At 38.3% G+C, this 142856-nt stretch overlaps 6 protein-coding genes, 5 long non-coding RNA genes and 1 pseudogene across 24 annotated transcripts in view; 7 read left to right on the top strand and 5 right to left on the bottom strand.

The window, feature by feature from the left end:
• The first annotated feature begins 661 nt into the window (after window positions 1-661).
• blcap (bladder cancer associated protein) lies at window positions 662-3008 on the top strand. Of its 2 annotated transcripts, none has more exons than XM_028004157.1 (2): window positions 662-790; window positions 2113-3008. In XM_028004157.1, exon 2 carries the CDS (start codon window positions 2224-2226, stop codon window positions 2485-2487), a length of 264 nt encoding a protein of 87 aa, XP_027859958.1. In that variant the 5' UTR covers window positions 662-790; window positions 2113-2223; the 3' UTR covers window positions 2488-3008. The 2 variants fall into 2 exon arrangements, with proteins under 2 accessions (XP_027859958.1, XP_027859959.1); XM_028004158.1 differs by having other exon boundaries at window positions 662-785.
• Window positions 3009-4781: 1773 nt separating this feature from the next.
• On the bottom strand, window positions 4782-41377 carry ripor3 (RIPOR family member 3). Of its 5 annotated transcripts, XM_028004148.1 has the most exons (27): window positions 41121-41377; window positions 32005-32149; window positions 31009-31081; window positions 22680-22778; window positions 21520-21672; window positions 20767-20845; window positions 20662-20685; window positions 20509-20562; window positions 18936-19085; window positions 18322-18385; window positions 18197-18240; window positions 15944-16069; window positions 15202-15347; window positions 13476-13602; window positions 12621-12775; window positions 12073-12252; window positions 11654-11720; window positions 11122-11328; window positions 10909-11054; window positions 9883-10048; window positions 9013-9199; window positions 7780-7944; window positions 7533-7697; window positions 6225-6427; window positions 5465-5548; window positions 5299-5389; window positions 4782-5215 (listed from the first exon to the last, which is right to left on the bottom strand). In XM_028004148.1, exons 4-27 carry the CDS (start codon window positions 22775-22777, stop codon window positions 5115-5117), a joined length of 2982 nt encoding a protein of 993 aa, XP_027859949.1. In that variant the 5' UTR covers window position 22778; window positions 31009-31081; window positions 32005-32149; window positions 41121-41377; the 3' UTR covers window positions 4782-5114. The 5 variants fall into 5 exon arrangements, with proteins under 5 accessions (XP_027859949.1, XP_027859947.1, XP_027859951.1 ...); XM_028004146.1 differs by lacking the exon at window positions 32005-32149 and having other exon boundaries at window positions 41121-41376; XM_028004150.1 differs by lacking the exon at window positions 32005-32149 and having other exon boundaries at window positions 9070-9199; window positions 41121-41375.
• Window positions 41378-43663: 2286 nt separating this feature from the next.
• ip6k1 (inositol hexakisphosphate kinase 1) lies at window positions 43664-63907 on the bottom strand. Of its 2 annotated transcripts, none has more exons than XM_028004156.1 (8): window positions 63806-63907; window positions 58644-58846; window positions 57722-57848; window positions 54181-54364; window positions 53064-53242; window positions 50610-50785; window positions 48372-48605; window positions 43664-45074 (listed from the first exon to the last, which is right to left on the bottom strand). In XM_028004156.1, the coding sequence occupies exons 2-8, from the start codon at window positions 58716-58718 to the stop codon at window positions 44694-44696; spliced, it is 1356 nt and encodes a 451-aa protein (XP_027859957.1). In that variant the 5' UTR covers window positions 58719-58846; window positions 63806-63907; the 3' UTR covers window positions 43664-44693. The 2 variants fall into 2 exon arrangements, with proteins under 2 accessions (XP_027859957.1, XP_027859956.1); XM_028004155.1 differs by lacking the exon at window positions 63806-63907 and adding an exon at window positions 63536-63788.
• Window positions 44989-48488, top strand: LOC114136270 (uncharacterized). The gene is made up of 3 exons (XR_003593767.1): window positions 44989-45104; window positions 45390-45471; window positions 48385-48488. It is a non-coding gene; the product is annotated as an uncharacterized LOC114136270 (long non-coding RNA).
• A 385-nt stretch (window positions 63908-64292) lies between the features above and the next one.
• On the top strand, window positions 64293-64465 carry LOC114136316 (uncharacterized; annotated as a pseudogene).
• Window positions 64466-64615: 150 nt separating this feature from the next.
• Window positions 64616-66588, bottom strand: LOC114135429 (probable tRNA N6-adenosine threonylcarbamoyltransferase, mitochondrial). Its single transcript, XM_028002721.1, has 4 exons — window positions 66556-66588; window positions 65152-65276; window positions 65005-65076; window positions 64616-64773 (listed from the first exon to the last, which is right to left on the bottom strand). Exons 1-4 carry the CDS (start codon window positions 66586-66588, stop codon window positions 64689-64691), a joined length of 315 nt encoding a protein of 104 aa, XP_027858522.1. The 3' UTR covers window positions 64616-64688.
• A 3988-nt stretch (window positions 66589-70576) lies between these two features.
• On the bottom strand, window positions 70577-87648 carry LOC114135430 (probable tRNA N6-adenosine threonylcarbamoyltransferase, mitochondrial). Its single transcript, XM_028002722.1, has 4 exons — window positions 87563-87648; window positions 71733-71827; window positions 70727-70821; window positions 70577-70662 (listed from the first exon to the last, which is right to left on the bottom strand). The coding sequence occupies exons 1-4, from the start codon at window positions 87590-87592 to the stop codon at window positions 70577-70579; spliced, it is 306 nt and encodes a 101-aa protein (XP_027858523.1). The 5' UTR covers window positions 87593-87648.
• On the top strand, window positions 75955-77027 carry LOC114136269 (uncharacterized). Its single transcript, XR_003593766.1, has 3 exons — window positions 75955-76004; window positions 76767-76784; window positions 76897-77027. It is a non-coding gene; the product is annotated as an uncharacterized LOC114136269 (long non-coding RNA).
• On the top strand, window positions 82611-84325 carry LOC114136271 (uncharacterized). Its single transcript, XR_003593768.1, has 2 exons — window positions 82611-82666; window positions 82756-84325. It is a non-coding gene; the product is annotated as an uncharacterized LOC114136271 (long non-coding RNA).
• A 505-nt stretch (window positions 87649-88153) lies between the features above and the next one.
• On the top strand, window positions 88154-90440 carry LOC114136267 (uncharacterized). The gene is made up of 2 exons (XR_003593765.1): window positions 88154-88609; window positions 89649-90440. It is a non-coding gene; the product is annotated as an uncharacterized LOC114136267 (long non-coding RNA).
• A 7652-nt stretch (window positions 90441-98092) lies between these two features.
• Window positions 98093-142856, top strand: part of chd6 (chromodomain helicase DNA binding protein 6) — a 68233-nt gene continuing 23469 nt past the window's right edge. For 3 of the 8 annotated variants that reach the window (XM_028003144.1, XM_028003152.1, XM_028003149.1), the window contains exons 1-22: window positions 98977-99559; window positions 107361-107410; window positions 122382-122994; window positions 124621-124735; window positions 127173-127326; window positions 128166-128315; window positions 129662-129727; window positions 129848-129906; window positions 131815-131932; window positions 132508-132594; window positions 132675-132812; window positions 133799-133920; window positions 133999-134242; window positions 134879-135055; window positions 135148-135291; window positions 135379-135477; window positions 136765-136921; window positions 136991-137201; window positions 137944-138139; window positions 138815-138979; window positions 140197-140376; window positions 140463-140573. In XM_028003144.1, coding sequence (XP_027858945.1) covers window positions 107381-107410; window positions 122382-122994; window positions 124621-124735; window positions 127173-127326; window positions 128166-128315; window positions 129662-129727; window positions 129848-129906; window positions 131815-131932; window positions 132508-132594; window positions 132675-132812; window positions 133799-133920; window positions 133999-134242; window positions 134879-135055; window positions 135148-135291; window positions 135379-135477; window positions 136765-136921; window positions 136991-137201; window positions 137944-138139; window positions 138815-138979; window positions 140197-140376; window positions 140463-140573 — 3336 coding nt within the window. In that variant the 5' untranslated portion in view covers window positions 98977-99559; window positions 107361-107380. Of the gene's footprint in view, window positions 98949-98975; window positions 99560-100443; window positions 100657-103878; window positions 103982-107360; window positions 107411-122381; window positions 122995-124620; window positions 124736-127172; window positions 127327-128165; window positions 128316-129661; window positions 129728-129847; window positions 129907-131814; window positions 131933-132507; window positions 132595-132674; window positions 132813-133798; window positions 133921-133998; window positions 134243-134878; window positions 135056-135147; window positions 135292-135378; window positions 135478-136764; window positions 136922-136990; window positions 137202-137943; window positions 138140-138814; window positions 138980-140196; window positions 140377-140462; window positions 140574-142856 lie in introns of those variants that run through there. The other 5 variants (XM_028003145.1, XM_028003150.1, XM_028003146.1 and 2 more) reach the window with 5 other exon arrangements.
• LOC114135664 (uncharacterized) overlaps window positions 140178-142856 on the bottom strand; it is a 7492-nt gene continuing 4813 nt past the window's right edge. Inside the window, exon 4 of the long non-coding RNA XR_003593633.1 lies at window positions 140178-140313. This is a non-coding gene — a long non-coding RNA (uncharacterized LOC114135664). The remainder of the gene's footprint in view (window positions 140314-142856) is intronic.

Here is a 142856-nt window from a genome sequence, read left to right on the forward strand (position 1 = left end):
GCTTCAAAATATAGTGATATTGATATATTAGTTCCATTTAGTAGAGAAGAAATCAAATCTATTATTAAACAAAAGGTTAAGGAAAGATGGCAGAGACAGTGGGAGGAAGATAGAACTGGTAGATGGATGTACAGTATTCAAAGAAAAGTTGGTGCAATGAGGAGAACGGGACGAAATAGAAAAGAGGAAACAGTTATATCTAGGTTGCATTTTGGACATACAAGGTTAAACAGTAATTTATTTAAAATAGGAAAACATCGAACTGGAAGTTGTGATTTTTGTGGTCAAGAAGAGACAGTAAAACATGTTTTGTTGTTCTGTACCAAATATTCTGTTGAGAGAAGGAAATTAGTTTGCCGGTTACAAGAAAATAAATTACAGTTAAATTTACAAGATATATTGGGAAAAATTTCTAATTCTAAAGATATAAGTTATTTAATTAATTATCTTAAGAAAACAAAATTGATAGAAAAGATTTAAGTGTTGTTATTTTATTATTATTATTATTTTTATTTTATTTTATTTATTTATTTTTTTATTTTATTGTTTTGTTTTGTTTTGAGGGGGGTGTATATAGTTAGCGTCCCGATCCACACTCCATTCCAGTAGATGGCGGTAATGCACATCTAAAAGTTGTTTGGCAACCGCCATAAAAAAGGAAAAGAAGAAGAAGAAGAACTACTAAAGCCGTTGGCAGCTAGTTAGCCGTTGCTACATACGCAGTCCAGCAGCCGTTAGAGTTAAATACGAGACGTTTCCATTTGCTGAGAATGAACCCTACCGATGTCAGGTTTGCTCATGTTATTTTTCCAGCTTTCATCGTGTCACGTTTACGTGTTATGGAGGTTTTCTCTTGTGTTTGTTCGGGAAAGTATTTATTAGTCTGTTAGCTTGTTGTTAGCTTTCCATCATGCTGTTGTTTCGGGTTTTATTCCAAGCGTTAAAGGCCTCAGGTCGTGGTTTAACACCACCAAATTTAAACAATAACAGAAACCAACCACTGTATTTAGTTCACAGTTGGTTTCTGAACAGGCGTTAAAGATTTTAACGTGTTGTATTTTGGTAAGTAGCGTTAGCGCTAAGAGTTGGTGATAATCAGTAATAAGAGTCCATAAATTCACCTAACCAGAAACTGGACCTTAGACTTTGATATTAAACTACCTGAAATGTTATGTCGCAGTTTATTTAGACTGGTTGTGTTTTAGATGCTTCCTCCTTTAAAGCAAACGTAGAGCATTGCTTTAACCAAGCTAGTAGTTTATCTAAACCTTTATAAAGAGGTAAATAAGACGTGTAACTTTAATTTCCTTTGGGTTTGTGAAACCAGCTGACACAATGAGTCTCTCTAACCCAGATAGCTGGGTAGTGAACTCAGGCCGGGTTTGGGTCCAACCAACAGGCGATATTTAATGCTCTCTGCTCATGTGGCAGACAGGGAAGAGCCAACAGCTGCTTCTGCCAGAAATAAATCAGCCAGCAGTGTCTTTGTTTTCCTGCTGAAAACACACATTTTACCGGCTGAGGCTGTTCATCACATTAAGATAAAGCTCCTTAATCTGGTTTAAAATGGCAGCAGCTGGATGGGGGCTGAGCCAGAACTTTGACATTTAGATAAAAGTGAGATATTTAGTTTATATTTTAGAGATTAGTTTGAGATAAGAGCACAATCCTGTGATTTAACTTTAATGTCAATTATTTACATAAAGAATTAACGTTTTTGAGTATTAAGTCAGAATTTTGAGATGACAATAAATTTGCAGTACTTCAATAATGCAAATTTTATCACTTTTCTGAAAATAATTTTGACGATTTATGGCTATAGAAACTTGCTTTATAGATCTGCATTTTCCTAGAAATGCAGATCTATAAAACACATATCTACAGCGTTTTTATTTTTCTCCCCAGTAATAAGTTTCTATTAAGACAAAAGTAGATAATAAAAATACAAAATAAATTCAAATATTAAAAGCCTTGTACAGGTTTTAACTGCTGGTCTCGTATTGATTAATTTAGATAATCACGCAGTATTTAACATATTTAAGTCACTGAAATGTTTTTATTGTGAATGTTAATTTTCCATCACTTTGGCTTAATTTTTCTCTTTCCTTCCAGGAATGACTTGACGACAGAAACCTCCAGCAGCTTCGTCCTTCATCCCGGTTCTGTTGGCTAGAACCGCCTCTTCATCGCCCTCTGACCCCGTCCCTCCCCCCTGCGGTGACGATGTACTGCCTCCAGTGGCTGCTGCCGGTGCTGCTGATCCCGAAGCCGCTGAACCCGGCGCTGTGGTTCAACCACTCCATGTTCATGGGCTTCTACCTGCTCAGCTTCCTGCTGGAGAGGAAACCCTGCACCATCTGCGCCCTCGTCTTCCTCGCTGCGCTCTTCCTCATCTGCTACAGCTGCTGGGGGAACTGCTTCCTGTACCACTGCCAGGACGCCGCGCTGCCCGCCGCCGCACACGACCCCGCCATCATAGGCACCTAGGCGGCGGCGTCCCGCAGCATGATACTGCCACGCTGCAAGGAGGAGGAAGAGGAGGAATCAAAGGGATCCAGTGAAACTCTGCACACCGACCGGACAATCACCACCTGGAGTCACTTCCTGTCCATCAGATACATGCTGAGCTTCCTCCGGGTTCCTCCACGGTTCACCTTTGACCCCGTTTAGTTTTTATTTTTTTCTGTTCTTTCCTGTGCATGGTTTGCTGGTTTCAAAACATTCTCACAGACTTTAATGAATTTTGAACAAAATGCTGAAACTTTCCAACAGAAATCAAAACGCTGTGAGTTTTTTTTGTTTCATCCTGACGTGTGAAAGCGGAAACAGTCGGCCATTTTTATCAACCGTAAGCAATACAGGAAGTGAGACTCTCACCTGCAGACGGCTCGTTTCGCCAGGTGTTTCACTGTTCGTTCCTGCGGGGAGAGAAAGTCGCCTGCTGCAGCGCAGAATGTGCAACAGGATCGTTTTAATTTAAATAAAGTTTCCTCTGTGTTCAACCTGGACCGGCGCCGCCGCATGATTCTGTTCAACCTGGTGGTACGACGAAGCGCTGCAGCCGTTACAAAGACGTTCTCTTGACACACACACACAAACACAAAAACTACTAAATTTGAGTTTAAGGTGAAATTTGTTACAAAAATCTACTAGAAAAACTAAAAATTTAAAATAAAAACAAACTCATTAAATTTCCTAGAAAAATGTAATTTTTAGCTAATTTGCAGTTTGCAAATTATCTAGAAAGACTTTGCTCTTTCTAGAACATTCGATATTCAGCTCAGAAATTTGCTAGAAAAAAATGGACATTTTTGAATTTGAAAAGCAGAATCTTTATTTTTAGCAAATTTAGTTTGAAATTTGTTCTAGAGAATCAAAATTTCTAGCCCATTTTTGACTGATATCAGTAATTTGCTCAAAAACATAGAAATTTTTAAGTCAAATTGACTTTTTGAAACTGGAAATTAGTTTAAGTTTCTAGAAAACATGAAAAATTCAAGTCAAACTTCTGACATGTGAAACTCAACTTTAGACATTTTCTACAAAGGAATTTCTGAGATCTTAAAATCAGTCCTTTTTTTTTTTGGCAGAAATAATTTTCTTGTATTTTGGCCGTAACGCAGTCGTAAACTCATATTTGTATCGGCGTCTAAGTCATGGAAGAATCTGAATCAGATTCCACTTCTGGTTCTGGTACCAAATGTCTACATTTATTTGCTCTAAACATCTTTTTCTAATTATCTGAACAGATTCTGCAGGACACCTGAATATGATTTTTCTGTTTTTTTCCTCAGAATTTTTAAGCAATTTGAAATAAAACTCAAGCTAAGAAAAACGAGGGAAAAAGTTAAACTTTAAACACCTTTTGTGCTCCAGTTTGCTGGTTGAGCCACCAGAGGGCAGCACTTTGTCTACAATAATTAAAGATTTTCCTGAAATCTTTGGAGATTTTCTAATATCCAAAATAAATGATCAGTATTTTAATACTGATCATTTACATTACTTTGCATTATGAAAAAAATCTAATCTTTCCAGAGGAAGGCTAATTAATATTACCAGGCCAGTAGTTTGTGAATTTAAATTGTAGGTTTTCTTCAATATTTAAAAATTATTGAAATAGGTTGAAGGAACGGTCTAAAGTCAGTATTATGTGAATTTAAAATTGATTTCAATTTTGTATGAATTGAAATTTTGAAAAGTTTCACTAAAAAATTAACTTGTAAATAAAAAGTAGGCTATATTCTAACACATGCAGATTTTAAGGTCAATATCTATATAGAAATATATCTATACACATATAGATATATATCTTTATATATATAGATATATGAAGATATATATAGAGAGATATTTATATATGTTATATAAATATCTCTATATATATCTTCACATATGAAGATATATAAAGAGGTCATTTAGAGCAACAATCCAGTTTTATCCCTGAAATGTTTCGATTTGTTTCATGTTTTTCCTTAAATTTTCTAAAATTCATGAATATATATATTTTTAAATTAAACCGTTCAGGGCAGCTCTGATGTTCTTGTTTTCACTGATAAAATAAATGTGGCCAGAACGACTGATATTTTCATTACCTAATATTTTTCTTAAATTGTCCTCAACTCATGATGAATACCTTTATTTTTTTATAATTTAACATCTAAATATTTAATTCCATTTCAGAATGTTTGTACTAAATCTAACTAAATTAGTTTGTGAATTTCTTCAGCTGTAATAATTTGATTTTTCATTCAATAACTGTTAAACTTCTGCAGCAGCTCGACTCGTTTTGGAATCACTCTGGATTTATTCAGTCCTTCTGGGCTTCATAAGCACCAAATATTTATTTTTACTCATTATGCATCTTATCACAAACTAAAAAACATCAACTATGATGAAAATAAATGTTTCATTTTCCTCCAACATGAAACAGTCCCAGCCATTTAAAGCTGCATTTTTCAGGTTAAATAAATGTTTCTGCAACAAAGCGTCTCTTAAAACAAGATTCTGACCAAAAAAATAAAAATTAGGAATTCAAGTTCTGCTCAAAGTTCTGCAGGAAAACGTCGGATCTTCTTCTCCGCTGCTGGTTTTTGGTAAAGTTTGTCTCTGAACTTTTATAAAATGGTGATTTCCGTCTCCAGGTTCTGATACGCTTCATCCTGCATGTCCGCCAACATCTGCTCCATCCTCTGGAAAGCTTCGAATCCTTTCTTACCTGAAAGGAAAAAACGCATCACGAAACGTCAAAAACCTTTAAAGAGAGTTCGGGTGATGAACGATTATCCATCAGGTCGTTACCAAACGATAAAACGGTTTCCTTGGCGACGCCACGAAGATCTTCGTCTGCCGACCTGCACAGATCCGTGATCTGCTCCACGCTCTCCGTCGCCTGAAACGCAACAAAGTCAGTCAAGAACTGGAAAAAAAAGAACTGTTTGATTGATTCTTCTCTGGTTCTGCTCACCCGAAGGCCTTTCAGAGCCAGACAGGAACCCGTCTGGATCAGAACATCAGAACTTTTCAGGCTCTCTGTGTAGAAAACCACCGACTGGAAGAAAAACACAAAAAGGGATTCATGGGAAGTTTAACTGAATCTCATTAAGTTTTAATTAATCAGTTTTATTTAAAACTTCATCAGTTTCAGAACTTTGAGTCAAAATAAATGTTTTTCAAGTAAAATTTTAAAATTAAACACATTTCCAAAACTGTTTTGAGAAATTGATAAAATAAACTTTGGTAAAGCTTATAAATGCAACTAAATGACAGTAAAAACAAAAACTAAATAGTTACAGACAGTAGAACAGCTAACTATTTCTGATAAAAATTTTATAATTTCCAAATTTATTTTTAGGAACTGATAAAAAAAAGGTAAAACTTAAATGATAAAAGACACCATAAGAGCTGAATATATTTGTGATAAAAAAAAGAAATAAAAAAATTACAAATATGTTAATTTCCAAAATTATTTTTAGAAATGGGTAGGAAAAAATAGAAAATTAAATATTTAAATAAAAGGTAAATCAATTATTTAGAAACCTCATGCAACATTTCTCTGGCCAATTTAAAATGGCCTTTTTATTTTAATGTTTTTATTTTAAGCATTTTGCAAAAATACATGTGAAGGTAAATAAACAATGAAGTTGGGATCCTTAAAATTGAACAGAGTAAGTCTATAAAAAACAGAAGAGTGAACCGGTCTGGTTCTTCAGAACCGCTGGGCCCACCTTGCTCCTGAAGGCCTTGCAGCCTGCGGCTCTGCTGATGCAGCTGGCTGCAGCTTTGCAGACTTTGTGGTTGGAGTCCACCAGCAGGGCGGCGATAGTCTGCAGCGTGCTCTGCAGTGGGAGGAGCTCCGACAGGCTCCGCCCCCTCAGCTTGTTTAAACACTTTCTCCGTTTGGGTCCGTTCAGCGCTGACAGGATGTACTCTAAAAACAACAAGTACAACAACGGATGAGCTAAAAAACAAGCTAAATGTGAAGCTAGGTTAATCAGCTAACGAGCAGAAAAGAAATAAAAGACGTTTTATTCAGTTTGTCCATTTTTCTCTCAGTAAAATTCACTTTTCAAGAATTTTCAAGGAAGTTCTTCAAACTTTAATGAATTGAAAAAAAGACAGTTTCAATTCACTATTATGAGTTACAACAACATTTGATTTCCATTTTGAGTTTGAATTATTCATTGTTATTAATATGTCTTGTAATGGTATTCTACATTCAGGTAAACAAGATAAACTAAAATATAACAAAATTTATGTTTTGAAATGTTTAGACTGGCCAGAGAACAACACACTGATTTAACAAGAAATCCCTCAATTTTCATATTGTTTAAACTTTAAAATATAAGATGATCAAGAAATCATTGAGCCATTAGGAAAATTAAATATTCATCCAAGCAAGTGGTGTTATCAATTAGTGACTTTCCTGCTGAGAAGTTAATAATTTTGGTTTCTGGAAAACATTCCATGGACACTACGCCGTTACCTAGCAACCCCAGCCAGCCCAGCCCCGTTACCTAGCAACCCAAATGGAGCTCCAGAACATTTGGTCAGCTGGTTAAACTGCTGAACAAATTAAATGTTTAAACACAAAATAGAAAGAAAGTTACAAACTAAAATCTCTACAATAAAGTCCAAGTATTTTAGTGTTTAGCAAACAGGAATAATTTTGGTCATTCTGACTCACTAAAAACAGGAAAAGTTTAGTCTGATTAACTTCAAACACTGAGGAAAAAAGTCTCTCTTTTTAGTAGGTGAATGAACTTTATTACAAAACGGTGCAGTGTGGATGTCAAATGGAGAAATCCAGCACTTTCCAAACCTTGAAAAAGCCTCATTTTCAGCTCCACTACTGCTGTTTTTTAGAAATTGTTTTGACACCCATTTTCCTTGTGTGAACCTTCATACCTGATGCTTCTGTTAAACCTGAAGTTCTCCTTTGCAGGATAATAAAGGCTGTTTCTATTGTACTTTAATTGAAACGTTTTAAATTATTTCAACCACCCATGTTTAGTGTTTAGAAGTGAAAACTGCACCTTCTCTGGACAGGCGGGAGATGTGCTCCCCCAGATCCTGGAAGCTCCAGCGCTTCAGATAAACAGAGAGCTGGAAAACAGTGACCCTCTCAGGGCTGCAGGCGGGCCGGCAGCCGGGCAGCAGCCTGCAGGCGGCCTGCAGCTGCTGCAGGAGTCTGGAAAACACTGCAGAGGCAACAACACAGGGAGAAATGCAGAAAAACGTTCCCAGGAACCCATCAGGTCGGTTTGTTCGCCAGGTTTGTACCTCTCTCTGACTGTCCAGGCAGCTTGGCCTTCACTTTGTGAGTGTAGCGCTTCTTCAGCGTCCTGGAGAAGTTTTCCACGCTGCAGTAGAACGGAGAGCCGCTGGCGTTCACACACTCCTCCCAGAACAGCAGGATACCTCTGGACCTCTGGGCCTTAGGGAGGACTGCAAGAGCACGGAGAGCATTAAGGTTCCCATTGAGCCTCCTTAAACAGGCCAGGATAGGTTCACACAAAACATGTTCATTAGAGCTTTTGCACAAAATCGTTCTTAGATAAGGAGATTTTAATCTGCTCCGCTTTTAATTGTGAGCTGTTTTACTGCGTCTCATCACTTTAAATCCAAATAATGTGCTGCTGGCCACGCCCCCACAATTCAACATTAACACTCACGTGAAAATGGCTGAAAACGGATGCAAAATTATACAACTGTACATCTTTGAAAACCAGAAGTGGAGCCTCCTGCACAACCAACAAGAATGCAGCAAGTGTTTTCTGGATGATAGGGCTGGACAATAAAACAACAATAACATATATTGCAATAGATACACTATCAATATCAGTAGATGATACATCTGGTAAAATATTAATTGAACCGCACAGCATTCTGGGACATGTAGGAGCAGGATTAGCTGCGCAACCTCTCATTCAGCTAAAAAAGGTTGGAGGGCATCAACTCACTCACTCACTGTTTGGTTACCTAGCAACTCACTTGCTCTTTGGTTACCTAGCAACAACCTCTAGAGTAACTTTTACAGTTAGTTTTTCCTCCTAACTTAAAATGAAAAACAATGGAGTTGGGTGAAAACTAGATAAAACTGTAAATGTCACGCCCCCAGGTTGGCAAGATTTTTAACACAAAAAAACTAATCAATCGTTATTGATATTGACTGATATGAAACGCTTATTTCATAATAGGTTTTTCAGCCATATTGTCCAGCCCTACTGGATGGTAAGTTGGCAAACCAAACATTTGTCTCTTCCAGTGAATAGAGTGATAAAACCAGTTGACCAAACATGCTGGAGCTCTGCTTGGGTTGCTAGGTAACGGGCTAGGCTCAGATGAGGTTGCTAGGTAACCGGACAGTGCCCCTGGAATGTGACGTAATCTGAAGGTGTTTGAAACACCAAAAACATGAACTTATTGCCTAAATCGTCTGTGTGTTTTTTCAAGCGCTTGAGAAGCGGTAGAGACTCAAATGGAAGAATAAAAACATGTGAAATATGAATTTACTATAGTAGGTCCCGTTTAAATAAACGGAGTGAGCAGAGTGATTTCCTGTCCTCTGACCGTCTCTCGGTGTGATGTTGTGGCTCTTCTCCAGCAGCAGACCGCCGACTCTGTCCAGAACCGCGGTCTGGTTGGACATCTCCTGCAGCAGCTCCCGGCGAGACAGACTGAAGTCGCTTGTTTTCATCATCTGGAAACAAACGATCATTTATTGGCTGCAAGGTTTACAGTTTGGGACTATTTTAATGGCGTTTTCATTCATTTCATTATTTGCTAAATTAAACAGAACCGGTGATCATAAATAATAAAAACGTTTTGTGCTATTAGACATCAGTTTTGACGTTTTTTTTTTGTTTTGGTCTGCTTTTATACGTGTATGGAGGACTAATCCTAACAAAATTACAATAACTATGAAGCAATTTATGTGCCAAATGTTGAATCCAAGAAAAAAAATGTCCCCAGCTTATTTGATTAAATAAATATAAATTAATATTCATCATTTTTATCTGTATTAAATTAAAAATATCCCTTTTAATTTTTCTTTTAATTTCCAATCTTATTGTTTATTAGTTTTCTTTTATTTTTTTATTTATCACATTTTTTCAACAGTATTACATTTCTGGAAATAATGAAATAAAATGTGACAGTAAATAAATATATTTGGAAAAATGTAATCAAATAAATTGGGAAATTAATTTTTGCATGCCATATTTGGCACATTAATAACATTTATTTATTTCAATATTTATTGCCAGTTTTGGCAGAATCAGGCCTCCATCTATGTGATGATCTTTAGTTTCAAATTGTTGACGTTTTTCTGGTGGTTAATTTGATCTTTAATCTGACTAACGCAGCAGGGTTAGCATCCCGTACCTGCAGCAGGACGCAGCAGATGTCCAGGTGCGTCTCCAGTGCCTGGTCCAGACCCCAGTTCCCAGAAGTCAGTGGGGCGATGACCAGCTCGTCCTCTGAATCCGATTGGCTGCCTGCAGACAGGAGGCCCAGACTCTTCAGGGTGTTCTGCTGGAACGAACTGATGCTGGAACAGGAAACAGAAACATTCGCTTCAGAATCAGCTGGAGGTAAATTCATCTACATTTTCAGGATTTAATTTTCTTTGGGATCAATAAAGTATTTCTGAATTGAATAATTGTGTAAACTTTTATAATTTAACAATGGAAGACTCAGTTTACATAATTTGAGATCATTTAATTGAGTTTCTCTACACTAATTTTGCTGGACGATAAATCGTCCCAGAAGTTATAGAAAACGATGGTTATTGTTTATCGCATGGTTTTGAGACCATTTTACGTAATATAATGGCATAATAATGGAAGAACACATTCTCAAAAATCAACAAACTGTAATTTCTAATGAACATTTAACACTGAAGCTGGAAAACATTTTAAATATCCAAAATAAAACAGAGAAAAACAAATAAAATGAATTATGAAGTCTCTGTAAATATAATTGAAGGCAAGTTGAGACCAAAACACCAAAATCAAGACATTTATAATCCAGTTTTGGTTGAGAGACAGAAACAAAAAAATCATGCAAATTGAAATTATTGAGATTCTTTTAACTTAAAATGCAGTTAAATGATGAATTGTGACAGGTTTTAGTTTCACACCGATAACTTAAACGCATCTAGATTTGACTTTAATATCAACTTATATTTACTCTCTCAACTTAAATCATTTCATTTCAGATAATATTACAAAACCTTTATTAAATCTTGTATTTTAAAAGGATTTTGCTGTTTTATTTCTAATATATTTGATGTGAAGCTTCCAACTAAGTTTGTTTTCTATAATAACACATTTCATCTCAAACTGTTCATTTCTGCTCTAGTCAGATAAATTGTTGGTTATTTTAGATGATGTCCGTCTGTAAACTGACCCGCTGTCTTTTAGCCTCATGCTGCCCAAACAGGAAGTGTCGTCATCTGCGTTGAAGTCGTTGGACAGGAAGTCGAAGCTGCCCAGGACTTCCTCGACGGCCAGCGTTTCCTCTGATGCAGAGCTCCGGAGCAGGGAGAGGTCGTTCTGCAGGAGGAAACAGAACCTCAGGCCCGGTTCTGGTCCGGATCATTCGGTGCTGATGTTCTGTTACCTTCAGGATGGTTCCCAGGTGCTGGATCTGATGCTCCAAAGCTCTCTGCTCCTTTTCAGCGTTGCTCTCACCGCCAAACGATTTCTCCAGCTCCGCCATCAGGACCGCCAGCCGAACGGTCTGCGATCGCCGCGGGGCGCCGCTCGGCCCGGGTCGGACCGACGGAGAGGGCGGAGCTCCAGAGACAGCTGGGATGCTGGGGGATTCCTGCAGGGACAAAAGAAAAAGAAAATGTGGTTTAAAAATTCTTGAGGTTAATCTAAAAAATCTATGAATTTGAAAAGTTGAAAATTTGCTGGATAAAACTGCAAAAAATCAAATCTGAGCTTCATCTCAGTTTTTGAATTTTTTTGACTTTTGAGACTAAAAAGTTTCCATATTCTTTCTAGAAACTTTTTCCTAGCAAATTTTTGACCTTTCAATATTTCCAGGTTTTCTAGAAAATGTCCGTTTCAAAGCTGAACTTTTCTCCTCTTGCTGCCTCTCCAGTACACCGTCATGCTGGATCTGGAGGCGATGCAGCGCCACCTACCTGTGGTCCTTGCTGCGTCTCTGTTTCTCCTGATGGATTCTTCCTCAGGATGTCTGGAGTGCTGGACCTGCACAAACATCCACAGCGTTAGCATCATTTAACTGTGAACATTTATACAGTTAAACTTATTGAAACTTCATAATTGAGTACAATATTTTAAAATGTACAAAGCGCATACTTTATATTTCAAACAGATTTGTAAAATGAGAAAGCAAATACAACTGAAAAGGAACGGAGACATAAAAAAATGTAGATATAGAACAGCGATGGTGGAAAGATGCATTTCAATTAAAGGATTTTATTTCATGGAACAATTTCCACGGTAAAGTAAAAAAAAATTTATCTAAGATATTTATACCAGAAACAAGTCAAATACTAAGATTTTGTAATTTTGCAGTGTGAATCTCTTCCCTTCTCACCTGGGTAAGGCCAGATGAGACGTTGTTTTAATCGTTTCTGCTGACGAAGTCTCCGACACGCCTCCCCACTCCTCTTCATCCACCTTCCCCTCGACGAGCTTCTCCTCTTCCTCTTCAAAGGAAAGCTGAGTCTGACTTCCTGCCAGGCTGGTCGACGGGTAGCTGTGAGCGCGAGTCAGACTGGAAGACCATTTTACACCAAAAGTTTGTTTTAATCCCACAAAACTCTAGCAAGCCCAGCAGAACTCTGCTAGGTAACGGCCGAGCTCTGCTGGGGTTGCTAGGTAACGGGAGGAGCTCAGCTGGGGTTGCTAGGTAACGCAGCTGCCTCTTTGAACGAGGCTTAATCAGGAGGTTTTTGGGCTTATTTCCACCAATCAACATTGACTTATTGCCACAAAACGTTTTTTTTTTTAAACACTTGGTCTGTTTTTAGAAGAAGTAAAAACCCAAATGGAAATGTGTAAAATGTGAATTTTTCATAATAGGTTCCCTTTTAAAACTTTATTACATTCAAGAAAACTTATGGTTCTGCACTTGATGCCTACCTGGGGATGAAGGGACTCTGAGGGCCCGATGTGGCCGAGGTGTGTGACGGGTTGGACAGGTAGCTGAGCAGCGACACGCCTCCTCTGCTGGAACGGCTTCTAGCCAGCAGGGACGGGAGGGAACCCTCCTGATCCTGCAGCTCATGGACCATCGACTGAAAATAATCAGCTAACGTTCACACAAAGTTGATCCACAAGAGGCAAATGTTTAGTTTTCCCTCTGTGTAAATATTAGTTACACCAGACCTGTTTCACTACCAGATTCAACAATATGAATAAAAAAACCAAAACACTTTGGATCCAAGAGAAAGAAAACTGACTGAATGATATTTTAGATCTGGTCATGTTAAAAAAAAACAACTATCTGCCTCCTCTTATTCATGCAGCTTTAGTCCATAGTCAGCATATGAAATATTTACAGTTCATGACAGACTAATTAGTAACTTTATGTGTATGGAGAGTGAAGAGTGCCAAATTGCAATAAAAATAGCTTCTGAAAAAATTATTTAAATATGTAATTAATTTATAAAACTGGAAATATAGAAATAATTTAATATACAATTGCATGTGCCTCAAATATATTTGATTTTATTTCAAAGCTAATTTTTAAATAAACTTGGAAATTGTCTTGAGTTGCTGTTTGAACCAGCCAATCAGACGTCAGGGATTCCCCTAGTCCCGCCCACTGAGTTGAGTTTGATTGGTGAAGCTGACATTTCTTGATGTAATAAATTATGTCACTTTCCTTCATGAATTATTATAAACTAATTACGTCTATGTTGATAAAAAGACAGGTTTCTTAACAGTATGAAATATAATATTTTAATTTTTCCATGTTGTTGTTGCTGTACTCACTATAAAGTATTTTTCTGTGAATGAAGGCGTGTTCGGTGCCGTCCAGCTGTAAACCGAACCCTTCCTGCTCAACACCGACTGCTTGCTAACGGACAGCGGCTTCATCTTCTCACTGCTGTCAAACGGACTGCAAAAACAAAAACAGATTATACCGAGTCTGTGTGCAAATCATTCATAAATATTCAACATACAGTAGGGCTGGATAATCAATGATCGATATCGCAACAGACACGTGATCAATATCAATTTGTCTTGCTAAAAGCAAACAAAGGCTATACAAACAAGGTTAAAATGACTTAACTACACAAAATACAATCAATACACAAATACAAAACAAAGAAACAATTATCATAAAAAGTGTAAGAAGTAATTAAAACTAAATTAATCCTTCATTAGACGGCAAAACATGGTGGGATTAGCAATTAGCTGCTCAATTTCACTGTCAGTTAAGTTGGTGGAATTTACCAACTCACCTACTCTTTGGTTACCTAGCAACTCACCTACTCTTTGGTTACCTAGCAACTCACCTACTCTTTGGTTACCTAGCAACTCACCTACTCTTTGGTTACCTAGCAACTCACCTACTCTTTGGTTACCTAGCAACTCACCTACTCTTTGGTTACCTAGCAACTCACCTACTCTTTGGTTACCTAGCAACTCACCCACTCTTTGGTTACCTAGCAACTCACCTACTCTTTGGTTACCTAGCAACTCACCCACTCTTTGGTTACCTAGCAACAACCTGTAACGTCAAAAACGTTAAATTTGACCAAGTATTTTTGTCTAGTTTCTAGTGTAAAATATTTTGGTACACTTGAAAAACAAGTTACAAATAACTTTTTAGCAAGATAAAAGTTTGTTTAAGTAAAGTTCTAGTTCCACTGGCAGATTATTTCACTTATAATGAAACATTTTTGTTATAAGTAAAACTTTGCCGGTCGAAATAACTTTTTAATGAACTGACGTAAATGAAGCTCCTATATCTTGCTGAAAAGGTTAAATTAGTTTTGTCCTTTTTAATGTGCAATAGGATTTTTACACTAGAAACTAGACAAAAATACTTGTAACCACATCCCTGTTCATCCCCACATTTGGAGACGCCCCTCTGTGTTTGGCTCCGCCCACTTTGTGGGCATTTTTTTTTCGAAATTCAGGGGTGAAGATTTGCTTTCAACTGGTGCTCAGTCACATTTCAAGGGTTTTCAATGAGTTTTCATTGATTTTCAGTCCAGTACTTTTCATTTTCTGTTCAACTGATCTGTAATTCATTTGGACAACTTAAGATTGTTTGGTTCTTCATTGCCTGCAGGAGTTTAGTCCCATTTCTTTGGCTAAATCTACAAAACAGGCTGAGTTTAGTTTTAACACTGAGGCTCCAGTCTGCTTTTATTAAAGCTTTTCTTTGTTCTCTCTTTCTGCTATGAAGCGAATGTTTCTGCAGCTCGTGGTGAGTAGCTGCGCCTGCATGAGATGCAGGCCACACTCATAAGGTGATAATAAACTCTTTGACAACAGTTTGACATATTTTACTCCACAATAAGAGCCAGCTGTTCCCACCACTTCCCTGAATCTGTGCTGCCCTTTTGAAATTTTACTCCATCCACCTGAATCTTCGCCGTGACCCCGTTAGACCCTTGACCCTCGACCCCTGACATCAGGAACAGATTGAGTGTCTTTCCACCTCGGCGGCGTTTTGATTCATGTTGCGTTTCGGGCATTTGCGTACTTCCAGGTGACCTCCAGCTGCAGCTTGATGGTTCCCAGCTCTGTGATGTCCACCAACATCAGCTGCGGCTGCGCCACGAAGAAGTCCACACTGGCGCACGTTACCATGCCAACCAGCAGCCAACCCAGGCCCTTGGCCTCCATCACCTGATTGGATGGATTACAAACAGGCACACACAGGATTCACAGTTAATTTTCTTCCAAGCAAACAAACTTAAAGACTACATATATCCACTTTATCTCTTAAATATATTTTGTTGTGCACGTTGAGTTTCTAGGAATGCAGCATAGATACATTTATCTTTTGTTTGGATCATATTCTTCAATTCCCTGTTGCGTTTTTTAGAATAATGACATCACAGCATGGGGCCATTTTCCTAGTGAGGTGATTAAAATCCGATAGTTTTCAAAAACTGAATCAAAGAGCTGTGAGACTGATGTGAGCACATAGATCTAAGTGAGCCAACGATAATCTGCAGTGTGCCTTTAAATCTCACAAACATTCACTCTGATACAAACTCAACTCTGATAAACTCTTCCTCTGCTTGCCCTCACTGACTCGCCTGCTTCTCACGTATGGAAAGCCACAAGGGCCAAAAAGGCGCAACATTTGATGTGCCTTTCACAAAGTAATTTTTTTGTTTTTTAACAAGAAAACAACTTCATAACTTAAAGTCAATCACAAACAGTTTTCATCTGATCTGAGTATCTGATATTTATTAGAACAGTCCTTTAACACCAACCTTGATTTCAAAGTTATGGTACACATGGGGGAGGAAGACCATCTCCTCTTCATCCCAGGACTGAGAGTCATCCGACTCAATCCTTCCTCTGATTTTCCATCGCTGCCGTCCCAAACGCACCACCACCTGGTCATGTGACGACAGGAGTGCTTCAGTTTGGAATAAAAAGTGTTTATAATTGGATTTAATCCAAAACAGAAGCAGAGAAATGCACAGAACTGCAAACATAACGATTTAAGGTGTAAAATAAGATTCCAGCTTGTGGTTTTGCTTTGTTTCATAAGCAAATAAACTTAACAAAACATTTTGTTGCTATTAAGCTGTTAGAAACTCTCCTGTGTTAAACGTTTGAGAGCTCCTATAATTAAGCAAATTGAAATTGCGATATAAATTTGCTTAATAGAAATACGCCGATGCTGAAAAACACTCATGTGTTACTACTGACAGAAACGCAGAAGAAGACGACAGGAGGTGGTAGGAGGAAGATGGTGTTCAAGATACTTGAATAAGTATTTTTTAAGACTTAGTCAAGAAGGTTTTTAATTTTGTTTCTTATTTAATGGAAACATTGCAACTGAGAAATTTAGTTTTTTGACATTAGCGGAATATTGACAAAGTTTTGCACACATTTGTAATGGAAACTCAGCCACTGATGAAATGCTGTGTCCTATCGCAGGTCCTTCCTCTCAGCTGTAAAGCTACATTCACATCAGCGTGACCCAAATTATTTTTCACAGCAGTCTGATCGACCCGATTCCAATCTTTTCACCCACCAAAAATCTGATTTGTGCCACTTCCACGCGTGGAACTAAATCAAAGTGTTTGCAGTCAGAACAGTGATATCGCATTAATCGGACTTTTACATCATTTATGTGATTTCATAAAAGACCAGAGTTTCCAGACTCGGGTCTATTAGGCTTCATTTAATAGAAATAAACTATATTTCTATTCTACTCTATTTTAAACCCGTCTGAATTTTTTTTTTTGTGCGATGTCAATTTATTGTGTTGTAAAACTCTGATCAACTGTTTTTAAATTATTCTTTATAAATAAAAATCACTTGACATCAACAAATTGACACAAAACATGAAACTTTTGACTCACTTTCTTCTACATTCACCAACTTTAGCTCTAATTTTAAATTAGTTGGGCCCCCGCCCATCCTCAAGACGTTCTACAGAAGCACCATAGAGAGCATTCTGACCAGCTGCCTCTCTGTGTGGTGTGGAGGCTGCAGCGCCTCCTACTGGAAGAACGTGAGGAGAGTGGTGCGGACAGCAGAGAGGATCATCGGGGCCCCCCTTCCCTCCGTTCAGGACATTTCATCCCAGCGCTGCGTGTCCCGAGGCCGAAACATCGTCAGTGACCCCTCACCCCCACCATGGACTGTTCTCCCTGCTGCCCTCTGGAAAGAGGTTCTGCATCATCCGGTGCAGGACCACCAGGTTCTGAAACAGCTTTTTCCTACTTGCCATCAGACTGCTGAACTCTTAACTGGACTGCACTCAAAAACTGGTCTCCACTTTATACCTTGCACATGTACAGAGCTAAATAACTTCTATTTTACTGTCAGTCCTGCACTTTATATTTTATATTCATATTTATATTATATGTATATATTATATATATTAGGGCTGCACAGTGGCGCAGTTGGTAGCACTGTTGCCTTGCAGCAAGAAGGTCCTGGGTTCGATTCCCGGCCGGGGTCTTTCTGCATGGAGTTTGCATGTTCTCCCTGTGCATGCGTGGGTTCTCTCCGGGTACTCCGGCTTCCTCCCACAGTCCAAAAAACATGACTGTTAGGTTAATTGGTCTCTCTAAAATTCTCCCTAGGTGTGAGTGTGTGTGTGAATGGTTGTTTGTCCTGTATGTCTTTGTGTTGCCCTGCGACAGACTGGCGACCTGTCCAGGGCGTACCCCGCCTCCCGCCTGGAACGTAGCTGGAGATGGACACCAGCAACCCTCCCGACCCCATTAGGGACAAGGGTGCACAGAAAATGGATGGATGGATGGATATATATATTCTGGAGTAACCTCATAACATTGGAACCTCAAAACATTGTCCTGAACCGTATGCAACGAGATTTCGTTCTGTATTCACCCTGCATGCAAAATGACAATAAAGTCAGTCTAAGTCTAAATTGAATCAGAGGGAATGTAATTCCTGCAGCTCCTTCCCATGTTATTATTGATCATTATCTTCCCTTTAAGCCGGTGGGATCCAGATGTTCAGTGTTTTAAGGGGAATCTCACCTCGTACTGGTCTCCAGGGCAGAGCCGAGCGAAGCCGATCAGTCCTGTAGATGGAAACGTGTGTTTGGACAAAGGACTGAAAGACGATGCAAAGCCGATAAACTGCGATCTGCTCTGGGACTCACCCTTCATTTTGATGTGCAGCTCTCCCAGGAGGATTTCCAGATCTCCCTCCATGGTCGACATGTCCTGAACGGAGCAGCAGCAGGAAGGAGGAGGGAAAATCAGGAGGTTCAGCTTCATTCTACACTTTGTTTTAACGTACAAACACAGTCAGATGTACATGCAGGAACATTTATATACAAAAAATGACTGCAGTTAAACACTAATCTCCATATACGGAAAGAAACGCTGCAGTCGTCTAATCGTACCTCAGTCACAACACGTCAATGACAAAAACATTTTTACTAGAATTTATCTTTTACTAGGTTAAGTAGCTACTTAACAGGACAATTCTTTGCTCAATTACTCTTCAGAATAATCTACAGATCACTAAAATAATCACTTACAACAGCCCTGGAATTATTTATCCTATTCTAGCTGCTTCCCCAAAACATTTAAAGTTTTTCTAGACCAACAAAAACAATAAATGCACAAAAAATGCATACAAAAATGCACATTGCATGCATTTCTTTCTACAACACAAACTTGTGAGACTTTTATGTTGCTGACTGACTACTTGGTTCCTATAAACACATGTTTGTTCTACCGTAGCTCAGGAACAAACCCCCAGCAGTACCTGCAGGCTGTGCCGGTGACTGCGGCCGAGCTCCAGCAGACTCTCCCTGGAGGCTCTGGAAGACGGGGACAGAGAGAAAGCCCTCTTCATGTTCACCGCTCCCTGGCACAGCTTCCACTGAACGCAGTACGTCTCGTACAACTCCTCCACCTGCGGAGACAAACGGAAATCACCCCTCAGCCATGACGGTTCAACAGCAGACACAGTTTTTCCATCACATGGATCTTCAAAAGCTACAAAAACATAAAATATGAGAACCTAAAGGGGGGATGTATTAAGCAAAATTCACATTTTGCACATTTTTATTCTTCCATTTGGGTGTTTTAAAATTTCCCGGCTTATTTGATTAAATAAGTGGCTTTAAAGTGCTTTTAAAAAACATCAGCACATTAACTTGTTGTTTTGGCAACAAGTTAATGTTTTTTAGTGTTTGGAAACTGAGTCATTTCAAAAATCTGTTTAATTTAATGCCACAAATCAGCAGACACTGCCCCTGACCTAGTAACCCCAACCTGTTACCTAGCAACCCCGGGGAGTTCCACCCATCACCTAGCAACCCAAGCTGAGTTCTAACACACGTATTGGGCGGGAACCAATATGGTTCCAATAACTTTTTAACACATTTGATTGGAAAAAACAACTTTGGGCAGGTTGTTAAAATCTGGGCAGCTTTTCACAACATTTAGCAGATTTTCAGGAAGATTCTTTCAAAATGGTCATCATGTGGCAGGAAAGCACTAATAGCTCAACGTTCACTAAAATGCTGAGCTACTAGGCCTGTCATGATAGCATATTTTGCTGAAATGTGTTATTGCAAACATTTAACACTAACTGGAAGCCATTTTAAATATCCCCAATAAATAAAACAACAGGAAAAATAAAGTTATGAAGTCTCTAAACAAAATGATCTTTCAAAGAAGGGCTAGTTGAGACCAAAACACCAAACTGAAGACTTTTATCATCCAGTTTGTGGTAAAGAAATACAAAAGAGAAAATCAATAAATCAGGCAGATAGAGATTAAGTTTGATTTAATTTATTATGCTATTAATTAGCATGATAAATTGTTATTGCACTTGTTATTTTGAAATATCTAGAATCTGGCATCAACCATTACTCATTGGTTAATCCAGTGTTACTATGTAGTAGTAGTGAGTACTGTAAAACTGAAATCCCTGCACATCATGATTTAAAAGGAAACACAAGTCTTGTTGTATTCAAAGAGTCAAGTCCTTTGCAGTCCCAATGGGATCTGGTTCCGACTTGCTGAATTCTTGCTGGTTGTGCGGGAGGCTCCACTTCTGCTTTTCAAAGATGTACGGTTGTATAATTGTCCATATGTTTGCAGCCATTTTCATATGTGAATGTAAATGTTGAGTTGGGGGGCCAGCAGCAGATTATTTTCATTTAAAGTGACAAGACGCAGTAAAACAGCTCAAAATAGAACTGAACAGAATAAAATCTCATTATTCAAGAATGATTTTATACAAAACACGTAATGAACCTGTTTTGTATAAACTTATTCTAACCTGTTGAAGGAAGCACAATAGGTCCCCTTTAAAGAACATCATTTACCTTGCTCATTTGAAACTCTAATCGTCGGATGTACCTCTCCAACGCTTTAATCTCCTGTGAAAACGGAGAGTTTATACCACATCTTTATTTTCTTCCTCTTTACCAGTAAATCAAAATACCATGAAGGTAAACAAGACGTGAAAACATTTGTACCTTTTCCAGATCGTATAGAAATGCCTGGAAATGGAAAGAAAATCCATTATTTACACCATAATTGTCGCCAACCATACAGAAAATAATGGTTTGAGTTTTTCTCACCAGTCTGGAGTTCCTCTTGGTTTCTCTCTGCTGTGACGACAGGAGCTCCATCTCTGCCTGGTGAACCTCTAAATATTCCCTGCACACAAAACAAGTGAAAATCTAAGTTGTACACATTACGACGTCACAAAAGTCAGTCAACGATTTAGTTATTACATTTAAGTTTTGTTAAAGATCTGAGTTTCTCGCTCAAAGACATTTTACCAGTTAATTGACAAGTAGGCAAATGAACAAATGACCTTTTTGCTTTAAACGCACCGATTACTATCCGAGTTTCTTCACTAAAAGGTCCATAAAAAGGACTTATTAATGAATCTGTTAGAAAAGAAAACATTTGCTTTGGTACTTTATTAAAACTCATTTATAATAAAACTTAGTGAATCGCTCTGGCTAGCCCCAACTTAGATTTAATCCAACTCCTACAGCTATTAAAAATGTTTATTTGACCTTTTCAGAGCGTTTTCCTTCGTTGTTTTGGTGCATTTAATGCCAATAGTAGCGCTGCCCAGAACAGCTTCAGCCATGCACATGATCTAGATTGATGCTATCGCCACCTGCTGCCACAGTCTGGGTATTGCAGCATTTTTTCTTTAAAATGTTATTGTCATGAGATTAAATCAACCACTTAAACACATACAATATTCTGTAAATTAATGTCTAATTAAATCAATCAAAGTTGCGTATTTTAAACAGCTGGTCGTATTTCTGGTGTTAAATCATAACAGACTGTGAAACATGTCGGTTTCTACATACTTGAGTCCGCTGCGCAGTGCTTGGAAAATCCTGTCCACCTGCTCCGGCTGCGACCAGGTAGTGGCCGACCCCCGGCGAGGGGAGAGGTGCATTCTGGGAGGTTTGCTTCCTGTTGTGGCTTTGGAGCGGAAAGAGCTACGTATTGAGGAAGACCTAAGAACCAGAACAACATGATCAAATAAATATTTAATGTGCAGATTTTCCAGTGGAAAACTGAAACTCATGAGTTTAAGAGTTTTAGCGTTTTGTGACATGTTCCTGTTTCCCATCAAAGCCTCAACATGATGGTTCCTGGGAGACCCACTGAAGAAATGCAGCAGGTTTTACTGAATGTTGCTGTTTGTATAAAAACACACAGGAAGTGGCCAACAGCACTGGGATTTTAAACATTTCACACCTGATTTTGGAACATAAAACCTCTGAGGCGGACGGTTTGCACGTCTTCTGAAATTTAAATAATTTGTAACGGATCTCGTCTATTTGAGCAACTTGTTTAAAAATCTGCATTTGCATATTTAATTATGTAACACCACCACCACTGTGCAGTCACACAGGCATTCAGGAAACAGTTTATTGCATTACTCATTATGCAAATTCCACACTTTGTATGTTTTTCGACTTCCATCTTAAATAGCCAAAGTGTTTAAGTTTATGCTTGAGTTTGTGATTTATTGTCACAGAAACGACAATGATGAGGTCTCTCTGAATAAAACTGTCCTTTAAAAAAAGGCTAGTTGAGACAAAAGCACCAGACTGAAGACTTTTATCATCTGGTTTTTGGTAGAAAGAGAAAAAAATGATGAATCATACAATAGGAAATTATTGAACTTATTTTAATTCATGTTCAGAAACATCCCACCTGTTGCCACTCATGGCATTTTCTTGGAGTATTTTTGTTTTTGCAAGTTACATTTATACTTAGACACTGACTGTTTATAAAAGAAGATTTACTGCAGAAACTCAATCCAATCATCTCTAAAAATTGCTTCTCTCAGTTTCATCACAAATAAAATCTTCATTCATACCAAAAGTCATGAAATATTTGTGGCCAGGCATCAAAAACTGACCGTACAGCTGTCACTATTTTCCTTGACACCACAGGATGTATTTATTTGGTAATCAGTGTTTATTCCCGACGCCGTCAGCTTCAGGTAACTCACCGCGGCCGGCCGCTCAGCGAGCCCAAACCCGTGAAAGAGCGGCTTCTGTGGATCAGACCTCCATCCGACGGCGAGTTGAACCGCAGCTTCACTGACATCCTGCAGCACAAAATTCATGTAAAGGGGGGAAAAAATGTCAGTAGTTCATTTCTGCATCACAGAGGTCAAACTCTTTTTCATTTTAGGTCATAACATCAAAAATGTCCTGAAAAGGTACAAAATGTTGATAAAACCAATTAAATTTATTTTCACTTTTATGTAATTTGGCAGCATTGAGAGAAAAAACTGATTTATAAAATAATATTTAAGCAACAATTATCTTGAAGGATCCGTTTATGTGATGCTTTGAGTCTTGACGGACCAGATTTGGCCCCCCAACCTCGAGTTTGACACATTAAATAAAAACACAGATTCCAGATCAGCTCAAAAATTAAAGATGATCATGAAGTGAAAAAAGGAAACAAATGAAAAATAAAGTTATTTTATTACAAGTAGTCAAATTAATATATTTACTTGTATAAACTGAAGTTTATTAAACTGCCATGTTAAACAAAAGTAAATAAATTAAGCATGAAAAACTTAATTTGATTACATGCAACAAATTAACTGAATTTAAAAAAAGCAGTTCCATTTTCTTTTTTTCTGTTTAAAAAACTTCAATTTTATTTATCTTTCTTGTCCCAGCGATATAGGTTTTCTTACAGACCTATTTCACTGGAATAAAAATATGATGATGATGATGATGATGATAAAGATTTTCTTGCCCCCAAAATGCATTTTTTTAAATTACAAAAAAATTGATTTCCTTTTCATTACCTAATAGACAACAAATTCAGAATGGGATATTTTAATTCAATCATTTCTTTTGTAGTTAAGTGGTGTGCAAATAGTTTGCAAATTCTTTTGGGTTTGATAAAAGAAAATAGAAAAGATTTTATGTATTCCCAGCAATACTTAGCAAACTGAACAATTAAAAGCAGATTTGGGTTCAGTAAAATTAGCTTTTTTATAAAAGTTGCTCAATAGGTGTAGTCTGAATTGCAATGAAATTAAAGGGAAACATTTCAATAAAAGTTAAATGTTTGCAGTGCCGGGCCACATTTCTGGTTTAAACCAACAGATTTAACCTTTCGAAACAAAACCAGAAAACATTACCAGGATTTTCCCACATTTCAGAAATCCCGCCCACTCCGAGTTGCTGTGCAGCAGAGAATCTGACCCGGTTTAAATAATTCAGGATAAAACCTGCAACGTTCAAACTAATGTTTAGCTCTTTTGGGTCTAATTGTTTCTCATTAGTCTTTTTCATCTTCAACTATCAGCAGAAACACCTAGAGAACCAGACCGGAGTCAGATGATCCAGAACAGCATCTCTGGATCACATAAGTGGAATAATATGGGAAAGGCAACACAAATATTATATGTGACCAAACTCAAGGTCCTGACCCGGTTCTGCAAGTTTGCAATGACAGAAATGCACATTTTAAATACCTAACGTGGCGGAGGTGATTCTTTTTTAAATTAAAACAAAGATTTTAGTTGTTTTCATCTTTTGTTGTGCTTTACTTTCCTTTCATCTAGCCAGCGTCCATTTAAAGAGCAAAATGACAGTTAGAGGCAGTGAGACAACAACTAAAACCGAACAGAAATGTGCCGACAGAACGTTGGACTGATGGAGAAACTGAGATAGTAATGCAAAGAATAAAAAAAACTGAAGCAGAGATTTTAAAAACCTAAAACTAAGATTACAAATGAAGAGAAATAAATTAAAATGCAAAAGTGGAATTAACCCAAAATCTGCATTTAATTACATTAAATGTTTTACTTTGCATGTATATAAATAACATAAAAGTAGAAAAAGTCCATGTCCAGAAAACAACAAGCTGTGTAAGACAATCTGTTTGACATCTGCTCACTTTTTCATGTGGGTCGTTACAGTTTGGTTGGAACCAAAACAACATTAAAACTTAATCGTAATCATCTGTTTTCTCTCGAAATGAATCCAAACCAAGACTTCAAACATATTCCAGTTCTTCTGCAGAAAATCTTCTTTAAATGTCCTGCAGAAGATTCAAAATCAAACACTTCAAACCTTGGAATAACTGCTGAAACATAAAAAATTTAAAGGTTTATGCGTCATCTTCATCATGTAAAGGAATGAAATGGATTTCTGCGATTGATGCATTTTTATACAAACGTGATTTGGCTTCCAGATGGCCGATAATATGGAGATGATTTGTGTGCATGTTGAGTTTTCTCATGCATTTTGTTCAGCAGGAACGCAGCAGGAATTTGTCCCATAGGGTCGGACTGTTGCAATCCTGCAGGAGGATCTGAACAAACATCCTGAAGTTCCAGCTTTTCTTTTTGTGCAACGACTTCGATGTTTTAGAGTTTCTAAGCAGATAAACTAAATCAAAGTCATCCAAGAACAAACATCCTGGCAGGAATGCCTCATGCTGTCAATGGAAGTAGGTCAGAGCAACCCAGGTCGTAGTCCTGACCCAGAATCTGCATATACTCCGGACCGGAGGCCAGAAAGGTTTTAAGTAGTCAACCAAGGCCAGGAGAGATCAGAACCGAACTTTGTTCAGATGATTAATCATCTTTAAATGCTTATAAAATACCCGTTTTTAATTATTCTCTATTTAAAACTTGATCAAACTCGAGGCTCAGGGGCCAAATCCGGCCCGCTGTAGTATTTAACGTGGCCCTCCAGACTTAAAATGGACACATAAGATAATAATCAAGTGCTTAAATATTATTTTATGAATCAAATTAAATCAGTTTTCATCTTTTTATCGGCTCCTGGGAAAATCTGTGCTAAGTTACGTTCTTGTATCTGAATGTGGAGGATTTTCTGAAATATTCAATCATCTAATTCACTATTAGAAAACTTTTAAAACTAATTTGAGTAATGAACTGAGGTTAATCAATAATCAGCATTAAATAATTCAGTTGCTGTTTTAACTTCCCTTTCCTGCTCTTTTTGTCTTTCTGGATGTTTTTTGGAAAAATTGTCTTAAATTGAATGGTTCCCATGACGTTTTGACGCTAAGCTTTGCTACAGGAGATTTTAAACCCTTCCAAGTTTGTTTTTCACAGTTTCAGTCGTTACAAATTTGAATTTGTTCCGACTGAACATGCAGACAAGCTAGGTATGGTGCGCTTCTTCCAAAAATGCAACCATGTTATAATTCTTCCAAATTAGAGTCACATGTTTTCTTGTCTTTCCTGTTTTGAAGACTCTCAGAAGAAACGGTGCCACAAAAAGTCAAACTTTCAATTTGAAGTTTAGAGAAGCTACTTTTATCTAATAATCAACAGAATATTTTGCTTTCTGTTCACTTTTTAATCAAAAGTCTTTTTATTTAGTTCATTTGTTTAGGAAAAAGCGTAGTGTGTTTTCTTTGTGTTTCTCAAAAGGATTTCCTGCAGACCGCCCCGTGTGGTTCTGAAGCAGAGCAGCACAGACAGGAGAGGCGGAGCTGTGGGGCGTCGCATGGCACAAAATGAAGCTAAATTAAACAGGAATCCAAAAACACAACTGGTAAAAATATCAATGCAAACATCTACAGTGTGGAAGAAAGATGAAGGTCAGTAGAACTTGATTTATCCCCAAAAACGAGTTAATGCGGCAAAAACAAAGCGTTTAACATGCCGACCGAACCTCAGCAGACACAGCTGAAGATGTTTCACTGAAATAAAGTGACAGAGACGTCAAGTGTTTGCACGAAATCATGGCTCTGCAAAGGATTAAAAGGAAAACACAGCAGAAACAAAAAGTATGCAGCAGATGCCCCAGAATGGCAGCAGTACAAGGATCTGATACATAAACTGGAGATTCTGTGGCCACAAAATATGAGTTTTGGATCTATGAAGAGAATGGATCAGAGATGTATTTACAAAAATGCATGAATTATAATTATAAAATGTCAATTCTTCTAATTAAACAGAAAAGTTTAAATCTCAATCTCTTTGTAATCTGTTGATGACAATGACAAATAAATCTTATCTTATCTTATCTTATCTAAAAGCATGCTTGTGTTTGTTCAGATGCTCCGATCACCATTACTGAGTTTTCACTAATGGTCATTTGTTGAGTCAAAGTTTATTTTATTTGAAATGCACAAATTAATTGTTTTATAATTGTCTATTAATGGTTTATCAGATTAAAATTAGTTTAGATCTTTTAGTACTGTAGTTTGGCCGCCATCCAGCAGAGGGCGCCACTGATCAAACTTAAACGGAACCGCTGATTGGTACAGCATCAAAGATGGCGGCCGTAGCTGAACGGTGGTAAATAGAAACGGTCCAAACAAAGGTCGGTTTGGGACGTAAGATTCACTTTATGCGGTTCTGTTGTGAAAAATAAACACTCGGCTCATTTTGCCTCCATCTTGTCGGCGCTCAGTCACGGCGCAGATCTAAACGTCTAAACCAGAAATGTAGCACCAGGTAGCACGGCGGCTGATTTCTCAGGTTATTGCAAAGTTTTAACATTCCTTCCAGAGCCAAAACCACAAGAAGAAGCTGAATAAAAAGCACGACTAACAAGTTAAAGTGTAAACTGACCTGAAAGTTTCATCACAGATGAAATATGGAGAGGCAATAAAGGCTGCAGTTAAAAATCTGTTCATGGTGGATTATGACACGTATTTTGAAAACTCAAGATTTCTGAACAGAAATCTTCTTCTCTTCTCTCTACAATGACCTGTCGTAGATTCCTGTTTTATAAATATTTAATAATGTGACAAAACCACAACATTTTCTGTTTATTCAGCCACCATTTAACACAGCTGACAATTTAATTTTTTTTTGTGGGCTCTGGTGTCTCATTTATGAAAGTAGGCTGACAGGAAAGGGGGAAGGAAATATCCGGGAATCGAACCCGCGTCGAGGACTCAAGGCCTCCAAACGTGGGTCGCGCTAACCACTACGCCACCACAGCAGGCCCAAAGATTTTAAAAGATAATGTGCGGTTTAAAATTATGCACGTTATGAAGAATTCAGCCCTTATGATATAAGAGAAAAAGGTTTTTAAGATAATGCCGATAAGATCAACTTTAAATTAACTCATTAATTAATAACGTGCATTTCAGGGATCACAAAAACTGGAAATAGTTTTGTGATTTAAGAATTTTGCCAATTTGCACGGATGCAAAAAGTGAAATGAGACATTAACATTCCTCAGGTGATGAAAAGTGTTGCAGGAGGGGGGGCCTGGAAGCAAACTGGGGGGTTTGTGTGGAAAAAAATTAGCTTTGACCTTTTAGTGATTTACAGGGTCCTGCATGGTGTGGAGGTCAAAGGTCAGGGCTGTGTGTGTTCGCCAGCGATGTGTGCGTTCCTTGTGAGGCTCTGCTGCAGGCCAGCGGCTCCAGACACTAAAACCACTAAAATGGAGGGAATTGGGTTTCTCTGGCGTTCTCCCTCCTCCGTCTGCAGCCTGTGGGGCCGTTTAGTTGTGGCTTCAGACGCATTAGCATTTCTTTCATTCAGTCTCCTCTAATTAGTCTGATCTCCTATAAAGTCCCTTTTATCGACTTCAAACTATTTTCTCACCATCATTTGTCCAAAAAACAGAGGAAAAAAACCTTTCCAAGTCATTTATAATGATTGGACACAAATATTTACTGAGTCCTTGAAGCAGAAAGATAAATAGCAAGTTATGTTTCCCAAACATTTTTCAAAATGTTGCAAGAAAATCCATGTATTTTGTTCTTTGATTATTCAGTTTCAAAACAAAATCGCACAAAGCACCGTGTCCCCCCCCCTCGGTTTTTAAAACCTGAATAAAAGAAAAAGAAAATTCAAGCTTTAACCTACCTAAATCCAAAATAAAAATTCAGAAAGAGTTTCTGCAAAGGTTTCACCAATTTAAGACCTTAAAAAGTCTGAATTAAGACAATTTAAAACCTTTTCAAGACAATTATGAATTTAATGTAAAACCGGTATATCCAAAGAAATGTAAAAACTTCATTCAGCCAACTGGTAACACATTTGCAAAAGAAAAAAAAAAAGTTAGCAGCTACTTAACGGTAGCCTCAACTGACTCGAGTCACAGAACATGGAAGATGTCTGAGTACAAAAATATATAGAATATATTACATTAGTCTTGCCAAGACCAGTTAGCAAGTTTCATATGTTAAAGTTGGTCTTTAACATATTAAAGACTAACTTACTTTTTAAAATGCATTTAAGACATTTTAAGGTTTTAGTTTAGATACACAAACCTTTCAAGGATCCACTGACACCCGGATGTAGTGACACCAGAAACTACAGAAGTTACCAAAGAAGAAAAGTTTGTTCACAGACAAACATGCTAATGTGCTAACATGCTAAATGAAAACATAAGACTTGAATCCATGATTTGGGGTTCCACCATTAAGTCCCAAATATTATAACCAAATATTATTAATATCTTTCCTTAAAAGAATAGAAATAAAAATACATAGAATAAAAAGGTTGGGGTTTTTATTCTTGAAATTGTTATTTCCCTAATTGAATTTTAAAACAAAAACTAAACTTTTATTTTGAAAACCTTTATTTTAAAATCAGAAGACTGATTTCATCAATAGTGGCTCTGGAGTCTTTTTAATCCAGATCATCAGCTGGTTGCTGGTTTCCCAGGTTCAGAGGCTCAGATCCAGTTTTAGCGCTGAAATCATAATTATTCTGCATTTCTGTGGCAATAGAAGCACTCTTACACTTTATTTACATTTATTTATTTGGTCTAAATCTCTGCAACACAAACCAAACATCCTAAAAGTAGCCATCAATTTGTCCACAAAGATTTTTCAGCAGGCTCAGCTAGGGGCAGCCCGTCTGTGAGAAGGACCCCTCATCTAAATCCAATGGAACTTGTATTAATTAAATCTGAATCTCTGCTTTTAAATCATCTCAGACACTCTTCACCTCCAGCTCAGGGCCCAATGAAACATGATTTGCTGGCTCATATTAGAGGAGGTCAAAGGTCACAGATGACTCATGGTCTCTGGGGTGAAGAAGTATGTTGTTGTAGATGGCTACTCACACGATTCATCCAAGAGCGCATTCAGCAGGCCGCGCTTCGTACTGTAAGCTTTAATTTGACTGAATTTTCATGGTTTTCTGTTAATTTTCAGCTTTATTTTAGTTTTTAGTTTTATTTATTTACAGAAGTTGTGTGGTTGAAAACTCAAAACTCAAAGAGAGACGGCAGCTTTGGTTGAGTCTTGATCAGCGTTTAACCAGGTTTTCAAAAAGTCTTCAACGGTCAGTCAGCTGGTCAGATACAAAATGTTTGGTGTAGACTGTCAGTTAATTTTTTACATTTTATATCTGCATTTTATTTTTAATTTATTAAAAAGATTTATATTCTTTGGAGCAAAATTCTCACATAAAACATCTTACAGTAGAAAATATTGTCAACACAAATTGTTTGTCTGTAAACATCCAGAATTTTTTCATTGTCTTGCAGCTCCACATATACCCAGTTACTGTTTTTTTAATCAGCTTTTAAATTATTTATTAAACATAAATGACTACATTTGCTTCTTTTCTTATACCTAAAAAATAAAATTTCTCATTTTGGTTTCTGCAAAACTCTTTTTATGTTTTGTAAAACAAAACATGAATTCCCAACAAGAAATATGATTATTTTATTTGTTTAAAACAGAAAAAATGATTTTTGGCCCTCATGTCCTTTTGATCAAAGGTTTTCATACCTCTACATTAACCAATACTATATATATATCTGTTTTTTATTTTATTTTATTTTTCAGGCGTTCTCCGTTGTTGCTGGTGTTGTAAATTGATGTCAGAATTTTTCTTCTGTTATTGTCTTTTTCCATCTTCTCAGGATGTTTTACCGTACATTGTGTGAGGCAACAACCTGATCTTGTGTTTTCAGACCAAGTCAGTCTACAGATTAAACAACTAAATCTCTCTTAATTTATTTACATGAATTTTTCTCCTGCAGAATCCATCTCTGAACATCCAAACATCTCAGATTGGACCAAATTAACTCCTTTTGTTCTTTTTTCCTCTCCAACACAAATCCAAACAACTTTCCAGCAACATCCATCTCTGTCCTCTGAAGATGAACATGCCAACGCGCCACAGCGACATCTGTATGAAAGTCGATGGGGATAATCCTCGTCTGATTGTGTTCATCAATAAAAATAGAGGAAGAAAATCTGAAAAATGTTGAAAGCTTTGGAATCCAGTTGTGGATTAAGACCAGACTGTTTGTGTTTATCAGATGCTCAGAGCTGCGAACGTGAAGCTGTTCATTTCCACAGTTTGGTCCGATTTCAGTCAAAACGTTTTCAATTGTCAATGTTACCTCGTTTTTCTGCTCCGTTTGTAATGATGCCAGGCCTCAGAGAGTCACTTTGGTGTCACTTCATCCTCTAAATCTGCAAAAAATAAATCAAGAAATTACATTTCCAAAAGCTTTCACTTTTTTTTGCATATTTTTGGTGCAAATGGAATTTAGTTGTGTTTGTCTAGAGATTTCATTGAGATTACATGACTACCAAAGTTTTTCCTGTATATATATAAATACACATTATATATTGCACATAAGATTTTTTGTCATTGGAGAGTCTGAGAAAATGTTTCAGAGAACCATATGAAGGGTCAAAACTGTCAGATCTTCCAGACTAAAATATTGATTACAAATGTTTTTCACCAAAAAATAAAAATAAAACAGTCAGGCAAACTAATTTGACTTGAAGAAGTTTGATATTTCTGACTAAAATGCTGCTGAGATTGTAAGTTGATGTTGGCTGCAATCTTTCTAAAAAATAAAAATAAATAAATAAAAAATGTGATTGTAATAAATTTAAAAACATTGACTAATACAAACTACATACTATTACACATGTAAAATGTTCCAGATTGTTTTTAGATATATCAAACTTAACTTGTTTACTGTAAATGTAGTGTTTATCAGCTTTCAAGTAAATAAGATAATCTGGCACACATCAATACCACTCTGCATCTCAAAATCTCCTTTTTTAGCATCTGTTACTCCTGTAAGATTAAAATCAATAGCCAACGCTAGCAGGATTACAAGTGATGCTAATGATAATATGTATGGTATGTATACATAGTATATTAGGAATGATAAAGCATCTAGTGTTGAAATGTTGGTTTTGGGGGCCCCAAATGAAAATCTGTTCAGGGCCCCAAAAAGGTTTGGACCGGCCCTGTAAACATTCATAACCTCCCAATCTAAATCCCAGATTATTTTCTACTCAAGAAAAAGTAAAGTATCTGTTCTTCCTCTGCCCCTTTCTGTACAGGAATAGCTGACAGCTGATGAAGATTTATTTGCCTTTTGGAAGTGAGGAGCAGGATGAGGACTGCAGAGGAAGAGGAGAGGAGCTCTGGGTTTGTAATCACACCAGCTCTCTGCGGTACCGCTACCCCCTCTTCATTAACCTCTCTGTCAGCAACAGTTAACCTGTTCCCAAAACATGCTGAACACACAAAATACAATACAAATGGAAATAAACCACAAAAAGCAGGTTACATATGTGAACTGTTTCAGTGTTTGGAGATGAACAGGCCTCCTATCGTCTCCTTCCGCTCATTTTTTGTTGATATTTTGTCAGATTTGTAATATTTTGTCACAGTTAAATCTTTATAAATAAATTTGGGATAAAACTAGGTTCTCAAAGGGAGTAACTTCAAGTAGCCTTTAGCCCAACACTGTTACATATCAGCATAAATGATACAAACCTGCAGAGTAATTAACATTTAGAGCTAATTAAACTGTTAGCACAAATCTAACGTGCTAACCCATTAGCAGGTAAATGTGGGAACTGTTACTGTTCTTTGTGAAAGCAAATCACACAAGACAATTATAAAACTCAGTTCAGTTACTGAAACATAAAATTTTCTTGAGCTCAAATTAGATTTGGGTTAGCATGTAGTGCTAATTAGCATGCTAAACTAAGAGATGATGTAAACATTTCTCCCCTGTTTTCTGGAAGTTCACAAACTAACCTCTTAGCATACTTAGCATACTGTTCAAAATAGATCAACAAGCTAAGCTAATAGCTGGAGGCTGCAAGGTTTGCTGTTTATTTCTGCAAGTTAACCACAAAGTAGCTCACTGTAACGTTCTTTTAAAAACCCTGAAACTTCTCCTGAGACACTGGCTGCATAAATTACTCTCTGAAGTGGGATTACTTGATTTAATACACTTTAGGATTTAACAGCACTTGGAAGAAATGATGGTTGCAGAAAATGTTTTACACAACACTGGAGGGTTGTTGGAATATACCTGAACTCATTTGTAATGTTTGTTCCAGTGGAAAACTGATATATCACAGCATTTCATGGGAAGACCTGATGGGGCTTCCGAACCTAAATAAAAACCTTCACTTACTTTGACATACATGTTGTTCATGACAGGCTGTGTGGGAGAGGCACCAGCTGGACTAAATCAGAGGGAATTGATATTTTGCCACTTGTTGAAATGTGATTTAGAGCAGAAAACTGTTCTAAGTAAATAGAAAACAGGTGATTGAATATGTTTTCAGTCAGCTGATTGGTACCTGGCTGCTCACCTGTTCCACATCATACCTGTCACTTACTCAAACCATTTCAGCTGCCTGCCATTGTCATGTTTGCGTAAACTTTTGTGTATAATCTGCATTCTGCTGAGCACAGCTGCATATGTTACTGAACTAAGACGTATTTATTGAATTCATCTTAAACAATCGAGTCCTTGTGTTTATATTCAGTCTTGTTTTAATATTCTTTCTCTTGGACCTTTTTAAAAATCCAAAGCATAAATAAACTTGAACAAAGATTCATTCCTCCCCTAAATCTAACATCAGGCTCTATAAACAGGAGTTTTTGTCCAAGAACCAAAGTTTGTATTGTTGCATATAAAACAGCAGATCAGCACTTTCTAACATCACTATAAATTAGAACAGTTTTAAGCTTAAATAATAAAATATAAATAAACTAGATTACTGTTGTGGGACTTATTTTTAAAATGAGACTTTGATGGCGATTGGCAGAAGCTGCAGGATCATGGAAACTAATGGTTCACAAAACTTTAAGTTACTTCTTTGAAGCTTATTGTGGCAGCTGGAAAAATCACACATGGATCTGGAATAAAACTCTGCTTCAGCTGCACAGATTCAACAGGAATTACAGCTGTTACTCCAAACCCAAGCAGTGCAGGTGGGTGTGATTATGTAAAGATGTCAGGAATTTGGGAATTCCCTAATTCATATCCGGACCTAAAGTCCATTCAACTTCCTTTAACTCTGCAGTTTGGATAATAATCTGTGCAGATGATAGGAGGCAGCTTTGTGTCTCACAGAGTCCAAATGTGATGCAAGAATGAACAAAGAAAAAGGACTTCACAGACAATACCAGGTGAAAATATTCAAATAGATCCACCATTAGTTGTAACAACAAACATTATTTCAGATATAAAGAAAACAAAATTAATAGACAGAATATAGTTTTTTATTTTGTTTTATTATGATTTATTTTTAAAATCTAATATATTTAGCATCCCGATCCACACTCCATTCCAGTAGATGGCAGTAATGCTCATCTAAACGTTGCTGCCATAAAAACGGAGAAGAAAGGACTACATCCTCACATCCTGGCTAGATGATGTATGCTAGGTGCTAACAAGGTGGCGCTGTCGAGCCAGTAATCTTTGCTCATTTAGTAACGTTCAGCCCCTCAACCACTAAACACTTTGTCTGTTTTTAGAAACAGTGGAGACCCAATAGAAGTACAAACATGTGCAAAATGTGAATTTTGCATAATAGGTCCCTTTTAAAATGTACAAGACTTGGTGTGTGTATAATTGTTAAAGTTCATGACAGGACAAATAGAAAACAACTGAAACATGTTTTGTCAGCACAACTTGGTTTTGCATTGTTCCAGGTGAACAAACCAAGAAACCTCTGGGATTGTTGGTGAACCTCAAATAAATCATTCTGCTAAAGGGGATCTGCACTGCTAGATTCAATTCAGAAATACTTGATGGACCCCAAAGGGAAATTAAATAGATTTTAATAGATTTATTCAAAGGTTTTGGCTTTTTAACATTTTTTAGTACTGGGATTTTCCTGGAAGCCCTGTGAGGAAAAAGGAGCCTCATGTTTGAAACCTTTTCAAAAGTTACACACATGTTTTAGCAGTTCAGGTTTGTGCAACCTGTTCTTATTTTGTTTTTAAGTCACCATTTGTAAAATGTTCATTTTTCCATTTCACATGACTGACTTAATAAAGCCAATGAAAGGCCTGTGTGTCTGAATCTTCACCCGAGGGTGAAATGGAAATTCTCTCCTAAATCAAGTTTGCAGTCCGGAGTCGAGCCAGAGAAATAAAACATTTCACCACGTTTAGCCGTGTTGTTGGACAGGTTTTCTTTCTTAGCCAAGAATAACTTCTATTAAAAAAAAAAAAATTAATCACCTGAGTTAGTCTCTTCTTGATGCCAGTTAATCTGAGATCACTGATTAAAATTTAAGGTAACGTCAAAGAAATGAAGCAGCCATTTTATAGCAGTAGAACTGACTGACCAAATGTAGCGGAGTCCCGCTGGCGTTGCTAGGTGAGGGGCTGGGGGCTGGCGTTGCTAGGTGAGGGGCTGGCGTTGCTAGGTGAGGGGCTGGCGTTGCTAGGTGAGGGGCTGGGGGCTGGCGTTGCTAGGTGAGGGGCTGGCGTTGCTAGGTAATGGTCCAGTGAAATGTCAATTTTGTACAACGCTTCCCTTTAAATCCACATAACCCTAGTAAATTTATAACTTGACTAGGGTAATTTCCAAAAAACAAATTTTCTGGTCATTTGTTTATAAAAAATATATAATTTTCTGTTTTGCATTTTTAATATGAACAATTTAGCAATACAACAATCAAATACACTAATGGGAAAAATGTACCAAATGTTTTTACAAGTTGCAATAACTTGGTTGAATAATTGCACAAAATCCTTAAAGCAACACTTTAAAAAACCTTTTCAGAAAATTTTACTTCAGTATTAATCATTTATTATCTTTCAAAATAGAGTTCCCATTATAATTGCTACATGTACGGTTTAGACCCGCCTGTTGAGCCTTATAAAAATAACAAGGAAATCACATGTTTCTGTCTTTTCTGGCCATAAACGTTGATCTCCAGTAAGTGAACACTGAGCTCCTTTTTCACTCATTTTTGACCACTTTTCTCCCCTGGGATTTTAATGTGAAGTACAACCTGCGCCTTGTTCAGTTGTTTACCTATAATTGTTCAAATGTCAGCTGGATGCCAGATTTTCTGTTGACTAAAATGCCTAAAATCAGAGCTACTAAAAAAATACCTTTTTTGGACTATTTGGACTTGAGATGCTGTAAGACTCCACATGTATTGATAAACAATTTCTTTAACTTATGCATTATGTCAGCGAAAGGGTCTAAAACAACAGAAGAAAAACTAATTTGAGGCAAACTTTAGTTGAGTCACTCTAAATTAGCTCTATATTTTTAAAATAAATAAAACATGTTTACTTGGCTGGTGACCCGTTGGACCGTAGAACAAAAACTTCTGATTTTCCTTCACCTGAACAGACTTGAGCCTCAATATGGCAGTCTTGATATTTATCTGTCTATTCATCTCTCACTTCACTCTACAGCGCTAATTCGCCAATACTAATAATCAGCTAATTTTTTTTGCTTAGCACTTTTGCTAACTTTGAATGCATGTAGCGCAGTTAGCGTCTGCTAAATTAAATTCTAAAGTGCAAATTTACTCGGCTGTTTTGTAAGATTTCACTTGAATAAAGTTTTACATTTCTGTTAAAGTTTTGGTTATCAATTGTTATGAATTCTTCAAGTAGTTCTACCTTTATATTCATGCTTTTATTTTGAAATCTGTTTAGGCAGCAGCTCCATTTCCTCTCCTCACATTCTGCACCTGTGATGTGGTGCAGCAGGTGACGTGGGGTATCAACATAGTTAAAGTTAGCGTGTTAGCATTAGCTTCTGCTAAATATTAGGTTGATGTAGCCAGTTAGCGTTAGCAGAGCTAATGTTTATGAGTAGTCCCTGGTGGTTAACGCAGCTAGCTTTTTGTGGGAAGAGTGACACCATGTTGTGGATGTAAAATTAAAACCTGTGTATGACACAACAAAATGGCCGACTTTCTACACAGTGGATTGATTCTGAACCAGTTCCAAGGAGGAGCCGAAGGCAAAAGCGAGAGTCCAAATACTGAATAAAATAATGTAAAATTTATAAGACTGGTTCTGATTATGTGACATCAGGCTAATGGGCTTCAGCAGAATAGAAAAAGTCCAACCAATTACGTAAAACTGACAGAGATCAGGGCTGCACAGTGGCGCAGTTGGTAGCACTGTTGCCTTGCAGCAAGAAGGTCCTGGGTTCGATTCCCGGCCGGGGTCTTTCTGCATGGAGTTTGCATGTTCTCCCTGTGCATGCGTGGGTTCTCTCCGGGTACTCCGGCTTCCTCCCACAGTCCAAAAACATGACTGTTAGGTTAATTGATCTCTCTAAATTCTCCCAAGGTGTGAGTGTGTGTGTGAATGGTTGTTTGTCCTGTATGTCTCTGTGTTGCCCTGCGACAGACTGGCGACCTGTCCAGGGTGACCCCGCCTCTCGCCCGGAACGTAGCTGGAGATAGGCACCAGCAACCCTCCCGACCTCATTAGGGACAAGGGTGAACGGAAAATGGATGGATGGATGGATGACAGAGATCAACAACAGAAGTCTGTGTGAAAACCTTTTTCTCAACTATTAATAATAATAATGGTGCATTAGTCTATTTACCTTGAACTGGGGGTTTAATTCCCAGGAATTTTTACGACATTCTTGTTTTATTAGTCAGTGCAGCAGAGCTGACAGGACCCCCTCCGAGGACGTCCAGACAGGGTCAGAGAGTTCAGAACCGCACCGTATAAAACATTACCCAGTCAATCTGACAGAGTTTCCCTGACTGCTTATATAAAATGTAAATTATCCTGAAGGGAAAGTCTAACCCCATACACACTGAACATGTGGTTTTATGATTGGCACGCCTGACCAAAACCAGTTTACAGACCAGTTGAGATGAAGGGAGTGGAGAGGAAAGTCGACCATAGAAAAAAATCTCTCCCTCCCACTTCAGCCTGTAAAGAACTGAACTGAGAAAATGAAACAGAGATTTTCACAGTAGGAGTTTAGTGACAGGAAGTCAACACAATGCTGCTAAATCCTTCAGCTGATCCAAAATGCTCCAACGGTTCTGATGAAAATCAAAGAGACACCTTAATCACAGTAAAGTTGAAACGATTAGTTGGACTAATCATTATTAATCAATTATTAATCATGAAATAATCATCAACTAATTTAATAATCATTTAATCGTTAACTGGGTTATGAAGACTAAAAATATATATATAACAAGTTTTGCATTTAAGATAAAAATATTTTTGTCTGTAAATATGTTGACCCGAAATTCCTCTTGTGATAAAGTTTAGTGCTATATTATTGCATTTTTGGCTGTAAAACGTTTATTTTCTTATTTTAAAAAGGAATTGAATTGTTTATTTGCATTTTTTAAATTGAAAAATATGTAGAACGTGCCCATTTTTAATCTGGTTAATCGATTAATCATCAGAGTAATTGATAGAATAATTGATTACTAAACTAAAATAATCCTGTAATTTATGTCCTTTTTGATAAAAAAAAAAAAGGTTATAGAAGATTTTTTCTTCCAACTACTCCTTAAAACTCTTGTTTATATCAACATTTGAATTGTTCATTTTACATTGGAAATAAAATACACAAACTAATAAGTAAAACAAATCACTTTTGTTACTTGAGACAACACTTGTGAACTGGCACTTTTTATAAATAAACGGAATTGAATTGAAAATTTGATTGAAAACTGAGTCAGTTTGTTGTTCAGATTGATTGATTATAAAACCCAGAACACTGCATTAAGACGAGACTAAAACTCATTTTTCATCAAATCTGGACAAAACAGGATAAGAAAGCTGAACATTTCCGTCTCCTTCTGCCATTCCTTTCTTTTTAGCATCAATTACACACTTCATTAAATGATGCGCCCACAAACAATCAACACGAGTCAGAGGGGCAATAAAAGCAGGACAAGAGCCCTGAAGATCGGCTCGCTTCACTAGAGCAAAATGGCAGCCAGCCGCTAAAAACCTCCTAATAAAGATCCTTCACCTCTAACTGCAGGAATAAATAACTGAGGACAAGAGGAATAAATAAACCGGGCGCTGATTCTGGCCCGGTTTGTTGCGTTGATGTTTTTTCTGGCAGCCGGCCAGTTTGAGTTGCCCTCACTGATGGGTTCATGAGAAAGAGTCGCTCTGGTTCTGAGAGAGAAAACTTCTGACTTGAAGACGGGAGGAAACATGGAACATGAGTTTAACTTAAAGATTTGCTTCTGCAATTTACAAAACTTAAAGTGCATTCACAGCTGATCGTCTGGTAAACTCGGTTCAATTGGAGACCAAAGTTGTAACATTTGCTACCAGCAGCTGATTCTCTCTTTCACGCTGCACTGTTAAACCAACCAAACCTCAGACCTCCTGGCCTGTGGGGGCGCTGCACCAAGAAACATTAAAGGAAACCACACAAAAACCTCTGAAGAAGAAACTCAGCGTAACTTCCTTTTTCACAAAATTCTGGGAAAATACAGCAAAGACAAACATGTTAGCCTAGCGCTAATGGGAGAAACATCTTGTGGTCTTTCTATAAAGACATAAGAGAAATCCTACAGCCACTAAAATCTGATGCTCCATTTTTGTTTACATTTTGTAAAGAAAGAAGTTGTGTTCAGTGTCTTCAGAGGTTTTTGTTTTGTTTCCTTTTGTAGTTCTTGGTGCAGTGCCCCCACAGGCAAGGAGGGGAACAGGTTCCTTTGACAGTAAGACAGAGAGCAGCAGCAGAACATGTAACAAAAGTCTACTGGCCTATCAGGAAAACATCCTGAGAAACAGCAGGACAAAAGAAAATCAGACACGGTGTGTTATTTGGAGAACAAATAACACATTACATAACAACATGAATATGAAACCATTGAAATTCAGTTGAGGTTTTCTGAAAAGCAAACTGGCTGAATGACTTTCACCCTAAATCTTCCTCGAAAGCATTTAGTGTTTGATAAATGTGACAAGGTTTAAAAGTTATCTCTTCTGAGTAGCTGAAGATTTACTGTGAAACTGAATCACCAAACAACGCGAGTTCAGCCAAAGTTCCCACTCAAGTGAATTCTTGATGCGACTTTTTTGCAGAAATGAAACCTGATATCTGAAAATAAATGCACAACAGCAGCAGGCCAGGAAAACGAACCGGGATCAGAAGATTACAACAGAAATGACATGAACTGAAAATCACAGTTACAACATCCAGTCAGTCTGAAGCCACGGCCAACATCTCTGCTGCACGGTCAGAAAAATACTTTATTTAATAATCGGTTATTAATTGATGTAAACAGGCTTCAAAAAGACCATCTGCTGAAAAATAACCGTTCTCAGAGCACCATTGTTGAGTTGGTCAGTAACTATGCTAGGGCCAAAATAAGACAAAATTAAAAATTATAATTAAAAAAATTAAATTGTAAGAATAAAGTCATTATATTACAAGATGGCTTCAGCCTCAGGCCGTCTAATGTTTTGTCTTTTTTTGTTCTTTGGATGCCAACAAAAACAAATGTGTTTCTGTTTGATGTCAATAAAGTCTGATTCTTTCTCTAAAGTCATAATATTATGACTTTCTCATGCATCATTTCTCATAATACTACAATTTTCTTTCATTTTCAGTTTCTTAGCTTGGCCTTAATTCCATTTTAGGTAAAAACAAAAAAACATTTACTTTCTTATTTCAAGAAGGAATTGAAAGATTTGTTTATTAGCACCTTTTAATATATTTCTACTATATATTTATATATATTCCTTTATTTAACCAGGTAAACTCTGTTCAGATCTAGATCTCATTTTCAAGAGGGACCTGGGCAAAATAAATTGCAATACATAGCAACCTGGTTACAAGATAAAAACAATTAATGCATATGCACAAGTATAAAACAATAAAAACAATTTAAAAACAATGACACTGTTTCATAGAATCTTGTTGCCCATCTTTAAGAACTGCTAGAAATAAGTCCAGTGAAATCATTTCCGACATCTTAAGTTCAGACTGCAACTAACCCTACTATCGTATAAAAGAGTTAAATAAAAAATCTTGCAGAATGTGGTGAATTTTTTCCTTTTTTTTGTCCAATTAATTGTCAGAATAATCGATAATTAAAACAATCGTTAGTCTGTAGCAGGTAGGATACTGACTGCTGTAAGCTAACCTATCTGTTTACTCAGTATAACTTTGAATTGAGGCATTAAACAGATTAAACTTCAGTAATATAATAATAAAATGAGTCACAGCTGCTGAAAGCAAAGGAAACTCACCGTACAGGATGAAGAACCAGTTATTTCCAACTGTCAGCGCCGGTCCAGCAGGCCGAATGGAGTCATATCTGACGCTGCTTTCTGCCTCTGTGTGTGTGTGTGTGTGTGTGTGGATGGGTTTGGCAGCCGCCTGTTCAGTCCTGATAGCGCTCAGTCTTGCAGAAGCTCAGCTGGGTTTTAGAACAATGTGGAAACTCTGTTTCTTCTTCTCCTCCTCATTTGTTGTGTGAGAAACGTTTATTCCTCCAGCTCTGCCTCAGATTTTCTCTCCACTCCCTTTTCTGGGTTTCTCTCCTCCTCTTCCTCCTCCTTCCCACACTTCTCACTTCGTCATCCAGATATTTTATATTTCTTTTTATTTTAACATTCTCTGTAAGTTAATGTTTTTCAAACTCTTTGTCGTTTATTCATGCAGCTACATTTCTTTTTTCTCTTTCTGATATTTAAACATTACTGTTTTCTTTGTCTCTCGTTGCTTTTTAAGTACTTCTCTCCCATTTTTAGGGTTTTTTATAGAAAAGTCTCCCACTCTTCCCTTCCCTTCCTCCACTCCTTTCTTCCCTTTCCCCCCCTGCCTCCGCTTGGTGAGTATCATGTTCGGCTTTAAACTACAGAACTTGGCTCCGACTCAGACCTCATACATCAGTAATCTGATTGATGGCCACTCATTTCTCCAAATAAATATTGCACCCTGGAAGGAGGGTCACCACCTCTGTGTGTTTGGAAATAACCTAAAACATGTTTAGTCCCTGATTGGGGTTAGGGTTAGGTTTGAGTAAAATGATTAAGAACAAAGGAGTTTAATGTTTGTTCACACGGCCATTTTAATTGCAGTCGTGTTTGTGGTTCACACGGCCATTTTGAATAAATGAGCAGCCCATGAGAATGAAGAGAAATATGTGGAGTTGTTAAAAGCCACCACATCCAGCCTGCTTCTCTCTTCTGGCTCTTAGAAAAACAGACTTTCAGTCTCTGAAATTTGCAGTTAAATTAAAGCCAGCCTGAAGCCTCATTCAGGATGTCTTCACCCCGATACTCAGTTGGATTGGAGACCAAATTTTCAGCTGCACTGAGTCAAACCAACCAAACCCTTTGAAAAACCTGTTCCACTCCTCACCTGTGGGGGCACTGCACCAAGAACTACTGAAGGAGAATACACGATAACCTCTGAAGAAGACACTGAGCTCAACTTCCTTCTTTACGAAACGCAAACAAAAATGGAGTGGATTTAAATTTTAGTGATTGGAGGATTTCTCCAACAAGCATTAGCCTAATGTGTTTGTTTTGGTTGTATTTACCCAGAATGCCCTGCGCTGTAGTCCACTTCTTCCTTTTGGAACGATGTCTGGTCCACTTGTCGTTCACATATACATTCAATGCGCACCAGAGTTCACATGGATTTTCTAAGCTGAGCTCCAGCATGTTTGGTCAGTTAATTTTAACACTGTATGCACTGTACAATGGCTGCTGGCAAAGACAAGTGTTTTGTTGTTAAATTACCATCCTGAAACCACTTACTGGATCCTTGTTTGTTGTGCTGGAGGCTCCACTTCTGCTTTTCAAAGATACACCGTTGTATAATTACGCATCTGCCAAAGAGACTGAAATCTGATTATGTAGGAATAATTTTATGCAATAAATGTAATTAACATGTTTTGTAACCCATAAAGTACCGTTGGTCACCTTTCGTGTCTGAATGCTGTGAAAATGTGAAATAAAATTCATGGTTTATAAACAAACATGGCCAGTAAAGTTGATTCCATTTCTCTATTACAACTCATGACAACTTTCAGTTTTCACAGGAAGAGACGATTGTGTTGCGACTGAATTCCTTTAAAACGCCTCTGTGATTTAAACACGTTTCTCATCTCAACATTAAATCTGCTTACAATGTTTAATAAAAAAAGTGTCGCTCACTGTAACTGAAAACAGACAAACATAAATATAAATATACAAATCTGTCTGGTCAGTAAGACGCAGACACACACACACACACACACACACTGACTCGGTATTCACACATGCTGCATCAGCTGGCCCGTTCACAGCCTCACCAACACATGTGAGACACAGATAAGAGGAAAGAGACGCCGGCATCCTGTTTATGCTGCTCCACTCCCTCTGCACACGCTGCAGCTGCAGCAGCTGATGATGATCAGATATACGGGCGTTTCTGCTGCGACCAGAATGAAGTTTATAGGGACAGCATTATGTGTTTTCAGGCACATAGTGCCAGTTTACTGCTTAATCAGGTAACTATGTTACCTTCAGTTGTTATTAAAATGTTTCACATAAAATATGACTTAAAAGAAATTTTACTTGTAATTCATCGCCTTGAAATTGGGCCTGTGTCTCTTTTTTCTCCCCTCCAGGGTCTTTTGTGGCTCTAGTGTCTCTTATAGGAAAGTAGGCTGACAGGAAAGGGGGAAGACATGCGGCAAATATCGCCGGGTCCGGGAATCGAACCCACGGCGAGGACTCAAGGCCTCCAAACGTGGGTCGCGCTATCCCCTACGCCACCACAGCGCGCCCCCTTAGTGTGTTTCTTCTTTCATTTCCGAGGTTATACGGGTTCTACCGCGGCGTATTGGGGCCGATATGGTTAGAAAAAAGAAACGAGTAGATTCCTGCCAAAAAACAAAACAAAAACTTTTGAGATTAATATCAGAAATGATCTAGAAAAAAACTAAATTTCAAATGGCAATTTCTTTTGGAAATTTGGAGTTTCAAAAGTAAACATTTTTGCAAATTTGGTTTGGAGAAAATGGAAAATTTTCCACAATGTTTTCTAGAAAAAATTAAGATTTTTCTTTCTTGCACATTTTAGACTTTTGGAGATCAGAAATGTCCTTGTTTTTTCTAGAAAACTTCTGAAATTACTCTGTTAATGTCTGAGTTTTTCAGTGGATATTTAGTTCTTTTTGGCCCCTATTTGCTGTTGTGGGTTTTGGTTTCTGAGAACCAGGAGGAGGAGCTGATTGGTCGGTCAGTGGACGTTTCGTCCAATCACAATGTTCCCAGGATGTGGTTGAGTCCGACCGACAGGACGAGAAAAATCCTCTGAATTTTGAGTTTCCCTTAAAGACGCTTTAATCTAGAAAAACACTCCCCCTAGTGGCCACACCGGTTCCCTTCTTCTGCCAGCCGGCTGGTTGCAGTCGCAGCTTTTTTTACATTTATGCACAATTAAAACCTTTCTCTGTAGTTTCAGCTGCTGTTTCTAACTTTGTATCAGAACTGGCACCGTTCTGGATTAAAGCAGTTAAAATCCCCTCAGGACGGCGGTGGGCCACCTGCTGTGATGTCACCGCCGCTCTGTGGTTAGGCATTGATGTGTGATGGTGAGGGAAAACTTTAAACCACGGAGGTCATAGTTTGGTGTGCGGCCATTTTGGCGGCGCCGTCCCGTCTCCTCGGTGCAGTCTGACCTGAATGGACTCACAGTAAGAGGTGTGTGTGTGTGTGTTTGCTTAAAGACCGATAAGTCTCTAGAGTGGGAGGACGTTTTTTGGTGGTTTATTGAACAGAACAGAACAGAACCTGCCGTAGCTCCAGAACCTCCTGCCTCTGGAGCTACGGCAGGTTCTCATCTCGAAAGTCCTTTATAATATGAATGAAGTTCTCCAGTCCAAACAGGTAGCCCTGGTCCGGGCCTTTGTGCAGGACCTTATCGTCGAGGAAACCCCTGAAGGTGGAGTGGGCAAAGTCAATCATGCGCATGTCCACCAGAGGGAGCTGCTGAGGCAGCGGCAGCGGGGAGGGACATTTTGATGGGGGGCAGGGCACAAAGGGGCAGCAGTCTGTCACGCTGGGCGGGAAGGGAGGGGGGGGGGCGTCTGGCGCCGAATGTCCGGGTCCCTGAGAGGACAGAGGCTCCAGGTCCAAGGGAGCAGCGTGGATGTCTGCAGGGGCGGCGCTCTGCCCAGGGCCGGGCGGCGGGGCGGCTTCAGACTCCTGCAGCAGATCGAGAAGTCAGTCAATCAGGTCCGAAACGGTCCGGTTTATAAACTAACAGAACCAGGAAGGTTTCACCTTATAGTCCCGTAACAGTTGTTACATTTCAGCTGCTCTGAGTCAAACCATCCAAACTAACTGCAAAAGCTGTTTCCTCTTTCATGTTGTTTCCTTCAGTGGTCCTTGGTGCAGCGCCCCCTCAGGTGAGGAGGGGAACTGGTTTGACTCCACAGCAGCTGAAAATGTAAGAAATGTTGACATTTTGTTCCCAAATCAAGCCGAGTCTATCAGGTGTAAAAACTGTCCTGTTTTCAGATTGTGGGAGAAAACTGGAAAACCCGGGGAGGAACGCAGGCCGGGTTCAAACCCAGAACCTTCTTACTACAAGGCGTCAGTGGTACCTATTAATTTATTACATTACTGTGATTATTATTAGTTTAGTTATTGATTCTAGAGTCAGTATTACCATTTATTTTCCAACGGGAGACTAAATCCTTTGAATTTTCAGAAATAAACATATTTTTATAGTACATTCTTTTTAGTATGGTTTGTATCTTTGTAACAGATTTACTCATAAGACCTAAAACATTACAGTGGAAACTTGTTAAATTAGCTGGAGCAGCTACTTATAGATAGATAGATAGATAGATAGATAGATAGATAGATAGATAGATAGATAGATAGATAGATAGATAGATAGATAGATAGATAGCATTTATTGTCATTGAACAGAATTCAACAAAATTTCCATTGCAGCTCCCGTGCAAAAGGTCAAATATATACAGTATAAATAAGCAAACACACAATAATAATAATAACAATATATACAACTAAATTAACTAAAGGCCCTCAACCACACCAAAGAAGTAGCAGCAGGTCCAATTATGGCAAAGTACAGATAATGTGACAGTGCAAAGTGCAGAACAATATGGCTGTGTGGGGGTGGGGGATATGTATGTGTGACTGCGAGGTTATGATATGTGTGGGAGGGGGGGGCGGCAGGGAGTAATGGCTCTGACGGCTGTGGGGAAGAAACTGTTTCTCAGTCTGTTTGTTGTAGTCCGTATATTCCTGAACCGCTTGCCTGATGGCAGCGGCACAAACAGTCTGTGGCCCGGGTGGCTGGAATCCATGGCTATGGATCCAGCTCTCTTCTTGACCCGGTCTGTGTAAATGGAGTCCAGGTCTGGGAGGGGGCATCCCACAATGCCTTGTGCTGTTCTCACCACCCGTGTCAGTTGTTTCCTCTCCAATGCTGTGCAGCTACCATACCACACAGTCATGTTGAGGCAGAGGATGCTCTCGATCATCGCCCTGTAAAAGTTCACGAGCAGCCGTGAGGAAAGTCCAGCCCGTCTCAGTTTCCTGAAGAAGAGCCTTTGTTGTGCTTTCTTCACCAGGTGGGAGGTGTTTGTGTTCCAGGAGAGGTCAGACATGATGTGGAGGCCCAGGAACTTGATGTTGTCCACACGTTCCACCACTTCTCCATCTATGAGAAGGGGAGTGTGATCCGTCCTCCTGGACCTTCTGTAGTCCACAATGACCTCCTTGGTCTTCTCTGTGTTCAGCACCAAGTTGTTGGCTGAACACCACTGAGTGAGCTGCAGAATCTCCTCTCTGTAGTGGGTCTCGTTGTTGTCTGAAATGAGACCCACTACTGTTGTGTCGTCCGCGTACTTCACGACTGTGTTGGTGGGGTGGATGGCCACGCAGTCGTGTGTAAACAGGGTGAAGAGAGCTGGGCTGAGCACACAGCCCTGCGGCGTGCCTGTGTTGAGGACCAGTGGGGACAATGTTGAGCCACTTATTCTCACCACCTGAGGCCTGTTGGTGAGGAAGTCTCTGATCCAGTGGCACAGTGAAGCGGGCAGCCCCACCTCGAGTAACTTCAGCACCAGCTTGTCTGGGATGACGGTATTAAATGCTGAGCTTAAGTCTACAAATAGCATCCTGACGTAGGTGTTGGGATGCTGCAGATGGGTCAGGGCTGTGTGCAGAGTGATGGAGACAGCATCCTCTGTTGACCGGTTCGCTCTGTAGGCGAACTGAAGGCTGTCCAGGTTTGCGGGGATGAAGTCTCTGATGTACCTCAGAAGAATCCTCTCAAAGCACTTCATGATCACCGGGGTCAGAACGACGGGCCGGTAATCGTTCAGGCTGGTGATGGACCTCTTCTTCGGTACAGGGATGATTTTGGAAGACTTGAGACACTCAGGAACCGTGGCGAGCTGCAGGGACAGATTGAAAATGTCCAGAAACACTCCTGCCAGCGTATGTGTTAATAATTATGTGTCAGTCCTGAATTACAAAGGAAGAGTTGTAAAAATGACGATTTAATCATTGAAATCTTAACAGATTTCCTCAGCAGTGAACCTACAGAGGATCATCTGAACCGCGGTTCTGCTCGGTTCTGATGCGAGTTTCTTTATTTAGCCCGTTCCCTTCCAGAGGCTGATAGTTTGGGTTCAGTCTCAGCTCCATGTCGTCTCATTTTATTCTTGAAGCGTGTCTCCCTCAGGAGTTACAGACCAAAAATAGAAGCAGAAAAATGTCAGTCTGTAGTTTTTCATTCGGAAACTCAAACCTGAGACGTCACACCGCTGGGAGGGAACGACTCAGCGAAACTTTCATTAAAAAAATTAATCTGAGCTTCATTTCAGTCAGAAACAGGTAGAGTATCCAAAAATTGTAAAAATAAGAGAATGACATTTTACTTTACTTTTTACTTAGACGTCTAAAACAAAATTACTCAATAAGAGTAAAAAAGTATTTGGCAAGAAGGCAACTGAAGTACTTAGTAACTGAACAAAATGTAAATCATTTAATATTAAAAAATTCTCACTGACGATGGCTAGCATTAGCTTTACTGTCAAGTTGTCAACATAACATGCTAAATCTTAAATGTATGGAAGAAAAAAGGGAAGCAGCGCTTTGCTGTTACTTGTTAACATGACAAGAACTAGACAATAAGATCAGGAAGTGTTAGTTTAGAAACAGCAAGGGATAAGGAAGTAAGTTTGCTATGCTAGCTTGACTTTGACAACTTTAACTTATAGATGTGCTGCAGAATTCTGTGCTTCAGTTCAGTTAAAAAAGTACAATAATATAAAAAATAAATAAAAAGGGAACCTAAATATCAACTGACAGATCATCAGTAGAGTGAGTAGTGTTTAAATGAGCTAATCAACCACCGCACTGCTAGCTTAGCTAATAGCAGCGGTAGCTAATCCGCTAATCCACCACAGCGATCTCTTATAAATAATTACATAATAAAGACTTAATTAGAAACCTGCTCACCTTTCCCTCGTAGATGATGAGCAGCGAGGAAGAGTAGAAGCGGTAGGACTCCTGCCTCTCTAGCACCACCTTCAGGCTGCAGAGCTTTTTCAGGATCGGCTCAAAGACATCCCGCCTCAGGCCCTTCCCGCTGTCCAGGAACTGGGAGAGCGCCTGGCGGAAGCCTTCGACCGATAGGCCGCGCCCGTAGAACTTGTCCCTGTAGAGGAAGACGCCGGTGGTCGGCTGGTACACCTGCAGGGGGAGAGGGCGGCGTTTAAATAATTCATCACCAAAATCGCTCTGCAGACAGTAATACCTGCTGCAGCTCTGTGAGGTTTTAAAGGTGAGCTATTACGCTTCCTTGAACAAGTTAGGATCGGTCTAAACAACACATGCTCATTACCTTTTTAGCACAAAATGATTCTTAGATAACGAGATTTTAATCTGCTCAGTTCTGCCTATTGTGAGCTGTTCTAGGGCGTCCTGTCACATTAAATCCAAACAAGCTGCTGCTGGCCAACTCAACGTTTATACTCACATGTAAAAATGGCTGCAAACAGATGCACAATCATACAACAACACATCTTTGAAAAGCAGAAATGAAGCCTCCTACACAGTCAATAAAAATGCAGCAAGTGGTTTCTGGATGGTAAGTCACCAACAAAACACTTGTGTTTTCCAGCAGCCATTGTACAGCACATGTAGCGATAAAACCAGCTGACCAAATGTTCTGAGCTCAGCCTGGGTTGCTAGGTAACAGGCTGGGTGGCTAGGTAACAGCACCTAAGATTGTGGCTCAACAATCAGGAGGTTTTAGAAATGGCTTATTTTCCAGACACCAGAAAACATTAACTTATTGCCAAAGAAACACAGCTGGGTGGGTTTCTTTTAAGGGCCTGGGCTGTTTTTTTTTAGAAGCAGTAGAAACCCAAACAAAGGACCAAAAATGTGCAAAGTGTGAATTTTACATAATAGGTCCTCTTTAAATGGGCAGTATTATGTATTTACCAGGCACACAGTGCCAATCTATATCATAATCAAGAAACTATGTTACTTTCAACTTGTTATAAAAATTATACATAAATATCACACATGACTGAAAAGAAATTTCACTTCCTGATTTAAGGCCTTGAAATTGGGCCTGTCTCTTTAAGAAACTCCTGCTCTTTTTGAAACTTCACCTTCAGGACGTCATCACTGCATGGCTCCTCTATTAACCCTTTAGCAACTTTTTTACCAATGTTTCAGTGAGAAGTAGCTCCTATAATGAGCTCAGCAGTTCCACCAGGTGTTTGCTAATTGCTGCTGGCTAGTCTGAAGGAGCTGAGGCGGAACAGGGGAGGTCGGAAACTGCAGCTCTGAGGAGGAGCTGTACCTGGAAGGTGGGGCTAGGTCCACCCAGGCGCTTTGCACTGCTGAATGGTTGCCATGGAGATTAAAGGATTTTGCAAACATCAAAGAATCAAAGCAACACTCCGGTTTTTTCTGATGAGGGAATAACATTCTAACATGAGCTAATGCCCAAAAAGGTTACCGTTACATAATACTGCCGCTTTAAAAGTAGAGGAAATAAATGATGTATTCTCTAATTCAGCAGAAGCTGGAAACTGAATAAAAATTGAACGTAGCATTTTCAATTTAAGCTATTCTTGTGACGTTAAGAGCAAAATCAGCCAGAACCCAAAACGCAGCCAAAACAAGAGGACGGTTCACCAAAGGTTTTATTACAAAAATAATGATGTAGCAGGCTGTGATCACACTGGTGGGTCAGGGATGGGGGATCCACAGGGGTCAGGAGTCCAGCTGGGGGAGGGTTGGGTGAGTGGACAATGGGAGGTCCGCGGGACAAACAGAAGACAGGGATAAAATCCACCAACCAGAGGCTGAGTCGTGAAATGGTCCGGGGTCATGCACGGGAGGGTCTCAGGCAATGAAAATCCAGTAACCAGAAGGCAGGAGGCAGGGTCAGAAAACCAGAAAACTATTTGGAACATGAGACAAGGCTTGAAAGCTGTGACAGTAGCAACAGATGATCTCGCACTGAGCTGGTGACAACAGCTGTTTAAATAGGGAGCAGCTCAGTGCAGGTGAGGGAAATGAGTAATCAGCACAGTCAAGGTAGAGCTGAAGGGCTGAAATCATGACAATTCTGTCCACTTTTCTGCAGCTGAGTGAAGCGTGACGTTGGGTTAATGAAAGATGGACTGATAGGAGTTTCCGTAGCTGCATCCTGATGCGTTTCCTTCGCCATTCTACCTGCATGCCACACAGTCTGACGCCCAGCTTCGCCGAAGTGGTCTGTTCGCATTTTTTTATCTGCCGGGCCGCCTTCTCCTCCGAGGCATCGTCGCCGTGCTGCCGGGTTCCCATCTTCAGGTCCAGGATGCAGGGGAAGGAGAAGGGGTGGACGATGTTCTCCAGCAGCAGGCCCTCTGGTTGAGACGCCGCAGTTAGGGAATAAAACCTGGAGGATTTCATCGACCGCAGACTGACTCTGATCTAGTTTTAAGAATGTCAGTTGGAAAAATATACAAATATATTTGATTTAGGGGGCGTGTCGTGGTGGCGGAGGGGTTGGCGCGACCCACATTTGAAGGCAACGTGGCCTCGACGCGGCTGTCACGGGTTCGACTCCCGGACCCGACGACGTTTACCGCATGTCTTCCCCCTCTCCTTCCCCCTTTCCTGTCAGCCCACTTTGAAAAAGGGACACTAGAGCCCACAAAGAAAAAAAAAAAAAAAAAGACCCCTTGCGGGGCGATAAAAAAAAATAAATATTTGATTTAAAAAGATTTTTGCTTTCTTTTACATCAAAAGTTGGGATTTACGGGCTTGAAAATTTCAGCCGATTCCAATATTCCATATTTATACTTCTGTTATGAACAATGCCTGATATTTACTGATATTATATGAATTTTGTCAACCATTTTGATACCCTGAAAAAACAATCAAGCAAGTTTTACTAATTGAATCGATCCAGATGTGTTTTTTTGTTTTTTCGCCCCACAAGGGGTCTTTTGTGAGCTCTAGTGTCCCTTTTTTTCAAAGTAGGCTGACAGGAAAGGGGGAAGACATGCGGTAAACGTCGTCGGATCTGGGAGTCGAACCCGCGACAGCCGCGTCGAGGCTACGTTTGCCTGAATGTGGGTCGCGCTGACCCCTTCGCCACCACGGCACGCCCGATCCAGATGTGTTTAAAAAAAATATTCTGTCTACGACTTTAAGTACTTTTAAAATGTTGATAGATGAGAATCTTTTTTTCTAATTTTGCTCCTTCAAATTAAGGGACATGAGTTTTTATAGTTTTTAATAATTTGTGGGTAAAAACAAACGTTTAAAAATGAAGTTAAGAGATTTTTTGTGTCTCTGTTGTTTTTAACTGTACGAATATAATCGCCTTCCAAAAATAATGGCTTATGTCATTTTGTGCCAAAAGTGATCTATATTTGTTGCTTAAATAAAATTTAGGTATTAAAAACGCCATAGTCTTAGAACGATAAACACATAATATTTTTCATAATTCTTGGTTTAATTTGTCTTTTTAAGAAGTTCAATTAAAATAAGCTAAAAATAATTACACTCCAGTTTATGAAGATTGCAAATATTTATGCAGATTTATGTATTTATTTGCACTAGTGAATGATTGTGAGTTCATTGCAAAATTTTCACAAAAAAAGTGGTGGTAAGGTAAAAAAAACAAAGAAACCAACACCACCATCGGGTAAAAGCAGGGGAGCCCAAAGTGGGTCCTGGAGGCCCGGCAACCTGCATGTTCTGGTTCTGGTCTGCTCTGCATCCCCAGAACCAGAACCAAACGAGGAGAAGCAGCTTTCAGCATCTATGCACCACAAATTTGGAACAAACTTCCAGAAAACTGTAAAACAACTGAAACACTGACTTCCTTTAAATCTCAACTAAAAACCCTCCTGTTTAGGATTGTATTTGAAGCGTAATCAATTACAAATTTATTGATGGAACTTGACTTAATGCTGTGTTTTGATTTTTGGTTCTATGCTGCATTGTGTTTCTGTGTTTGTTATGATGTAAAGCACTTTGAAATGCCTTGCTGCTGAAATGTGCTATACAAATAAAATTTGATTGATGATTGATGTTCTAGTCTCTCCCTGGTTTAACGCACCTGGATCCAATGATGGCTCATTAGAGGCCTAAGAAGAACACTGACCTGCTGAAAAGGTTGTTACTAAAACCAGGGACAGAACTAAAACAGGATGCCGGCCCTCGAGGTCTGACTTTGGGCTCCCCTGGGTTAAAGTGACGCTAACTCCCACCTGCAGGTGGCAGTATTTCTTACTTCTACTAACCTGCTGCCTCCGCCTCAGTTATGGTACAGAAATCGACCTAGTTTAATTTGCCTGTTTGCTGTTTTTATTTCTTATATTTTTTCTTGTATATGTAGTTTTTTGGAAGGGGTTTAATGAAAAAAATGCTGCAGAAGTCCCTGCAAATATTTCTAAAGTAGCACTTAAAAAAATCAGTAATTCTGATTAGGAAAAAATAAAATAAAATCACAAAAAATATTATGAAATTCTGAAGGAACTGCAAAACAAAAAGACTCCATGAAGCTCCTGTGCTTTGAGTTGCTGCGATGTGATTGGCCGAGTTAAACAGGTGATTCCACAGCGGAGCCTAACGAAGTGTCCAGTGAGTCACGGTGAGTGCAGGCTGTCCCGGCGGATGGACGAAGGATACTGAAGGGCTTGCGGTCCTTGGACTCGGATCTCATGCGGTTGAGCTGCTGCTTGTGGCACACCAGGCTCCAGGGGTTGAGGCTGATCTTCTCCGAGGCCGCGCCGCTGTTCGAGTCCAGCATCTGGAACAGGACGTCCGAGCGGACCTTTGGGTCCAGCCGGGGACTCTGTTTCACAGAACTGAAGCAGGAAAGCAGGTTGTTATTGTGATTTAATTAACTGTTGTTCATTCAAATAAATAACGACAGTCGATATATCGCACATCTTGTGAATTTTTTATCATTATCAGTAGCTGCGTTTCCATTAACAATATAGACATATTGCATGTTATCGTTTACATCCGGAAATTTCGCACAATTTTTAATTGAACTGAAACACCGAATTCTGCAGCACATCTACATGTTAAGTTTGTCAAAGTCAAGCTAGCATAACTGAGCTACTTTCCTCTCCCTCGCTATTTTTTATTTATATTTATTTTTTTATAATTAAAACTTTTTCCTGACCTTGCTATCTAGTTGTCAGTGTTGACAATTAGTAGCAAAGCACCACCTTCATTTTTATTTTATACATTACGCATACATTCAAAATTTAGCGCGTTATATTGACAACTTAACAGCTAAAACCAATGCTAATCATCACCAGCGAGCAGCTTTTTGCCCTCCAGCTGGGAGGTGGAGGGAGGATCTTACGCATGTGACGTCACGCTGCAACTCGTCTATAATCGAGCAACTTGACATTTCTAAAATCAGCTTGCTTAATGAATGAGGTAATTTTTTGTTTTTGTATCGAAGTTGGTTTATTTTGCAAAATTGCAATGGAAACACTTATTTGCATCATGAGTCACGTGATCAACAACAGTTACTACTGTGGAGAAGACAAAGAAAAAGGTGACAGGAAGTAGTAGGACAACGATGGTGCGGCATTTTCTAAATTACTTACAGCATGAACAAACTCAAGAAAAGAAAAGCAACTAAAACATGGGAAAACTCTTCTGCAGTGTTTCTTATTTAACTGAAACTACGCAATTACAAAAGTGTTTTTTGACATAAGCAGAATATTTGTAAAGTTTTGCAATGGACGCGAAGCTTAGTGATGAAGTGAACAAGTTGTTTACTTGCCTCTGCTCCTCCCTCTGCTCGGCCCGCTCCTCCTTCTGCTCCTCCCTCTGCTCGGCCCGCTCCTCCCTCTCCTCGACCTGCTCCTCCAGCTCCCCCGTCACGTCCTCCATGTTGTCCACATAGGGGTACGCCACCCAGTTGATGCAGTCGTCGGAGTCGCCTTCGAAGCACACCAGGACCACGCCTGACAGACAGAACCAGAGACGATCAGAAACAATTGGTTTTAAAGCTGCTGAGCTACTTTGCTAGTTTGGCAGAAAGCTCTACAGTGAATATCACCGATATTTATCTTATTAGTCCTAGTCCTAAGCTTGTGACTTGTTTATTGTTGTCATAGCAACCCCATTGCAACTGCCTGCCAAGATGGCTGTCAGCTACAAGTGTGACGTCATGAGAACTTTTCCGTAAGTTATAGGAACTCGTTTAAAGCAAATAATTTTTTAATATTGATGATTGGCATATTGATGATGACTAATAACAAGACATTTTTCCATGTTTCAAGTGAAATGATGTTCCAGAGTAACTAGAACCTTTTCATCAATACTCAAGAACTATTGACTTAAGACAAGCTCTTAAATCTTGTTGAAAAGTTACTTGTTAGCTGTGTCTTATTTCAAGTGGAATAAAACATTTGCAGTAGAAACTAGACGTTGTTTATAAAAGTGCTTCAGATCCTCAGTGTGATTAGACATTTATTCAAATCCGGCAGATTTTCCTAAGCTGGACTGAGTGTTGGGTAGCGCTCTCACCCACAGAGGCAAAAACAAACAAATCAAACATTTAGTCCTCCTGCTTCAGATCTAATTTTCCTATTTATTTCCACAGAAACCAGGTGGGAACTCCCTCCGTTCATAATAATGTCACAATAAATGTCAGCTCAGCTTCTCCTTCATGTAATTAATTAAACTTTCCACCTGCCAGCATCTTCTGCACATGCGCCTCCATCTGCAGAACCACTTAGCAGCGCAATGTTTCATCAGATAGTGTCAGAAAATATGTGGGCAAAACAACCGTGACGGCTTGGAAAAGTTGCTCCTGGGCAGCTGTCCGTCTGCTGTTATTTAATCAGCAGGACAATGGCAGCAGGCAGGGATCCAGGGCTAAATGTAGGCTGGCTGGGCGGCCGTCAACATCAGGGAGGACTGCTGGGAATGCAGAACCACTGGAGAAAATATTCAGCTTCTCTAACGGAGTCAGACCTGCAGAGGGAGTCAAATATACCTGAACTTCACCTTCCTGACTCAGATTTTAGAGAATTCCCAGAAGGTTGTTTTTTTTTTCTATGGATGGAATAAAATCTGCAAACACAAATATTTCTCCATAGTTATCGCTACAACAGCAGCTCTAATTGGTTCTTTTTCTTGACTTTTGTTCATTTCTTTTGGTTTAGTCGCTGGTTGCAATTATTCCCTCTGGTCTGGATGCTGTGCAGCTTGGGAGGATTTTGCTCTTAACTTTTAGACAACTATGATGTGTAACCATGGTAACAAGGTACTGTTTTTACAAATGGAAGCAGCTAATTAGAATCTAAAAACTCAAATAACACCTGAACTTTTTACCCCAAAACCCAGAGGAGTTGAAAAGGAAATCTTGATGGATGCAGAACAGGAGGAACCATCAGAGATCGTATCCTCATTTCCACCAGAGTTCTACCCAAACGGCCAGACAGATTCAAAACGAGGAGCAGCAAAAGCAAATGAGGTGGATTAGCAGCTGTCATGTTATCGGACTTTCGTTTTATTTTTGATATTTTGTGTTATTTGTGTGATAAAACTGATGATAAAAAAAGTTTTCACATTTTGAAATTCATCAGAACCAAAAGGAAAATTATTTTTATCACTGATCTGCATCTAATCAAATTTATTGATATTTATTGCTGATGTCATGGATCCAAGTGTGGAGAAAATGGTAAAAGTAGCAATCCTGAACACTTTTAGCTTTGGGATGTTGTCGCTGTCAGGATAAGACTTTTTTCACGATGTAATGAGAGGTTTGAAAATCCCTGCATTACCAGTAGACTAAAGATTTTTCCTTTTGCATCCTGTGGGAACAGGAAGTGCTCCAGTAGCACCAACATGTCTGCGCTTCTTATCCATTTTCTTTAAAAGTTTTTCAATCCCTCCCAGGGACATAACCTCACTAAACTGCATGCATTATTTCAGATGATTATGGAGCAATTTCTCCAAACACAACCGAACGTCTGGCTTTCAGAGCTTCATCTCAGTATTCGTGTTTGTTTAAACTGTGAATTTGTCCCATTAAAGCTGCTGTGATTTATTCTAACAAAGCGCTCAGTAAGGAAATGGGTTTCCACAGTTTGTGTCGTGTCCTGGTTTTGGGAATGATTGCAGCAGGTCAATGGGACGGTTTCCTCTCTGTCTGCCGTGGTGCTAAGGTCATGAGTAAAAAAAAAAAAAAAATCAAAATCTTTAAAGGGAACTATTATGCAAAATTCACATTTTGCACGTTTTTGTACTTCCGTTTTGGACTCTACTGCTTCTAAAAACAACTCAAGCACTTAAAAAAAACACCAAACCAATTCTGGTAATACATTAGTATTTTTTGGTGTCTGGAAAACAAGCCATTTCAAAAATCTCTCGAATCTTGAGTCACACTTTGCCATTGCCTAGCAACCCGGTCTGTTACCTAGCAACAATAGCAGAGTTCCAGCACGTTTAGTCAGCTGGTTTTACCGCTGCTGCGCTGTACAGTGGCTGCTGAAAAAAACAAATGTTTTCTTGTTGATTTGCCGTCCAGAAACCACTTGCTGCGTTATTATTGGTTGAGCAGGAGGTTCCACTGATGCTTTTCAAAGCTATACAGTTGTATAATTGTTTACCTGTTTGCAGCCATTTTTATGTTGGAGTACAAATGTTGAGTTGGGGGCGTGGCCAGCAGCAGATTATTTGGATTTAAAGTGACAGGACGCCCTAAACCAGCTCAAAATATGCAGAGCTGAGCAGAATAAAATCTCCATCTAAAAATTATCTTGTGCAAAAAATGTTATGAACATGTTTTGTTTTGTACAGATCTATCCTAACCTGTTCAAGGAAGCATAACAGGCCAGCTTTAAAAAAAAAAAGTTCCCCCAAAAAGCTCTCCTCCTTTGAACAGACTGATTAATAAGACGGCTGCTCCATCAACCATGAAGTATTTCTACTAACAGGGAACAGGACCAAAGCTGTCGCCGTTTGTTTGGGTTTGTTTGTACATCATCAGGCTGTCAGGCAGATCCAGCAGCAGCCGCTGATGGAGAACAGAGCCGCTACGTCTCCTCTTCCACTAGACATTAAGATCTCCTTCCTCCTTTGCATCATTCTGCCACTCCAGCCGTTTAGCAGGGAGTTATTCTGAGCTGAGCGAAAATTACTGGACCACAGAGAGACTTATTAAATTAATTGATGATTATTTTGATAATTGATTAATCAATTCAGCTCCAGTAATGTGTGCTGCAGGTTTCATAATGCTGCACTGAGATGAGGTCTGTCGGCATGAAGAGCCCAGCGGTTCTGATTCGAAACATCAGAGAGCGGATACTGACCTTTATACTCGGGAGTGAACTCCTTCATCTCAGGAGGCAGAGACTCATAGAAGTGCTGCTCTCTGCTGATCAGAGGCTTACACACGGTGTGGTCATCGTACCGCATCATGCTGGTGTGACCCCCCACCTGCAACACACACATACACAAGCCCACACACACACAGGCATGAAAATCCGCCAGGCATACTGGATGTACAGAACTAAACAAAGAACTGCGAAAACACAAAATCTATAAGTATTTTTAATCTAGTTTCTAGTGCAAATCTTAGGAAACTTGAATTAACTTAGAAACAACTTTTTAGCAAGACACAGGCGTTTGTTTTAAAGGTGACCTGTTAGGACATATCTAACATGTTCATAATGATTCTTGGATAATGAGATTTCAGTCTGGTCAGTTCTGCCTCTTTTGAGCTGCTTTAGGGAGTCCTGTCACTTTAAATCCAAAATTAGGTAAAACTAGCTGACCAAACATGCTGGAGCTCTGCTGGGGTTGCTAGGTGCTGATTTGTGATGTTACATTTAGAAAGTTTTTGAAACAGTTCATTTTCCAGACACACAAAAAACATTTACTTATTGCCAGGAAACAGCTGGATTTTATTTTTTTTAAGTGTTTTTAGTTAATAATTCCTTAATATTGATGAAAAAGTACTAAATTCACTGGCTGATTATTTCACTTATGGGAAAATGTCCCATAAGTGTTTTAAGTGGAATCATCTGACAATGGAACTCGAACTTTTTCGTCAATGAATCATTGGCTGAAAACAAGCTGCTATGTCTTGATAAAAAGTTACTTATAAGTTGTGTTTCCTGTATCTTAATTCAAGGGTACTAATACATTTGGACTAGAAACTAAAATGACTTAGAAAAATTTCTGTTTTTGCAGTGTAAAAGTCAGGTTCTTCGTATTCAGGGTGCAGCCCACCTGGTGTATGAAGGGCTCCAGAGAAACGCCTCCATCTTGTGGGTTAGGTACAGCCCCAGGGGGACGCTGCGCCATACCAAATGGCCACTTAATAAAGCGTCCAATGAGAGTCCAAACCACCGACAGAACCCTGGCGCACTGAAGTTGGATGCGGGGGAACCACAGGAATCGCAGGGTGTCAGTCAGTGGGGGGTCGCCGCTTACTGCAAGGCAAGGAAGTGACACAAAGCAGAGACTTAATGATTCATAATATCAGAGAGGCGTTCTCTTTTCTGGTTCCCTAAAAGCTAAAACAATGTGTCCTAAAAACAGAAGGGGGCCAAACACGGTTCCTAGGGACCGCCAGATCCAATTAACGGTTTTCTATTGAAGCAGAGTAGAAAACATCTGAACAGACTCCAGCTTCCAGTCGTAGCCTGGAGGACGAGGTCACCTGACTTCCAGGAGAGCCGACATGTTGACACGTTTAACTGGGGTGGGACGATAAATCAATCTTATCGATTAATCACTTTTTTGGTTTTTAGTGTTTGGAAAATCTGGATTTTTTTTCTCAATGAACTCCTGGGGTTTCTAAAGTCCAGAGTGACGCTAGCACGCCCTGGGCCGCCATCTTGTTTTACAATTTCTATCTATTTGGACTTTGAATTCAAGTCAACTCTGAGTCGTGTCCTTCAAAGAGCTGCCGTTTATTTCACTGATCAGGAACATGTTAGCTATGCAAAACAGCAGCACTGCAACTAATGATTACCTAGTAATCGATGAATCTTTTGATTATTCTCAGAGTAAAATCTGATAAAAATATTGGCACATTCTGCAGATTTTTATTTAACCACCTATAAGCCTTTTTAAATACAATATTAGAAATGCATATTAAGATTAAGATTGGACGTTTGGATTTTTCATTTTGGATCGGGCCTTTGGATTACAACGGGGAAATACTTCCAGGACTTTGGTTTTGTTGGAGGATATGGAACTCCTTTGGGGACAGTAATCTTTTTGAAAAAGAACGGGAAAATATTTTTGGACATTTAATTAATTAGGTTCTTTGCTGATACAAACTGAGTGATTTAAATCTAACCTATAATTATTTTTTGAGGGATTTTTGGTTATCGATCTATTTATTAAGATAACTATTATTATTTCTTAGTATTGTAATTCTTTTTGAATAAATCATTGCTGCTAAAACTCAACAAATTTCTTATTGAGTGGTTGTTTTTTTGTTGTTTTTTTTTTAAATCAAATTAATGGTGTAACATATTTTACCTGATTCCTGTGCCAGATCCCCCTGGACTATATTGTATTGTGAGTTCCGCTTTAACTCAAGCAGGATTTTACAACATAAGTGCTTTTTGTTTAATGGAGCTTAAAAATCTGCTTTAAGCAACAAGAGTAATGATCAAACCAGCAGAAGAAAACCTCATTGTTTCAATAGAAATAATGATTTTATTCATCTAGCAGCTGGGAAGGCGCAGGACAATATTAACACCATCGTGTTGTTTTTTATTTATTGTGATAGATTTCTTATCATGATAAGAATTTTGATTCATTGTTGTCACAATAAATTCCCGATAATGATGTTTAAAACATCCTAAAATTGTACGTATTGTTGGGATTATATTTGAAAATATAATTAAATGCCATTACTGTGTACAGTTTATAATATAAATCTCACTTTTTAAGTGGCTGTAGTCCTTAAGGAGAGTATTGTAAATGTTAGTGTTTTGCAAGAGCAGGATTTGTGTTTGTGGGGCTACAATGGCATAGTCAGTTATTTAGTTACCTAAAAAATAATACCACAAAATATTATGATAAAACTTTAAGTCCACATTGCCCAACCCTAATTAATGCTGTTTAGTTCTTTATTTATTGTAAATGGTATCGCTATCATGGTGCATGACTGTGTGTGTTGTGAATCTGTCTGTAGTCTAAAGTCCTTTGAGTTGTTGTACAACCTTCAAACATTTGTCTTAAAAACCCGACTTTTCCCATTTTATCAGGATGGAAAACCGTCTTTCCATAACATAAAGGGCTACAGTTTTCATATGCTGAATTTGAAAAAAGAAGCACATCATTATATTTTAACATTTTTTGTGGGTTCAACACAGACTGAATAAACAGAAAGATGTGGTTTTCTCCCGTTATTAAACTTAGAAAGCCCTCAAAATCAGCAGAGCTTATTGGCATCGTGTTTTTATGTCATGTCAGTTTTTTTGTGTATTGTCCTTTGAATTGCCGTCATCATCACATCCTCATCTTCGATAAAAAAATTTTTGGTTGAAAAGTTGACGGTGCTGAATGAGTGCCTTTAAGCTAATAACTTAATGATCTTGTCATGCGTTTATTTTTCTAAGCAGAACCGCATAAACTGAATTTTGCATCCCACACCAGACTCCATCTGTTCTGGTATGGCCCCGCCATCTTTGTTTCTGTGTCAACTGGCTCTGCTTAAGGATGACCAGCGGCGCCCTCTGATGCATGGGAGAAGCTCCAAATAGTTAATCGTTTCCATTCCTAATTGATACATACTTTTTCAGCCGATATGGTACATTTTCTTTTCTTTTTTGAGCTGTAGCCAGTGTTCTGCCATTTTCTGAATGTTTTAGCATCACAGCCACTGAAACATAAATCATCAGGTTTGGTTTGGAGTCTCTCCAACTGGGTAAACATGTTATTGTTATGAGAGGCACAAATATAGCATCCTTGCAATAATTGGACACACTGAAATTACAGTGATGATTGGATATGTTAGGGTTACCCTAACCCTAGCCCTTTAACTGAAAATAGAGAAATAGCTCCTACACCTCACGGTAAGTCCTACTGCAGCCTTTGAATACTTCTGCAATAATCAGATGTGTCATCCGCCATGTTTGTTTTGAAACAGTAGCCCATGTCAGATAGAAACAAAATATAAAATACTGCAAGAGGACGGTTGTCAGGAGCAAATTAAAGAACCCACCAGAAGGATGGTGGCAGGAGACAGGACATATGGAGACAGCTCAGCGGGAGTCCAAGCCATTATTTCCAAAGCGCTCTACTTTTCTGGCTTGAATACAAACCAAGTTTCAGAAAAATAACTTTCCTATTTAACTGGACAATGACTGACTACACAGAGCTTAAAATATCTACTAGCTTTGGATGTTTTACCTGGATTTCCAGAGAAATGCTTGGTAAATAATAAGCAAATAATCCTTTTTCTTTCCTCCTAATGCTGTGATACCATCTTGAATAACCAAAACAAGCTGTTTGAGAGGTGAGAGGTTATTAAAATAGAATATCTGGCAGTATGCTGGAGCCACAAAAGCCACTGCATCCCGTTTAAAGCTTCCAGTAGCTCCCAGTGCGAGCTGATAACTGCCACTACCTATTTAATAAAACGATCATTCATAAAGCAGCATGACTAGGCAGCCCTGCATTAATACAACACAAGCAGCATAATGCAAGCCTTCTAATCAAACAAATATCATCAAACTGCTGATTTTCAAGTAGAGCAAGTAAACAAGGAAGGAAACCTGAATGCACGCAGGTTTCAAAACAAGACTTTAGCAAACAAATCTTTCCACCTAAGTAACATGAAATCACACACAAAAGATAAAAAATTTGAATATTATTATTATTAGCAAAACTGTTTCTAAATCTATATCAATATTCCAAACACCAGAGATATTTTGTTTTTTAAAATCAAGCAAAAAATAAAGGTCTGCTACAATAGTTCTTATTTTACTAATTATTTTTTGGTTGAATTATTCCCTCAGTTTCTGGATACTCTACATCAGGAAGGATTTTTGATCTTACCTTTGCCTTCTTACAGTTGTTATCATACGTAACCATGGCAACAAGGTATTGTTTTTTACAATTTGGACAAGCGGATTAGCATCTAAAAACTCAAAATAACACCTGAATTATCATCACAAACTCCAGAGGGGTTGAAAAGGAGGCTTCAAGGATGCAGAGCAGGAGGTTCAAGCATTTCTTCCATCAATCAATGTTTCTCTTCCCGGCTTCCTAACCGTATATTCAGATAGCAAATGAGGTGGATTAGCAGTGATTGCCAACAACTGATCGTGTCACCTGGGACATGTTATAATAGAAAATAGTCTCTGCTGCATGAAAATGAATCTGTCAGCATGTCATGACAGTGATACAGAAACAGCCTTCAATCAGAGGATTTTTTAAATTCGTTGCATAACTGACTGCTACTGGAGGTCCTTCCTTGATGCCCACAGCATCACCATCCACTCTCTTTAAAGATACTTGGATAACATTTAATTTTCTTTTGGGATAAATCAAAGTATTTTTCAATTTGAATGATTAATATAAATATAAATAAATAAACTAAGTCAAGAAAATATAGTAATTCATATAAAACCACAAAGGACTTGAATGATCAAAGACCACCTATATTATATAAAGCTTGTTTAAGCTAAAATGTCAGTGTTTAGATGTTTATAAAAATTAATTGATAAAGTGCAAACGCAAATTGTACCGTAATTATAATATATCCAAGCAAATACTGATTTATTCAAATCAATAAATTCCTATAAATAGTTAAATATGTGTTGGCAGGGCTGAGTCCCCGGGTGGTAAAACCTACCAACGCCTCTGGTCTTTGGTACAATCATATTTACACAGAGGTAGCTTCCAGCGAATGAAACTTTTGGAGAAACAACATCTTATCTCAACATCTTAACTCCCGATCAGTGTGATCCAGAGGCTCGGCCATTATCCGCTAGCAGAAGGACTTATTGCCACATTACACGTTTATAGAGACAGGTATCGGTTAGCGTTAGCTGCCGAACTGGCCAGCTTCTTGACCTTAGCCTGACAACCAGCAAGAGAAATAAGTCGATCACTTTCAGCATTTAAATAAGCTTTGACTCAAAATAAAACATCACCTCGTTTTATACTATCGTCCGTCGTAATTCCACCTTCATTAAGAGCAGCTCTGACCCGAAAGGCTCGCCCGGAAAACACTGTCGTTACACAGAGTCTAGTTGCCGTTAAGTAGCCTCGCATGCTAACGGTGCAAGCTAACATCACGGACTGACGTTACGCTCCGGTCATCCGATCTGTTACGAGCAGCAAATTTTTTAAACTAGCGATTTAAAATCTCTCCCTAAAATTTTATACAATACAGGTAAAACAGACAGAAGAAATGTACTTACAGATTCTTTCGTAGGACAGCCAACCCGCAGACTCCGCGCCAACGGACTGCTAAAGAAAAGACGCTTGATTTTGAAACCCCATATCCATCCGCAGTTAACAATTTTATATTTTCCAAGAAACACAAGATTAATTTTGAGAGTGCTACATCGGTTTATAACAGATATAAAACCGATGTAGCACTCACAAACGTTCTCAATGAAAATAAATAAATATAGTCCTCCTTATTCAAATGTGCTATGGAACTATTTTCTTTAGTGGATGTGTAAAGTGCCTACTTCAATTCACCAACCTTTATTGACAACGGTGCCAACAGAGAAAAAAATGAACAAAAAGGTTAAACTAGAAAATTCCTGAAGAAATTTAACCGGGGCCTGCCAAAGTGTGCCCGTCAGTTTGGACCCAGCGTTCTTTCACATGCAGGTACAGGGTCAGCTGGAAACCAGCGGATTGGAATGGTGCCACTTTGTCACGGACAAGCTAACAACAGTAACTGTGTGGCGTGACGAGTCTTTCATTGATCAAATGATCCTGTAGGTGGATCTCCAGGGTGAGGATCAGCCATTGCACTGCGGCGATCTGACCTCTGTGAATTCTCCACATGGGAGAATCTCAACTGCACAATTTATGGTAGTTGGGGCCTGCGTTCGCGCTCTGCCCTGGTGTTAATATCTGGGTTAAAAGTGAGTACTCCTTTACTTTTTTTTAGCTCTGAGGATTGAAGGTGGTGTATTTGGCCTAGATGGTGACGCCCCCTTCACACCTCATGGTTATTCCTTTCTGATCAGATTCCTTTAAATAAGTCATAAAACTTCATATTAAAATACTTTATTAATAAATAAACATCTCATATCTGCACTGTTTGGATAGAGGGAGTTCTGCCGGTCAGGCTGGGATCTTGATCCGGATGGGCGGCGGCCTGATGGCGGCGTCCCTCACCTCGGCTGTGATGTCCACGCCCAGCGGAGCTCTGCAGCAGAACCAGCAGAACGGGTCAGAACCTGCAGCTCATGTCAGTCTGAGGGTTTGATCTGCTAACAGCAGGAACCGGGTCGGTACAGCAGGAACCGGGTCGGTACGGTAGAATGTACTGGTTATTTTATGATCCAAAAATCTACTGTCAACAGTTTTTTCTTTAAAATATGAATGAGAGGAAGTGAAGCCCTGACCAGAACGTGAACTGGTTCTGGTTCTGACTGACCTGGGCTCGTAGCTGACCTCCACCTCCGGCGCCAGGATCCCGGTTCCTTCCCTCAGACGCTCCATTCTGTTCCTGCGGAGAGGAAACCAAACACCTCAGGTGAACTGGACTCATTTCCAACCGCCACCAGAACTCACCAGAACTCACCAGGCGACCATCGCTCCGTTATGGGTGCAGAACCGGGCCGGAGGGCAGAGCAGCCGCAACCCGGTCGCCTTGGCGACGACCGCCAGAGCTTTACAGATGTACTGGTTGCTGGGAACACCTCCAGACTACACCTGGAAAAAACTCTGGGTCAAATCTAAAAGTTTGGATATGCTGGGTTGCTATGGAAACACTGCAGCTTTCTTATTTTAATTTGTAAATAACTGATACTGATTCTGAAGTTAGTTTTCTTGCCCAGCAGATAAAATATTTGGCTGCAGAGAATTTCAAGACGACTGCAGTCAAAAGTTTGTTCACACAACGAATCATTAAAATCCTCATCCCACTTCCTGTCGTCATCTTTGTCGCTTCTGCCAGCAGTAACATCCTGTTGTTGATCATGTGACTTGCGTGATGTGAAAAATGTTTCTATGGTAGTTTTGTGAATTTTGGTACAGGTGAAAAACATCTCATCTTAGAGCAAAAACTTTCTGTTGAAAAATGAGTTTTTCTGAAATTATCTTGTTTCATTTAAGCTAATTTATTTATTTTTTATTCCAATTTGCATAATTGTACAGTGAATGGAAACGCAGGTATTGATGGCTGCTGGGCCTGAGCCGGTGGTGGTTCTGGTTCTGCTGGAGGTTTCTTCCTGTTAAAGGAAAGTTTCTCTGTCTGCTGTCGCCCCCTGCTGGTCAGGAGGAGTGATCGCTGCATGTCAAAGACTGGAAGCCCAGCTGGTTTCCTCAGAAAATCTTGATGCTCTGGTTGGCGGCTAACTGAACTGAATGTGATGGAATAGAAACAATCGGATCCAGTGGACGGTTTCTCACCAGCGTCGGGTTTTGTGACGGCAGCAGTCGGTTGGCTCTGCAGAACAGGACGGCCCGGTGCGTCCTCTTCGCCAGGTGTTTTTAAGAAAAATGCGCTGAGTCGAACTGTATCATCGTTATCAGTTTATTCCCGGATCACCAAACATCCAGCCAGACTTCATGCCACAATCAGCCTCACCTGGACTACTTAAGCCTGTCGCTCCATGACGTCACCACAGGTGGCCATTTGTAGTCTTAACTATGCATAACATTAACACCACATCTCCCCTCTCTAGAATCAATGGGTAGACTACCATTGATTCAACAGACCTTAGAGGATTATTCTGCCTCTATAGCTGGAAGGTCTGTTTCTACCTAGAGCTAGAAGAAAAAGCTACAATAAATAGAAATATATATTTAAATTTTTAGCATAACATTTACATCAATCATTTTATTTTCCTTAGCTACAAATTCAGTCTATCTGGTTTCACAACCCGTCTCCCAAACCTGGTTCTAGGAGTAGGTGAAAGTTCAGGAAAGCTCTGCTGTGAAGATTCCTCAGAACTCGGTGTAACTTGTTCTGCACCAACATCACCTTCCGGTACTCTGGCTCTGTCGAAGGCTCCATGGTAACCAAATGACGACGATTTCGCCTAATCAATCCATGGGGTCCTTCCACAATGTATGACCGTGGAGTAGAATGACTGGTAACCACTGCTCCGCTTGTGCCTTGATCTTTAATCCACACGCCTTGTCCTGGAGTAAGTTTACTAAGAACTCTTGCTCTGTGGCGTGAATCATATCTCTCTGCATCCTTTATCCTTCTCTCCTTTTCTTTTTGAGCAATGAACTTACTGTCTGGAAGAACTGGCCTCAACAAAGATGGAAGTGTTGGCACAGTCGTGCGAAGCCTTCTTCCCATAAGGAGCTCCGCCGGACTGTACCCACTCCAAAGTGGGGTTGCTCTGTAGGCGAGTAAGGCTAGATATGGATCAGCTGCTTTCTTCAACAAGTTCTTTATGGTTTTAACTGCAAGTTCAGCTTCCCCGTTACTTTGTGGATATCTTGGGCTACTTGTAATATGGCTAAACCCATATAACTTAGCAAATGTAGCAAAAGCAGCACAGGAAAACTGAGGACCATTATCTGTGATCATTACTTCTGGAATGCCGTGATGTGCAAACACAGATTTCAGGTGAGGAATCACATCTGCTGATCTTGTGGGACTCAGTTGAGCAATTTCCACAAATCTTGATGCATAATCCACAACCAGAATATAATTTTTCCCTTGCAAAGTAAACAGATCGGCCCCAAGTTTTTGCCATGGTCTGTCCGGATACTGTGATGGCATCAATGGCTCTGTGGGATTCTCTTTCTCTCTGTTGCAGGTGTGGCATTTTAGAACCAGTTCTTTTAGCTGCTGACCCAGTCCAGGCCACCACACTGACTGCTGTGCACGTTCTCTGCATTTCACCACTCCCTGATGTCCCTCATGTAATTTCATGAGCACATCATTTCTCATAGTTGAAGGAATAACAAGTCTTTCTCCTCTTAACAAAAGACCATCATTCACCGTAAGAAATGCCTTTTCAGCCCAATACAGTCTGAGTGCTGGTTCACTGTTGTAGTGTGTAGGCCATCCTTCCTCACACAACTGCATCACACGGGCACATATACTATCCCTCGTCAGCTCCTGTCTCAGCTCCTCAAGGTAGCCAGTGCTTGCAGGCAGGTTTTGGATCACATTATCTACATAAATATTTGAATCTTCAACCAACTTTGCTTCAGTTGTTGATAAATTTTCTATCATAGGGGCACGTGACAGTGTATCAGCTGTCCACAGATGTTTCCCTGGCACATATGAGATGGAATAAGAATATCTCATGAGACGCATTCTAAAACGCTGAATACGTGGTGGAAGATCATCTAACATCTGGGAACCCAAAAGACTCAGAAGTGGTTTATGATCTGTCTCCATTTGGAAATGTTTGCCAACGAGATAATTACTGAATCTTTCACAAGCCCAAGTAAGACTTAAAGCTTCTTTTTCCACCTGTGCATATCTCTGCTCAGTCTGTGTGAGAGATCGTGACACGTATGCAACAGGTCTCCACTCCTAACCCCACTTTTGGAGCAGCACACTCCCCAGACCATAAGCTGACGCATCTGCTGAAACCTTACATTCTCGGTTAGTATCGTACATGGCTAACACTGGCGGGGATGAAAGCAAATCTTTCAGTTCTTGAAATGCTCTAGCTTGATCAACTCCCCATATCCAACAGTTTTTCTTTGACAAGAGATCCCTCAAAGGCTTGTCTCGCTCTGCCAACTTTGGAATAACCCTCCCCAGCTGGTTAACCATTCCAAGGAAACTTCTTAGTTCACTCACATTTCTTGGTTCTTTCATCTTTCTCACAGCTTCTGTTTTATTTGGATCAGGACTAACTCCATTAACAGAAATAATATGGCCCAAAAATGTTACACTCTGCTTTGAAAGATCACATTTATCAATGTTCAGTGTAATACCGGCTTCTTGAATCTTTCCAAGAACGGTATACAGACGAGCATCATGCTCCTCCTGTGTTCTCCCCCACACCAACACATCATCCATGTGGCAAACTACACCCTCTAATCCCTCCGTAACCTCTGTTACCATTCTGTTCTGGAAATGCTCAGGGGCAGAAGCTATACCGAAGGGTAGCCGTTTAAAATAATAACGACCAAAAGGTGTAATAAAAGTTGTATATTTTGCAGTATCTTCAGTTAAAGGGATCTGCCAGAACCCCATATTAGCATCTAATTTACTGAAAATGTTAGCTCCTGCTAACTTACCGAGTGTTTCATCTACAGAGGGAAGAATATACTTCTCTCTGCACACAGACTCATTCAGCTTGGTGAGATCAACACATATGCGTACAGCCCCTGTCTTTTTAGGAACAACCACCATTCCTGAGCACCAATCAGTTGGCTCCTCAACTCTGCTAATCACCCCCAAACTTTCCATACGGGACAGTTCTTGCTTGACTTTGTCCATCAAAGGAAGTGGAATCCTTCTGGGCGTCTTTAATGAAAATGGTTGAGCTCCTGGTTTCAGTTTGATGGAATAAGGCTGTTTCACTTCTCCCAAACCACTGCATAGCTTTGGATAGCTAGTTTTTAATGTTTCAGCAGTTATCTCATTTAATCTAGCTACAAGCTCCAGCTTCTGAATGGCTGGTCTACCCAAAAGTGCAGTTTGCAGGTGTCTCATAATATACACACTTTCTTGTATCTCTTTTTCTCCTTTTTTCATTAACATCTCAGCAACCCCCACAATATCCAGTGCATTTCTCCCTGGTCCTAGCAGCTGCCTGGTAGCTTTTTTCAGAAGGGGGGGACTCTTGTCTCTATAGATGTCTCTGTACATGGCGTATGGCAGGACCGTAACATCAGCACCAGTGTCAATCTTGAATGAGATGTTTCTTTTATTTATTTCAACATCCACCCTCCAAGGCTCATCTCCCTTGGTAATACTGCCTAAAAACAAAGAGTCATCTTTTTCGACAGCATGTACAGTCTTGAGCGTCCTACACACCCTCTTATAATGTCCCTTTTTCCCACATAAATGACAGTTTTCCCCATTTGCCGGACAATCACGTTTGGGATGGGATGGAGAGCAGCCACACTTATAACATTGAGAAATCTCCCTTTTATTATTTGTAGTAGTGCGCAACTTAGGGTGATATTTAGCCTTGGCATGCTTAACACTGCTTTTGTACACCCTGTCGACAGATTTTCCATTTTCTGTCTCCGATCTGATGCCACTACGCAGACAGGATTGCTGCCGTTTCACCTCTTCACTTTGTCTCGCCGAATTAATGGCCTTTTCCAGTGTCAAATCTGGGTCGAGCTGCATACGCTCAGATAATCTTTTATCCTGCAATCCCACCACCAGTCTGTCACGAATCAGTTCATCATGTAGCGCTCCATAACTACAATGTTCTGCTAGCGCATACAGTGAAGTAACAAAGGCATCTACGGTTTCATGCTCCTCTTGTTTGCGCATGTTAAACCTGGCTCGCTCATAAATGACATTTTTCTTAACAACGAAGAAAGCTTGAAATCCATCACGAACTCCTTGATACGTGTTTCTTTGGTCAGGTGGTAATGCTAATCCCCGCAGAACATCATCTGCCTCGTCTCCCATGCAATAAATGAGCGTGTTAACTTGATTCTCCTGAGAACTAGAATTCAAGTTACTTGCCAAACGAAACCGTTCGAATCGCCGTATCCACTTGGCCCACTCCTGCGGCTTTGTGAAGTCGAAAGATTCCGGTGGCTGAATGCTGAACGTTGCACATGGACCAGCAGAAGCGACTCCCTGTACGTTGTCATCAGCCATCTCTCCGGCAGAATTGCAGCCTCCGATGATTTACACTACAGCACTCCTGACACCATGTCGTGTTTTTAAGAAAAATGCGCTGAGTCGAACTGTATCATCGTTATCAGTTTATTCCCGGATCACCAAACATCCAGCCAGACTTCATTACCACAATCAGCCTCACCTGGACTACTTAAGCCTATCGCTCCATGACGTCACCACAGGTGGCCATTTGTAGGCTTAACTATGCATAACATTAACACCACAGGTGTGAGGCCACGGTGTGCTGCGTGGCGGCGGCGATGTCGTTCACACACGACAGCACCGTTCCTTCCTCTACGCCTGCAAAGGGATCGCTGTGGTCAGGAAGGCTAAAGCTGCACAGGAAGTCCACAAACCGTCCTACCTTCCTCGACTTCCTGCTTCTGGATCAGCAAGGTGACCTGGTTCCGCAGCCCGGCGAAGGAGAAGCAGCAGTCGGGCGTTTGTCCCATCGGCGTCCTGAATAGTGATGGGATTTTCGGCTCCTTTTCGAGATGCGGCTCTAATGGCTCTTCTTACTGTGGAGAGCCGGCTCTTTCGGCTCCCAATATATATTTTTGACATTATTAATTAATTAATAGCTTAAACCTAATTTTATAATATTTTGTTTCATTATTGACATTGTTAAGCACTTATGATGAGTAAAAATGCCGCATAACAATGCTATAGCAATACCGATGCGTGTGATGTCCGCATGTGGCTGTGCAGGTTGTTTGTCGAGCCTGCAGATAGGAAATGCTGACTTTGCACAGTCTGCACTCTGCCCTGGAGCTTGATGTAGCATTAAAATGAGTCCAAATCTTGCTCCGTTTTCTGTCACTCATTTATTTTCACCTATTCAGTTCCCACACTGACTCCCCTTCTTTCTGTGCTTCTTGACCGCTGACTGAGTGTCTGTACATAAACACCTGCCGACGAACAGCTTGGCCAATTGCCTGCCGTTTCCACAAAAAAAGTGGAGATAAACTTCTTTTTCAGTGTTTTCCCGCCACATTATTAATTGAAACTATGTGTGATTGGTCAGATGTGTGGAGCACACGCTTGACATGAGGGCAGTGGACCGAGGGAAAAAACCTCTCAGCTCTAGCACTGGCAGAAGAGCAAAACGAGCAAGGAGAGGGAGAAGGGGAGGAGAGACAGCGAGGCACCGCAGGACAAAAAAAAAAACGATGTGGGGAAAAACTATCGGCTCTGGCACTTGCAGAGCACAAGCACGACAGGGAGGCGGAAAGACAGCGATATACTGTAGAAAAAAACCGGCTCCCAAATAGGATCCTAAAACGGCTCCCATTGTGGAGCCGGTTCCAATCGTTCACTTCAAAGAGCCGGCTCTTAGAGCCGGATCGTTCGCGACCGACACATCACTAGTCCTGAAGCGGAACCTCTTCCTGTCTCTATCCTGAGCCAGCAGCTCGATGGCCTGGCCGCCGCTCAGCAGTTTCCTGAGGGACAGACGGCGCGCCACCTGTGGGGCCAAACAGCTGACGGTCGGTTCAGAACCACAGCAACAGAACCACGACACCTAATCTGCCCAGTGCGTGTTAATGAATGTACAGTGTTGTCGGATTTAGATAAATGCTCATTTCCAAAAACAAACACTAAATACAAACATTTTGATAATCTCAACATTTCTGATTGTGTCTAGCAAATGTTTTATCATTCTGAGCTCTGAAATGTTTCCCTGATGAAGTTTCAGCTTCAGTAATCGATAATAGTCCAAGTTCTTTGCAAATAAAAGCAAATCTGTTTTAAAAACACCCAAATCCTTTCTGTGCATTTTTAAAACATATTTTTGTCTGTTAGATTTTGCCGTAATAAAGAAGTTTTTGTGTGAATTTTCTAATATTTTATTATAGAGACACGGTAAAAATGTCTGCTAAGAGACTTTATGCTGCAAATCTGTTAACAGTCTTTGTCATTACTGGACATAATATTTCACATAATCAAAACTCATAGAAATAAAAATGTAGAACATGTGCAAGGAATCCATATGGGGGCCAACTTTTAATATTATTGAAATAAATCAGCTTTTTGATTTACTCATTAGAGATGTGCACATTTACAGTTATTTAAATCAAGTTCTGAATAACTTTTTTTAAAATAGCAAATCTGAATGTGTTTTATTTTGCCAGTAAGTTTGACGTCCTTCTGGTTGACACACAAGTTAGTACTGCACTTTGTTTTTACTTTTTATGTGTATTTTGTCTGTTACAGGTAACTTTTACACACAACAGAGGAGATTGTTTTAAGTTAATAATTCCTTAGCATTGGTTTTAAAAAGTATTAGTTTGACTGGCAGATTATTTCACTTATGGGAAAAATATCTTGTTAAAAGGATGACCTGTCAGTGGAACTACTTTTTAAAATTAATATTAAGGAATTATTTACTTTATAAAGCTCATATCTTGCTGAAAAGTTACTTGTAAGTTAGTTTTGTCTTACTTCATGTACTAAAAAAACTAGAACAAATCTACTTGGTCAGAGTTTGTGTTTTTGCAGTGCATTTATTACGTGTTAACAGATCAAGAAATAAAAAAGCAATTGGCTGAGTTTTATTTTGGAATATCAGAATGCCACACTTTTCAAATATTTATAATGAAAAATTGTTTTAAAAAAATCTTTCTGCTTAAACTTTACAATTATGTTCATTAAAATTTAAACAAAATACGCTGAAGTTTGTGTTTATAAGTGTAGCCGGGGCATCTTGTCCCGGAAGTATGGTGCTGTACATTCTTCCTCTTGCCCATATATGGAAGACGCTGTGACAGAGCGCAGCTGGTTCGTTAGCCAGACAGGTAATCACAGGTAATCAGCAGTTCCATTTAAAAGCAGGTAGATCTCCGAGGAGATCAGATCAGGCTGATGATTCCTGCAGAGGCTGGAGGGACGTACAGAGCGCCGCTGACTGGTTTCACTTTACAGAAGGTGAAGGCAGTTTCTCATCATTATCTGGCTACTTAAGGTGCTTGTCTAACTTGGTCTCTTGTGTGCAGGTTGGCCTGCTACTGTTTCAGTTTTTGTTTTAGTTTAGAATTATTATTTTTTTGGGGGGGGTAATTATTATTGATTAGTGATGGTGAGATCAAGCCTCATGAGGCATTCAACCACTTGAGCCAACTGGTTCGAGAAAGGGTTAATTTCTTGAAGCTTCATGTGCACACGAAACCACCTACTGGCCAGGTGTATAATCACAGCCAGCTGTATCTTAACACGTGTGATGAATTGAATTTTTGTCTATTATGGCTCTTGGGAATGACGTCACAAAAGGTGTAGGACGAAATCATTTGTCTACATAAATTATGTATACACATATGTGTATAATAAAATATTGTTTGAATGTATCCTCTGTGTGTAATTATTCCCAAAATAGTAGTGTCATGTGATATGGCATGTTGTGTAATAAAGTTTTTCTGTGACTAGAAAAATGGCCTGGGCTTAATCAGGCAGAGGACAGTGAAAGTGCTTGTGAACTAGGGAGGGGGTAGTGAATAGGCTAATGCTTGTGTAACTTGGATGATTTCATGCATTTTTATTAAGAAACAACAATTTCTCCACAGTTTTTGGTTTCAAACGATTTCTCTTTTTTGACACTACATGGATGAGGTGTTATTATTGTACCCCAACTCCTTGGAGCACAATAAACACCTCACCTTTACAGAACATAAGAAACAGTGAAAAATACAGTTCCTCATAAGCAAACCTAATGCATCTGCAAATGTTCAGTTCACCTTACCTTGTTAGGGCTTATCAAATCGAAATGTTCCCACATAGGAGAAATCCTCCTCTTTCTCGCCGGCTCCATCCTACTCCTATCTTGTCCTCGCGCTCCTAAATCTCCTATCTATCTATCTATCTCTCTATCTATCTCTCTCTCTCCTAAACTCTTCAAACACCAAACTAACTGTCTCAAACTAAATAACCATTATCCAAACTCTGCTATCCAAACTATCAAAACTCTATCCACTCTCTCAACTGACCGCAACTCGCCTACAACAACCCACATTATGAATGGAGCCTGTGGGGTTTCTAAAGCTGTCAAAACCCGCGCCAACATCTGAGCCACTTCCCGAAGCAGTCACGTGGTACAGCCAGGCAGCGAGGCTTCGGACGTCATCGTTTTCGGCTCCTCCCCTAAATGAAGCAAGCCTCGATACGCGCTTTACGGAAACGCCCCCTCCATTACTCGACACACGCCTCGAATCCTCGGCACATCACGTAACATCACTATTATTGATCAAAAGTATTTTCTTTTTGCTGGTTTTGTTGAAGGAAGGGGAGTTTTTATTGTCCAGCCTTCTGGCTTGTTTAACACAATAAAAGGATCTCTGCTGTCTCTGGGTCCCAGGCTGTTTTATTCAGATTGAGGAGGCTAGTGGAAGGGGAGATTTTCTTTCCTTTGCTGTTTCACCAGGGCTTTTTGTATGAGTGTGTTTTTGTTGGGGATCACTTGGTGCATTTAGTTGCATTTGTGTTTTCTTTATTATTGTTCTCCCCAAAAAAGTCTAACTTTATTTAATTGGGCTTTAACGATGTCTCAGCTACAAGGTTTCCAGGGCCAGCATAGACTCTTATTTTAATATGCTCATTTGTGTATAATAAAATAAACTGACTATCTTTGAACTTGTGAATTCAATAAACTGTATTTAATTTGCAACAGTACCTCTGATCATTTTTACAAACTTATGTGTGTGATCTGGTAAAAAAAAAAAAAGGATTTAAGGTTCTCCACATAAAACAGAAACTGTACCCAAGGCAACAAAACGCCTGCTTCGGATGTTATCATCCCATAGAATGGCGATTATCAGTGGTTATCAGCCCCATTGAATGGCCTCAGTTGGTCCCTGCTCTGCCTGCTAGCAGGCTGTTATCAACCGTTCTATCGGTGATAACAGCCGCTTGTCGCTAATAGAACCTTTTTTTAAAAACCTTTATTTATAATTTATTTGCGAATTTGAACAGGATATTAAGAATTTACTAAAAATACAAAAGCCAAACGTATCCGTCATAAGATTTTAATTAGGTATTGTAATAATCGTTACAGTATTTAAAAACAACTCACTAAAATCTAAAACCGGAGGGTTTTTTTCTGTTTTGTTTATTTTTGTTCGCTTTTTTAAAGACCTATATTTCCAATATGCCTTTTATTTCTTTGGATTTTTTCCAATAATTCACTCAAAATAAATGCCAACATTTAACATACTTGGTTAATTTTATTGGATCTTTACAAGACGTGTTCTCTCAATACATGCCGTGTTTTTATCTTCCGGTCGTGCAATTTTATTTAGCATATATATACAATGAAATTAAAAGGTATATTCTAGAGTTATGTAGTGTTGAGTTGTCCAACCTCATAGCCTTCCACTAGGTGGCTGTATGTACATCTGAAGTTGCTTGCAATCCATTAATAATGAGAAGAAGAAGTTAGGGTTGGCCCTAATCTTATTTTTAATTTAAAAAATTAAAAATAAAAATACGGATGGATTTGCTCATATGATTATATGAAAATCTGTGTTTGTACCATATGAAAATGTTTAATATTTGTATTAGTAGTAATAATAATAAATTACGGATTGCACCCGACAAAACATTAGAGAAGAAGAAGCTTACGTCATTCGACGCGACACTTTCCACGGTCGGAGCTGGTGAGTAGCCCCTGAATCTGTCAAATAAAAATGTAGTAAAAAACCTCAAAAGACCGAAAGTCTACATTTATAAATCTGCTGATGGTAGTTCTATGAGTTAATGTTAGCGAGTATGTGGCACAGCATGTGTTTGTACAGATTTAGACACGTTTTTAACCCTATTTGGTAGAAAAAAATGCTACTTTAGCTGCTAAAGTAGCCTCTTAAAAGCCAGTCACATTCAAATGTAGCTGTCCTTCATACCTTTAATAACATTGTGCTAAAATCTTGTTTCATATATCTTAAAAAACCGTATACTTTTCAGTATACTAGTTTATATCAGTATATTGATTTAATGTTAGGATTCTATCATACAGTTCATTACATTTCATCGTTTCCCACAGTGTATTATAAGCCCTGAGGCCATCATTCTTTATTTGTTGCCCCACCAGGCTAAGCATTGTTTATTTATTTAAATCTTTGTAAAATGTTTGCATTTTCTATGACTTTATAGTTATTGTTCAAGTATTAATCTTTCAATAACACATAATTCTCAAAATGTAATTTCAAATTTCCCGTCAACTTTTAACATTTTTTATCTCAAAAACATGACCACCTACAGGATGACTGACTGTCATAAAACTCAACCACCGGGCTTACCATGTTTTCTGGGGGATACCCTGCAAGCACAATGCATGCTAATATTTATTTATCACATACCAGAAAAAACATCTACCTTCTGTTTATTCATATTCATGGTTGTATTTTCTGTCTTTGTTTTAGGTTCAATGTCAAGAAGAGGTATGTGTAGCATCTCTTAAACATTGAGCTATACAGCGAGATCTAAGAAAATATGTGTTTGTCCTGAATATAATATTTTTATATGCTCTGCTTTTTTTCATTTCATGATAAGAGAGAACACATATCTCGGAGGAAGCGAAGGTCTTCCTCCAGAAAGCCTATAAAGAAGGGATGACCAGGGTGGGATCTCCACTGGTTGGAGCAGCATCCCAGGCCACTGGCTTGCCACCGTTTGTCAGTGATGTATGTTTACCAAAGTTCTTTCTAGCCGTTCAATTTCAGAATTCAGAAAGCAAGATGCAATTTTATATAAAAATAAATTCAAGCTTCCTGTTTTGTAACAAGACTTTTGTGTTTTTTAGAACTTTTTTGGAAACTATAGAATAAAAAAAACATCTTCTTCTCAACCTAAAAACAAGAAGTTATACACCAAGGACCTGTCTGGTTACAACCTGTTCTGCAGGGATCAGTTAAAGAAGAACAAGGGTGAGAGGGGATTTACTGTAGCTGTTATGTTGACAAGCATTGTTGTGTGTATAGCTAGCCTGATCATTGCAATTCTCACTTACAGCACAGCCTTTGCTTTCTCCCCTTGACTCGGATTATCTCCCGCAGACGTTTCATTGTGCCAATCAGTAAACAGAAGGAGAAGTTGTTAAGACTGCCAATTTTCTGTGCTGTTTTAGAATTGCAGTCCGCCTGTAGTTGTAGCAAAGTAAAGGAAGCCATTCAGTCTTTTTTGGCCTTCCAAATATGGAATTAACATGGACAGCTGCCTCGATGAGCTCAGGTCTTCTGTCTTTGTAGTGACAGATTTTATGTATTTATTTATTTTATTTTATTTTTGCAGCGAATGCAATTTCAAGTAGAATTTTTGGCATTGAACTGGCACATGACATACGTCACAGACAAACATTAGCGATTGGGTAAAATTTAACACCTCTATAGAGGTGTTAAGTGAGTGTTAAATGAGCAATAGTGTCTCAATAGCCATAGCCCAGACCCTCTGGATGCTTCAATGTGTACTACAATAGGTCATTTTTTTACCAGGCTATTCATAAACTTAATTTTTGGAAAAAGTATCTTGCCTTAGTTATTTTGTAGTTGTGTAATACTTGCATTGTTCTGTTCGATTTACTTTCTAGAACAGTGGTTTCCAAAGTTGATTCTCAAGGGCTGGAACCTTCATGCCCTTGAGCCATGATTGAATCTAGGTTAACACACCTGGATTCAATCATGGCTCATTAGAAGGCAAAGGAAGGAAATTGACATGTTGAGGAGGTTACAACCACCAGACAGAGACGTAAAACAAGCGGTCCTCAAGGACCCAGTTTGGGCACCCTGTAATTGGCTCTGCTCTGCTCACAGGAGCCCTTGACTGTTATTTTTTATAAGCCATCCTTACGAAACAAATCTGACTTGTATTGTCTAGTTTATCTCGTCAAATTACATTTGTGAGATCTTGAGTACTTGATGAAACCTTTCCTATTTGCCATGTAATGTTAGAGAGTTTCCTTAACTTTATCAAAATCTACACCCATTGAGTCGGGGTGAGCCATACGAGATCTGTACAATGTCAATGGATTGCTTGCTGTTTTTCTTTGTTTTGTTTTTCCTGCTAGGAAGCTTGAAAGATATTACGCAGAAATTGTCCACTTTGGCAGAAGAGCAGAAGAGGCAATATGCGGAGGAGGCAGCAGCTCTAAAAGTTCAGCGCACTTCAGATGACATGAGCCCAGATATGTGATGCCTGAAATTGAAGAAGCACCTAAAGCAGATGAAAATAGAGGTTTTCCATATATGCTAAGACCTTAAGAATGTTTTCAAGCCATTTAACTGTACATTGGAAATAGTGTTAGGAGTTAACCCTGTAATCATTGGGTTTCCAGTTTGAATGCCTACTACGTCTGTCTTAGTCGACATGCTTTGGCTGCTAGTGGTGCCAGTGCATGACAGCCTCACTTCTGTCAGACTGCCTGAAACCAGCTGTGGCTATAACCCTATTGGGTGGTGAGCTAATGCCCACCACCATCAGTGTGTAAATTATTTAATGTAGTGTAAAGTCCTTTCAGTTCCTCTAGACTGAGTGAAGCACTATACATTGCTCCACATGCCATTTATTATTTATCTGTGATAAGATGCTTGCGCATGACATATTTAGTCTGTGCTTGCAGTTTACCCCACTTAACTCTTTCACATCATAAAAAAGTGTTTAATCATATAAGGTAATGGTAATAAAAAGAAAATACATTTTTATATAAAGATTTAATTTGATAACCAAAAAAAAAAAGGTGACAATAATTTTCACTGTTAAAAATGGAATTAGTATTGCTAAGTTTTTGTATTATTTTGCTTATAAATTTATAAGGGTCACATAATTTTTAGGCAAAGCATAGTGTTCTAATTGAAAATAAAAATTCAAAGACTAAGAGTTAAAAGTCATTTTAAATAATGCGGCGAACATTTCCTTTAAAATTAGTAAGTGTTTGAGCATAAATGTTGATAGATTATGTTTAAATGGAAGTCATCCGGTAAAAACATACTTTGTAATCATGCAATGGGGTGGTCTGTTGTTGAGAGGTCATTTTCATAATTTTATGTTCTTATATTTAGTCATTCCTTTTGCACTGCTAGACTTTCATTTGAAGTATTTAAAGAGCAGAATCCAAAAGTAGCATATGTTTTGGGAAAAGCATTTGGTAAAGGATCCGAGGATCAGAGTCAAAGTCTGGAAGGCCGCATGAGTTCTGTAGTCTGTCTTTATACACTCGCTCAAACTGCTGCGCCCCATGAATTGTGCTATTCACTTAAGTTTATTGTTTAGCACTACTGTCATAATCACCTTAACATTTTGTCATACTCATCTAGTATAACGTAGTCAAACTTCTAAATAACTATACTTGCGTACTATAATGGCGTGTCTGTAATAGCTTCTTACAGACACACTTTTTGTCCTTTTAGAAATAAACGGACAAAAAAAGTCTCTTCATTTATAGTTGTCATGGAACGGGTGGTGAGGCAGACGCAGCGGACCCAGGTAAGATGAATAATGAATTTTATTGGCAGAAACTCAGTCCAAACAACGGGCAGCACGGCCGAGCAGAAGCCAGGGCTCGACGCCGGTAGCAACCGTTAAACCAACGGACAACACGAAGGACTCAGAACGCATTGACTAGCGACATTGACAAAACATTGACAACGACAAGGACCCGACGAGGAACAAGGAACACAGGTGGAGTTAAATACATGGGCGGGTAATCACAGAAACGAGACACACCTGGGAACAATCAAGGGGAGGACAGGACAACGAAGAGACTCAAGGACAGAAAAGTCTAAATGAACACAGAAAAACACAGATCCTGACAATAGTTGCTCCATTGTTTTGTACAAGACAATGTTTATTGTTTTTAACGTTTCATCTCCTTGGCTAGTATGGTCACACGAGTTGAAGGATAACAGACAAACGTTTACGAATACTTTCTATGGCAGGTAAAGTGGAAAACAAACAAAAACCATCTCTGTCTCAAATGTTTGCTGAAAGAGGGTAAGAATGATGGGAAGTAATACTTTAGCAGAAAGATCATCCATCCTCGTTTTTTTTTGTTTTTTCTTTCGAACTTCTGAGCTGATGAAGGCGTTATTGTGTTCCTTTGACAACAAAGAACATGTATTATAATTAATGTATTGACAGTGCAATAATTATTTTTACACAAACAAAATGAATGCAGCATTCACACTACTAATTTCAATTTTCTCTTCAGATGAAAAGACTGTTGAAGAATCAGTTGTAACATCTGACACTGCAAATGGTATGTCTTCAGATTGAACTTTATACACAGTGTTTTTTTTCTCATAGTAAAGGTGGTTTGTATTCCTTAATACATTCTAGTGGTGTTAAGTAGAAGATTATACCTATGACTTTCAAATACACTTATTGGAAGGACTTCATTCAGTATCCCTTTCCATGCCATTTGAAATTGTATATATGGTTTTTATATCAGATTTGTATTAGAAATAAATCTCTTTCCCTGTGACAATTCTATTCAGTGTATCCCAACAGATACCTGCTTAGTTATTTGCAATTATGGTCTGTGATGGAATAGTTACTGTAAAAACTTTGCAGAAGCAGATGCCAACTTACGAGAAATTAAACAAATATACCCTGGAGTATGGGAAATTGTCCTTTCGTTCATTAAAATTAATAAAGTACAATGTTGTGTTGATTAATATTAGCCTTAAGAAAACCTTTAATCGTTCACACTTCACAATGTGTAGTTGAGAAATACTGTTTAAGCCATGTCCTGGATACTTGTACTTCAAGTTTTGATATTGCATTTTATTGTACTCATATTGAAGATATGTTGGAAAAACAATTTCAATAATTATATTTTATTCTTTGTATCAGACCCCGGGGTGAAAAATTAGGACACCAACTGTGGAAGACATTTTGAATGCAATGTGTGCAAATGGTAAGTTCGTTGCATGTCTATCCTGAATGTCCTCCATTACAATGTTGTTATGTACGTTATGTGGGTATATTACAAAGCGCACTACACCCTCGGTAACACAATATGTCTGGTCTTCCTTAGGAAAATATGTATTCCGGATGATTTATAGGTTTTCAGATACAAAAAGTGTGGGGAGTCCAGCTTTGTCTTTAGGTCACTCTGACGTACAACCAGATATGTTTAAGAAATTATAAATATTCCATACTTAGATAAATCACATACGCTTTGGGGTACGTGTATTGGGTGATCTCATTAGTGAGGATGTAACACCTTTCAAAATGTTCTATATGGCTATTATGTATAGTTGGATTATAGCTGTACTGTCATGTCAATGTCTGCAAGATTCATCTCAGCATTGATATTGTGCTTGTACAAAAATTTATGTGTAATATAGTGCATGTGATGCGTTTCTCATGCTAAGACTGTTGAACAAATGTGGTTGTGACAATTAGCAAGTTGGCAAGTCTCACAACAGCTGATGTTCCCTCTGAACAATAGTCACATTCACAAATGCGGAATACAGAAATATTTTATTGTGAGCTGTTAAAAGTAATAGTTGCAGCTGGTGTCACAGCTGACATATTTCCGAATACTTTGCAGCACTATGTTTGGTTATGTTTTATTGCTTATTCAAACCACTTGAGGTGGAGACCATCAGTCACACAACAAAACACAGAAAACTCTCATTCCCTATGTACATCAACCACATTTCCAGCTTTAATTACACATGCAAACATTAAAGAAATTATTAAATTAGATGTACCTCAAAATACAGTAGTACAGAACTAAAGCATAGATGCTTATCTTGCATCACTTGTTTAACTGTAAGGAAGTAGAAGACATCTCAAATTACGGAACTAATGAATGAGCAGGCAATAATTTGTTTTCAACATAAAAAAAATTGCAGAAATAATTACATACAAATCACACTAACCAATAGCTTAAAGTAGGGGTTCCCAAAATTGTTCCTCAATGGCCAGCACCTTGCATTTCTTAGTTCTGTTCCTGGTTTAATGCAAGGCCTATGAATAGGTTGACATGATGAAACGTCTGTAACTTCCACCGGTGAGAGAACTAAAACATGCAGGATGCCCATCCTCAGGGCCCTAATTTTGACGACAATGAATAAAAATAAAAAGTATTAATAACAAAACTGTTTCAATATGTTTAAATATGCTGTTTACACAGAACTGATAGTAACGCTTGAGTTCAACATATTCCCGTATAAAGTATAATATGTTAAACATTACTTGAAGGTATGACCTACCTTGAGATCACATTGCAACTAAACTGTTAATTCTTCTTTAGATGAGCGAAGCGTAACAGAGCCTATGGGTTTGACGGAAGTGCTGCCAAGAGAACCGACTACAGATGGTATGCATTTAAATAAATTAAGGCATTATGCTTCTATTATGTTTTTTAAACTACATTTGTCAATAAATGACTTATTTTTCTTTATTTAGATACTACGGATGTTTGCAACATCTGCCACTGTCTGTTCAGGTGATGAGAAAAAAAAATGCCAAGAAGAAGTGGCGTGAGTGGCGACGTTGCAACACATGTGAGCAGTGGTCACACCTGGCAGGTGGATTCAAGAAAAACTTGTGTCGTCATTGTCAGACTCCCAGAAGTTGAGCCTTGTTATGTCTTTCAGAGCGAAGGTGAAACATTAACATGTTTAACGTTGAAAAATTGTCTTATAGTACTACTTGGTTCTTTGCTGGAATAATGACATGGTGTCTCACTGTCCAAAATGTTCAAATCTGTATGTTCGAAGAAACTGTCTAACATATGATAGAAGTAGTTTTTGGCTTTTTATAGCCATGGATCTCCATTGTGCAACATCTTCAGGTCTGTGAAATCATTCACTTCTGTTTTCAGCAAAAATGTAAAACAAGCTTTTATTGGAGATGTATTTTTTTGTTGTGCTATCTGTCATTAAACATGTTTTTTTCAAAATGTATTATGTATCACTGGGACTGCAAAAAAGACACTTCTAATTTGGTCACAGTTGTGACATCTGTTTATCCGAAAGCTGTCAATGTTAGCATTTCCTGTAGTTTGTCTTAAACAATTGATAAATGTACAATGCATCAATAAAAGCTTTTGTATTGAAAAGATATTCTGTCAAATGTGAGTGCTTTAAATAGTAACAAACATTTGGGTATCAAACGAACACATCAGTGAGCATGTTAGCTGAACTCATTACTATTGCACTTGAAAAATTTCCACATGGTAGCACAGATAATACCCTTTAGCAAAAGAATGAGTAAGATCTTTCCTTTTACATAAACAAATTGACCAGGTTAGAAGACGACACGTTCAGGTAAAGGCACTTTCTCCCTTCGCGAAATCGTTAGGACAGGCATGTTGATAGGATACAGCTGGAGAAGATCCCAGTGTGGGATGCAGTAGTTCCACAACGTCACATGTTACTATTGGTTATCAATGGGTGACACGCCACGTGACCAGTTACACACTTTTTGCCGCTTAATGAAAACTATTAATACGATTTGACATTAGGATTTCATTCTGTCTGATAATTTCAATTTATGACTGGAAAATGTAATTTACTTACTTTAACAGAATTTGCTACCCACTCAGACTGGTGAGTTCAATCATGACATCGCCCCGTGTGTCAATGATGGGGCGCATTCCATTTCAAACATTGAACGTGTGCCGCAACAATAAGACCCTGTGAGTTGTACGTGCGAGGCTGTTATAAAGTAATGTATATGGTCATTGAGAGTGTAACTGTAGTGTGTAGTGTATTAAACTATGATCAGGGCTTCACTTTTTTCTCATATTTAGTTTAGCTGCACTATTACAGGTAGTATGTGTTAACAAGGAGAAGCTGTATGGGAGAGTGATGCAAAAGAAGCCTTTTCAGCAATTACGCCTCAAACAGAGCCGCTTGAGGTCTGCAAAAGCACATTTGGACGAGCCAGCTTCATTTTGGAATAAGGTCCTGTGGACTGAAGAAACAAAGATTGAGTTGTTTGGTCATAAAAAAGGCATTATGCATGGCGGGGGGGAAAAAAAAACAGCATTCCAAGAAAAACACTTGCTACCCACTGTAAAATTTGGTGGAGGTTCCATCATGCTTTGGGGCTGTGTGGCCAATGCTGGTACTGGGAATCTTGTTAAAGTTGAGGGTCACATGGATTCCACTCAATATCAACAGATTCTTGAGAATAATGTTCAAGAAGCTGATATGAAGTTGAAGTTATGCCGGGGATGGAGATTTCAGCAAGACAATGATCCAAAACACCGCTCCAAATCTACTCGGGCATTCAGGCAGAGGAGCAATTGTAATGTTCTGGATGGCCATCCCAGTCCAGACCTGAATATCATTGAACATCTGGGATGATTTGAAGCGGGCTGTCCATGCTCGGCAACCATCACACTTAACTCAACTGGAATTGTTTTGTAAAGAGGAATGGTCAAAAATACCTTCATACAGGATCAAAGAACTCATTAAAAGCTACAGGAAGCAACTACAGGCTGTTATTTTTGCAAAAGGCAGATCTAATAAATATTAATGTCATTTTTCTGTTGAGACAATGATTTACTTGCCTGAAATGTAACAACTGTTACGGGACTATAAGGTGAAACCTTCCTGGTTCTGTTACTTTATAAACCGGACTGTTTCGGACCTGATTGACTGACTTCTCGATCTGCTGCAGGAGTCTGAAGCCGCCCCGTCAAACAAAAAACTGTTTACATCTACATGAATCTCACAAAATAGCATCGGTATGTTAAAAACTACAAGTATTATTCAATACCGAAAGCAAAGCAGTTTTTACAGGGAACTACAACATGGAAACCGTACTAACAACAGATATCTCCAAAAAAAATTAACTTTCCAGAAACGATTCATTTAAAAGTTTTTGATATTATCTGCTTAGTCTACATATGCTAATTTCAGTCTGTTAGTAATATTAACGTTACAAATTAATCAGCATTAAGATCAAATTGCCGACCAGCAACTAGCATAGCTACATTATGGCCGCTCCACGTTGCGGAGAGACGCCGCCGTATAAACCTCTTTTTTCTCATTCACTTTAGCATTTTACTGAACTAAACACAGTAGAAACACCACAGAAGACGTTCACATAAAACGGTGATATGAAAAATTGGTATAACCAAGACATAAACTGAGTATTTTCTATGAAAACTGAGTCTTACCCATGATTGCAGAAGCGAGTCAGGGATTGGAAAGGAAGAACCCAGCATGCACCGCGGCAATGTGTAGTCGGAGGACCCCATCTATAGACTATAGAGTGCCTGAGTAAAATTAAGTCGTTTCAGAAAATTTTAAATGATTTTTTATTTACCCCTTAAAAGATGTCATGATATTTTTTTAAAGCTCTTGTTGAGATAAATAAGTATAGTTCATAAGCCAGAGGACATTTGTTTTAAAAAGATTTTGTAGTTGTCGTAATTAGCCTAGAATGTCATTCTCTAGAGGGGGACCTAAAAATAAAAAAATATTATTTTATTAAATTAATTAATCAAATTTTTTTGATTATTAGCAACCTATTTTTGTATTTGTCCAGTAGGCGGCGTTATGTGTTTGGCAGGCGTAATGAAGTATCAGCGCATTTAATTAATCATAACTCGCTAAATAATAAATAGACTTTCACGCTTTTTTTTTCTTTTACTGGAAACCTTATTCAAACAGCTATCATGGCTACATTTACAAGGAAATGTCTTTTTTTTGGACTCTAGTGTCCCTTGTATGAAAGTAGGCTGACAGGAAAGGGGCAAGGAGAGTCATATAATTAATGATCTATTTAGTTATTGCATGGACTCTACTTAAATCGATTAACTTATAAAGCTTTTTTTTATCCAAACGTTCCTGCCACTTGTTTAAGATGAGTACAAACAACAAGCTGATGATAATTAAGTGATGTTTAACTTTTTTATGTCTAAGGTTTTATATTTCAGTGAGAAAGGCCAGAGTCTAGGTTTAGTAGATGGCTGAAGGCGTCTGATCCGCTTCAAACTCAGAACCTGTTTGCTTAACGGCAAAACTTTGGTAAGGTTAAATTTAGTGGGCTAAAGGAAGTCAGACGGTTCCTTCTCCAATGTGAGAAATCCCTTGAGGTCGTCAAGGGATCTGTTTGATCTGTTTGATCAGATCTTGTTAGTCATTTCCATAGTATGATTACTAATTAACAGTTGATTTTTTGTGTTTAGATACAATGTAATCATTCAATTCACAATTGAAGTTTTATTATCGGGATTCTGCAAATTAAATGTTTTCCACCTGAGTGAAGTTGGCCCCCCACCTTCTTCAAATCAGACAAAATTGGTGTCAAATGTTTGTGCTGCAAAATTTTCGTTTGTGCTGCAATCATTCTAAAGATATTAAGAAAAAATAGAGGTCATCAAAGGTCATTGATCATCAGTTCATGCTGGATCTGTGAATTTCATTTGAACTTGTTCAGTGCTAACCTATGAACATGAATAATGTAATTTTAACGTTGATGAAATTCACTTGGAACCAGGTCTTATTTAGAACGAACTGGTACAACATCTCCCAAAACACTCGGTGACTTATATTTTAGTTTCTGATCACCAGAGGGCGCTATTAGACAAACTGTACTGTTGAAATACGAAAAGTAGGACTAGAGCAAAACATGTGCTAACTATCTAGTCTGCTGTTTCCATCTCAATTTCATGATCGACAGTCATCAGCACTTATTTTCACGACTTCAAATCAGTGCACAAACTAGCATAAACTGTTTATAAAAGAACTGATGATCATCGACCTTTGATGACCTCTACAAACATTTCTCTTAATATCTTTAGAATGATAGCAGCACAAACAAAAACTTTTACTGCACAAACCAGCAAAAACGTAGCCGAGTTGATTGACACCTATTTTGTCTGATTTTATGGAAGTGGGGGACTGGCTGACCTTTTGACCTTTAAACTTTAATATCTTCAAAGCCAAAGCTGCACACATGAAAATTTTTGCTGCACAAACCAGCACAAATGTAGCACAAACGTTTGACAAAAAAAAAAAGCAGAGCAAAATATTAAAAAAAAAACAGTGAATCTAATGGATCCAAACAACGCCAAGCTGAAAACATCCCTCAGATGATTTCCCATAATCCTCTTTAGGAATTAGTTAGGAAAACTCACACAGCAGTAATCCAGGTTTAACTGAGTGTTAAACTGGATTAAACAGAATATGTGTGAGATTTACCTGATCATTCATATCAATCTGGAGGTTAAATTCAGTAAAGTGGAAGTACAAACCTGCTGCTTGACCTTCTTGAGGATTTTCATCTTCTATCCGTTCACAGCATCTGTCAACAGAAATAAATAAATCTGATTATTAAACATTAAGAAACCATATGAGAGGGAGAAATAAAGCAAACCTGGGTTAAATTAATTTTAAAACAACAAAAGTTTAGAAATGTGAAATAAACCTGAGTACAAAATACTATAAAATATTAATTTTGCATAGTTGGTCCCCTTTAAATCCACTTTTAAATCTTTATTGTTGAAAACTGAGCTCCTGATTGGTTTGTAATCTGCTCCATTGCTCAGCCCAGTGGTGCCCAAAGATTTTCTGGGCCTCCTATGGATTACAATAAAATCCCCCCAAAAAAGAAAAACAAAATCAACTGGTCCCACATGGTTCAACCAGACATAAACCTTTACACATATTTTGTTTTCAAACTCCCCTGAAGTTTATTTCACACTTCAGGTTGCAACAAAACAAACTGCAAACCATCTTTACAGTGAAACACTTTTGTGTAACTGTGTTTTTTTTCCATCCATACTGCTTCCCGCGCCCCCCTGCAATGGCACTGCAGCCCCCCCCCACACACCCCAGGGGCCGCCGCACACTTTGGGAACCACTTTAAAAATTAATCACACCAAGTTATATTAAGATAAAAGAATGCAGTGAATTTTTTTGTACCATTTTTGATGTAAATATATGTTTTTTGTGCTGCAGAAACAGAAACATATTTTCTCTCTGTAGCATGATGCCCTCTGCTGTTAGCTACTAAATGACACACATTTATGAAAAACCAGGAAAATGTTTCAAGTTTGTTTCCATTTTCTGTTTGTTTAGATCCGAAATCAGAGTCATATTCACCAAGAGGCTTTCTGAAATAATGTATCAGTTGTAAATGTCATTAGAACTGCATGTTTTATTTTTGGATTTTGTTGACTTTGTCTTCATGTCAGTGATTCCCAACATGGGGGGCCGGCCCTTTAAAAGGAGCACGAAGAAGCTGAGGGAGGATCCAAAGTTTTGGAGGCAAAGAGAGAAATTTACAAACAAAAGTCCAGGTGAAATTTACTTCATTTGTCATTTATTATTAAATTATTTAAGTTAAACAAGTTTGCATAAAAATAGGTGAATGTCAGAATTTTGACTTTAATCTCCTAGTTTTGTGCCAATCTATGTCAAAATCCAAATGAATAATCAAACTTTCTTAGGTGTCAACTATGTTGCCAGTATGTGAAAATAATCTTATAACTGTCTCTTCCTTGTGGTAGGATTTGTAAACCTTCATGTTTTCCACGTTTAGAGATAAAGCTCAGAAATTTTCTGTTAAGAAATTGGACTATTAAAAATGTATTTCTCAAATTTATTTGTTGATTTGAACTTTAAGACTAGATTTGCCTGATGTAATATAAACAATTTAAATAATTCTGATTCTGATATTAAAGTCATAACTTTTCATGGCACCAATATTCTTCCGTAAATTGAGGCAGCGTGCTTTAGGAGTCCTGACTTACTGATGTTATCTACAGTTTAGTTATTAAAGAAATCACCAGATTTTCATCAAATATTTGCAGCTTTTGATAGAGAAGATAATTTGCCATCCAGCAAATATAAATAAAATGTTTAATAATAAAACTGAGTAGGTGCTGGTTTGGCCATCTGATGGTTTTGATTACATGTTGTAAAAGACGGAGTATTTACTGGGTTACCCAAGAATCCTTCTATTTCATCACAGGCTTGTGAAATTGTAAATATTTCAGGGTGGAGATTCTGTCGTTTCAGGATTCAAACATTGTTTCTAAATAGAAATAAATCCTCAAACCTCAGAAAATGATCCTGAAACTTTTCAAAACAACAATTTGTGGCAAACGATTTCTCTGAGAAATAGTTAATAGTATTATTACTCGTCAGTTAGTACATAGAAAGCAGAGAGCGGTATTGATTGACAAAATAACCAATTAGAGAACAAACAACAAAAAGAAAACAAAAAAATGATAAATTAAATGGATAAAGACAAAACTGATCAGCATATTCCTCTGAAATGCATCTGTCTTTCTCTCTCTGCTGTTGTTTTGAGCACGTTTCAATCCCCCTCCACAGCAGCGCCATGGCGACATGCCCAAGACTCAGCGCATCAGCATTCGTTACCGTGGCAACAGGCGTGTACCAGGCCAAGGAGCCGACATGGTTCCCCGAGAACAGCTGCAGCAGCGGAGCAGCGTCTGTCTACTGCTTCATACAGGAGCGGTGAAACATGGCCGCCTTCACTGCCGACCTGCTTGTTAAAGAAACACGTTGCATCATTATTTTACGTTCCACTGTAAACAGCAGCGATGCAGGTTCACGTCGTCACTGTGGAATCTGTTGTCCTGAAAAACTCAACTCAGTTTCAACGCTGCTGGTTTCCACCATTTAAGGTGAACTAAACATGTCAAACAGACTAAATAAGCTACATTTTTGTAAATAAAGACATTTACAGAGGAAGCACAATAAAATAGTTAAACTATTTAATATAATGAATAATCAAAGCAGGGCTGCAACTGTTATTTTAGCTATGGATTAATCAATTATTCTGATGATTGATCAGTTAAAAATGGCCACATTCTGCAGATTTTTCATACAATGTTAGAAATACATTAAAAGATGAAAATAAAGGAATAATTCAGTCCCTTTTTTAAACAATAAAACATTTAATTACCTAAAACCCAACATTGACATTCCTTTAGTGAACACTTGACATGAACTTGTGAAAAGCTCTTTTCTGACTGAACTGGGATCAGCATGTTGCTCAGCTAATCTAGTGACTATTTTTGTCCAGTGGTTTATAATTCAAAAAGTTTTGTTTTTTTCCAGAATTCAAACCACATGAAATTAAAACTTACCCAAAACTCACATGCTCTGAATATGTTGTCTTTTTCTCCCCAAATGGCTTTTTGAGTCTTTATTCTCCAGTTAATGATTAATCGATTACTAATTTAGTTGATTGTTTCAATAAGCGATTAATCACGATTATTACTATTAGTCCTTTCAGCCCTTTTATGTGGCCCTCTAGATTCCAGAGGGACAAATAAATAAAACCATCCAGATAACTATTGTGAGCTTAAACACTTTATCAACCAAATCAAAGATATATTTTTATGTTTACTGGGAAATTACATCAACAAAGCTCTGCAGTTTTTCATGATTTCTCAGATTTTTTCTAACTCTGCCAAGCTGTGAGTTGTTTTTGCAAAAATGATCAAAATGGTTGGTTCCAGTGATGCTAATTCTCACCTGCTGGTGTCAGTATTTCTTAATTGTACTACTGCTGCTTCAGCAAAAGTTTCAAAAGTCAAAAACTTGCGATATCAGAAATTTCAAAGAATTTTAAGGTTTTTTCCTCACAAATTTTTGACTTTTCAAACTTAAAAATGTCAAAAGAACTTTAGATTAATCTCTATTTCTGAAATATCTCACAAATTTTGGCCTTTTCAAACTCAGAAATTTAATTAAATTTCTTTTTATAAAACTTTTTATTAAAACTTAAATAATGTAGATTTTTTAAAATCTAGAATGACTTTAATATTCTGTTGTTTATATGAGCACAAATATTACAAAATGCCTTGCAACTGTTTCTAAATTAGCACCACAAAATCAGACATTTTTATTGCAAAAACTCACCAAAACATATTTAATCCTGGAGGGACTGATGAGTGTGAAAATATGTTCAATAAAATTAATTTTTAAGAAGTACCGATCAAACCGCAGAAACAGTTATTTGCTAAAATTTTAACAGTTAGTTGTTGTATGTTATCACAAGCGGCGCTTTGAGAACATTTATGGTTTTGATGCGACCCAAATTGAAAATGAGTTTGACGCTGCTGCTGCAGAGAGTAAAAATAAAGTAGGCCACCAGGTTGATGCTCAAAGCTGCAGCAGCCAACTAAAAATACTGCAAACATTTTTAGCATGTGAACATGAGAGCTCATCTTCGCAGGTTTAGCATGTTAGCTGAAGCTGTAGCTGCAACTCACAACCTCATGAAGCAGAAAACCGAAACTTTATCGACCGTTTAGCTGGGATCCTATCATCAAAATAACAGGAACAGAAAAACATGGAGGGGAACAAATCATGACAGAATCTGACTGTTATTTTCCCCCTGAAATATGACTGGTTATACCTGAAAATGAATAAAAGTTCAACCTTTGGAGATGAAGATGTTTCTTTGTAAGATTTTATGAAAAGGTTTTACTTTTATCCACTTTGCATTTTGTGCAAGTTTTGCATTAACATTACAGATGTACAGATGTTTTAAACATCGTAATGATCACCTAAAGTCAAAGTCAAGTCAAAACATGATGCACTTGAACATATAGAGGATTACTTCAAATGACATCTGCAGTTTTTTTATTTTCCTCCTTAAATTTTATCAGCAGCTTAAAGGAGCAAATGAGCAGAAATGTCAATGTTATACTTCTCTTCATACGAGTCATGAGGGACCACATGATCCGAAGATGTTTCAACTTTTACTTTCTGTTTTCTTTCTGTCTCAATCAGTTCTTGATTGTTTTCTTATATCTTCTGTTTGTTCGGTTATTCTCACTAGATGTGGTTCCATTTAGCACATAGTTGCACAATTTCCAAAATAAATTTGCTGAAAGGAATCACCTCAATTTAGAAAAAAACTCTAGTTTTTTCATATATTTTCGCAATGGAAACATTTTTTTTCAGAGTAAAATATGTTGTTTCTTAAAGGGGAATTATTTTGTATTTTGCAGGCACATAGCAAATATCAAGTAACTATGTTATAAAAATGCTTCAAATATCAAATATGATTTAAAAGAAATATAACATTGTAATTTAACTCCTTGAAATTGGGCCTCTGTCTCTTTAAAAACTCCTGCTCTTACAGGAACACCACCTTCAGGAAGTCATCCCAACATGGCTCCTCTATTAACCCGTTAACATTTTCGCCAGTATTTCACTGAAAAGTGGATAGTATAATTAGATTCAAAGATCCACCAGGTGTTTGCTAATTGCTGCTGGCTAGTCTGAAGGAGCTGAGTGGGGGAGGAGCTGCACCTCAAAGGTGTGTCTACATCCACCGAGGCGTTTTGCACAGCTGAACAGTTGCCATGGAGATGAAAGGATTTCTCAAACATGCATGAAATAATCAAGACAACACTCCAGGTTTGTTTTAGATAACATTATAACATGATGGAAAGATCAAAAAAGTTGATTTCACGCTATTCTGCCCCTTTAAAGAAGTTTAAGCCTATTTCTTGTTGTCAAACATGTTCATTTTAAAGGGGAGATAATAAGTAAAATTCACGTTTGCACATCTTTGTACTTCATTTGGGTTTTAACTGTGTCTAAAAACAACCCAAGCGCTTAAAAAACATCAATATTGTCAATATGCTCATGTTTTTTGCTGTCTGAAAAATGAGCTGTTTCAAAAACTTATGAACCCCAGCTAAGCCCTGCCCGTCACCTAGTAACCCCAGCAGAGTTCCGCCCGTCACCTAGCAACCCCAGCAGAGTTCCGCCCGTTACCTAGCAACCCCAGCAGAGTTCCGCCCGTCACCTAGCAACCCCAGCAGAGTTCCGCCCGTTACCTAGCAACCCCAGCAGAGTTCCGCCCGTTACCTAGCAACCCCAGCAGAGTCTGGGGGAAAATAAGTGGTGATTTAACTTAAAGCCAGGTTTTTTTGGATAATTTGTCTTTTCATGAATGAAATAATCAGACTGCAGCATTTTTTTCTGATATTAAAATTTGAAACACGCTCTTTTGCCAAAAAAAAACAAAAAGCCCAGAAGAAGTCGTTATGGTGAGGGAACAATTTTTCAGTTTAAACATTACGTTTTAATCTGAAACTTTTAAATAAACGGCAGTGGGGTTTTGTTTTAGGCATCTTTAAAACCACAAAATGAGAGAAAGGAGGAGGTTTGCTGCGGCATGGCGGATCATTAGCCCACTAGGTGAAACAGCGCGAGTTCAGACGACTATCACTACAAACACAAACATGCAGAAATAGTTTTATTTGGTCGTTTACACGGACGTCCTGCTGAGTTCTGTGCTAAAGGAGGAGGAAGTTCAAAAGGAAACTCTGAACTAATCTGGACATTTTTGGGAGTGTGGTGAACGGAAAAAGAAAAAAGAAAAAACGGCGCTGGGTCTTCCAGCTCTTTCTGGGCTCAGGGCCAAAGTGACTGGAGGAAGGAAGGCGCGAGGCAGAGGAGGAGGGATGAAGAGGAGAGGAAGGAGAAAGCAGACAGGATCTGCAGGGATTGCAGGAGCACATTAACTCTTTCCTGACCAGAACATCTCCTCTTTTTTAGTTTTCCCCCATTTTACGATTACATTTTCCTTCAACTTGGTGATTAAAACGTCTCCTGTTCACAAGGAAAACTGAAACTGTAGTGGACATCAGAGTTCAGAGGGTGAAATCTTGTAAAAATCTGCAAACACCTGCTGGTTTTTAGCAGCGCTGCAGCAATTATGAGCAACTGTTTGTCCTCAATTTGAGAACAAAGGAAGAGGAGAAGGAGATGATTTTGGACCAAAAATATGGAGGAACTTTTGAGTTTTTCAGCTATTATGAACTGTAAAATGTTAGTAAACAAGCAAAAAATAACTTTGAACAACGCTGAAATTTTTTCTTTATTAATAACTAATGAATTTCAAACAGAAACATCATCTCAACACTGCAAAAACACAAAATGTTACCAAGGACTTTTGGTCTATTTTACACTTATTTTATCTAATTACACTTAAATAAGACAAAACTAACTTATTAGTAACTTTTCATAAAGATATTGGAGCTTGTTTTAAGGCAACAATTTCTTAATATTGATTTTTATTATTATTATTATTTCACTTATAAGACATTTTTCTCATGTTTTAAGTGAAATAATCTTCCAGTTGATCTATAACTTTTAAAAAATCCAGGACTGGTTCAAAACCTTTTGGGGCCCCATCGAGTTTCATTTGTGGGCCCCCCACTCCAACATGTCAACGTCAGATTCTTCATCATTCCTAAGATACCTTGTGTAGCAAGTGTAAGGTTAAAGTCAGAGTGGTATTTAAGTGTTGTTTTAATGATTTATTTATTGATATCAAACAGATTTTTAAAAACAAAAACAATAAGTCACCATTAGGACAAGAGAAATCATGAATGCATAACCAAGAAGAAAATAATGAACTTGTCTTTACTCTGTAGGAAGAAGTGAACATTTATTTACTCCCATCCTTTATCTCAATTGAATAAAACACATCAGTTACCCACTCAATACTTATCAGACATTTGTAATTAAAAAACCATGTTAACCAACAAATAAATTATATTACATAAAACAAAATTATTACAAGTGGTCTCTCATAACAGGACAGGAGAATTTACTGATCCATAATAATCTGAAAGGTAATATCAGCCGATAAACACTAAATTTACAGTAAACAAGATTAATAACTTTTATTTCCCCAATAGTGGCAACACCAGGGAGAATTAAATTGATTGTGTATCAAAAATAAAAAATAACATAGAAACAACATGGTTTTCCATGTTTAGTAGCAGTTAGTTTATTCATTGTTATTTTAAATTTATACATGTATTTTATCATGCTAGCCTGATGCTCTTGGGGGCCCTCTGGTGGTGTGGGGGTCCTATGCAGCCACTGCAACTTAGTTTTGTCTTATTTTTAGTGAACTAAGATTTTTGCACTAAACTAGACCAAAAATTAGTTGATAAGATTTCATAGTTTTTGCAGTGTATGCTCTGAGATTTCATCTTCAAACATCACATTTTGGTAACTAGTTGGTTTTTCCCCCCACAATATTCTACAGTAAATTAGATCAGGACAACTAAATAAACAGCTTTTTAGTTGCTTTTCAAACAAAAAATTGGAGTTTAAATCCACATTCAATCAGCTTCACATTCAACTTTCACTGTTTTTATTTCATATTCTGTCTGCAGTGATCCAGTTTTTCCCTCTGAAATCCTTCCACCCATGAAATTCATTCGTCGATTTCTGTAGCTGTTTGAGTCTCCAGTGGAAGTTTGTTTTAAAATGTGTTTTCTGCAAAAGATGATCTGTTGCACTGAAAAAAAAATACTAACACTGATTCAGCTGGAGCATGTAGTTATTTAAAATGATAAAAAGCATGTTTACTAACATTGCACAGAAAAGCAAGAAAATAAAGCAAATGCAGAATAGTAATAATAGTAAACCACTCTAAAAATAAAAATAAACATTTTGGTGCAGTCAAAAACCAGTGAAATATCTTAAATGTACTTCATCAATTGCATAACTACAACTAAAAAAATTAGTTAATATGAATAATTGTAACTAGTACATTAACAAAAGAAATTAAAGAGGAAGTATCATGTAAAACTGTTACAATGTTATTCCTTCATCAAAAAATTATCTGTTGTTGCTTTGATTCTTTTATGCATGTTTGAGAAATTCTTAATCTTCATGGCAACCATCAAGGGTAAAACGCCTGAGTGGACGTAGCCCCGCCTTCGAAGAGCAGCTCCTCCACCACAGAGCTCCTTCAGACTAGCCAGCAGCAATTAGCAAACTGCTGAGCTCATTATAGGAGCTGCTTCTTAGTGAAACGCTGGTAAAAATGTTGTTAAAGGGTTAATAGATCAGCCATGTTGGGATGAGTTCCTGAAGGCGGAGCTTCAGAAAGAGCAGGAGCTTTTAAAGAGACAGAGGCCCAATTTCAAGGCATTAAATTAGGAAGTCATATATAAAGCATCTTTATAATAACTGAATGTAACATAGTTACTTGATTATTTGCCTGGAAAATGAGTAACTGCCCCTTTAAGTAAATATAACTGAAACTATAAGTGAGAAAAACAGCAAGGTTAAGTAAAAATCACATAAAAAATTAAGAATGTGACTGAAATTCTCAGTAGATGTTACTGATAGAGAAGGTCGAGCAATACTAAAAGTTGTTTCTTTTGTTTAGTCGAGAAATTGTTTTCTCTACACATTTATTGCTGAATTAAGTTACATCGGTGGTTACCATAGCAACCGCCTGTAACCGACAGCTTTTTTTCTGTTGCCATGTTCAACTGCAGTATACGCATTAGGATCAGCTCTGTTTTCTTTAGAAGTATCACATTTTAGCGTCTATTTCAGACAAATGTAATCACATACAGGGTTTCGTGTGGTAATTTGTCACGTTTTCTTTATGATTTTAACTTATTAATGTTGTGCATTTTAGCTAATTTTACATCTAAATGTTGCTAACTGTTGGTCTACTGAACTCGTTTTCTAAACAAAGTCCACAAACTTTCAGATTAATTCAGGTTGGGAATAGAAGCATGTTAGCCTCTTGTTACCAAGGTAATTTGGGATTAATTCTAGTTGCACCAATATAACTGTTGGTTTGAGGTGCAGTTCATGAATAAGCAACATCTTAAAATAGAAAGATTATATTTTTAACATCAACAGTTGAAAAAATATTTTTTGTTGCAACTATGTGCTTTTTTGTCACTTTCAACAAAAACATGATGCCATGTGAGTTGTTGAATTCATTATCATGTCATTCTCAGTTAATTGTTCTTAATATTTGCAATTGTAATTTTAGCTGTTTGTCTTTTTGATCAAATGTTGTATTTTATTCTTATTTTTCTATGTTTTTTAAAGTGCTTTATAAATAAAATTGGATTGGAAAAACAGTGTCCCATTGAAAGAAATGTCTTAATTCTCCTGTCTAAGGTCTAAAAGACCTAAAAATTAAAATGAAATAATAAAATTCAGAGGTCCGGAGCGTCTTGAGATTCATGGACAGAGCAAACATTTGATTAACTTTGGGGCTGGGCAATAAATCAATAACAACAGACACATGATCAATATCAGATGATACGTGGCAGCCATGTTAGATTTTGATACAAGGGTTGGTCATAGAAATCCAACTTTGACACTTAGAATTTGTTTGTTTTTCTGTCAAGAAATGTAAAAATGCAAAACCAATGCATGAGGGCTGATTTTTATGTTTTTAATGACAGGAACTGGTTGGAGAATATTTGCTCTGCAGGTGAAACTGAGAGACAAAGAAATGTTTTCCTGTAATCAGGCACACAGACGGCACATTGTAGGTAGAAAAAAAACTTAAAATTTCCCTTGAAAAGTGGCAATAGGGCCATCGTAGTTATAAGACGGGAGGAAAAAATCTATTTTTTGCCAAAAAAATTCAGAAATTTTTAGATTGAGCTAAAAAAATGTTTCTACAAAAAAAATTAATTGGGAGATTCTCTCAGCTCAAAATGTTATACGTTTTCCAGAAATAATTAGTAATTCTCAAAAATCTTCCTGAAAAACCTAGAAAATGTCTGAGTTTCAAAGGTAAAAATTTTTGACAACCGAAAAATTTAAAAGATGTAAATCTTTTTTTTTTTCCTTGCAAATTTCAACTTCTAGTGTTGAGAATTTCCTTGGGTTTTTCTGGAAAATTTTCAAGATTAATCACATTTACAATTTTTGAACTCAGAAACTTAAAGAAAAAGAGTAATCAGAAAAAAAATTTTTTTCTTCTCACAAATGTACAATTTTTTTAATTCAAAGAATGTCCAAGTTTTTGAGATCGAGCTCAAAATGTTGATTTTCTTTGCAAATTTATGACTTTTGGGGCTCAGAAATGTCCAAGATTTTTCTAGAAAATTTGAGATTCATTAATTTTGTGAAATAAGCACTAAATTATTATAAGCATGGAAATGTACATCTTTCTGAACTCGTAAGAATCTCCAACATTTCGCTAGAAACTTTCTAAGAGAAATCTCAAAATTTGAATGGTTTTTCTTGCAAACTATTTGAACTCAAAGAATCTCAAAGTTTTTTCTGAAATATTTCTGAGACTCGTTACTCTAAACATTTCAGAATTTTGTTTTTTAACAAATGTACAACTTTTTCAGCTCTGCTGATATTCTTGTTTTTTTTAGATTAATCTTAAACCTTCAGTTTTTTCTCAAACGTGTTCAACTGTCATAGTTCAGAAATTTCCAAGTTGAAATTTCTGAATTTAACCTCAAAATTACAAAGTTTTTTTTCTTGCGCATTTACATCTTCTTGAGCTCAGAGAAACTCCAACTTTTTTTCTAGAAAATGTCTGACCCTAATCTAAACTGAGCTCCATTTCTCCTACCTACAGTGACCGTCAGCCGGAGCTTCCAGCGGCTTCCAGCCCCGCAGCCAGGCTGAGCATCCGGGAAGCGGAACCTGGAATGCCGCTTTGCTTTTCTTTCCTTCCGCCATTCAGACCCGGCAGTGATGGAGCAGCAAAAAGCGACATGATTGGTGGATGCAGCAGGCAGCGGCGGAGAAATGCAAACCCCTCGGCTTTGTTGCATTAGAGGGGGGAACGCCGGATCCTGCGGTGGGAAGCGGACTGGATCCTCCCGCAGCTCTGCGGTAAGAACAAAACCCAGACACACAGCAATGCGATTCAGTGAGAAGGTGAAAAAAGGAAAAAAGAAACAGCCCGGGGGTGCCGCGATAGCTCTCAGACAAACCCGGCTCGGTTGCTTTGCGTGACAGCTGCGGGACCAATGGAAACATGCGGGAAGCCAGCTGCGCTAAAGGCTGCAGCCAATGGAAAATGTGAGATCCGGAGAGCCGAGGTTAGGCTGGCTGCAGCAGCCAAACTTCCCAGTGAAATTTAAAAAAAGGCTGTTTGTGTTTTGGCTGCTGCAGAGGCCATTTTAGGTAAGAATCGTCCTCTAAGTTGGGGATGCGGGGCGATGATGTTTGCGGGTGCAGACGGGAGCTGGAGTCCCGCATCCAGGCTGAACGCGGTGCGGGCTGCTGGAAGCTTTATGTGGATTAAATAGATATTCCACTCCTCTTTTCTCCCTCCCTCCCCATCCCTCTCTCCCTCCCTCCCTCTCCGTTGCGTGCTAATTTTTTATGCATTTTTCTAAACTGTCATGGCGATTTTGTGTCCTTGGAAATAAAAAAAGCGCCTCTTTTTCTCCGCTTCTCGGGCTCGCCGGGGTGAGACTGCGGCCGGGAGTCCGGAGCAGGTGAGCTGTCCGCCGTGGGGAGAGGCTTTTCTCTCCCCGGGAAGACGGAGTTTTTAGCGGCTGTCCACACGTGTAAAGGAGACAGGCGGCTGTTTGGATGTATTTACAGCAGCGATGCAGTGACATTACAGAAGCTAGCTCTGAGCTAGCTGCGGGGGCTAACACCAAACAGGACTCTCGGTCTCCGTTTCTCCTTCCTCCCGGTTTTATCCGCTGCTTCTCCCTCCCGGTTTTCGGTTCTCCTCACCGCCAACTTCTCTTCCCATCCTTAGCCAGCTCTCCCAACTTGTGGCAGCTAGCCGCGTTAGCCCCCGCAGCTGCTAGCCTTCATTAAAAAGAGGTTTGAGGACGGCTAGGCTCTTATTAGCCTCTTAGCCTCCTGACTCTTTACAGCAGCCAGGTGTGCGGGAGAGCTCACGCACACCTGACCAGGTGTTGGAGACAAAGGATGGCAGCTGAATGCTAACACACCTCACTCCCGTCTGAATGCATGCAGGCATATTTATGTTATGTTACGTGCTACTAGACTCATCCAGTTTGCCATTTTTATTTCCTATTATGCATAAACAGAGAAAAAAGCTTGTTTTCTATTTGAAAATTTGGGCCGATATTTGTATTACCGTAATGGATGATATTGCTGGAAAAATGTATCACAATATAAACATTTTGTATCAGTGGATATCAATAATTACTGATTAGTTTTGAGGTTTTAAATATCTTAAATGCTGCTGAGCAAGTTACTCAACAGGTTGTTGCTAGGTAACCAAAGAGTGAGTGAGTTGATGCCACTAAACCAGCTTAGCTAGTGAGAAGTTGAGCAGCTAGTCTTTCCTTTGCCTACATTTCCCAGAATGCTGTGCGGCTCTGGATCAGAGTTAAGTGAATATTGAATATTTTATCTATGGGCTCTTTGCACCTCAGCTTCAGCGTTCTGGGCAAAGCGGCTCGGTTTCCAGTCTATTGAAAATGGCCTTTCACACTGGGTGTCTGCAGGGCTTGTCCAAGGTAACAGTTAATGATGAACATCGATCCGAAGCCCCAACAATAAGCTGGAGAAAGGTTTTAAGATGTTCGCCTCGTTATTCACAGATACGAAGGTGAGTTTTACTTCCTTTAAACTTTGTGGCTAACATTAGCTTTAGCTTATGTTAGTAGGAAATATTCTCTGACATTTTTCTTATAAAAATGTGCTATTTAAGTATCTAAACATTTTTCATCCATTCTAACGGACAATGTTTTTACCTTGTGTTCAAGTATATTAGGTGGTTTATTGTCGTTAGTGTCAGAGACCAAGTAACGGGGATTTTACGGTTCAGGCTTTTTGCTTCTGCAGCCTGAGGAACAACAAGCCCATAGCTTAACAGTAGAGCAGCTCTGGTGTTGAAGTTCTAGTTCAGCTGACGGTTCAGGTTCAGTTGTTGCTTTTAGAAACATATGGCCGTGTTCCTTAAGGTCTCCGTGTTATTTCGCTTTATTAGTTTAGCATGTTTCTTGTGAAGCAGGACGGTGTTTCCAGCAGTGTGTTCAGGCGGGTCAGTAGCTCGGCTGTCTGGTTCTGGTCTGCTCTCTGGTTCCCATAAACTCTTTCAGGCTGAATACAGAAGTGATTCCATGGAAATAACACAGGAGGCTCCTTTACCTTCTGCTTTAGGCTGAAGAAGTTGATCCGGAGTGAAGTGAAGGCTGTAAACTTTGCTGTGCTGCGTTAGCTTTAACTGGTAGCACAAATATTTACAAGCCACCGTCTTCTTAATTCAGGATCGCTTGGAAATTCATGAAAACTTAAAAGCCCTTTATATTAGGAAGACAATAATGTTCATAGTATTGTTTTATTTGCGTCTGAAATAAGACTTTGTCTTTTCTAGCTGTCATGGTAACTCAAAGCGGAAAAAAAGAGCCGCATTTGCGCATGCGGTTGTGACGTCATCGCGGCAGGTGCAAAGAGCCCGTTGCTATTTATCATGCATTGCGATACATATTATTATTGATTTATTGCCCAGACCTACTCATAACTGATATTTACCTATATTACTTATATTTTGCTAACCTTTTGACAACTTGGAAAAAAAATGTCTGCACCGCTCACTTCTCCGGTTTTTCAGTTAAACTACCCACAATCCTTTGCTGCATTACTACCGCTGTCACATGACAAATGGCAACTTCCCTGCTCCACCTCCAGAAACAAACAGCAAGAAGATGGAAATAAATGTTGGAAATCGGCCTATACCGATGTTGATGCCGATATCTTGTATCATAATTTCTAGATATTGTCTGTTTTTAATCCAACAAAATTACAGAAGGATTCTCCATTCTTCCACATGCTAGCTGTATCCTTCATGGCTTCTAACCAGTTCTGTCACAATAAGCAATAAAACAATTAATCACATGATAAATTAAAATAAATTCAATAATTTACATTTACATGAGTAATCGTTTTTGTCTCTTTCTACTAGAAACTGGATGACAAAAGTCTCCATTATATTGTTTTGGTCTTAAATTATTATTGTTTATTTTGTATACTTATGTCTTCCAGTTCCAATGTAAAATGTACATTAGAATTTAAATTTTATTTATCTTTTAGAATGTGTTTTTGCATTATAATGTCATTGCTGTTATTATGCTTCTCAAAACAACAATATTATCGTTTATCGTAATAACTTCTGGGACAGTTTATCGTCATTTATAACATTTGTTACGTTGCCAAGCCTTGGATGTTGCCGTAACTTGTGTCCTGAAACAGTTGTTGTGGATGGTGATGCTGTGGTCAGGAAGGATCTCCAGTAGCAGTCAGTCTTGCAGCGAATCTAAAGAGGTTTCTGACTTAAGATGGTTGCTGAATGACAGTAACCTGTTGTGGATGAAACCACCAGCTGCTAATCAATTTCATTTGCTTTTGCTGCTCCTCTTTTGACATCTTTTCTGTCCGTTTGGGTAGAAAAAGGTGTTGGAGTCGGGGAGATGATGTTTCTCTGCTCTGCATCCATGAAGCGTCTTTTTCCAACTCCTCTGGGATTGTTAGCTTAGGTGTAATTTGAGCTAATGAGATGCTAATTCGCTGTAAAAAAATACATTGTTTCCACGGTTACACATCATAACAAATGCAGAAAAGATGTCAAAAGAGGAGCAGAAGACTGCTGAAGACTGAAGGTCGTCCCCACAGCATGGTGCTTCCATCACCCTTTTGTTTTTTTCTTGCAGTTAGCATGGCATGTTCAGGGCGTTTTCCGCCACTACTTCTGAGTGGTGGAAAACTTGAGGCGTGTGGCAGACAGTTGTTTTTAATCATGCAAATCGTTCACAGTTTGTGGAGTGCATGAGTAACAGTTGTCCTTCCAACAGATTTTCCCTCATGAGCTGAAACAGTAATGTTTATTTATTTGTTTATTTACTGTCTTTAGGTTGGAAACTGTGTGTTTTCACAATCACTTTTATAAAAATCACAAACATTTTGAATATAATTATTTCTATTAATTATTAATATAATTATTTGTATTAACTTTAGAGGAAATAAAATAGAGAATATTTTCCCCAAATATAATATAACATAGAAGGAAATATATCTATACACTTGATTGCAAATAAGTTGTTTTTCTCTAGTTTAAAATCTAAAAACATAAATAAAATGAACAAATTTTCTTTACTTGACATTAAAGGTGGGTGTTAAAAAAATGTTTTAATCGTTTATCATTTATAGTGGAAAAATTCCTTATGTTAAGAATTTTAATTAAAGTCACAATAAATTTCATATAATATTCAAAAAACGTATTAAAATGTTATTTTTACTATTTTCTCTCCAGTTTTTTTTCCACGAGAGCATCAATGAATATCAGTAAATTCAAAAATATCATTATTACTATTTTTAATACTTGTCCTATCCGGCAGTGTGACACTTGAAAATAGAATTAAATTAAGTATTTATGTGCAGTTTAGTGATACAAATCACACTTCTTTCGGTGTCCTGAAGAAACTTATTTTAAATAGGAATGTTTTTCAAGGGCAGCTTTTACATTTGTGGCACTATGAATGCTGCGACATGCAGTTCCCTAAATAGTTTTTTGTTATCACAGTAGTAATACAAAATATAGGGATAAAATTCAAATTCCATATCGCCTACCCCTAATAGACGTTTAAAAAAATTATAAGCAGTGTTTTCACAAAATGTTTAACATTTTTGGCTCTAAATTAGTTTTATTTAGCTGGATTGAGGGTAAAACCGGCTTTTTTGACTTTAAAGGTTGCAGACCTCTGGCCTAGTCAAAGGTTGGTTTGCTTGAGGAAGTGTGAATGCATAATCGAATTCTGGTTCACCTAAAAACTTCAGTCTCTTTTTGATTAAAGTGAACTCTCGTACCGTTTGAATGGATATGTGAACTCCAGATCGCTCCAAAAGCAGGAAGTGGACTACAACACAGGGCATTCTGGGTAAATATAACCAAAACAAACGCGCTAGGCTAGCAATAGCTTTTACCAGAGACTTAAGAGAAATCCTGCAACTGCTAAACTCTGATGCCACTCCATTTTTGTTTACATTTTGTAAAGAAGACAGTTGCGCTCGTCGTCTTCTTCACAGGTTTTTTGTGTTAGTTCCTTTAATGGTTCTTGGTGCAGCGCCTCCAAAGGCCAGGAGGGGAACAGGTTTTCCAAAGGTTTGGCTGGTTTGACTGGTTTTCACAGCAGCTGGAAATGTAACAAATGTTTCCAATTTAGACCTGAATCAATCAGAATATACCAGGTGGGAAAACAACCTTAAAGAAAAATTAAAATTGTCCTGAAATGGAACATAAAGTATTTTTCTTTCATTACCCACCTTTTCTGTTTTCTCTTTAATGGTAAATATAACCATGTATTGTTAATTTTAAGAAAACTACGATCACAAATGCTTACACTTAATGCAGCAAATGCTTTTTAAGAAAGAAAGAGTGACCCAAATCCAGTTCCTGTTGCTCAAGTGTTGAACACATAAACATGTAGGCCTCTTTTTGAACCAGGCTTTTTTCCCCCAAATGGATCTAATTTAGGGATCCCATTTCTACACCAATCAGAAAACAAATCACAATAAATACTTTAGCATTTTTAATAAGACTGATTTAATATGGAATTTGGAAACTTGTAGTGTAGACTTTGTTTAAATCAAGCTTATAAATGTAATCATGTTTTTAAAAAGTTCTGAGTTCATTGATGTGAGAACAGTTTTCAACAGAAAGGGTAAGGGTTAGCAGATGTTCTCTGTTTCTGCATCACACGTGTCTCTAATATTTATCAGATTTTTACCAAACTCAAAGGAAAAGTGCATAAAAAATCTTTCTTTATTAGGCCTGAGCAGCCAAGCATTAGCAGCAACTAGTGGCAGCACTGCCTTTTCCATTAAATAGGCAGTTTAGCCTTTTATTTATTAGCTATGTTTAGTATACTGAATGGAGCAAGTCATGCTAGTGATACCCCACATGTCACTGATAGCGTTTAGGCCAGGGGTGTCCAAACTTTTAGCAAAGAGGGCCAGATTTGATAAAGTCAAGATGCCCGGGGGCCAATAGTTTGTTCGGACATTTTTTAACTACAAAAGTTTCATGCAAATACACACTGTTATAAAACAATTTTCATTGTCACAATTATCTTTATTTTTCAAATGACAAAATAACCAAATATAAGCCACTCAGGCAAATGAGAATAACTCTAAAAACCCAAATTCTGCTTTTCTTTCATATCTGGAGAGTCAGATAACATTGAACAAACTGTATAAAATACCTTAAATTTACATGAGTTTAAAAATATCTTTGCCTCAGGAACATTTTAAACAGGAGTTATAAGTAATACAAAATTGTCTGTTATTATTAAATTTTAAAACAAGTGAATTTTGCTCGTCATTTACAATATCTTTCAGAAAGTAATAGTTTGTATCACATCTACAGGTTCATAACCAAATCTTACTCAAGAGTTTAATAAAAATAAGTGCCATAAATCCAGGTGCATAAATGTTCTTTTGGCTCTTCACTGCTGATAGTGACAGACGTTACCGTTCAAAATACTCAGTTTCATGTCCTCAACTCTCAGTGCCACACTGTTACTGCCAGGCAAACATTTTTCTCAAATTCTTGCTTCTTCTCAGGGCAAAATGTTCTCCACCATTTTCATAACACAGTTTTGATAAATGTATCTTCAGTAAAAGGTTTGCCATGTTTAGCTATTAACATTAACTTCGTAGCTGCTTTGGTGGTATTTTCTTTTGACTCAGGCCCAAAGAAATCGCTGTTGTGATGCCAGTGCAACTTGGAGCTGCTTCAGTTTTTCAGCACGGTCACTTCCTGTTAGCTTGTTGTATGTGTTAGCATGTTTAGTCTGGTAGTGTCTCTTTACGTCAAAATCCTTAAACAAGGCAACCGTCTCATTACAAATTAGACAAGCACAATTGCCTTGATTTTCAGAAAAGAAGTATTGTAATTCTCATCTCTCTTGAAGGCGGCGGCCCTCACTGTAAACTTTCCTCGTTTTCTTTGCAGTGGCCATGGCAGAAATGAGTGGAGAGCGGTTCGCTGCACGGAGGCAGACTGATAGTATTAAAGTGGTGCTGCCACCATTTGGTGAAAGGAGGAATTACAGTTTCAAGTTTTATGATTTATTTATTCTGTTTCACAGTGCAGGCGGGCCATAAATAATACATTATAAGACCGAAGCTGCGGGCCGTATGAAATCTGGCCGCGGGCCGTGATTGGCCCCCGGGCCAGACTTTGGACATGCCTGGTTTAGGCTAATATTAACATTTTGGATAACTTTAGCATATACACTAATGTTTGAACACTGAATGGATTGAGTTCATGTTGGTCAACAAAATATTGATACTCCAAATGCTATTAACTAGGTTGTAGCTTTCTTTAGCATTGATGCTAAGTTTTAGCATCAGAATGCTGGGTTCCAACCGGCGGTCACACTTTGGCAGGCCTGGTTTAAATTTCTTCAGAAATGTTTTAGTTTGTAATTGTGCGGAGCGGAGAGGAGACGCTGGGGAACCGTATCTGATGGGGAAACGCAAATCGTCTTAACACCAGTATTGTCGGTAGTTTTTTTTTCTGTGGATTGTAGGAAGCAGATATGTTTTGTTTCATACTCTGCATGAGCAAAGGATTCTCTGACAGAAAATGTCCATTTATTCTGTTTACAAGACAACGGACACCGGTACGTTTTAGAACCATTACACTCTGGAACTAGGGTTGCCATCCTTCCCGTAAAGTACAGACTGGTCCCGTATTTGGCTGTTAAATGTTGCGTTCCATATTGAACCCATTTGTTCCGTATTTCTATAAATGTCTGATGCACACGCCTATCACATCAAGTGTGCCACAAACACAGTTACACAAAAGTGTTTCACTGTAAAGATGGTTTGCAGTTTGTTTTGTTGCAACCTGAAGTGTGAAATAAACTTCAGGGGAGTTTGAAAACAAAATATGTGTAAAGGTTTATGTCTGGTTGAACCATGTGGGACCAGTTGATTTTGTTTTTCTTTTTTGGGGGGATTTTATTGTAATCCATAGGAGGCCCAGAAAATCTTTGGGCACCACTGGGCTGAGCAATGGAGCAGATTACAAACCAATCAGGAGCTCAGTTTTCAACAATAAAGATTTAAAAGTGGATTTAAAGGGGACCAACTATGCAAAATTAATATTTTATAGTATTTTGTACTCAGGTTTATTTCACATTTCTAAACTTTTGTTGTTTTAAAATTAATTTAACCCAGGTTTGCTTTATTTCTCCCTCTCATATGGTTTCTTAATGTTTAATAATCAGATTTATTTATTTCTGTTGACAGATGCTGTGAACGGATAGAAGATGAAAATCCTCAAGAAGGTCAAGCAGCAGGTTTGTACTTCCACTTTACTGAATTTAACCTCCAGATTGATATGAATGATCAGGTAAATCTCACACATATTCTGTTTAATCCAGTTTAACACTCAGTTAAACCTGGATTACTGCTGTGTGAGTTTTCCTAACTAATTCCTAAAGAGGATTATGGGAAATCATCTGAGGGATGTTTTCAGCTTGGCGTTGTTTGGATCCATTAGATTCACTGTTTTTTTAAAAAAAAATATTTTGATATTTTGCTCTGCTTTGGATGATGCTTGTTTATAATTATGAGTCAGGCTGAGCTGAAAGATGAGTCAGAGGTTTTAGTGGGTTTTCTGGAGATGACGCTTCTGTTTTTTTAGCCAGCACACTCATACTATTCTTTATTTAATGCTTTTACCCACCAGGTTATTATTTTATTTACTCACAATTATTTTAAGACATTCGAAGAAGTTGCAGCTCAGGCTTATGCACTACTACAGAGAAACAAAATGTATTAAAAAGTAAGAAAACAAATGATAATTTATAAGATTAGCTACAAAGTTAGTTGTAGTTAAAACACTGAGCTGGCACAATAGTTAGCAGAAGCTAATGCTAAAGCATTAACTTCAATTCAAAATCATACATTAACATTATAATTTACACATTCTCTAATGCTTTTAAATATTATATTTATGTTAATATCTTGTTTGAAATAAACTATTTGGGAGAAAAAAGAACTTTAATGGAGGAAGTAGAACTGTGTAAACAGACTTCAAAATAAGAGCATAACTATGAACATCTAACTACATAAAGAATTATCAATGATTAATTACCAAAACGTCAACACAGATGTCGAACTTCATTCAACTGGAAAATTTAAATTAGTAAATTAAATTATCATTTAGAATTAATTTGGAAAAAGTTCTTTTAGTGGAAGCTAAGTGTGCTAATGTTAGCACACTTAGCTTCACTATTAGCGGAAGAGTTTCAACAAAAAAGAATAATCATAACAATGTTTGTTTACATTAAATATGTTTATTTATTTACTCATTTAAGTGGATTAAATATGGACTACATACATGAATTGCTTTTGATTGATTTAGTGTCATTTACTGATTGATTGTATTTATTGTTGAACAGGACAACCAACATATTTATCTGGATTTTTATTGCATCTGACCTACAGCACCATATGAAAACTAAACCTGGTAATATTCACTAATTTAGCATTTTGAAGTGTTTAAAACTGATTTCTATGTGTGATGTTGCACATTAATCACTAAATAAGTTGTATTTTGGTATTTCTGATAAAGGTTTGCTTCAACCAATGTTGTATTGTTGGAGGCATAAGTGGATGAAATTTACCAGATGACTCATAGCAATCATTTCCTAACTAATCTGCATTATTAGGCGTTTTGGGAACCTTCAAAATCTGTAAAAGTTCTGTCTGAAAAATTTATTTCTACTTTCAGTTGATAACCAAAAATCAAAAAATGAAAAAGTGATCGTTTGATTTGTTTGGCTTTTGAATCAGCTACAAAATTACGTGAAAAAGTTTTCTTTACATTTTCAGTTTTATTCTCAGATCAAAAATTAGAAATTGAAAAATGGGCTGGAGAACCGAATCTGACTTTAATATTTTAAGATGTTGAATCTGTTCTGCATGCAAAGTGTGAGTTATCTGGTGACGCTTTGGTTGGATTCATATAAGAAGGAAATTTGTATTAAGATTTTAGTTTGTTTTGCAAACATTACCTTTAAATGCATGCAGAATTTGGTATCAACATATATAAAACTACATTTTGGCAGTAATATCACTTAATAAAGATTATTTAAGCTGCTTTTGAAAATTTCTCCCTCCTGAATAGTTGGGCATTTATTGTATTGTGAAAAGATATAAGTTTTGATTTGTCATGGTCTCAATAAATTTCAGTTGATTTTTTTTAAAAAAAAGAAACGGTATTATTGTATTTTTTTAATTTATTTATTTTTTACAATTTTCTCCATTATTATTAACTAATAGTAAATTAGAAAAGAATTAAATGCATTTACTGTGTGCAGTTTAGTGGTATAAATCACACTTTTTTAAGTAATGGCATTCTGAAGAAACTTATTTCAAATGGGAATATTTTCCAAAAGCAGTTTTTGTGCCATGGATTCACAGACATTCACAGTTAGCTAAAACAAACACGGTGCCACTTTACAAAAAGGTTCCCCTAATAAATAGTTTATAGATATGTCATCCATTCATCTATAAATACTTAATATAGCATGAATAATTGTTTATTATGCATTAATTAAAGGAGAGAATGAGACTATATGCTAAAAAATTACATTTATGAATGCTTATTGTGCTTACAAGTTAATAAATCAATAACAACTTTAGATCAAATATATAGGTGAACAGACTTGTTTCAATATTCGGTAAGGAACAGGCAGATTTTGTTTCCTTGTCTCCCCTAATTAATGCATAATAAACAGTTATTAATGAGTTATAATGTGCTTAGAGTGGAGTTAATAACATCTGTGAACTGCTTTTTAGCCATTTTAATATAAAGGGGCACCAAAAAAATTAAGAAATGTTTTTTAAATCATTTTTATTGTGATTTGTTGGGATAAAATTAAACATTCATATTGCCCACTTCTTGTTTACAGGATTTTCAGTTAATCTTCAGTTTGTAGAATAATTTCTGGGTCACAAAGATCTGAGCAGATAATATTAAAATCAAACTCAGAGTTTTCAATTCTTATTTTTGATCCTTAAACTGAAATTTAAAATGTGAAAAACAAAACCTTTTTTGTTCTTTTTCTAACAGATTCAACAGATAACAGTTTTTGGCAAAAACCCCCAAAACTTTTTCATTCTTTGATTAGTTGAAAACAGACGGATTGATTTGTTTTTGTTTCTCGTGAACCTCTGTGTCCAGCACTGTTGAGTTTTTACAGTGCAAATCTGACTTCAGCTGACGTCTCGTTTTGTTTGCACCGTTTGTTCGGTTGTTTATCTACCTGCAGCGTCTTCAAACGGAGCGGTTTTGTGCGATCTGAGCGTGGAAACGTGCAGAGATGGCCGCCGCTTAAAACAAACAAAATTAATGTTGTTTTTGTGGCTCCTTTCTATCAGAAACGCAGCAGATCTTTTTGTTCTAACTGAAGCCGCTGGATTCAGCTGTTGCTTTGCTAAACATTTTGTTTGAAGCCACTGGCAGTTAGAGTTTATATTCTTTATTGTATTCTTTAAGTATTGAGTTCATTTGTGGCCCTTGGACTGATGTTAATTTATTTGAGTTTATTTGGTAGGGACAGACACACATCCACAGACTGAACAAAACAGCAGTCCCATGTTTGCGTCATAGTGCAACAGCTAATTGGCAGCACTTTAACACTGAACGGCAGTTCAAGAATGATGCAAAGTTTACCTGTCCAGCACAATGCAGATGGAGATTTTTTATTTAGAACATAATTTTCTTTAAGTAGAAAATGTTAAGTACATCCCAAAGTATTCGTCTTTTTATTACCAAGCTAAGCAGAAACACGTTTATCCAAAGAAAATAATCAGCATTCACTGAAAACTTACTTTTCTGTCTATTTCGTTAAACTTGGCTGAAAATGGCATTTTGAAAGAAAGTGACTCAACTGCTGCTGTTATACTGAGAATAAATGTATTCAGTCAAAAACCACATGCCTTTCTTTTAGCACAGCTAACACGTAAAATTCTTTTCCAGTTTTTGATCTACATTGTTTATTTTAATTATTCTAAGTTTTTTTATACACCAGTAACAGTGATGGTAAATACGGGCTTCCAGGTTTAAGCTTCTGATAGTCCGAGAGACTCGGTTCAACTGGGGATCAAAACTGCAACATTTGTTGCATTTTCAGCTGCTGTGGTTTTCTTTCACACTGAGTCAACCAAACCCTTTGAGCAACCGGTTCCCCTCCTCACCTGTGGGGGCGCTACACTGAAGGAAACAACACAAAAACCTGTCTTCCAGGAAGACACTAAGCACAATTTCCTTCTTCAAGAAATGGAAAAAAAAATGGAGTAGCGTTAGATTTTGTAAGTTTTTCTTTTATCTGTGGCTAAAAACCAAAAGCCGTTTATCCTGCCAGCGCTAGGCTAGCGCTAGCCTAGCGCATTTGTTTTGGTTGTATTTACCCAGAATACCCTGCGCTGTAGTCTACTTCCTACTTTTGGTACGGTTTCTGGTCCGCTTGGCGTTCACATTTCAGTCAGAAGGAGGTCAGACGTGTTTCCTGCGTTCACAAATTAATTCAGTAATTCATTAATTCAGCTTTCTGTAGTGACTGTGAAAGGAGGTTTCAGCATCGATGGAACTGCAGTGTTCATGGTCTATATTTGTGAAGGAGAGACGGACCGTGTGTGTGTGTGTGTTTGGTGCTTTGTGAGGCAGGATTATTGATTCATAGCCGATGTGATTGCGGGCAGCCCCTCTCGGTCGTGTTTGCTCGACTTCTCCCGACTATCAGGCCCAACGCTGCAGCTCATCACCGCAGCCTGTGTGGATGTTTGACTCTGAAACCTGGGTAAAAAACCAAAAAATAACAAGAATTTCAAATCAACAGTTCCGATCAAAGCTTAAAATGTGGATTTCTGTAAGATTTACAATGATGCATTAGAGCCACTGTAGGTAGAAGACAGGAGGCAGTTTCTACCAAAAAACAATTTTTAGATTAATTTTCTAGAAAATTTGTTTGAAATTTCTGAGCTTGAAAACTTGAAAATTTGCTAGAAAAACAAATCAAAATTTGAGATTGTTAGAAATGTTCTAAAAAAAATGTGTGAAAACGTACTAGAGAAAAAACTAGAAATATGAGATTAGTGTCAGAAAATTTTGTAGGAAAGCTTGGAAATGTCTGAGCTTGAAAAGTTGAAAATTTTCTAGGATGGAATAAAATTTTGAGGCTAATCTCAGAATTTTTCTAGAAAAACATGGAAATATCCTGAATTTCAAAAGCTGAACATTTTCTAGAAAAAACTACTTTGAGATTAAAGCCAGAAATTTTCTAAAACAAAATACAAGAATATTTGAGTTTGAAAAGTTAAATTACCAGGGAGGAAACTAAGAAATTTTGAGATTAATCTAAGAGATTTTGTTGAAAAATCATGGAAATTCAGAGTTTCAAAAGTCAAACATTTGTGAGAAAAAAATTCTGAAAATCCTGAGTTGGGAACTCAAAAATTTGCCAGAATTTTTTTACTTTTGAATCTAGAGTTTTTCAGTGGAAATTTATTCTTTTTTTTTTTTTTTCTAATATATAAAATGTCATTTGTAATTTACAGAGTAAATAGCATCATGTTTTTCCTCTTGTGTCTTTGACTCTGGTTTAAATTTGGTCACCAGGTCTGACCTGTTGTGTCTGGATTAGAGTTGAGTCGGACTCTTACTCTGTGATTTGGTCGTTTTCTTGGTGAAATCCGTTCTGAACAATTCATAAATAAATAAACGATTAATCACGATTAAACCGATTAATTGTTTCAGCTGTGCTTTATTTATATATATATATATATATATATATATATATATATATATATATATACACAGTACAGACCAAAAGTTTGGACACACCTTTTAATTCAATGAGTTTCCTTTATTTTCATGACTATTGACATTGTAGATTCACACTGAAGGCATCAAAACTATGAATAACATGTGGAAATATGCACTAAACAAAAAAGTGTAAAACAACTGAAAATACCCCTTATATTCTAGTTTCTTCAAAGTAGCAACCTTTTGCTGTGATTACTGCTTTGCACACACTCTGCATTTTCTTGATGAGCTTCAAGAGGTAGAAACCTGAAATGGTTTTCACTTCATAGGTCAACCTGCCCTGTCAGGTTAATAAGTGGGATTTCTTACCATATAAATAGTATATAAAATAAAGAAAACCCATTGAATTAGAAGGTGTGTCCAAACTTTTAGTCTGTACTGTACATATATACTGTATATATATATATATGAACATATTGTTCATTTTTCTTCCCTAACTGAAGCACCTCAGCTGCACATTGCTTTTAATTATTTTATTTTTTTATAATTTCTCTGTACCTTGCAGTCTGTTGTTCATATTTTTATATTTTCTGTTACCTTAACTTTCTGCTGTGACATCTGAATTTCTCCTCTGCAGGACAATAAAGGATGTTTCTATTGTGTTCTAATATAAACTAAACTTACCTGTTAATATCTCTCTGAAGTAAGTTTTTATAAATAATGGTTTAATAATCGACAGAAAAAAAAATCACGTGAAGCTTCTGACATCCAGTTTCACATCAGAGGTGAACAAAAGAGGGAGTCGGTTCACGTAGATGGCATCGAACGGGTTACCGTGGTGACCGCGTGTTTACGTCTGACTTGTCCCGTATCCCAACAGCAGCAGCAGCACTGGCACTGGGAGCCAGTTTCCATGGCAACAGCCTTGATACCCGCTCCTCAAACGGACTGACGATGAGGCGGCGCAGCTCGCCGTGTGTGTGCCTGCGTTCCTGTTCATGTTGCCTCATTACCACGTCATGTTGTTGCTTTTTTTAAATTGTTGGCCTTGATGAAATGCAAGAGATTTTAAAAAATATTTTTGAAAGTCTAACTCATTTTCAGATTTTCGTATTTTTGTTGTTTTTTATACGTATTTATGTTTTGATTGGTTATGAACTGGCTGCTGGTACAATGGTTCAACTTTGGGTTGAACAGTTTGACACGTGGCTGCCTTTACAAGCTTGTGTGTGTGTGTGTGTGTGTGTGTGTGTGTGTGTGTGATGATTTATGATACTTGTGTGAACGTCTGTTTGTGCATCTGCATGGGTCTCACGACACCAGGCAGTCTCACTTTCTGCATAAATGCAGCCGTTCGTCAATCATCCAGCTGCTACATCGGATGATTATCAACCAGACTATTGATAATTAAAGAAATTTTGCTTTAATTATCAATTAATTAATTTAGTTGAAAATTATTTATCTATATTACTGGGGTATTTTCTTAACTTTTCAATATGGGGTGCTTTTTTTGTCACATTTTTTGACCTTGAGAAAAGTCCTGCTCCTTCCTAACATCACAGTTTGGTACCAAAGTACTTTAAGATAAACTCGTATGACAATTGAATTATTTTTATTTAAAGCAGAATAAAAATGAATTGCTTTCTGTTTTCTTGGCCAAATTTTTACCATTCTTGATTTGTGACCACAACAAAATCATTTCAAGGACCAGAAACGGTCCCTGGACCACACTTTGGACACATCTGATCTACAATCTGCTTTACTCTTGGGGATTCAAATCAGTGGGTCCAACAGCATCTCAGTTAGCATTGCGCCATATTTTAGCTTCCCAAGCTGCATTTTTTAGATCTAATCTAAGAATAAATCAGCGAACAGGCTGATTTTGTTGTGAAAAATTGTAACTTGCATTCCACAGAAAAATCCACGAATAAGTAAATCCACATTATATTACAGAAATAGTTTTAAAAAGCTTCCATGATGATGAAAACCTTCTCGAATCCCTTCAGGATACAGGTTTTTTTTAAAACTTGTCAGCCATGTTCAGAAGTTTCTGATTGAATATTCCTCATAATCAGAGAAACGAGCCGCTTCTGGCTCGTGTTCAGTGCAGATTCTCCTCTTTTGCCAAGCGCAGAAATGTGCCACAGCTTGTGCTGGTGACACTGGAGCAGAAAACATACGGACAAAGAGCCGCCTCTCACTTCATGCAGATGGACGCAGCGCACAAACAGCAAACAGAACACAATCTGACCCAATTGATTCGCTTTGGGGATTTTTTTCTTTGTTTCTATTTCACATTGAACTAAAATTTAAAAGTATTTCACAAATTTTAAAGGTTTTTATTAGGAAATTATTATTTCTAGTGTTGATTCTACTTGTTGCAATAACTTTGGAAAAATATTTGGATTTTTGGGAAAAGTAGCTGCAGCATTTAAGTTTTATATATATATAAAAAAGATTTACATGTTGAAACTTTTTTTTTTTACAGTTTACACTGTAAAAACTGTTGACAGCATATGACACAGATAATCTATGAATAAATCTCCTCTGCTAACTGAAAACAACCAATCACAACTAAGAGACAGGTCTTAGCGCTGTCAATCACCCAAGTGGCGCTTCTCTCCATTTTGCTCTCTGCTATGATGCAGCTAGCATAACCTGTAGTGAAAGCTAAGGTTAATTAGCATAGCCACCAATAAATGGTTTTTCTGTAACTGTAAGTTGTCATGTACTTGCTGCACATTTAGCAGCGTGTACATGAGGTGATAGACAGTGCTAAGACCCTCCCTCTACCTCTGATTGGCTGCTTTTGGTTGGTTGTGGTTCATTTCTTCAGGCAGCAATACTACTGATGAATCTTTTCACAGTTTATCTGTCTCATAACAAACAAATATGTGAAAAAAAAATATCTTCAGCTTTAACTGAAAAATTAAAGCTGAAAACTTTAATTTCAAAGATGAATTTTTTTAGCTGGTTTTGTTTTAAGAGTTGTTGCTGAAACTATGAAAATGAGACGGTGTCTTCAGTCAGAGCCTTTTTCAGAATCGCTGTAATACAGACTGCTACAGGAGATCCTTTCAGTTTTGTCCAAGTTTCAATCATGTAGTTCAGTGGTGTCCAAACGTTTAGTCCTGGGCACCAAAACTGGCAAATTTAAACGACTGTTGGCACAAAACATTTATGGAAATAAAAAGGCAAATATTATAATTGTATATAAGTTCATATTTTATATAAAATATATAAGTTTATTGTGATTTTATTTTTTATTTTATGAAATCTGCATCTCTTTAAAGATCCACATCAAAATGGCTGCTGCCCTAATAAAAAAAAAAAAACAGTCATCTTGACTTTGACCATCTTTTTATTTTTATTTTTAATTTTTTTTAAATAATTTCTGACACATATTCAGGTGCCAAAAAAAACATTCCACACTTAGGACCCCCTGATCTGGTTGATCTGAAGGGACGTTGAAGAATACAAAATGTATTCTTTGTTTTATGCAATCATTTCAGACCCACAGCATGATGCTGCCACCACCATGCTGGATGGTTGGTTCAGTGCCTTTAGGTATAATAGCCTTCTCCAATATTCTTCACCAAATAACTCAATGTTTGCTTCCTCTGACCGTGAAAATGTGGCGTTTCGGAAACTTGGTGGTTCCTGACTAATTTAAATTCCTGTTTATGGTTCAAATAAACTTAAAAATAAGTAATTTACACCCACAAGAAGCGTCTCTGAAGCCAAATATGTAGAGGTGATGGAAATATGCAAAGCTGGCTTCACTTTGTGCAGCTGTTTTTCTCCCCTGTTTCGTCACAAACGCGTCCTGGGATTTTCAGAGAGCAGTCACGAGATCGAGGAGACGGTTATAAAGTCCTATCTCTCATGCTCACCATCTGATGCTTGGTACTCTGTGTGTGTGTGTGTGTGTATGTGTGCAGGTTTTAACAGCTATTAAACACAGAGTTAATCATCTGCAGCTCAAATTTTTTTATACCTGACAAAGTGAGCATCATCATCGCGGTGCAAATTATCTGCTCAACATGATGTGAAATAATCCTTTTTTTTAAAAGCTATTTTCAGTGGATAGTTTATTCTTCACAGATAAATAAAGTTGCTATATGTGAAGAAAGTATCTGTTGTATAAGCAACTCATAATGAATGGAGAAATTAAATATGTTTTATTTTCAGTAAACCTCACTGTATGTTAGTTAACCCTAACAAATGATTTAATTATTCCTTTTCGCATTGTTGTGAAAGTCTGAACTTTTTTGCAAAATTAAGTTTTTTATTTCTTAACCATTTCTCGTCTGATTTCTGCTGACGCTATCTGGTTTGAACGAGTCTCTGTGACTGAATAAAGACAATTTGTGTCTCTAAAATAAGTTAACTTTATTAATATAGCACATTTTCAGCAGGATCGCGGTTCAAAGTGCTTTACATCATAAAAACATCACAAAGTAACCAATTATTAAACAAGCAATAAATATTACATTTTGTCAAATCATCAAGCAAATATTCATCAATATGTTGGTCAATGTTTCAGTTATCATTAATCAAAAGCAACTCTAATGTTTTTTTAGTTTAGATTTTTGACTGTTTTGCGTTTCCACGGAGTTTGTTCCAGATTTGTGGTGCATAGAAGCTGAATGCTGCGTCTCCGTCGTTGGTTCTGGTTCTCATGCAGAATGCAAAAATAAACGCTGGATGAGTTACTCTGGAACTTGCTGAGACATTAGTTCTTTAATCCTGGAAATGTTCTCCAGATGACAGAAGGCTGATTTTGTAACCATCGTTATGTGACTCTAAAGGTTCAGATCAGAGTTCATCGCTAGATAAATTAAGGTCTTAAATGTCTTAAATTCATTTAAAAATGAAAGTTGACCTTAAATTTTGTCATATCGCAACAATTTAATCATCTTTATTGCATTCTGTGATTTGAAGTGGTTGCGGCTATCGCTAAATAGCAGTCGATATACCTTGCTAGCTAGCTAGCTAGCTTTTTATGTCTATTTTGAGTGAAAAAATTTTGCAAGTTGGATGGCCGACGTTCGTTTTTGCCAACGGCTCATTTCTGCTGCTAAATTGTACGATGCTAGGCACAACCCCCCCCAAAACTGTAAGCTAGGTGCTACATGGGTTCAGAGAGACATACGGCGCCTTGCGAAAGTATTCGGCCAGCTTGAACTTTTCACCCTTTTGCCGCTTTTCAGGCTTCAAACACAAAGATCTAAAATTTTAATTATTTTGTGAAGAATCAACAACAAGTGGGACACAATCGTGAGGTGGAACAAAATTTATTGGATATTTTAAACTTTTTTAACAAATTAAAAACTGCAAAGTGGGGTGTGCAATATTATTCAGCCCCTTTACTTTCAGTGCAGCAAACTTGTTACCCCAAAATTCAATTAAGACTCTATATTGATACCAAAGGAAATTTAAATATTTACTTTAAATGAAATCCCTTATATTTATAGTTTTTTCTGTCTTACGTTCCTTCAAAGTGGCATTATAAAAGTTTTAAATGTCTGTAGCCGACTGAAATGAATCAAACTGTAATAATACAAACAGACTCTGTGGTTGATTCAAAACATCAGTTTTTTTCTTAGTGCTGCTGCCTCAGTGGTTGCACATCTGAGCTCTTTGAAATCATCTATCTGCTGTTTATTGAGGCTTCTCTGCATGTTTGATCCAAATGGATTTTTGCCCACATGCTGCACTGACCTTGAGGTCCGCCTACCGGTCATGAATATTTATGACTGCAAGCGTTTATGCAGAAAACTGAGACAATGCAGCGTAGCGATCGGAGTCAGACGGATGGAGTTCCTGCAGGCTGCATCGATCCCTGGCTGGTTGCAGGAAAAACTCGCTCCGTCTTCTGCAGCAGATAAAGAAAACTTCCCGGGTTTATGAACATTTCTGCAGCTTTAACTAGGACTTTAAACCGACTTCATCCAGGGAAACATTTTCTCACTGCAAACATCTTCTTTCTTGCATAATATATCACAAACTCTCCAGCTGTTGTAAACTATTAATAAAATGAATGAATTAATTATTGTATTAATTATTCTGATGATTAAGCTACTGTAGTAATGTAATAAAAATTTATGTTTTGCAGCAGTTACTGAAGCTAGTTAAAGTTTATTTATCTCACATTCACAGGTTAAATACCATTATTTATATTTAAATAACTGTTTGAAAAGGAGTTAGGCAGAAGCATAAACTAATTTGATCCAACACCGTTTCTTTTATATGTTTTACCCAACACATTATTCTGTACTTAAGGCAGAAAAAAACAAAATAAAACAGTAAAAGAAACATGAGAGAAAATGCTTGTTAAAAACAATTAATTTCCTTTTTCAAATAAAAAAACATTTTATTGCTTAAAATGTAAAGTGATTCAAATATTACTTTTAGTCTCAAGTTTTTAAGTGCAAAAATATGAGAAATAAAACATTTCACATTATCTTTTAATTAAAAATCAAACTTACATTGAGAGATTTTTAAACACGGGCTTTTATGTTACATTTCACATACAGTCTCAGGTATGAAGTATGGAAAAAAACAGATAAGGAATCAAACTTTGACAAATATTTAAATATATTTATGTCCTGAAACACTGAAATGTGACTAATGTGGGGAAAAAGAACGTCGGGAAGGGAAAGCACTTTTTCAACCAACGAACGAATTAAACATGAAGAAGACAAAGCAGAACACATCTGCAGGTTTTCATTTGTTTTCTTGTTCACCCTCATTGATCATCTGTTGTTGTTCATCTATTTATTCATTTGTAGTAGATAAATCTGACATTTCTGATAGAAGTAACTTTCATTACTTAAAGGATTTTATTATGCATTAGTATCACATAAAATTGACTTCTTTTTTTGTAGCTTTTCATCATGTTAAAGTTATTTCCTCATCAAAAACATACCTGATTCTGTAATTCATGTTTGAGAAATCCTTCAATCCCCATGGCAACCATTCAGCTGAGGGGCTAGGTGGACCTAGCCCCTCCTTCGAGGTACAGCTCCTCCCCCACTCAGCTCCTTCAGACTAGCCAGCAGCTTTTAGCAAACACCTGGTGCATTTGCTGAGCTCATTATAGGAGCTACTCGTCAGAGCAATGCTGGTAGAAACGTGAAGGCTTAAAGAGGAGCCATGTTGGAATGAGTTTCAGAAAGAGCAGGAACTTCTTAAAGAGACAGAGTCCAATTTAAATTTATGTTTATAACCTTTGTCTGTAACATGTGTCTGGGAAACACATAGAAACAGAATATTTAAGCATCCTGGATGTTTCTGCGCAGAGCAGTCTGGCATGGTTCACATATGTTTGGTTTGTTTACGTCTTGCAGGCGGTTTAATCATTTTAACACTCGTGCCGTCTGTGTTGCGTGAGCCCAAAAGGCTGCGGCGTCCTGCAGGCCGATAGAGGAATATTCTGCCCGTTAAGTGTTTAGTCACAGCATGATTCAACGGCGCGTGCTCAGAATGGGACTTTTCTCCAGTTTTACCACTATTATCCCCACACAAATTATCCTCTATGTCATATAAAAATATACTTTACTACAAGCTTTCTTCCTAACATCTATGTTGGAAATATAAACACCAGGTAGGCCTGTCACGACAACAAATTTTGCTGAGCGATTAATTGTCTCAAAAATTATTGCAATAAACGATAATATTGTTTGAAGACCTTTTTACACTGATTTAATGGAAATGACATAATAATGCATGCGATTTCCTGCCAAAGATAGATACACTTTATTTTCAAAAGAATATTTAACACTGGAGCTGATAAACAAAATAAACAAAACAACCAAAAACAAAAATAAAATGGATTCTCAGTCTCTATTAACAAAAGACTCACTTGAAAAAAAAAACTAAACATAAAGCCAAAGTGGAAATAAATACTGCATTCAACCAAGAGTGCAGATTATGAAGTCTGTATATTATGTTGCCCTTCAGTAATAATTAGATTTAAATAGAGAAAATGGGCACATCGACTACCTGATGCAATAGTTCACACTACATGATTTTTTGCTCCTATTTTTCCCCTTACAACAATCTTAGATCGTTGGTCTTTCTAAGATTGTGTGGTGTGTTATGGTAGATCATCGCTCCGATCTAAATCAGGGGTTTTCCCCGACTGGGATCTTAACGCAGCCTGTTGAATGTGACAGGCAGCCAATCAGAAAGCGCGGATTCTCCTCTGCACTTTCTGAGGGTAAATTACGGAGGGGAATCCCAAACAGCTGACACGGCGCAACCCGAAGTCCAGCGGACATTGGAGATGATATGTGGAAACAACATTAATGTTTATTCAACATGCAAAGAATATAGAAATGACAAGAGGAGGAGTTGGAGCGAAATACTGCAGTTGATAAACCCGGTAACTTTTCAGCTGTTCTTCGTTAACGTGACGTAAATAGTTTATAATGATTTTCATTCAGTCAGGACTTTACGCTGACACTAGCTACATGCATTGCAGGTAGATTATAGTAAAGCATTGATTAATGCCTGGTTTTAAAATTAGTTCACTGAACTTGTAGCCATTATTTGGTGCCCATTGTTGGACACCACACGGCAGGACCGAACCCGATCGAACCGTTATACCAAGGATTTCTGTCGGCTAATGTGTGGTCTCTGTCAGGTTTTGAAAATGGGCCGAAAATCGGCTGGGCTTTACACAAAGGAAATGAGGTCAGAGGTCAGTGGAGAGCACCGGAGTTGAGCCTTTTTTCATTCAGTGTCATTAACAGAAAGAGAAAAAGGACAGAAGAGACAATAATGCCGATAATTAAAATGATGTCGATAGTTTTAATTTATCGTGCGATTAATTGATTTATCGTAACACCAGGTGATGATACTTAATTAGAAGCTGTATTACTGTTAGTTGCTTTTATTCCCTAAATTCACCTTCTGCCCTGTGGATTATTGTAATAACGTTCATTTTTTTCTATTTTGTGCTTGTTGTTTATTGACATTTCTGCTTTCTGTAATAAATAATCATTTGGATTAGTTTATTTAAATTTTGAGTGTTTGACATTTAACATAGCATATAGTGATCCTTCCTCCTGTCACTTTTTATTTTTCAATCTTGACTGTTTCTAGTTTTATTACTGAATTTTACACCTTTATGTCCCACTAAGCTTTTTTTACTCAAGCAAATAAATCCATGTTGTTTTTCTGTTTAGCTGTTTATTGATGTTTTGTGAAATTGCCCAACTTTGAAGTTCACATGGAAGCAAACATTTGCTGTTAAGTGACAAACCTCAGCTTTTTATAACAGGAGGTCATAAATCTGATTCTTAGAAATTGGGCTGGATGACCTTTCATGACCTCTGGAAACATTTATTAATAAATTTAAAAGGATAGCGGCACAAATTAAAATTTTTGCAGGTCAATGTTCAACACCAATTTTGTTAAATTTGAAGAAGGTGGTGAGGTCGACTTGACTCAGGTGCTCAGCTGTGTTTTTGTTTTCCTGATTCCAGATGTTCACTGGCCTCCCGAAGCACACGCCGCCTCCAGCCTCCCCTGCCGTCGCCGTCGCCGCCTCGGACCAAGGCAGCATCGCACATACCGCAGTTCCCACAATCCCTCGGGGACACCTGGTCGTCGGCTCCAGGCAACAGCTCCGGATCCTCACCCCAGTGGGCAGCACATCAACAGCCAATCACTGTGCGGCGGTCGGCCTGCACGCCGCCAGGTCCCATGCTTCCTTGAATGAGGAAGATGAGGGAGGAGGTGGGGGCAGGGTGAAGAAGAAACGAAAGAAAAAGGACAAGAGGCAGTGGGAGAAAGTCGAAGCCGAAGAGGAGGAGAAGGAGAGCAGCAAACCAAAGAGACAAAAGGAGGAGAAGGAGACGACTGTGCTGACGCTGAGGAGGAGCAAAGAGCCCAAGGAGGGCAAGGAGAGGAAGGAGCGGCGCACCAAGGGGAAGGGCAGCCGGAAGGAGAGCAGTGCAGATCCCAGAAATGCGGCAGGTGGGAAAACCTCGGAGCCGCCCGTGGCTTCTGGACCGGTTCCAGTCCCGGTCAAAATTCCTGGGAAAAGAGGTCGGAAACCAAAGGTTAAGGTCCTCCCTCCTGTCCCAGCGAACCAAGGTTTGTAGAAACGTCCAAAATGGCTTCATTTTTATTAATGCGTTTAGGTTGCAGCTACAGTTGAACAATAAATCAATAATATCTGATGGAATAATCAATAATCGGGCATGCTGTGGTGGCGTAGGGGATAGCGCGACCCACGTTTGGAGGCCTTGAGTCCTCGAAGCGGCTGTCGCGGGTTCGATTGCCGCATGTCTCCCCCCCTTTCCTTCCCCCTTTCCTGTCAGCCTACTTCCATATAAGGGACACTAGAGCCCACAAAAAAAAACCCTGGAGGGGTAAAAAAAAAAAAAAGAATAATCAATAATTTCACTGAATGCTGATCCAAAGCTGCAAAGCATTCTGGGAGATGTAGACAGAGGAAAGGCTTTAGCCGCTCAACCTCTCACTGCTAACTAAGTAAGCTAGGTTGGTGGAATCAGCTAACTCACTAATCGTTTCGTTACTTAGCAACTCATTCAATCTTTGGTTACCTAGCAACAGCTGTGTAGAGGGAAAACTGTGGATAAAACTGGGAAAGGTCACGGCAGTGTTTGGCAGTATTTCAGATATTCAGATATTTAAAACAAAAAAACAGATCAATAATTATCTATATCTACTGACATGAAATTCTTATATCGTAATTAGCGCCGGAAAAATCAAAACCATAAATATTGCATCTGCATCTGATTATTCGTCAGATATAATATTCAACAATTTCAACTGAACTCTGATCCAGAACTGCAAAGCATTCTGGGAAGGAGGCAGAGGAAAGACTCATCCTCTCATGACTAGCTAAGCGATGTTGGTGGCATCAACTAACTCTGTCACTCTTTGGTTGCCTAGCAACAACCTGCTGAGTAACTTGCGCAGCAGCAGTTTCAGGTTTTGCCACTGTGCCTCATGACTGACAAAAGATAAAGAATATCGTGGAGAGAAAACTGGATAAAACAGGAAAGGTTACGCCACCAGTCTGACAGTATTTCAGGTATTTAAATAAAACAACTAATCAATAATTATTGATATCGACTGATATGAAACGCTTACATCGTCATTTTTCAGCCATGCCATCCAGCCCTAGTTGCAGGGTTTTGTACAGGTTCTTGAAATCCTTAGAAGTGTTTAAATTTCAATTTTCTTGTTTTTGTTTAGTCAGAATAACCAAATTTTTTTCTATCCGCTAATTAGCAGAAAACTTGGCAAGGACATTTTTTAGATTTATTTATTTTGTTGTAACTTTTGAGTGTCATTTACCATTATAATTTACCTTAACATGACTTATTTGGACTGTTTCAATGTAATGAATGTTTATTATTTTTAACATCTCAATGACTTATTGATCGCCGTATATTTTTTATGTTAAACAATGTTACTGAAATTAGGAAATTTCTTGCTAAGTTAATATTTTGTTCTCAGACCAGTCAGGTGTATTGGGTGTATTTGAGAGACATTTCAAAACCTAATATTTTGTTTTATTTTACTTTACCTAGAATGTAGATTACTATCAAATGTTTTAAATTGGCGACATGCTCCTCAAACTCAGCTAATTCAAAATTAGAAATTCAAATTACAGCATCTCCAGTCCAAAAACAGATTTTATTGGACTAACGAGTGTCCCAACCGTCTTTCTGTTTTCCACTCTTGCAGCAGGGCCTCAAGTAAACAACAGCCAGGCCGTCCAGATCCATGGGAAGAGTCATGGCCAGGCCAACAGCAAGACTGCAGCCCCCACGGCGCCAAAGCAGAGGGGCCGCAAGCCCAAGTAAGAACAACCACAAGCTTGGAAAAGCAGAATCAAGCTGTATGACTCAAATAACCAACAAAGGGCACAACTGGAAAGGTTGGTTTCAGGTGCTTCCAGGGCTTCAGAGTGAAGCTGGTGACACATGGCGCATTTATAGCTCAGTCTGCTGCATTTCGCTTTCATAAACTCATTATAATGATATTTACATCTAGTTAAAAGCAAATTATCTTCTTGCTTAAATAAGACAGGTCGTAGTGAGCCTGTCACAATAAGAAGTATGTCAATGAATCGCATGATAAATGAAAATGAGTGTGATAATTAAAAACTCCTGCCCTTTTTGAAGCTCCACCTCCAGGACGTCGTCACAACATGACTCCTCTATTAACCCTTTAACGACGCCTTTACCAGCATTTCACTGAGAAGTAGCTCCTATAGTGAGCTCAGCTGATACGCACTTCAAACAGATGTTTGCTAATTGCTGCTGGCTAGTCTGAAGGAGCTGAGTTTGGGAGGAGCTGCACCTCGTGGGCGGGGCTAGGTCCATCCAGGGGTTTTGCACAACTCAGTGGTTGCTATGGAGACAAAAGGATTTCTCAAACATGTGTGAAAGAATTAAAGCAACACTCCAGGTATGTTTTTGATGACAGAATAACATGATGTAAAAGTTTATTTTTACATGTTACTACCCCTTTAAGAGAGCAATATTCAGTGTGTGAAACCTAAAGTCGCTGTCAAAAGCCACAAACATTGACAGTTTTTGCCATGCTTGATTGTAATGCAGCAGTCTCCCAACCAATCCCTACATTGACAGTCTTAAATTTGACTTGCTAAAACCTGCAGATACCCCTTTATTAGAAACTTCACTAATACTGAAAATACCAAACTTTAAGTGTATTTTCTTCCCTCAAAAAAGTGTTATTGACAGAGCTTCGGTGTGGTGCATTCAGTGAACAGAAAAGGATCAGATTTCTGAGTGTTTTGGTCAGTCAGTTCCTGTCACTAGCCTAATTCCTCGACTTTAAATGAAACTTAAAGGAGCCAAACTCCTGAGCAGAACCCATCCTGCATAAAGTCGCGAACTGGGTCTGAATGTAGATGCAGATTTTACAGCAGGTAAATTAAACTGCTCAGAACATCATTAAACTCATCAGAGACTATTATGGTCTGTCTTCAGAGCGCCCGAAGGATCCTAAAAGATGCAACCAACCCGGTTCAGCCAGCTGCTGCCTGCTAACAGATTTAGGAGCTGTTTGTTTCCTCAGGCTACAGAAACTAATATTTGTACAACTTCATAATTAAGTTTTACACCTTGGATTTGAGAGTGTCGACTCTTTAACAACCTAAAATCATGATATGACTAATCTTATCAGGAGCAGAGAGGAAGGTTCAAGCATGAAAGACAGTAATGAAGTAAAAATAAAGGAATGAAAGCAAAGCAAACCTCAGAGAATAAAGTGAAGAGATCTGGCCACCAGCTCACGTCTGCATGGTTAACAAGAATCACCACAACTTAGCAACTTTGCTGCCATATTTACACAAAAAATATATATATCAGTAAGCAGTCTGCAAGTCTTTTGAAAAGTCTTAAATTCAGGTCTTAAAAGTCTTAAATTAGCATATTTAAGGCCAAACACAGGTTGGCCTTAAATATGCTAATCACAGGTCTTAAATTTTATTGTGGCAGGACTATTTGAACTCGTACGTAGTTTTTCTTGCGAAACTTTTATATCAGGCAAAAGTTTGACTCGTGTTCTGTGACGTGAGGCAGTCAGTAACTAGCTGCTAATATACTCCTGTTAGCTAGCTGGCTAACTAGCTTCTTAGCGTCCATCAGTGGTAATAAGTGTAAATATATTGTCGTCACTTCTGTTGCCAACTCAGTTATTATTATTATTATTTACATGTTTTTTTAAAAAACGTTATTCTAGGTAACTCAGCTTTTTGGAAATAACTTAATGTTTTTTGGGAAAGGAGTCGGTTTAGAAACCTCCGGAATGTAACGAGCCGTTACCTAGCAACCGCCAGCCAGGCCCAGCCCATTACCTAGCAACCCAGCAAAGTTCCAGAACATTTGGTCAAATGTTTAAAAATGCATCTGTGCTATTATTTTTATAAGATTTAAATTAAATTTAAATTTGAAGAATTACTTGCATACCAAAACAAACTCAAAAATGTAAACTGTACTGGATGATCTATAGATGGATTACCTCCACACCCCAACTATAATAACAATACTGTTTCATTTTGAGTTAGGGTTAAGGTAAGGAAATGTAATTTCATTTATGTAGCACATTTTCAGCAACAAGGCAAATCAAAGTTAGCTGAAAATGCTCAGAGTGGTGAGTCTCGTTTCTTCTTTCTCATCCCAGCTTTTGAACTGAAAACAAAGCTAAATATTTAGATTTACGCTCTTATTTAACTTTCCGGTTGTGAATCAATGCTGTTGTTCCTTCAGAGACCCAGGTGCGGCGCCACTGGAGAAGAAGAAGAAAGGGAAGAGGAGAAACCAGGACCTGGCCGTCCAGGAGGGGGCAGAGAGCGACGACGCCACCTCAACGTCGGCGCTCAACATGGGAGGCGACGACAGCCAGGACCCCCTGGACAACGCTGTGAGTTCAGGAGGAATACACAAACACTACACAACAAAATGCATAAAGTAAAACTAAACAATAAACTAAAAATAAAAATATTCCAAAGTCAAGTTTTATGACTTTTTGTAACCTGTTTCTAGTGTTGGTCAAGTTACTTGGAAATACTGAATTGGTTACTAATAGACTGGTCACAATAAGCAATTAATCAATTAATGGCATGATAAATTAAAACGAGCTTAATCACTTCCATTTGTGTCATTTAGTGTTTTTTCTTTTTTACCAATAACTGGGTAATAAACGTCTTCAATCTGGTGCTTTGGTTTCAACTAGGCCTTTTAGTTGAATTGTGCCAGAATTTATTACGATAAACTATAATATTGTTGTTTTGAGACCATTTTCAAGTAATATAATGGTGATAGCGCCATAATGCCAGAACATTTTATACTCAAAGATCAATAAACTTAGAATCCTAATGAACATTTAACACTGGAACTGGAGCAAATTTTAAATATCCAACAAATAAAATGATTTATAAAGCCCAAAACACCAAACTGAAGACTTTAGTCGTCCAGTTTTTGGTAAAAAGAGACAAAAGAGAAAAACGATAAATCATGCAAATGGAAACCATTGAGCTTATTTTAATTTATTATGTGGTTAATTGATTTAATGCTTTTTGCAACATGCTTACATTTTTTGTAGGACAATTTTGTTTACAGGGTCTTCATAATTCATTTTATTTGTTGTTTTGTTTATTTATTCCTACCATGATTAAAGAACCTTTGAAAGTCTGAAGGAGCTGTGTCCAGTAAGTGTTTTTGAATTAACTTTATTTGTTTTGTCCTCGGCCCGTTCTGCAGAAGCGGCGTTCGGGTCGACAGGTCAAAAGGAGGAAGTACAACGAAGACTTGGACTTCAAGGTGGTGGACGACGACGGAGAGACGATCGCCGTTCTGGGAGCCGGACGCATCTCGGCGCTCAACGCTACGGCTCTGGCATGGCAGGCAGAAGTACGACACCGCTCACACTTCTGGTCCGGTCCGGAAAAATCTGCCTGGAAAAAACTAAACGATCAGGGCTGTTGTAAACAAATATTTTAGTAATTGAGTAATCTATCGATTAGTCTTTCAATTAATCGAGTAATTGGATAAAAAAATTTATAAAGTAAAATATTGGTAAATCTGGCACAACACCAGTGTTACTATCGGATATCAATATCAGTCCAATTTTTCATATTTGAGCTTCCCTAACAGTTACTTTTCTGTAGTTTAGAAAACTAACCTGTAATAATAATAGATCACTTTCTAAGTTAACCTGAAGTAATACAAAAATCTGAAATTATATTAAATTTAATAATAAAGAGGCAGGCTCACAAATACGCTTATAAAAAATGTCTATGCTCCAGCTTTTAGTTTATGTATTCATCTCTATGTTTATGTTTAATAGATGAACGCTCACCTTGCCCCATACCTGTCAAGCTTTGGGTTTGAGAATACGGGAAATGTCGCCTGGAGTTGGGATGTTGGGGATGGGGGGGCAGGCGAACGAAAGATGGGGGTGGAAGGGAGCAAATAGACCAGGGGACTGACGAACGTAAGTCTGGGGGGAAAGACGACCGGTAGACCAGGAGACGAACGTAAGACAAACATATTGCAGGATTTTTACGGCACCTTAGTTCGTCACACTCAGAAACTTGTCTACCAGCCATGAACCGCCACGACGCTCCGCCAGCCGTTTGTTCAGACCGGGATGATATAAGATTTATTGTGCGGTTCGTCCGTAAAGCTACACTTACACTGTAACCATCAGCTACTCAGCCGCCCGCCGTGTTCATCAGCTCACCTGTATTAATACCTGCAGCTCTTCCTGCCGTTCGCTCTGAACCAGCAGCTCCAGGAGGAGAAAGGCTGCCGTACTGCAGGCATGGCGCCAGTCATTTTAAAGATGCTTATTGGTTCCCAAAAAACGATGAAAACCTGGACATTATCATGGATCAATAAAATCCCCACGGGCTGAACTTGAAAATTGGACATTATGCTGCTAACACTTAGTTTTCGCCAACAACTCAGAGGAGGAAGTCAGAGCTCTGCGTAACGCAAATAATGTCCCGGCGAAACACGGTGCGCTAAATAATAAAACATAAATTAACGAAGCTTCGAGGCAGGGAAATTTTCCTCAAGGAATTTTAATAATCGAGGAACTGGAACCATTCCAGGAATCGTTTCAGCCCTAAAAAGATTCATCCTGGTTTCAGATTTTAATGGTTTAAATGTTTCTAGTTGTTTTCTACAGTTTATTTTATGGTTCTTCCTTATTTCTGCCGTTTGAATGTAGTTTTATTGTTTCTGTGTCTCAGGAACCTCCAGAGGACGAGGCCAACATCATCGAGAAAATTCTGGCTGTCAGAAAAATGAAGAAAGAGGTAAAAAAAAAATCTACCTTTACTTAAAATCCTGAATACATCCAGATTTTGAATTACTTTTATGTCAGAAATAATGTTGATTGATTTTCCTAAGAATGTGCATTTAATTTGTATCTTAAGACTTCATCAGAGGACCAAACGGAGGACATGGAGGAGTTTTATGTCAAATACAGAAATTTGTGAGTCTCTTTATCAACTTTTGATTTTGTTCAATGTTAAAAACAAATATTCCGATTTATGGTTTATTTATCTACTTCTGCTGACTTAATTTACTGCACTCTATTAAGAAAGTATTAAAAACCCACATTTAAGGATATTTAACTATATACCAGTGGGGGTTTGTGCCTTTGAGTAAGTTTATTTTTGCTTTATATTTGAGAGAATCCAAAATAAATCCAAACTTCTTCAGATTTAATAAATATTAAAATATTTGTTTAATGATTCAACTAAGAAACAGAAAATGCCAGTTAAAATTATTCTTTTTTTCTATGTTACCCCTCCAGGGGGTCTTTTGTGGGCTCTAGTGTCCCTTATATGACAGTAGGCTGACAGGAAACGGAGAAGAACAGGAGGGAAGACATGCAGTAAATATCGTCGGGTCCGGGAATCGAACCCGCAACAGCCGCGTCGAGGACTCAAGGCCTCCAAACATGGGTCGCACTGTCCCCTACGCCACCACGACACGCCCCAGTTAAAGTTATTCTTGAAAGGACATGACATTCATGAATATCAAACACTAATCCAGTTGTGTCCAAAGTGTGGCTCGTGGGCCGTTTGCGGCCCTTGAAGTGATGTTTTGCGGTCCTCGACTTCCAACCAAACTCAGCACAGATTTGCTTTTCCACCTGGAGGTTGATGCAGTAAAAAAATTTCACTTTCAAAAAAGAAACAGACAACACAAAGTCTAAAATCACAAAGTATTAATTTTTTAATCAACCATTTTTCTTGCTTTGTAGAATAAACATAAAAAAAGTTTAAAACATGGTTTTTAGTCATTTTTGTCTCAGATCTGAAATGTTTTACGCTTCTTGTTTTCTGCACAATTCAGACTTTTTCACTTTCTTAGTTTTTCTTTAAGAAAGTGAAAACATTTAGCAAAACAACAACTTTTGAATAAAAGAAAAAAGGTGTCCCTCAATTATCTTTAACTTTACAGATTACATAGCAAAAAGTTTGAAAATGGCTGCACTGATCATAAACATTATTCCGCTAATGCTAAAGCTCTAAACCAACACGGTACTTAGCGGAAGCTAATGCTAAAGCACAAAATTCAACCATGTAGCGAAAGTAGTAGATGTAGTACAGCTAAATGTTTTCAAAGTTAGCATTAGCGCCAAATGCTATTAGCTCTGCTGTTAGCGAAATTATGGCCACCATTGTGAATATGTTTGAGTTTAGCTGCAGCGATCAGTTGAATTTGAGGGATTGGACAAATCAAAGCAAATCCCGAGTTATTCCTGAATAAATTCATTAAAAAATAAACGTTTCAAGCGGTTTTTATGTGGATATTCTATGTCTGACTGGAACCTTAAGGCCTGAACTGAGCTCCGTTAAATCTCCTTCGTTAACCATTTTTATGACATTTCTTTGGCTTTTGCCCACTAACAGCAGTTTGTGTTTAGAAATGCTGTGTTGTGGTTTTTGGTTTTGTGGGACTGCTGTTCCCAGGCAGCAGTTATTTATCCGTTCAGGAAACGTTTTAGCTCCCGAAGTCAGAGCGCCTCTGGAGACTCCTCTGTACAGCAGTTATTCTGTTTTCTGTAATTCATTCTCAGGATAATGAATAAAACATAGCTGGATGGATTCAAACTTAGCTGGTTCAAAATCCTGAGTTTAAAAATTAAAATTTGGACTTTTCAGGATTCTGTCTTTTCTCTAAATTGTGATTTAATTTTTTCTGAGATCAAAAGTTGGATTTCTGATAAAAAGGTCAGATTTCTTATTTTTTTTAAGAGTTTTTCCTCTTCTGTAAGTTTCTGCCATTAGTTCATAATGAATTTTATTGATTTTGTGTCCAAATGGAGAAAAACAGAGTGAAAGCTGCATGATTTAAATCATAATTTTGTTTTTATTTTTTACGCTTGTAGTTCCTACCTGCACTGCAAATGGGCCACTTTGGAAGAGCTGGAGAAAGATCCCAGAATCCACCAGAAGATCAAACGGTTCAGGACCAAACAGGCTCAGATGAAGCACCTGTTCACTGAGGTGAAACTTCCTGACTTTCTGAAGAGATTAATCAATTGTTGAATTTATCGTCAACTCATTTAGTATTCGATTAATCATTAGCGAGACTATACAGACTCAAAAAAGGCTGTATAGAACAACACACCCAGAGCAGAAATTAAGCCAAAAACTGTACAAATAATGAAAAGATGAAAAGTCTTACTAATCTGTTCTAACCAGAACTCCTCAAGTGGCAGAGTTAGCTCCACTTTGTTCAGATTCTGTAAATTAATCTCCTCTTTATTTGCAGTTAATAATAAAAAATAATCAACAGAAAATCCCTACAATGTGTTGATGTGAAGTCAAGCAGAAAGGCCTGAGCTCTGATGGTGGAAGTATTGTTTTAAGCTACAAATGATGGTTTATTAAAGGAATACTGTTACTGCATTTATTGTTTAAAATATCATTTTAATTATTAGTTCAACTGCATTTTAAATGAAAGTGCCAAATATCAATAATTTTTCCAATTATTGATTAATCACCAGAATATTTGATCACTGAGTTGATCGTTGGCTGCAGCGACCAAACTGTTGTTCGTCTCCGTTTTTCTCCTTCAGCCCGACGACGACATATTCAACCCAGACTACGTGGAGGTCGACCGCGTCCTGGAAGTGGCCGTTACCACGGATACAGAGACAGGCGAGGTACGTTCCCAGACAGGCAGTTTTATTTCCTGGAGGTTGTTGAGCGCGGCGACGCAGCGTGTGCTTCTGCCCGGCTGCAGGAGGTGACCCACTACCTGGTGAAGTGGTGCAGCCTGTCGTACGAGGAGGCGACCTGGGAGCTGCAGGAGGACCTGGACCCGGAGAAGATCCGGGAGTTCGAGGAGATCCAGAAGCGGCCGGCGGACCTCAGGCACATGGTGAGAGGAACAGAAATTAAAAGGAACGACGTTCAAGTCCTGACAAGTGACGGCGTGAATATGATCAGCACAGCCGTGTCAGATCTCTGTTGATTCAGGGCCTCAAATACACTTTATTATTTTATCTAGCTTTATTTTACATACATTGTTTGGCTAAAATAACCATCGTTTTACATCAACTGCAGATAATAACTGTAGGAACAAAATATAAGTGCAAAAATTAGTACAAAATATATCTATGGAGAAATAAGTCAAAATAAAGAGAGGAAATTGATGAATATAAAAAGATATAAATGAAAAATATTACAATACAGCATAATTATCAAAAGAATTAATAATACCTATAAGAAACATAAATAAAAACTTGTATGGAAAATAAAAACCATTTAATTAATAAATAGTGAATAATTAAAAACCTTCTTGTAATTAACCAACCCATATAATATGGCAAATAAATTAATAAAACTAATAAGTAAAAATAAACACAATAAAAACTTATTTTTAGCATAAAATATGATAAATAAATAAAAATAAAGAAATAAATAAGCAAATAAAAACTTAATCAGTCTATATAATATTGTAAATATAATAATAAAATAAATAAATAAAAACAATAATTAAAATGTCTCTTAACCAACCCACAGAATATGACAAATAGATAAAAATTAATTAAAAAATAAGTACAAAAAATAAACCCAAATGTCCTCTTAATCAGCCCATGCAATATAATAAATAAAAACTTTCCCTTAATCGGCCAAAAAACGTGATAAACAAATAAAATAGATAAATTAATTAATAAGTGAAAGGTAACTAAATGAATTAAAAGATGGTTAGAATAATAGGAAATGTTAATACAAATAAAAATACCAATATGTGATAAAATAACTGTTTCTTTACTTGTGTAAATGTGTAAAATTAAAGTTCTTTTAATGTTTTATTTTGTTTATTAATCTTGGAAACGTTATTTTACATTTTTCGTCTGGCAGGAACGCCCACCTCCAGATAAATGGCAGAAGCTGGATCGCTCCAGAGATTACCGGAACGGAAACCAGCTCAGAGAATACCAGTTGGAGGGAATGAACTGGTTGATGTTCAACTGGTACAACCGGTGAGTGCCCAGACCCACTGGGAAGCCATTTCGGGTTTCTGGCCTCTTCCCTCCCGCTCACCTTCTGCTCGTTTTCAGGAAAAACTGCATCCTGGCAGATGAAATGGGTTTGGGGAAGACGATCCAGTCGATCACGTTCCTGTACGAAATCTTCAACATGGGCATCCGCGGGCCGTTCCTCATCATCGCCCCGCTGTCCACCATCACCAACTGGGAGCGGGAGTTTCGCACGTGGACGCACATGAACGTCATCGTGTACCACGGCTCGCAGATCAGCCGCCAGATGATCCTGCAGTACGAGATGTTCTACAGAGACCAGCAGGTAGGAAACCAGGAGGTGAAAGGTCACCTGTGCCTCTGTGGCGTCCAGAAATTCATCCAGCTAAAACTAAAGCCATAAAATGTCACGGGACTTTTCAGTCAGGCAGAAGTTTGAGTCGCACGCAGACGGTTGAGGCTACCGCTAACTAGCTGCTAACTATTGGCTTATTAGCTTCAGTTAGGCTATGAGATTTTGTTGCTACATTAGTAGCCAGTTAGCTATGGTTTTTGCTCCATAGCCAGTTAGCTAGTTTAGCCAGTTTGATAAATTAGCCAAGTGGCTGAACTAGCAAACTGGCTGGTGAAGACGTTCAGCTTCACCATTTTCCTTAAAATGCCGTCATTTCATTTTTTAAAAGTTGACTTTAATACATTACAACCGGATGTCAATGCTGGCAGAAATGATGAAAAACATGACAGGACGTTTTTTAATGACGTTAACAAAATTCTTCATGTGTGATTTTAATTGCATTTCTTATTTAATGACAATTGTGTTTTTTCAACATTAGCGCAGGACCATCAAAGTTCTGTGCACATTTGTAATGGAATCGCTTCTGATGACAAAACATTTGACTTAAATTTCATTAATGTTGGTCTTTAAAAGTCCTAAATTTGAGCCGTGGCTCCTCTGCTGCAGGGCAACACGATCTCAGGCGGGCTGAAGTTCCACGGCCTGATCACCACCTTCGAGATGATCATGGCCGACTGCCCGGAGCTGAAGAAGCTGCAGTGGCGCTGCGTTGTGATCGACGAGGCCCACCGCCTCAAGAACAGGAACTGCAAGCTGCTGGAGGGATTGAAGCTCATGAACCTGGTCAGCGTCCGCACGCACACGCTCAGTAGCGTCTCCAGCTGCTCCGGCAGTGATGCGAGTTGTGAAACATGTTGTGGTTCGTTTCCTGACAGGAACACAAGGTGCTTCTGACTGGAACGCCGCTGCAGAACTCGGTGGAGGAGCTGTTCAGTCTGCTGAACTTCCTGGAGCCGCAGCAGTTTCCCTCAGAGAGCTCCTTCCTGGAGGAGTTCGGAGACCTGAAGACGGACGAGCAGGTGGGTCCGCACGGTTCCGGGTCGGCACCGAGGACGCCAGGACGACGTTGACGTTTGTGGTTTTATCTCCTTTCTGCTCCTCGACAGGTGAAGAAGCTTCAGTCCATTTTAAAACCAATGATGCTGAGGAGACTGAAGGACGATGTGGAGAAAAATCTGGCGCCTAAAGAGGAAACCATCATCGAGGTTCAGATCTGTCTGCATCCAGAAAAACAAACTGAAATATTAGCACAAACGTAGCATCTAGTGTAGTCTTCAATTCATGTATCTAACATTAAGACTGTAAAATGTCTTAAATAACTTAAAAAAATGTAATTGTGCTGTAAATTTTGTCATGGAGGACTATTTCATCACTTTTTTTCTGTCGTGCGTCTTCATTACGTTCTATGACTCAAAGCGGTTGAGGCTAACGCTAAGTAGCTGCTAATTCACCCCTCTTAGCTACGTAGCACTTTTGCAAGATAGAAAGTAAATTTCTGCCAAAGTTCTAAGACATTTTGAGATTGAGCTCAGAAATTTTCAAGACAGAAACAAAAACTTTTCTGAGTTTGAAAAGTTGTAAATTTGTGAGAGAAAGCTCAGAAATTTTCAGAATAATTTTTTAGGAAAAAAAAAACAATTTCTGAGATCAAAAAAGTTGAAAATGTTAAATTTTTGGAACGTTTCTCAGATTCAAGTCAAAAATGTCCAGCTTGTGTGCATGCCGTGATGGCGTAGGGGATAGCGCGACCCACGTTTGGAGGCCTTAAGTCCTCGTCGCGGGTTCGACTCCCGGACCCAACGATGTTTGCCGCAGGTCTTCCCTCCTTTCTTCCTCCTTTCCTGTCGGCCTACTTTCATATAAGGGGCACTAGAGACACAAAAAACCCCTGGAGGGTAAAAAAAAAATCCAACTTGTGAATCTCCAAAATTTCCATGTTTTTTTCCTAGATCATTTCTTAGATTAATCTAAGAAAAAAACGAGGAAAATTTTGAGGTAGAAAAGTTGAAAATTGTAAGAAAAAATGAGGAAATTTTGACATTTATCTCAGAAAATTTCTAGGAAACGCAGGAAAATCTCAGAGATTCAAAAGTCTAAAATGTTCAACTTGTGAAACTCAGAAATTTTCAAGTCTCTTCAAAGTGTTTTCTCACAAATTTACAACTTTTGGAGCTCAGAAATGTTGCTGCTTTTTATACAAATTATTTGACTCTTCAAACTCAGAAATGTTAAAGTTTTTTTTTCCCAAGATAATTTCTGAGTTTAATCTTAGAAAAAACAAAGAAATATCAGAGTTTGAAAAGTTGAAACAAAACATTTGGAGTAAAATCTCAGAAAAACAAAGACATTTCTGAGTATCAAAAGCCTAAAACTTTATTATGGCTCCACATCCTGATGGGTACATTTTTGTTGCAGTTGTGGGGTTTCTATTGAGGACGGTTTAAGTCTTCTCCTTATTTTGGTCGTTTTCAGAGCTTTTTTTGTGTGTCCAGGTGGAGCTGACGAACATCCAGAAGAAATACTACCGGGCCATCCTGGAGAAGAACTTCTCCTTCCTGTCTAAAGGAGCAAACCAACACAATATGCCGAACCTCATTAACACCATGATGGAGCTCCGAAAGTGCTGCAACCACCCGTACCTGATCACAGGTAGCGCCTCGTTTATGGAGCAAGTTTAGTTCAGATCCACAACGTTTTTATTCAAACCGATTCCTTCAGGCGCGGAGGAGAAGATTCTGGAAAGCTTCAGGAAGAGCCACAGCCCGGAGGCGCCCGACTTCCAGCTGCAGGCGATGATCCAGGCGGCCGGGAAGCTGGTTCTGATCGACAAGCTGCTGCCCAAGCTGCTGTCGGGGGGCCACAAGGTGCTGATCTTCTCCCAGATGGTCCGCTGCCTGGACATCCTGGAGGACTACCTCATCCAGAGGCGGTGAGCCGGATCATCACAGGCAGACTCTGAATAACAGGCCTGTCCAACTGAATCGATAAATCACATGATAAATAATTAAACTCAATAGTTTCCATGTCATGATTTATTATTTTTCTCCCTTTCTACTAAAAACCGGTTGATAAGACTTCAGTCTGGTGCTTTGGTCTCAACTAGGGCTTTTATTTTGAAGGACAATTTGCTTACAGACACTTCATAATTCACTTTATTTGTTGTTTTGTTTATTTTGGATATTTAAAGTGTCTTCCAGTGTTAAATGTTCACTAGAATTCAAACTTTATTAATATCAGGCCATAACAATTAAATGTCCTAATGAAAAAAATAGAGCTAAATATATGTGGGGAAAAAAATAAGTTTTTTAATTTAGTGTTTAGTTTTAATTTATTTATTGTGTATATAAATACATAAATTAAAAATGGAGTAATAAAGTAATGAAATATGTAAAGTAGCTTAACAAAATAAAATAATAAACAGTAAAATAATATAAATCTTGAAATAAATAAAATTGAGACAAAATAAGTTCTCACAATTTTTATTTTTAGAAACTGTATTTTATGGGGGCATTTATTTACTTGATTTGAGTATTTATTGATTATTGACATTTTATTTTTAATTTTAAAAATGTAATTTAATAATTAAGCTACGATAACTTTCAGTGTAGAAAACCACAGGTAGTAACAGCCACAGTTTGTGTAAATCTGCTCGTTGCTTCTGGTTCGTTCAGCTACACGTACGAACGCATCGACGGCCGAGTGCGAGGGAACCTGCGGCAGGCGGCCATTGACCGGTTCTGCAAGCCCGACTCGGACCGCTTCGTGTTCCTGCTCTGCACCCGGGCCGGAGGCCTGGGGATCAACCTGACGGCCGCCGACACCTGCATCATCTTCGACTCGGACTGGAACCCGCAGAACGACCTGCAGGTGGGTCAGTGAGCCGGCTTGGACTGGACCAGGCCAGACTGGACTAGACCGGCTTGGACTGGACCGGATCAGACTGGACCGGACCGGCTGAATCTGGGCAGTCAGAAGCCATGAGAGAGAAGTTCTGATGTCAACTGCTGCTTTAGTTGCTACTTGTTTTATTTAAGACATGTTTATGTGGCTTATGGAAGACTATTAGTGCCACTGAAAAAAGTCAGAATTTGGACAAATGTCGGAATCTTGAAATTAGTTTAAAAAAAATTAGATAATTGTCTGAATTTTGAGGGGGAAAAAAGTCAGAATTCTGAGAAAAAGTCAGAATTTTGAGAAAACTTAGAATTTTAAAATTAGTTGAAATTCTGAGAAAAAGTCAGAATTCTGAAGAAAAAAGTTAGTATTTTGAGAAAATTTTGAGAAACAATCTAGAATACTGAAAAAGTCAGTATTTGGAAAGAGAATAATATGAATTATGACAATAAAGTGTGAATTTTGAGAAAATAGTCAGAATTTTGAGTTTAGTCAACATTTTGAGAAAAAAATCTGAATTTCATAAATCCCAGTAGGCTGGAATTTATTTTTGGTCCATTGGTCAATTCAATTAAACCACATTCTTTTTACATTTCTGCAAAACCAATGTTGATTTGTCTGGGTTTTTTATGTTTTGTTTTCTTTCAGGCTCAGGCTCGGTGCCATCGGATCGGACAGAGCAAAGCCGTGAAAGTCTACAGACTGATCACCAGAAACTCGTATGAGAGGGAAATGTTCGACAAGGCCAGCCTGAAGCTGGGTTTGGACAAAGCCGTTCTTCAGGACATCAACCGCAAAGGAAGCCTCAACGGGGTGAGAGTCTGAATTAACAAAAGAAGTGGAAGAAAAGCTCAGGGTTCGACGGGTTTGGAAAGTGCTTGTTTTCTGTTAAATTGCTTGACATTCAAACTACACCGTTTTGTAATAAAGTGCAATTTAATATTTGTTTGAAAACCTAAATTTGGAAAAAAAATATTTACAGCTGAAACCAGATAATTCTATACAACTAAGAAAAATAATTTTTTCCTCACTAGCTACTTTTCCATTAACCGTAAAATCACTTAAATTAGAATTATGATAAGAAATGTGTTTAATGGAAACACAATATAAAAAAAAAATCTTGTTTCTCCATACAATAGTTTTGCACTGGGATAAATTTGTTGTCATATTGAAACTAGTGTGTTTCACAAAACACTTTTTTCCTCATCACACAGTTCATGTGATCATCGACCAGCTGCTACTGCTGACGGCGCTTTTTTACAACTTTTTTGTATGTTGTGTTTTAGTATGTGATTTATAGCAGTAAAACTAGCTGACCAAATGTTCTGGAGTTCCACTTGGGTTGCTAGGTAACGGGGCTTGGCTTGGCTGGCGTTGCTGGGTAACGGCCCAATGGCCATAGAATGGGCTGTTTCTAGAAGCAGGTGAAACCCAAATGTACAAAACCATGTAAAAAGTTAGTTTTACATAAAAGGCTCCCTTTGAATCAGACAAAATGTTTCTTGTTTTAGGTTATTTATAATTACCAACAATTATTTTTATTTTCTGAGTGAAGGAAAAGCCCAGTTTTTTAGAATGTTTTTCGTAACGTCCTCTTCATTCCATATTCCAGCATTTCATTTGAGCAACGAGGTTATTTTAACATGATTTGCTTGGATTGTTTCTATGTGATGAATATTTATTATTCTTAATGGCTCAGTGACTTTTTGATCTGAGTAATTGAAATAAAGGTTGACTTGTATTTCATACATTAAACAACAATATTTAAATTGAGGATTTTTAAAATTAAACGAGGGTTTTTTTCTCAGGTGTGTAGGATATAAGAAAGACATTTCAAAGCGTAAAACTTAGTTATATTTTAGTTCAACTTGTCCTTGCTGTTGAATATAAAATACTGTCTCAGTACATTATTTATACTAGTAATAAATGGCATCGTATAATATTGAATTGAGACCGTGTTTTAGTTTATTTGATTTATTTTTGTCTCCAAAGTGTGGTGCTGAATTTCAGTGTTTTGTTTGGTGCTGCAGGTGCAGCAGCTTTCTAAGCTGGAAGTGGAGGATTTGTTGAAGAAGGGAGCGTACGGCGCGCTGATGGACGAAGAAGACGAAGGCTCCAAGTTCTGCGAGGAAGACATCGATCAGATCCTGCAGAGGCGAACGCAGACCATCACCATCCAGTCTGAAGGGAAAGGCTCCACGTTTGCAAAGGTCTGACACTTCAAATGTTTCTGCTAAAATTATTAATTCTGCTTATAAAACTGTTTTAAGATTTTTTTTCGTTTCTTCTTCTTCAGGCCAGCTTTGTGTCGTCCGGCAACAGAACGGACATTTCTTTAGACGATCCAAACTTCTGGCAGAAATGGGCAAAAATCGCTGAGGTGGAAATCGACTCCAGATCAGAGAAGGTATGATATCTCTAAAATGTTTATATCCTGTGTAATGCAAAACAAATTCAGGCAAGTGTCAAAAAAATCCAAATAATTTTATGTTTGATCCTCATTTTCTCTGAAATGCTATCAGCTGCTGCAACACTTAAAACTTCTGATAGACTCTGCCAAGTGTTAGCTTTGTTTTGCTACCAGCATTATTGAAATAGATTTGGTACTTACTGAAAAAAATGTAATTATTTAAAACACATAATTCAGAAAACCCAGTGGGGCTAAAGTATAATTTAGGAGAGATTAAAGTCACCAGCATTTTAAAACGTCCTGCATCTTCACCTGGATGGAAATATTGGGAATTCAAGGCCCAAGACCGGCTGGATTTCTGCAGTTTGGAAAATTTGAACTGTTTTCCAGCTTTGGAGAAGTTTAGAGAACAGAAGAAAGAGAAAAAAGGTTTTAGTTTTCAGGATTGTATTCACCGTCTGTCTGACTATATGAGAAATATTTGAATCTACTAAGGAGTTTCAGTGAGATCCATCCATCCGTACGTCCAACAACCCATCCATCCATTAATACATACGTATGTCCGTCCATCAAACAGTAAATTTGTCCTTTTCTTACATCTAACCATTCATACATCCAACAGTACTTCCATCCTTTAGTTCAGCCATTCCTACATTTTTACATCTAACTCTCCTTAAAGGTGATTTTCAAGATGGCGGCGCATGCAGTTGCAGCGGCCCATTGCTCTCTCGGTCGGTGCTATGCTATGATTGGCTGCTTGTGAACGTGTTGATTTGTGTTCCGTCACGTCGGACAAACAAAATATACAGTCGGGACGATCTCCTGACGATCGGTGCCCGCTACGAACTAGATGTTACAGCTGATTTTCAACGCTTGTTCAATATTCCGGGGGACATAGCGAGGAGCCCCGGCGCGCCGTGGATTACCATCCCAGCAGGGAGGAAGCAGCGGCGGCGGCGTAGAGAGAGAAGGCAGCAGCGGGGCTGCAGGGCCGGCCTGCTAGCTAGGCTACGGAGGCAACCACACAAACCACCAGCCTGTTTCTCTCCAACGCCAGATCCCTTGCAAACAAGATGGATGAACTGAGACTACAGGCTGCATCTCACAGCGCAGTGAAGGACAGCCGTATTCTTCTGATCACGGAAACCTGGCTGCATCCAGACGTAGCGGACTCTGCCATCGAGCTAGCAGGCTACACAGTACAGCGCCACGACAGAACGAAGGACTCCGGTAAGAGCAGAGGAGGAGGCTCTGTGTACCTGAACAACACCTGGTTACTAACACAGCGACTGTCATCAGCCATTGCTCCCCAGACCTGGAGTATGTGACTGTTAGATGCAGACCAATATACCTCCCCAGAGAGTTCACTGTAGTCATGGTAACCGCTGTTTACATCCCACCGGATGCTAATGCTAAAACAGCTATTGGACTTTTGCATGGCAGCATTAGCCATCTGCAGAGCATCTATCCAGATGCTGTGCACATCATAGCGGGGAACTTCAGCCATGCAGACTTGAAGACGGCGCTCCCCAAATTCCACCAGCATGTAAAGTGTGCTACAAGAGAGGCTAACACTCTGGACAAAGTCTACTCCAACATCAAGCTAGGCTACAGGGCTAGACCACTTCCTCACCTGGGTCAGTCGGATCACCTGTCCCTGCATTTAATTCCTGGTTATGCCCCCCTCAGGAAAACTGCTCCAACCATCACCAAAACCATCAAATCCTGGCCCCAGGATGTGACACAGCAGCTGCAGGACTGTTTCGACAGGACAAACTGGGATGTTTTTGAACATCAGGACCTGGAGGTTTTTACAGACAGTGTACTGTGCTATATCAAGAACTGTATTGACACTGTAGCGGTGGATAAACGCATCCGGGTATTCCCAAACCAGAAGCCCTGGATGACTCAGGAGGTCCAGCGACTGCTAAAGACCAGGAATACCGTGTTAAGGGTTGGGGACAGGACCGTCTACAGTACAGCCCGAGCTAACTTGAAGAGCGGCATCAGAATGGCTAAGTCCGACTACAGGAGGAGGATAGAGGGCTACCTTGACAGCAACAACAGCAGGCAGGTGTGGCAGGGAATCCAGCATCTCACCAACTACAGGACCAACCTCGCAGCTGCGGAAGGCGACGCCACGCTGACAGAGGAGCTGAACCTCTTCTTTGCCCGCTTTGAGGTGAAGCCAACAGAGGCAGCCACACTACACCAAGCGACCCACAACACCACACTCCTCGTTGTAGAGGAGCACAAGGTGAGGCGCACAGTGCGGGCTGT

This window comes from Xiphophorus couchianus, chromosome 20 (genome assembly GCF_001444195.1).
Source record: "Xiphophorus couchianus chromosome 20, X_couchianus-1.0, whole genome shotgun sequence".
NCBI lineage: Eukaryota > Metazoa > Chordata > Actinopteri > Cyprinodontiformes > Poeciliidae > Xiphophorus > Xiphophorus couchianus.

Bases quoted from the DNA above. Each gene is read 5' to 3' on its own strand.
- blcap (XM_028004157.1), top strand. From the start codon at position 2,224: ATGTACTGCCTCCAGTGGCTGCTGCCGGTGCTGCTGATCCCGAAGCCG.
- LOC114135429 (XM_028002721.1), bottom strand. From the start codon at position 66,588: ATGGAGCCTTCGACAGAGCCAGAGTACCGGAAG. The intron at 65,077-65,151 runs GTGAGTTCTGGT...TCCTCTCCGCAG, and splicing joins AACGGAGCGATGGTCGCCTG to GAACAGAATGGAGCGTCTGA. The intron at 64,774-65,004 runs GTCAGTCAGAAC...GTTCTGCTGCAG, and splicing joins GAGGTCAGCTACGAGCCCAG to AGCTCCGCTGGGCGTGGACA.
- ripor3 (XM_028004148.1), bottom strand. From the start codon at position 22,777: ATGTCAGTGAAGCTGCGGTTCAACTCGCCGTCGGATGGAGGTCTGATC. The intron at 7,945-9,012 runs GTAAATTCATAT...GTGCTCTTGCAG, and splicing joins TTTAAACGGGACCTACTATA to TCCTCCCTAAGGCCCAGAGG. The intron at 7,698-7,779 runs GTACAAACCTGG...TTGCCTCTGCAG, and splicing joins GCCTGGACAGTCAGAGAGAG to TGTTTTCCAGACTCCTGCAG.
- ip6k1 (XM_028004155.1), bottom strand. From the start codon at position 63,677: ATGTTAGCTTGCACCGTTAGCATGCGAGGCTACTTAACGGCAACTAGA. The intron at 57,849-58,643 runs GTGGGCTGCACC...TGTGTGTTGCAG, and splicing joins TGGAGCCCTTCATACACCAG to GTGGGGGGTCACACCAGCAT. The intron at 48,606-50,609 runs GTAGAATGGCGA...CTCCCCCTGCAG, and splicing joins TCAGACTGTGTGGCATGCAG to GTGTACCAGCCGACCACCGG.
- LOC114135430 (XM_028002722.1), bottom strand. From the start codon at position 87,592: ATGAAAATCCTCAAGAAGGTCAAGCAGCAG. The intron at 71,828-87,562 runs GTTTGTACTTCC...TTGGCCCCACAG, and splicing joins TCAAGAAGGTCAAGCAGCAG to GTGGCGCGCCGTCTGTCCCT. The intron at 70,822-71,732 runs GACTAGTGATGT...ATCACTATTCAG, and splicing joins AGGAAGAGGTTCCGCTTCAG to GACGCCGATGGGACAAACGC.